This window comes from Harpia harpyja, chromosome 7, assembly GCF_026419915.1.
Source record: "Harpia harpyja isolate bHarHar1 chromosome 7, bHarHar1 primary haplotype, whole genome shotgun sequence".
Lineage (NCBI taxonomy): Eukaryota > Metazoa > Chordata > Aves > Accipitriformes > Accipitridae > Harpia > Harpia harpyja.
In genome coordinates this window covers 34,198,115-34,340,282 of record NC_068946.1, presented here as the reverse complement: position 1 = coordinate 34,340,282, position 142,168 = coordinate 34,198,115, and the positions used below count along the sequence as shown (strand labels likewise).

The 142,168-nt window shown below is 37.0% G+C and overlaps 3 protein-coding genes and 2 long non-coding RNA genes across 12 annotated transcripts; 3 read left to right on the top strand and 2 right to left on the bottom strand.

The window, feature by feature from the left end:
- Positions 1 to 20,622: 20,622 nt before the first annotated feature.
- Positions 20,623 to 51,472, top strand: DYNC1I2 (dynein cytoplasmic 1 intermediate chain 2). Of its 6 annotated transcripts, none has more exons than XM_052791883.1 (17): positions 20,623 to 20,780; positions 22,691 to 22,808; positions 24,766 to 24,880; positions 28,276 to 28,420; positions 32,833 to 32,892; positions 34,114 to 34,229; positions 43,040 to 43,129; positions 43,393 to 43,555; positions 43,648 to 43,747; positions 44,250 to 44,375; positions 45,347 to 45,493; positions 45,813 to 45,926; positions 46,291 to 46,424; positions 47,440 to 47,584; positions 48,410 to 48,550; positions 49,566 to 49,691; positions 50,403 to 51,472. In XM_052791883.1, the coding sequence occupies exons 2-17, from the start codon at positions 22,701 to 22,703 to the stop codon at positions 50,514 to 50,516; spliced, it is 1,944 nt and encodes a 647-aa protein (XP_052647843.1). In that variant the 5' UTR covers positions 20,623 to 20,780; positions 22,691 to 22,700; the 3' UTR covers positions 50,517 to 51,472. The 6 variants fall into 6 exon arrangements, with proteins under 6 accessions (XP_052647843.1, XP_052647841.1, XP_052647842.1 ...); XM_052791881.1 differs by lacking the exon at positions 20,623 to 20,780 and adding an exon at positions 20,801 to 21,029; XM_052791882.1 differs by lacking the exon at positions 20,623 to 20,780 and adding an exon at positions 20,801 to 21,104.
- Positions 51,473 to 53,957: 2,485 nt separating this feature from the next.
- SLC25A12 (solute carrier family 25 member 12) lies at positions 53,958 to 106,165 on the bottom strand. Its single transcript, XM_052791876.1, has 18 exons — positions 106,053 to 106,165; positions 105,433 to 105,486; positions 99,818 to 99,960; positions 94,487 to 94,602; positions 85,469 to 85,608; positions 82,566 to 82,712; positions 81,372 to 81,510; positions 79,822 to 79,915; positions 79,103 to 79,187; positions 72,717 to 72,801; positions 72,094 to 72,252; positions 68,778 to 68,830; positions 68,501 to 68,581; positions 59,953 to 60,093; positions 57,829 to 57,967; positions 55,360 to 55,518; positions 55,080 to 55,170; positions 53,958 to 54,572 (listed from the first exon to the last, which is right to left on the bottom strand). Exons 1-18 carry the CDS (start codon positions 106,062 to 106,064, stop codon positions 54,383 to 54,385), a joined length of 2,028 nt encoding a protein of 675 aa, XP_052647836.1. The 5' UTR covers positions 106,065 to 106,165; the 3' UTR covers positions 53,958 to 54,382.
- HAT1 (histone acetyltransferase 1) lies at positions 106,133 to 129,727 on the top strand. Of its 3 annotated transcripts, none has more exons than XM_052791877.1 (11): positions 106,134 to 106,153; positions 109,167 to 109,238; positions 111,901 to 111,976; positions 113,712 to 113,832; positions 119,753 to 119,932; positions 120,166 to 120,287; positions 120,788 to 120,892; positions 121,237 to 121,343; positions 123,921 to 124,072; positions 125,407 to 125,523; positions 129,332 to 129,727. In XM_052791877.1, exons 2-11 carry the CDS (start codon positions 109,178 to 109,180, stop codon positions 129,497 to 129,499), a joined length of 1,209 nt encoding a protein of 402 aa, XP_052647837.1. In that variant the 5' UTR covers positions 106,134 to 106,153; positions 109,167 to 109,177; the 3' UTR covers positions 129,500 to 129,727. The 3 variants fall into 3 exon arrangements, with proteins under 3 accessions (XP_052647839.1, XP_052647837.1, XP_052647838.1); XM_052791878.1 differs by lacking the exon at positions 106,134 to 106,153 and adding an exon at positions 107,811 to 107,932; XM_052791879.1 differs by lacking the exon at positions 125,407 to 125,523 and having other exon boundaries at positions 106,133 to 106,153.
- An 8,128-nt stretch (positions 129,728 to 137,855) lies between these two features.
- LOC128144144 (uncharacterized) lies at positions 137,856 to 138,903 on the bottom strand. Its single transcript, XR_008235984.1, has 3 exons — positions 138,787 to 138,903; positions 138,240 to 138,402; positions 137,856 to 137,924 (listed from the first exon to the last, which is right to left on the bottom strand). It is a non-coding gene; the product is annotated as an uncharacterized LOC128144144 (long non-coding RNA).
- A 61-nt stretch (positions 138,904 to 138,964) lies between these two features.
- LOC128144145 (uncharacterized) lies at positions 138,965 to 140,509 on the top strand. The gene is made up of 2 exons (XR_008235985.1): positions 138,965 to 139,026; positions 140,248 to 140,509. It is a non-coding gene; the product is annotated as an uncharacterized LOC128144145 (long non-coding RNA).
- Positions 140,510 to 142,168: the final 1,659 nt, after the last annotated feature.

The window sequence follows — 142,168 nt, the reverse complement described above, 5'->3', positions numbered from 1 at the left end:
AGGAACAAGATAAGCAGAGAAACTATTTGTGGTTTAGTGCAAATGTCCAGCTATAATGGAAGCAATATACTGTTTTTATAGAGAGCTGACCATAGTGCATCTTGTAACATAAATGTAATTAAGAAAAACTGTCATTAGAATTTGCCAGGTGGAGATTTGCCTTATATGCAGGGTCCTTCAGCAGAGAGAAAAGGGTGATTGTAGAACTGTGCATCATTACAGTTATTTTAGCAATTCATTGTCTGTATAGTCTTTTGTGCATTCTTTGATTTTGGATGCTCTGAACATTAAAACAAGGGTTAAGATTTTTGCTTATACGGCACACTTGTGCAACACGAAATCATTTACAGCCAGCTGTCAGACTGTTGTCTTTTGTTAACCTACAGTACCTATGCAAAATGCAATGTTTTGAGATACTGAAATATGTTTGCATCACAATCCAGGGAACTTCACAAGCAAATCAAGAAAGACTCCACAGTAAGCAGACAATAAATACTGAGGGCAGAAGGCAGTTTGAGGGAGTTTAGCACTGAGAGCGTATAGGTTTTCAAATGTAATTATTAACAGATGATTTAACAAAATTTTAGTAATTTTTCTAATTAAATCATATACACTGAATAAATAAAATTAAATCCCATAATTAGTCAGTAATTAAACAAACCAGGAACAAATATTATCTACTTGGTCTAAAAGTTTAAATCCAGTAATTGGAAGACAGTTTCATATTACCGAGGTAAATATTCTGGAGTTCCTAAACTAGATGTATATAATAGAAAAACAGGTAAGAATTCCCATCATTCCCTTTTCCTTCAGTTAGTTGCATGAACAACAGTTTACCCTGACATTAAAATCAAATCATCTAACTAGAATGACTGATTCTATGTTTTTGCATCTTGTTGACTGCATACTTATGATTATCTCATGAAATTTAGTTATTAAGGATAACTGATCCTTTAATTAAGTTGTGTCTGTTGCAGGACTGGACTTGCTGCTAGAAAATAGCATATTTGAGATACTCAGTTATTACCTGCAATATTTTCAAAGGGCATTTCTTGAAAAAAAGTGTCATCTTAGGGCCACTGATAATAATTGCATATGCTAAAGATTACCTTTAGTATCAGTGTTTCTTGAATAGACATTTTAGCAAAGCCTTGAATTTGGGGTATATAGACAAGCTTCCTGGAGTTTAGCAGTTTGAGCAACTGGTACTACCCATACCCCATACTTAGTGAACCCTCCATTCTACTAAGACTCCCCTGAACACAGAATATTTTGAAAAGAAACCTAATAACCTGATACACAGCTACAAAATTACCATGAGGGTTATGGCAGACTCATTAGCATTGATCTACCTTCCAGAACCATTTCTTTTCTTTTCAAAACATGTTAAGTTGAGACTTGGTTTGGGGTTTTACATTTTTTCCCCCCTTTCAGAATGAAGTGATGACATGGAGCTTCTCTGTTTCAAAACATCCTATTTATTTTTTACTACCTCCTGCTATGTCACATTTGACTTTAATTTCTCTTTCATGGGGAGGACAGCACTATGGGGAACAACAGGTGCCTTATTTCTCCCCTCTGTTTTCCATGGTTGGCTAATGAGATTTCTAATGATGAAATTCAGAGCAAGAAGTCTTACCAGGAAGTTCAGAGAGTGTGACGTCCAGCTCCTGTGAACTATTCTGACCTCCTACCAATCACAGGTTGTAGGCCTTTAATCAATCATACCCATATCAGTTCAGAAACTGTGCCTCAGGCATACAGAAAAAAAAAGGCAATTAAAGAATTTAGATGATAGAATACTCCTCCTATCCTAGATACATTGTTCCAAATTGTAATGAAACAAATTTTTTGAAGTACCTAATTAATATTTTAAATTTATCTACCTTCAACTTTTGATCATTGGATTTTATGCTTTTATCTGGTAACTAAAGAATCCTCTACTATTAGCTGTTTTCCTTCTACATAGATATTTATAATTATGACCAAGACAACTCATTATCTTTTCTATGACGCTAAAGGGGAGTCTGTATATCAAAAAAGTAGACTGTAAGGAATAAAATGTTCATTCTTCTGTCCAAAATGAAAGAACCCACCTCACAAAATTGACTACACTTTACACCCTTACATAGGGCTATAACCAACCTAAAACCTCTAATAGCTCAAGCTTGGGCGTGTCACTGCTAGCTGAAACTGTCACCATATTCATTATATTCCAACAGAGTCCAGCAGGCTCAGTGCAGAGGCAGAGCAAGTTCACATTTATTCCTGCAAAATCCAATATAAAACTATCCTATATATGACAAACGTGGCTTTAGGACTTTGAGATGTATGTGCTCATGTAAATTTTTCACAATTTCATCTGAAAAATAAAGTCTTTTTTAGTTTTGTAAAGATCTGGAATAAAACTGATTTTTGTAACAGGATAACAGGTCACTTCCTTTCCAGTAGTTCTTTTGGCCATTTCATTCATACGTATGGTTCAGTGCAGGACTGGGACAAAACTACCAGCAGCTGACAGCACTTCTTTGCCTCAATTCTTTTCTGCACTTGCAGTGCAAGTCTGGGAGGTGACATGATGAAGATGAAAGACAATTCATCAGATTGATGAACTGATCAGAAAGACAAAACATCAGATCCTATTTCCGTCCAACACAGAAACCTGTACAATGAGATTAAAAAAAAAAAAAAACAACCAGCCATGATTACAGTCAGCAATATAACCAGGAGAGCCTTTCTGAAAGGAAAGGAAAAAGTGACAATGAAAAGGAAACAGTATATGTAACTATATATACACCACATCAGTGGAAACTAGCTAGAAACATAGTGCTTTCCTATAAAATATGAAAAAAATGTCAAAACTCTTAAATATATGTGCAAACTGGATTTCAAGCAGAAAAACAGAAGTCTTGCTGGCACCTCCCCAGCTTTCCAGACTGCTGCTGCTTTATTAACTGAGTCCTATTGAGCTGTATTTGCAAAATGACGAGCACGTTGCTCTTATACTTAATAATAAAATATAAATAAGTATATACTGCAAGGATATGTTCAAGAACATTACTGTGTGTCGGTTCGTACTGGGTAAAAAATACCTGGAAGGTAAACATTAGTTTATAAAAGTATGTAACACCTTCTTCCACTACCACTGTCATCTATATGAATCATCTATACAATTGGAAGTTTAGAGATGTCAAATGATGCTATATCAATTAATTATGTAAATGTCACTGGTTAACCAGATCATTCCACATTAGTTTTAGGGCACTCAGCTTTGCTTTGTATGACCAACATATCTTATCTCTGGCAAGACACTGTTTGTTTTGACATAGTTTCAATTTGACAACTCATCAAATGGCTCTTGATTGCTGGACTCTGTCTTATTTTCCTCTCTCTTTGCCTGGCTGTAGCAGTGGTCTGCCAGCAGGTCTAGCTTCCTGCACTGCTGGTTCAACTGAGTATTCAGACTTGGACTAAGGAGCTAGTCCAGTTTCTGGTAGACACACAAAATGGGTAGCAGAGATAAACCACTGCAGTCTGTGGTTCCATATATATTTCCTGACATATTTGATTTGGGCATACTTTCTGCTGTATTTGGAACACATAGATTTCTGCCCCGCCAAACAAATACTCATGTGTCAGAGATGCTTGGAGTATGTTACTAATTTTTCATGCTCCTCAACTCAAAGGTACAAGCATGGATATTCTCACAAAACAAGCTTATCTTCTCATCATGATTTAATGGATTTTCATCAAAAAGTTTTGCAACAAAAAAGACTCACAGCTGAGGTACCCATGCAATATGCAACCCTATCTGTATATAGGCAGGTGGTCTCTGGATAATTCAGAATGACATGGAAAGACAATGAAGTGAAGAAAAGTAAACAGGTAGGCAAGTTTTACAGTTGTTCTCCATTCTAGACTGCTACTCTCTGAGATAAATACTGCTTTGGAGTGCCATGATCACTTTACAATTCCAAAGCAAACTGGTGAACAATAGTTGTAGGGAAGTCTTAGAGTGTAAGTTAAATGTACTATAGGACATTAGAGGAAACACAGAGAGAGCAAGGCAGGTACTAATTTTTAGACTGAGATTTCCAACTATTAAGATTCTTCTTCAAGTTTTAATGAAACTCCAATTACAAAACCTCTACCACCATATTACAATAAACTTCTCCTGTAATATAAAATTCAGGCATGAAAAAAGACAGAAACAGAAGTTTTCTAGAAAATGCCCTAGCGTGATAATTTCTGACAGTGACTAACCTAGCAAATTCTAGGGTATCTATAAAACTATAACTTGACACAATTCAATAAAATTTAACTTTTTATTTGGAAGTCAGATGGACTCTAGAATCATAGAATCATTCAGGTTGGAAAAGACCTTTAAGATAATCGAGTCCAACCGCAAACCTAGCACTGCCACGTCCATCACTAAACCATGTCCCTAAGCACCACATCTACACGTCTTTTCAATACCTCCAGGGATGGTGACTCCACCACTTCCCCGGGCAGCCTGTTCCAGTGCTTGACAACCCTTTCGGTGAAGAAATTTTTCCTAATATCCAACCTAAACCTCCCCTGGCACAACTTGAGGCCGTTTCCTCTCATCCTATCACTTGTTACTTGGGAGAAGAGACCAGCACCCACCTTGCTACAACCTCCTTTCAGGTAGTTGTAGAGAGCGGTAAAGTCTCCCCTGAGCCTCCTTTTCTCAAGGCTAAACAGCCCCAGTTCCCTCAGCCGCTCCTCATAGACCCTTCACCAGCTTCATTGCCCTTCTTTGGACGTGCTCCAGCACCTCAATGTCTTTTCTGTAGTGAGGGGCCCAAAACTGAACACAGTACTCGAAGTGCGGCCTCACCAGTGCTGCGTACAGGGGAATGAGCACTTCACTAGTCCTGCTGGCCACACTATTTCTGATACAAGCCAGGATGCCGTTGGCCGCCTTGGCCACCTGGGCACACTGCTGGCTCATATTCAGCCAGCTGTCGACCAACACCCCCAGGTCCTTTTCTGCCAGGCAGCTTTTCAGCCACTCTTCCCCAAGCCTCTAGTGTTGCATGGGGTTGTTGTGACCCAAGTGCTGGACTACTTTACTTCCTCTGCATTTAAGGCTGTCTCATCTCTCTGATACACAAGAAATTAAAGTCTGACCTTAGTTATACACTCCAAATATTAACTTAAAGAAATTGAGTTACTTCAGACTTTATGGATAAAAGCTCCTTAAATATGACTGTACTTCACAAGTAATCAAACTATCAATACAAAATAAGAAGAAAGAAAAAGGACAAACATTAAGTGAAGTCATATATTCCAATAGTTCCTTGACTGTAGGGAACTATTACACTTCTTTTTCCTTTTACACATCTTACTATGTATCTAGGTTTTTGTGGGGTTTTGTTGTGGGTTTTTTTTTTTTAAATGTATAACTAGCTTCCACAGCAGTTTTTAGCAAAATATTTCCCTTGGCTCATATAATTTTTTTGGTAGTAGAAATTTTCCACTTTTTGTTGATCTAGGGATGCTGCAGTAATACAGTTACTTGAAAAGGAAAATTGGACACCTTTGCATTGTATACATTTGCATACCTGATGTTTTTTAACTGATTCATTCCTGTAAAGAGTAGCTAAAGGAAGGAACTCTGCCTATCTACTTAGAGTTTAGACATCTTTTAGAATGAAAAATTAACACACAGCAGTGCAGGTACATACACAGACACACACACATGCATGTGGCCAGCTGGTGCTAGCTGCTTTGTAGGAGATAGACATACATTCTGAAGGCCAAACCTTTCAAAACAGCTTCTGATGCAGTGTAAGTAAAAATCTTGTAATAGGCTACACACCATACAGGTGTACATAAAATGGCAGGTTTTGCCCCAACCAGTAATTTAAGATAACTAAAAGCTAGCATTTGAGCCTACAGTTTGTCATGATCCAAAATTTATGGATTAACTTTAATGCCTTAAAAAAGTTATCTATAAACATAGAACATGCTAAATCTATTATTTTTGCCAAATATCAAATTGTCTTTTATTAGGACTATTAAATTACACATCAAATAATGACCTAATACATCACCTCCAACTGCATAAGCAACTGTAGAAATGCACAGGTAGCTGGCTTTCACAATTAGAGAGTTCTATTTCTCTTCCTGGAAGCAGAAAGTTTTTTTTTAATGTGTATCCTCCTGACCGATACATACTACATAAATAGCTTAGAAATGGCATATCAGAAGCTTGAATGTTTACATTCAAAGTTAAATTGCAGCCACAGAATATAACTATCAATCAGAGCTGTTACGAAGTGCTAGTTAACAAAAAAATTAAGGACATTCTCCCTGAAGGCACATATGGGGCTTTTTGCCTTTTTTTTCTCAATTGTATTGAGAAGGACAGCTTAAGATTGTTGGTCCAAAGGCAACATAATTATTTACAATTTTTTTTGCTTACTGCCAAAGTTATAAGATAAATGATATAAGTTGGATTTCAACATGCATTCTACTCTGAAACAGTTTTTTTGATACATTGAAGTGCAGCTGCATTTTTCCTCTGAAATAAAGGCATAGAGGGATTCTATGAATACTGTCTATATTTCAAAAACTTATAAATCCAGTATGTCTATTGTTTACGTAATAAGATTTTTTCCCAACTATTGACCTCAAACTTGATTTAGAACCTGAACATTAAACACATTTTTTTTTCATATGAATTAACTAGCAGGGCAGCTTTACATGCCACCATTTTGTTTGCACTGATGGAACTGACTGTGCTTCTAAATGGAAGGCATTAATTAATTTCTGATGTCTTAAAAGTATAATAAAATCCAACTAATGCTTATTCAAAGATGTATCTACACTGGAAAATTATGGCATAATGAGATATGCTAAAAGCCAGATACCCAAGTGCTACTCTGCACAACTGCCCTTCAGGTGTTTTTAGTGTATATTTAAGCATGGGTTAGCTTCTGCCAGTTTGAGAGGACTCATCCTTGCATTCTCTAGTAAAAGTAAAAAAGCCAGCCAGAACCTATAAACATTTGCCATGATTTAAGTATTACTTACCAATAGACTTATCATCAGTTGCCTAAGCAGTTGTCTAAGTTGTTGGGATTCAGTTTTACCGGCTCTCCAGAGCTCTTCCCTTAAAACTGTCTTGTTCCATGACGCTTACCAAAACTTGACAGTGTTTCAGTCACTGATACACTGACATCACTATCTATCATACTAGCCAATACTGTCTTGGTTTTTTTAATACTAAACTGTCTACCTCTGTCCAACCTATTTTATATTTGGCTTATAGGACCCGTCACTGAAGAACAAGAACCATCTTTTTTCTTTTTATTTGTATAACGCATTGTACAGCAAATTCCTTGTTCCTGACTAGGGCCCCTATTTATGTCAGTAATACAAACATAATAAGAAGAAAGCTTTTCACCAAGTACAGTAGATAAGGTCGACAGTATTGACTTCAACTGACTTCTATCACTGAAGGTCTAAGGTGATTGGGCCTACATTTCTACACTAAAAGTGTCGGTATATCACCCCAAAAATGAAATTACGAATACTTCTGCTTTGCTTGAAATAAACACACTTTCTAGATGAGATTTTTCATTAACATTCCACGAGTCAATGTTATTTATTACAGTCTTATCACACACATGCAGCCATTGTTATAGAATAAACAAAATGAAAAACCTTTTCTGTTTCACTGGGTCAAAAAGCACTGGCAAAGATGTGCTGCAATTCATTACTATGTTACTGGAAATATACCTTTCATAAACTGAAGCTTCCTTTCTGGATATATAATCAAATCACAAGAAATTTGATGTCAGAGAGCTTATCTAATTAGTTTTCATTAACTTGAATATATGTTTATGTTTCTTAGCTGTTTTAAGTTTTACAACAGTGTTCTTCACTAAAGGTTGGCAAAAATATTTAACCATATCTTAACTGGACTCTTTGGCACAGTTCTGGTTGCTGGGATATTCTGCTAAAACATCTTGATTCTTCAGAACAGTTTTGTGTATGATAAGCCGTAATCCACTATCTTTATGCAGCTGAACACAGGACTGAAAAAAAATCAGGTTATGGAGGCTTGAGGAATTAAAGAATAGTCCTAATTGTGTGCATTCATGTTCTCTGTGGGTTCACTCAATGAAACATTGGTGAAAGTTGATGAAACTAACATATTCTATCTTACAGTAAGGATAAGGTAAGAATAAGCACATGGACAGAAGAACTTCCATGACCTCCTGCCTCTTGTTTCTGACTTGTAACTTCCTGCTCCATCGTGGTAATCTAAGTGTCAGCAGGGTTATATGGTCAACTGTATCAGAATATCGATCCAGTCCTTTACATGATCACGCAACCAACCAGCCCATATGGGTGACAATGGTGTCCACAGTGAGACCTACCCAGGAGAGTCAATGAAAGAAATGTGTATGTAAACCACATCCTAAGTTAAAATGACATATCTTAAAGTAACTTGGGGGATTCTGTAAAAGGGATCTGCACTTGTTCAATTAAAACTAAATTAAGTTTTAATTAGAAGTTTATTTAGTTAAAAATACTTTTTAGTGCAAACAAGGCTTACAACTAAAAGATAAGGACAGGATGACTCGGATAAAATTGCACTTTTTACATTGGCAAAGTCAATCAGGGAACACTGCTTAAGAGAGAATTGCAACACTGTGTTTCTAAAATTAAAAAATGTGTATCACAGGTTTCCTGATCATACGAGAAGTGTAACACATTATAGTGAGCCTGCCATCTGAATGTGTGGAAGGAGAAATATAAAACACAAAGTTTAAAAAATCCAGTAAAATTGTAGTCTTTTGTAGTATTGATTCTATGGATCACATTACCTCTTGAGTCCAGAGACAGAATCTCATAACGCGACCCTTTTCCAAACAAAACAGGTATCCAACTAAAAGACAGTTATGCTGTTTGACCACAGTTTTCAAGGGGACTGTTGACTCTGTGTGTGTCCATTTATGTGTGTCTACCTGAGATGTGTTAGGACTTTTTTTTGGAACTGTTGAACATTCATAATTGACTGTTGAAGTCGTCATAGTTCTTCGTGTTCATTTTAGCTACAAAATTAAACCCCAGAGTAATACCCCTTGGTCACCAAAAATCAGTGTCACTTTGAGAGAAATAATAATTTCATTATTTTATCCCCACTTACTTATCTCCTATCTCTTTGACAACTGTTAAAATATATATGTTTTAAATTATTATGCTCAAGGCTTCAAGTACAAAAGCTTTTTTGCCGCAGGCATTATACATACATTATTAACATTGTCTCTGACTCACATAGTTAATAATCTTGTTAAGAGTATCCAATTTGTCATTACCTTCTTCAGCAGTTCTTTCTATTTTCTGTACCATATTAATAAAGGTATATAAAAATCTTTTCTGTCTTCAACTTATTATCCATGGGTAATTTCTTTGCTCTGGAGTGGTCTAGTGTGGTGTTCTGGAAGTTGTTTGAGACATATGCAATATATGTAGGATGTTCCTGCATCAATATATTCTAGCATCATCATATTGGTAGGTTCTTCAGTACAAAATCAGTTCTGATTTATACCTAGCACCTTTATTCTGCGGCCTCAGAAATGTCTTCCTCCACACGTCCCCAGCCTCCTGACACCTAGTTTCACAGATCTGGTCGTCTTTCCATTATTTGCCTTGGACATTCTCTTTCCACTTCAAGCTAAATATGGAATAAAATATTTCTCCTTAAATGCTTATCCTTTCCCTTTTCCTGTTGTTACTGTTACTATTGCAAGCTTGCACATTTGGTAGCATTTTAGAACGTTCTATTTATCTTTCAAGCCATTTCAGAATATCACAATATTTTTGTTCTTATTTTAGAACATTTAGAAAATCAGAACTTCTTTCTTGCATCCAAATGCAAAGCAACAGCAAAGAGAACCTAGTGGTACTTCTAAAAACTCAGAACACCAAGGTCTGATTAGTATTCTGAAAGAAGTCCTTTAAAAAGGGAAATCTGGGGAATGTACTTTTGTCACTACCGTACAGTGCAGAGATCTTTGGCGTACTGATGACAGAATCTGCAGATTCCCTTTTAGCTCTCTAGGGAGTCCTACAAATTTCAGATGCAGTAGTCCATGGTTCAATTTCTTGCTGGAATGGATTCTTCACAAGTAGAGATAATCCTTCATTTGATGTTTACTCACTTGGATACATTTCTGTATTCCACACTGGCCATACCAGGCTTTGCAATGCTTATTTATTCTTGCCAGAATGCACTCCTGCATTAGCTGATTTTATGACACTTATATGGTTGAAATGGCACTTTTATTCTATGACCTTCTCTTCATTAGCTTAAAATAACTTCTCAAAACAACCACCTCTAAGCCAATACTTCTCAAGTTCAGACTCAGACTCAGACTGTTCTCAGACTAACAAACAGTCACATTTTTACCATTTTTAGTTTGAAGAGAATGCATTCAGTAGTTTTTGAGGATCGGGCTTTCAAATATACACAGATACAGTTGTTTTCATTAAATATTTACCAATTAACAATAGTTCCTTATTTCCATTCAAATATGTGGGTTTTTTCCCCTCCTAATTGTAAGTAAGTAATATATACTAACTCCTCAAACACCCCTTTCAAAAATTTTTTGTTTTGCAATTCCTCCCTAAGTTTGTCTCCTCTCTGGTTCTGTTAAAGTGATAAGGTATTTAGGCATCTTTTGACTTGACTCACTATCTGAATTTATATAAATAAAACTAATAATAACCTCAATATCTTTATTATATGAATTACGTATAAGTTAATATACGTAATATATGCATGTATTGATATATTACCTACATTACATAATTGTAATTTGTATAATCATAAATATATTGTAACATCTCAATTAAAATGTACCTTAATTACATAAAATAGATGTTAACGTAATTTTAAATCTAAAAAAGCTATATAACTAGCTAAGGTTTCAAAAGAATATGCTGTTCTCTAGGTAAATACAGCGCAGTATAGCATAATATATAGCACGACATTATATGATCTCATGGTCAATATAACATTTAACAATAATGCAGTTTAAGGAAACAGATTATTGAGCCTGAAAGACAGTAGATGAAGATGGGAAGAAACAGAAAAATTAACTTTATGCAAACCTTATGCTGTACCACCTGCCAGCTTGTGTAATGTACTCTTCAGTCATCACTGAATCTCCTGTGAACAATGGAAGATTCAAAATAAATCCAAATCAGAACAAGCCACAATTTTTACATTAAGAATTGCTTAATCTTCCTTAATATTTTGGGTTATCCACTATTACTGAACAGACAAATTTAGTATTGGTTAAGAAACTTCTAAAAGTATTTCCAACATTTTCTTATCAGACACTGAATCAGAATTTCAATTGCTACAGTACGATATAAAAAGTCTATTTAAAATGTATTTCACTCCAATGCCTGACATAGCAATTTCTCATCTCTCAGCTTCCTAGTACCAGCACTATTCTTCACAGTGCAGAAACAATTCAAATACACAAAGAGTCACATCAGCATTCTGTTGAGTCCTACACGTTTCAGCAAATAAAACAAGGTGATTTGACAATCTCAGATATAGCTTAATCTTTTTGAATAAATAAAAAGTCAGTAAATGAAAGCATTTCCTTTCATTTTACACAATATTGTGGAATTTATTTTAATAAAATTAACTCCAATATCTAATTGATTGGTTTCCAACAGTAATTTAGAGAGAGATTTTCAAAGGCATGAAAGCCTATTAAGAACGCATATAATTGATTTTCAGAAAGAGTTGAGGACTTGATCCTGCATTCACTGCAGTTGGCAGTGAAATTTCCATTGATTTAAATAAGAACAAGTTCATACCTGCAGAGACTAGCTGCTATTTATGCCTTTCACATTATCCCTTCCATTGCTAGAGATCTCTTCCCATTTTTATTGCACAAATAATCTACACACTTGATGTGAAGTGAAAATGCTAAGAGCATATATTCACGTCAAAACAAGAGGAAAGAAATACTGATTTTGTACATACATTTGGTATAAGTTACTTTATATTACAAAAAAAACCAAGCCACATTTGCAAAGAAAGATAATTAAAGTTTTAACACTGAAGATGAATGAACACACTACAACTGCCATTCAGTTTTATGATGCCTCTCTTCACTGAAGTCAATGGGATTATTTATGAGTAAAACAACCAAAATGTTGAATACATAGTTTAGTTTCTAGGCATTTAGAAGTAAATAAGTTTACTCAAATAAGTTTGAGTAATTATACATAGAACTATTGCTTTACTGCTGCAAAAGTGAGGCAAATGTTATCAAATATTCAGTTCTATCAAATGATAAAATACAGTATCATAATTTAAACTGTGATCTAATTCTGTTTTATTTAGTAAAGAAATGCAACTGAATATTTAAAATGTATTACTATCTAGGGAATAACTAGCTTTTAAGAGAACTGTCACACTGATATATGCAAAGATCAAAAAGTGGTGGTAGTGTTAGCATTCCAAATTCATCTAGATGAAACAATAAGATAATTAGGTTTAAAAAATTCACAATCTTATGTTCAACATAGTAAAGGATCAATTTCATCTAAAGGCAAGTCGAGTGTACACCATATCATCTGATCCAAAGTAGTGACCTTCTTGATTCAAATGCAAAATGCCTATTCCTGTTGCAGATGGAATTTACCAGGACAAAATGTTCAATAGAAAGATTACATTTCCAGTGGGGCAGAAAGTTATTTGTCGGTGTCTCATTACAGCTTTGATACAAACATTCTGGATTTCAATTAGCTTTGAGATAGAATGGCAATCATCCAACATTGAGACTACAGACAGATCTTTCTTTCTTACACCCTTATATGTGGATTTTTGTTTCCTTTGCAGTAAGATACTGTAAGATTTCCAAAAGAAAAGAAATAGAAGGAAATAACATTCTAGTCATTTTAATGTCAGAGATATCACTTAGTGATGTCTGTCTGATAACTGCACTAGGAGGTGAGGGTGACATCATTTACATTTTTTCCAACATAAATGAAAAGTGTTGAATTCCTTGAACCGTAAGTGTCCCATCAGTTCTTCTACCCTCACTGTCCCACCTCCTATTATTAACATACCATATCCACTTACTTTGATGCTTTTGATCCTTTTCTATGAAAAGTAATTTGCCTTCTCAATGGAAATAAATATGAAATCTGCTTTAGTACATTTCAGGAGTTCAAACAATGACCCATAGGAATTTCCACCCTATAGAAGTCCTCTTTTAACTTTACAAATTTAGAATTTGCTGTCATTTAAAATGTTTACTTCTAAATATTATTTGATATTTAAGAAAACTAGTATGTTCTTCTGAGTTGATCATGGAACTAGGCGTTAGAAGGGCAATTTTTAACTGTCACTTGAATATCTGTGACTGATTTTGAGTTAACTCCTGTAAAACTCTGGATAATATTTGTCACCCTTACTTTATATCTGTGTCATGAGGGTAACTCTGTTAGCTTATGAAATGTGGCAGGAGGAAAAGCTCAGAAATCATGCGGGTATGATTCAGTTGTTGATTTCTTTGTTAGTAAAGAAGTATGATCTATGCCATGCAGATATGATTTTAATAACACTCAAAATTATATACAGTGACTTCCATTCAAAAAGCTTCCTTTCAAATATCAATTCACATAGCTTTAGCTGTAAGAAATATTATTATTGAAATAAATATGGTTAATTTGACACCTTAACAAACTGAGACTAAGAGAAAATAAAGAAATGTCTGTCACGTAGGAACCAGTGGCAAAAACTACTGGTGGCAAAATACTACTTTTCCTCCTTTGATATCAAGGTGAAAAAGACATGACTTAAGTCACTTGCCCCATAATTCCAGAGCAAGAACAAGAGCTGGAAAAATGGTCCTTTTAAAATGAATTATTCTATGTACTAGACACGAGCTTCTTTCTCTCAGAGAAAGAAATTCTGCAAAATATTTACCAGTAAACATAAAAATGATAAACATAAAATTATAAAATCTAATGGATCTGTATTTTTTACTTCATCTTGAAATCTAAATGACTGTTGTAAACATATCACAACAGTTGGTCAGTAACTGTCTGTGGACATATATAATGAATTAAGCAAGCATCTATAATGGATTTTTTTCCTCACTCCTGAATTGCAGCCACCCTTAGGGTAATGAAGAAAAGATATAATACTTTATAACTATAGTGACATGAAAAATAATTTTCCTGATTAATGAGAGTATTGCTTAAATATCACATACTTCCACTGACTTTAAAAACAGCTGTAAGTACATTTTGCTCCTACATACATATCTGTAAATATGTGTTGGAGCTTGCTAGCATTACTAGCATACACAATACTAACAAAAATAATGTTTATTTTTTGACATATCACTATAAAAAATTAGATTTAACAGGTTAGACATGTAATGCAGAACAAAAACTGCCAAATCATACATGTAGATTTTCTCAAGAAGAATATCTGAACATATTCTATTTCCTGTAAAATAAATGGAATTCCCAGACATAAACATATATTTAATACTTTATTATAATGAAATGAAAATTAAATTTTATAAAAATATTTTTCTGCAAGTATAATGTACTTGAAAAATTTAATTTTTTCAAATTGTTTATTTTTTGCAGAGAAGCACAGTTTGATTGTAAACCACTAAAGCTGTCTAAGATTCCAGACTGCTGTTTCACAAGAAGGTGTTGCATGAAAAGAATTACGTCAGGTTTTTTTTCTTCCTGTACTCACAGCACCATAGGAACCCAGCCTTGGAAAGGACATCAGAGATCTAGTCCAACCTGCTTTAGCAGAATCAGTGTATTTTAACATATAATAGGTGTCTAATCTCCTGTTAAAAGTAGAGATAGAAGAGATTCCAGTAGCAAATTTAACAAAACAAAAACACAAATTGCTTTCTCTGAGACAAACAGGCTCATATCTTAGAAAGTTTTTCTGACAGAAATGACAGAGAACTGAACACTGACAGCCATCAAGACCTGCAGTGATGACGCCTATCGTTAAAAGCATTTATTGGATAAAAATTTGCCAGAGTTAGAGTATCCACTTATACACATACATACCAGCAAAATACACCTCATTTGCAGGAAATCGTATACTTCTCTCAGCCTTTGAAAAACTGAAAGCAGCAGCTGTTTAAATTTCTAACATTGTATAATGTGTGTGTTTCATTGTCTTATGGTTTTCTTAAGTCTTAAAATCATGTGTCATGGGAAAGATGTACACTTACTTAACTGTATACAAGTTCACACCTTACAGAAGGCCTTTTGCAGTTTTTTCTCTTTTTCTGTCTTAATACAGATGTACTAATGTAATCAAGGGCATTAAATGATATACCATTCAAACCTAAACAGATTACTTTTGTTCAAAATGTTTTTTTTAAAAACAAACTACTTGCATAGATCAGACTATTTCACAAGAAAACATAACCCAAAAACACTTGTCAAATAGATTAAATAACAGGGTATTAATGTGGTCAAATTTTATTCAAGCAAAGTAGAAACATCAAACTTATCCTGATTCTAAAAAACCCAACAGGTTAAGACAATATGATGTGTTTGTCTAGAAAACCAATCTATAAATAAAACAAGGGAAATCCTGTTTGTTTGGAGTATACAAAATTAAACTAACATTAGCCCTGAACTAGTGAGTAGATGGGTTTAGCTATCTAAATCATGTTTATTGACATTATATGTGGTTTGAATTTAAAACTTTTTCTATTTTTTTTCTATTTTGCAGGAATGCACACAAATTTTGCAGATTCTTAGTGACTGATTTTAACATTTTTGAAATGCAACAAAAATCTGAATAAAATTCCAATACAGTTTAGCTGCAACAGTCTTCACTGACAGCCAACCAGATTTTCAAAATAGAAGTTTTCTAGCATAAAAATTGTTGCAAGATCCACAAGAAATCCCCTTACAAACATTCCAAATGATATAAGGCTTAAACACCACTGTTAGCACATTACCTCTGTGAACAAGGAAGATGAAGTTCTATCATACTCTGGTAAATATTCAGCCAGAGAAAGGCTACTTCCAGTTTGGACCAAGTCTCTAGAATAGATCTGTTTGGGACATGGAACACATTCCTGTTATCTTGTCCCTTCTCACTGCATTTGCTCTGCCACTTCTGATATGTTCCAGCAGGGTGCTTACTATAAACCAGATGGCTGCAGTAATTGTTACAGGAGATTAACTACGCCATCTCGTTCTGCTCAGGTGTCTTATAAATATGGCCTAGGATCTTGGGTTCTGCTAGTAATACATTTCCAACTTACGTTAAAAGTGAAGATCTATTTAAGTTAAAAAGTAGGATATAATCTGAAAAAATTATTGTATTAAAAATTACTGTTTATGTGTTTGCTCTATAGTTTAATTCTGTGTAATTTTTCAGATCTTCCTCCAACACGTTAGCAAGTTTCTTATTAAAGACCCAAAAAAGGAACAAACTCAATCTCTACTTTCATTTCTGTTAGCAGTAAAATGACTCCATGGCACCAGTTTTTACTGAACAGAACTGACTGCTGCTGTGAGTCAGTGACTCAACTAATTCTCTAAAGAATGTGAAAACATGCACAGTTAACTGTTACAGTTAACAGTTAGAGAAGACAAAGTAGGAATACAAGACTGGAAGCTAGGAATCCTAAATTCAAATCGCTGTGGTCTTGCCACTTAGTCTTTTTAACTCTCTTATTTCATTTGCAAATAATTATGAAGTACTTGACATGGGTAATTATTTAACATTTCTAGAATGAGATAATTTGATGTCACTGGATGAAAAGTGCATTCATTTTTAGTAAAACTTAGTACTTTAGTGTGCCTTCATTCATATTAATTCCAGTCTAAAATATACTTTAGGATTATATAAGATACCCCTTTTACTCACATACAGAAAAATAAATGAATTCTTAATGAAAAGTTTAAAAAGCCCCTGGAAAAAGTAAACACTTTTTCTCTCCTTATTTATCCTATTATCTTTTTGGCTAGTAATGCTAACATAATACATACAAAAGGAACTCTGTTATCATCTTAACAAATATTCAAACATATTCTCCCCTTGATGAATACACAAAACTTCCATAAAGGTTAATGGGAGGTAAGTGCACAAACTGAGGGTAGAATATAGCCTGGCATACAACATACCTGAAAATAGTTCCTTTTGGCTGATCTCTTGGTAGTTTTCATACTCTCTCTTAAAACTATTAGAACTAGAGCAGTTTTTGGTGCATTACAGGATCCCTTAAGATGCTCTCATTATCTCCTCTCTTAACCACATAATAGGAAAAAAATGAGAGTACCATACACAGATCACACTGAGGAAGGAGAACTTGCCTTGGAATTTTTCAACTGGTAAACCTATTTTCTATAATGCTTAGTAGTGAATCACTCTTAAGTGCTGGACCATTCACTAGTGTATGTGTTGTGTGCCAAAGGTTACCAGATTGCGAAAGTGTTCTCATCTCAGAAAGGACCCATCATTCACCATCACCTTTTTTTGACACAACAGAAAAAAAACATGTCCATCTAGCAGGAATAGGGAAGCGGGGGAGAAGGACAGAAAGAAACCTATATTAGCAATACAGCACATTTTCTAAGGGAAAAGCACAGACTATTAAATGATACCAGAAAAGTGTTTTATTTATATATATATATATATATATATATAAAATGGGATGAGATCTTCCTGATTATTTAAATTTCAGTAAGTCTGTAAGATGGACTTTTAATTTTCCTAAAATATGAGAAAAAAAGAAAATTAAAATGGAGCCTTAATGGAGAAAGGCAGGCCAGCTGCCTTCTCCCAGTCTCTTGTACAGCTAGAGAGGACAATGCAGCAGTGACAGTTACTTGAGGAGAGAACTACCCTCTCCAGCATAGATCTTGGCTGGGCTCATGCTCCAGAGCAAATCACTGTTCTCCAGCAGCCCAGTGAGGTGACAAAGCAAGGTGACTGCCCACCTGCCTTTGCTATCTACCTTTCTTCTGATTCAGGCAGCACGGAAGTCTAATGTTCTCCAAAAGACAAAGAGGCTTTTCTGAATCAAATGATATCTTCTTGTGTTTAGTCTGAATTCCTGCCCATCTGCAGCAGAGACCTGATGTATCTTTATGATTCCTTTACATGTCTCAAAATAACTTCTCAGTAATACACTAATTCTGTTTCCATGAGTACACAATCACTGTTAAATCTGGTGTTCACATCTTAACCAAGCCATGCATAGGATGGGTGCATAAAATCCCCTACAAGCTGTTTTCCTGGTCCTAGATACAGAAAGAATCCACCTCACAGCATAACTTTTCCACATTCTTACAGACCATTATAAAATCTGGGTTCACTATACCAAAAGATACTGTTACCAGGAAGCTGAGGCTAGGAGAAAACACTCACTTGTAAACATCTACAACCAGTATGATTTCTCAAACCTGTACTCCCACTATATACCTCATGAGCCTTCCAGCTGATGAAAAATGTATCAGATTATTCAAATTTAAACTGCTATTACTTGTGAGATCAATGACTGCTAAAAAAATCACAACTGTATTCGTATAGAGTTAGCATTCTGTCAGTGTTTGTGTCACTGCTAAACTGACCCAGAGCTATTTGAAAACTATAGCTATTATTTACAAAGAAAAAGGGGGATGTCAGTGCTGCAAAAATTAGCTATTGTAGTTTCTGTGTTCTAAAATGAAGGACTAACGTAAAAAATAATAACATGACCTTCAGCAGATATATGTAGGTTCAGGACCAAGAAATACACTTCAGTGTTGAAGATCAATTACCAAAAATCAATTTGCTAAATTCATTACAAACGTGAAATATTTGGCTCCTACATTCATGATTTTAAATGTAAACTTGAAAAATACTACTGGAAAGCTTCAAATACAAAATTAATATTTTATGGCCAAACAAGAAGCATATGTAAAATACAGAAATAAAACACACATTCCTGTTCTGAGGTGCACACATTATTGTAAGTGGTATTAGAAAATTCTAGCAAATAAATTCAAAGATGACAGCTGTTTGTGGAAGTTCATTACTATCATCTTCATATTTCCATCTCTGAAAAAACCCGCAACCCCTTCTCCTGCACATCATACAATTTTCTCTGACAGTTTCACTTATAGTTTCTCTGAATGGTAACACCCATACTCCTACAAAATGCATGGGGGTTATTCAATGATCAGAAGCCATCTAGACAACAGACAGTTCTTCTAATTTTTCTTAAGGTGTAATATGAACCCTGACTCACATGGAAGACTACAGAGGAGTAAATAATCAACACTGATTCCTGCAGCAATTGAAGTTCTCCTGGGAGCTATCCCAGCAAAGTACCAAGCAACCTGTTCAGTTTGTGATACATAGCAGGATTGCAGCCTGACAGAGCTTGACTGCAAATGCAGTCTTTCTCCAGTGCTTGTCAGCAGGAGTTCAGAAGATATACTCACCAGACATAAATGTTTGTAGATCCAGTGATTTTAAATAAATTATTCCGATCTGTAATGGCAGAAAATTTAACCCTCTCTGGAGCTGATAGTTATTGCCTCTAAAAACTTCATTTCAGAGAGTGTTGTGAACACATCCTCCACTTGAACTATATGAGTTGTCCATATTAATTCTGCTTTGGTAAGCACAGTTTTGGAAGATCAGCAGTCTGAGGAATCAAGCACTCCATTGAGATAGTAGTCAGTAGCACTAGCTCGGCAGTTATGAAAAAAAGCTAGAAAAACTTGATAAATGTTTCCATAGGATACAAGTGGCAATATACTTTTTAATTTAGGGCAACTGGGGAACAGCAAAGTCACTTACTACTGTTGGTACTTTTATCAAAATGAACTGTGTAACTTCATTCCCGCATGACGCTCACTGATGCGGCCTGGGTTTGGCACAGCTTTACCCCATTCAGCACACACAATGAAGCAGTCTGCCAACGTATAATGCCGTGTCAACCCGACAGCCGAACCTCACTTGCTGACATCCACGCAAAGCAGATTTAGCGTGGGTAACTTCGTCCCTAGCCTGACACTCATAACAAATCAGGCTTTTATACACTTTATCCTCAGGTCACTGAAGTGATTACGGCTACCAGCCTGTCCAGCCTACGATTAAAATCATGCAGTTCAGGCAGTGACGGCATCGGGCTGACTCGTTTCACTGCTTGGCTGCTGGCACGGCGGTGGCTAACGTGCATCCTCGCTCCCCGGGAAGCCAGACCGAAGGAGAAAGCGAAGCCCCGCACAAGCGTCCCGTCTGGGCCTGCTCTCCTCGGGGCCGCCCGCTGCCTTGGGTGCGAGGCACAGCGAGGCCTCCCGTGAGGAGAAACCGCGAGACCTTGTCACGGTCACCGCGCTCCCGCCGCCGCGCGAGCCGCGGAGCCGCCGCTACCAGCTACCCAAAGCACAGCATGCGCGCGCAGCCGCCCGCCCGCCCCCTGGCATGCGGTGGCGCTCACTTCCCGGACCCCGCGGCCGCCGGTCGCCGCCCACGTGTTCTCCCCAAAAGACTACAGCTCCCATCACGCAACGCGCGGCCGCGCCACACTCACGCCGTGGGGCGCTGAGGGCGAGGCCCGCCCCGCGGGGCGCGCTGCATGTTGGGCGTCGTCGTTCTCAAAGGTGCTTCGCCGGCGCTCCACGGGTGGGGGTCGGTGCTAGGCTTCTGGAAGCACCCCAGCCCCGCCTCGCTTCCCGCGCGAATTCCTTTCAGATCGCTCCCCCTGACGGTGCGAACGAGTGGGGCGTTGGTGTCTGAGCGCACCACGGTCCTGTACAGGCCTCCCTGTCCTTCCGCAGTGCCTGGAAGTTCACGCATATCCCGCGACGCTCTCGGAGCTGGATTGACCCTCGGCGCCCGCCGTAGGCTGCTGCCTGTCAGCTGCCGGCGCCTTTGTGGAGCGGCGGAAGCGGAGCGGGGCCCTGCGGACGAGGGCGGGTGGAGCAGGAGGAGGAGGAGGAGGAGGTCCCGCTGCCAGGTGCGCGGGGGTCCCGCGGAGGCCGAGCTGCGCCTGGCGCCGCTGCCCCTCCCGGCTCGGCGCCGCTGCCTGCCGGTGGGGACCCTCCTTCTTTCGGTCTCGCCCTGTGGAGTGAGGGGCGCGGCAGCAGGGTGGGGCCGGGGTCGGCCCTCAATAAACGGGAGAGGATACGGGTGGGCTCTGGGGGCGGTTCGGTTGGATGGTGCTGCTTTCTCCTGGGCCTCAGGGTGTGGTAGGACCCTGTCGGCACGGGACGGCCCAGCCCGGCCCGGCCCGGCCCGTGTGGGGAACTTGCTGCTGGCGGCACCCGGTTCGTACCGCTGTCGTCGTAAGGTGGGGCGGGGCGGGCGCTCCCCTCCTCGGGGATGGGTGGGTTTGTGCCGCTTGGCTTTCCTGGCTCGGCATTAGAAAGACGGGTGGAGGCAGGAATCCATGGTGTGGTGGCAACGTGCCGCCTTAGTGCTGTTTTAAAGCGACGCGGGAATGCCATTTGAGAATGCCGACAGTAGATTTTTTAAATTTATTTATTAGCGCTTAAATGTTTGCAGGCAACGTGAAGGAATACGTACATTTACCCCAATATACGTACTACTAAGTGTATTGGGGTAGATGTATAAGGCTTGCATCGTTTTGCATCCTTTTTTGTGCTTAGAGGTGCTAGGCAAACACTTGCAGGCATTCTTAACTTTGAACTGGTGAATATTACTAATGCTTAATCTGGTATCTTTGTTACCAAGCTTAGTGTAAAAGCATTTATAGATCCCTTGTCTCTTGTAGCACTGCTTCTGCATTTCTTTACTGACTTGGTTTGCTTAAAAACAGTAGAGTTAAGCTTTTATTCACTCAGCCCATTCACACAGTTTTTCATACCTGTGTTCTAAATTTTTGTTGAGTTCAGAAGTGGGGTTTTTTCCACCTTTTGTTTATTGTTAACTTTCTTATCTGTATTTATTTAAGTCAGTTAGGTAGCAAAACTTTTTGTAGAATTTTTGTCTTTAAAAGATCCACCAATTTCTTAGTAGTGTACAAAATGTTTGGGGAAAAAATTGATAATACACATATATTACAGGTATTTTTGACCATCACACTTGTACTTATTCTGCCTTGTAATTTATAGTAATCCTATTAAATCTTTTAATAAATCTGTATTTTGAATCCTACAACCGTATGTACAAGGATGTATAGCTTACATACTGCTAAGTTATAGCATGCCAATATTTAAGCTGTTGAAGTGAAAAGTAAAAGATAGAGATTGTGTTGGTATCCTCCTTGCTGTTTTCAGTCTCGTAGTTGGCTCTGTAGCTGTACAGAATCCTATGGCAAGATCAGATAGCCCTGTCTTTGGTGCCTAATGTTTCTTTCAAAGCAGTTCCTTCAAACAGCATCAGAACTACTACTAGTATGGATGCTGTCACCACATCATAGTTCCATCTGTTCATTTTAAATCAATCCTTTTACTATTGAGAATGTGTTAAGTGAAAAATGTGGAAATAGAAATGTGATTTTTTTAAATTATTATTTTAAGACTTTTCACAGTTCTGGTTTTAGTAAGCTAGTGTAGTTCCTTTAATCATAGCTTATTTAAAGGAAGGCTGCTGTCTTAAAAACAAAACAAACAAAAAAAACCAAAACCAAACAGTGGTATGATTTCTGTTGATCAGTGTTTCAGCCATGTCTGACAAAAGTGAACTGAAGGCGGAGTTGGAGCGCAAGAAGCAACGATTAGCTCAAATCAGAGAGGAGAAGAAAAGAAAGGAGGAAGAAAGAAAGAAAAAAGAAGTAAGAAATAATTTTCTTTTTGAAATTTGACTGTTTGCATATGTAACTTGCCCAAAATTTAAGGGTAGGTTCACTTAGTCATTTGGTACATGCTATTCAGGGAGTGTCTATTTAATGGTTGGTTGCTGATGCAAATGTAGCACTTTTGTTATCTGATAAAGAGCAAACGCCTACTGTTTTCTTTAGTATTATCCATATGGTAAGTTAGATTTTAATTTTTTTTTTTTTAAATCCTACACTTATATAAAGTTTGGATTTCTAAAACTACTTGTGTGCATGGGACATCTTTAATCAAATCATTGTGAAGTGTTGCACAAAAGCTCTGCTTAATGAGTTGTGATGATGTTACTTAGAGAACTCATTTCTGAAGTGCAGTTCTGAGGTTGTCCATATGAATTGTCTGGCTGTCAGTATTATTCTTGTACAAACAATGTGCTACATTCTTCTGCTCTTTGACTCATCTTTAGCCTGAATTTTGAAATCAGAGTAACACTCAGGATGGATATGCCACTTGTGTGTTAGACTCTAGTTTGTCAACAGTCTTCTGGATTTCTCTCTGCTAAAGTATATGACAATCAGTCATTTATTACTATGTTTCTCCTGAATGCAGATTATACCTCATAAATGAAACTTTTGCTTGAATGTTTTTGTGTTTTGGGGTCCTTTTTCAAGACTTCTCTGTGTTTTGGTTATGATCTTGTAGGTGTTCTAAATTAGCATATGACTGAAGACTGGCCAGCTGCCAGCTACATGATTCAGACAAAGAGACGGAAATATCTCAAATTATGTTCTGATGATCTTGTGACAATGTATTGTCTCTATCGGAGATTCCACATGTGATGCAATAGCTTATCAGTTGAGAACTTGCTCTAAAAATATGGAAATTCCTTTTTTAAAAGGAATTGTGCAGTAGATTAGAAACATAATGTGCGGTCATGTGAGGAGCAATTAGTTCTTAATCATGGCATAGGAATAGAATAGCTTGGTCTAGATTTTGCTGCTTCTATTAAAGACTTGTATCATCAATTTATATTTACAAAAATATTCACTTGCCAATGACTGAGATGTGAACACCTGAAGCTATGAATTATATTTCTATAATTGAAAGAGCAGTTAAATGAGTGGAAAGATATGGAGTGTTAGCATCTTTCACAGTAGAGCTTGTGTTGTTTTTAAATTATGGGGGTGTAATTTTTGTTCTTTTTAATGAAGTCTAGCAGATAATAAGACAACTTAAAGAAAACTACTTAAATGCCTGGTAAAGTTACTGCAAAGTTGGGTTTTTTTTAAGACTTCCTATTTTTTTTGTGAAACCTGAGGTCCAAAAGAAAGCTTGCTCGCTAAACAGCTTGTTGATATTCTTGTTTTAAAAAATAGCTTAAAGTGCACACATAGACAATCATCACTTTTACATCTTACACATATTTTCTTAATTGCTACATGCTTTAGCATGTACTCTATCTAGCCAAGCATCCTAATACTTTCTTGACCAAGGAGGGGTGTCTCTTACTGTCATTCTAACCCTATAGTGTTTTCTTTGACATAGTTATTGTGATTTCAAAATCTGAACGATATGACTGTGTCTTTAAAATACTTTTATACGCAGGTACATAATAAATTTTTTTTTTCAGACTTTGTATTTTACAGTGCTTAGCACTAGTGTAAAAAAGGTATTCTTGATCTTATGAAGTGTTAGTCATTCTGACAAATGAGAAGACACTTTTTGCATGTTATATAAGTCTTTTAAAGACAGTACCAAAGCTACAAAATTTTGATTCCTGTCTGCTGTTTACATTATCTACAGAAAGGACCATCAGAATTACTAGAGTCAAACAACTAACCTATATGATGATAGGTTTCAGTAGCATAAAAAAAACCTATAAGATCTCAAAAAAATATATGAAATGGGTTTTAATACCTGTTAAATGCTATAACTTAATTATTGAATTATTTTTAGACTGATCAGAAGAAAGAAGTTCTTCCTGTACAAGAAGAATCTGATCTTGAAAAGAAGAGAAGAGAAGCTGAAGCATTACTTCAGAGCATGGGGTTGACACCTGAGTCTCCTGTTGGTAGGAACGTTAATATTAGTTTGAGATAAATGTTTGCTGGTTTTGTTTGTTTGTTTTTTGGGGGGGAGGGGGAAAGGGTTGTGGTTTGGGGGCTTGGGGGGGGTTGGTGGTGGTGGGGTTTTTGTTTGTTTTTGTTAGGATTGTGGTATTTATATAACTAGTGTGAAAATTCTCTGGCTACTATTTTTTGGGGTATACGTGTCTGGGTTTTGTGCTATTTTGTCCTGCATGATCTCTGTTATAAATGTCAAGTGATGTGCTTCCATACACATTACTAGTACTATTTTGTAAAAGATATGTTTTACACTTAGTGGATTATTTGGAGTCTTCTAGTTAAAATACATAAATATCACATCATGTATTTGTTGGGGTTTTTTTTTGTTTTCCCTGCACATTGTTCTTCTATTTTTTTTCCTTTCTCTTTTTCGTAACACCAAATTTTAATTCTGATATTTTTGTGCAGGCATGACTTGTTTCTTTTCTGCATCTTATACACCCTAATTTTCCTTATCTCAAATACCTGACTGACTTTGATGGAGTAATAGCAAGGCTAAGTATAAAATTTAACTATCAAGGATGATGATTCATATCTGTGCTACTCTTGGATGGGTTAGCATATTGGTTGTTGCTTTTTGCCTTTACATAGCCACATCTCTCTGGAAGATGAAAGCAAAGAGGGTGATAATTCAACTCTACTTTTTGTCTCTAGCTCTGAAATCTAAGGGGTTTGAAACTTATTTTTCAGTTTGGCTCAATGGCGAGGGTCTATTTCAGCTGGGTTTGCAAATAAAAAATAATTTGTATACCTGTGACTAAATCTTCATAATTGCTTTTGCATAGTCCTCAAGTGTTCAAAAGTGAATATGGAATAAACACCATTATAGCTGCTCCCATTCCAACAGCCACAGCAGTCATTTTTAGTAGTTTGAACTGTTCTCACAGTTTAGAGACTGCATTTGGGCTATGTTAGCACTAGCGTACAGTGTTTTAAGTAATCAGTTCTTACCTACTAGAGATTTTATTTAGCAGTCTAATAGTTGAACACTTTCTTGTATGAGATTTTGCTAAGGCAGCTGATAAGACTCATGTAGAAATGGATGTGGTTGTTGTTCGTTTTTTAAATCTGTGAGTGAGAATCTAAAAACCACAGGATAGTCAGTCCTCAAAGTCGTTGCATAGACTTAGAGTAGCTGGTTGTGAAAAGCTGTGAGTTGCTAATGTGTAAGACTGGGGCACACCCCTGCAAGTGTTGTGTTTAATTCCATTGAGCATCTACTTAACCACACCCTTCAACGTACACAGATTCACAGGGAATTCATTCTGTTCCCTTTTGAGATACCCAGATCTGATCTGGATCCTAAATCAAGCTAAAATGTTTTACTCTATACCTCGCAGTAATGTGCCCGAGGCACAGGCTCCAGTCTGCTGACTGGATACTGGCAAAGTACGATAGTACAGTGATCGTATGCCTGAACTGAAGCTAACTTGCAGCTTGATGTGCAGATAGCTTGAGCTTGCATTGTTGGTGTAGGTGGATAGCTTGAGATAAGATTCATTCATAGAAAATTGTATCAAAAATTCCTAGGGCAATTGCTGTCCTGTTAACTGCCAGAGAAAGGTAGCTCTCTTACGGGAGAAGGGACCTTAACAATGTAAGTATGCTTTTGATATCTACCATACTCATTATATAAGAAGCCATAAGTTAGTGAACCAACATAACTTTCAAGAAGGTATTATAGTTTCATCCTGTGTTGGGGCAGGTGGAATTTTGCTTGGTCTTTTTGTAAGACTGTTGGTCTTTAAATAGGTTTCACCTCCCTAATGGGAAGACTTCCTTGGAAACAGTTTACCCCACAAGAGGGCAATGTAGCATCGAAACTGAGCTACTGGAGTGTTTTGGCCATGCTTACGGCTAGGTAGGGCTGACTGACTTTTATAAATGGTAACAAGGTACGTTTCTAATGTCACCTCTTCAATTGGGAAAGGGTGACATTGAAATGTCATCGTTTCTGATAATGCGCAAAAATAATGTAGGAATATAAAGGCCTATGGGCATTTTCTTCAGTGTAAATTATTCAGTAGATGGTGATGATGAGTTGAAGAATATATATATACTCTTATATACACATATACACCCATATTTATATAGATATATGTATAAAGTGTAAGTGTGTATGTATGAATTTATGAATTATAACTGTAGACCTATATAAAAGTCTCTCTGGTAGGAGGAATGCATTTTTAATAAATTGAAGTATTCACTGTGATTTTTTTTTTTTTTTTTTTTTGGTAAATTTAGGGTAGAATTTTTGTCAACCAGAGTCATGTCCGTTCTGGGATGGAAGGGAAGCATTCTTCAGAATTCACAATATACTTGTGATTTCAGGAAATTCTCTAGAAATGTTGCAGATCTAAATTCAGAATTCTCCCTTGCCTGACCCCTGACAGAGTGGATACCTATTTATATACTTAATATACATAACTCGTGTTCAGCTGATTAAAGGTTCTTTTTAAGGATTGCTAAGGAGTGAATGTGTTCTATGAATGTTTTACGTTTTGCTGAAAAATGAAGCATATAAGGACCTTCAACAGCCCCCCGATTCTTAAGCATAAACCTAAGTTTCATTAAATAACAAGTTTCACTATTTCTAAAAAGATAAGTTGAAAGAAATATGGAAATATCTTTGTATTTGTATCAGGTTGCATGATATCATTCACTATTATATATCAGTTCCAAAAAACATGTTGCTTTTTAAACGGTAATTGCAATCTTCATCTACATACTGAAAATGAACTGACTTTCAAGAAAAAGTTTCAATATAACAGTACTAGACTGTTTGTCAAGTAAAAAGAAAAAAAAACCCACAAAAATCTCCCCAAACCCAACACTAGAAACTTTGTTGTGATACACAGGATTTATGTTGATTTGATTCAAACTAGAACAAAAATAACAGTATGCTGTATGACAAAGCCACTTTTTTGATCCATGCTTCAGTGATTATATATTTTGAAATAAAATTACCAGTTAAATATATTCAATGTCTAATTTTTAAGAAAAACTGATGTCAAAGCTGTGTTAACAACTATCTTCCTTTTATGTTTAAGCAACACGATTTAGTGGAAATTACCCTTTGAAAATTGCTGCCATCATTTGTCAGAAGTTCAGTTTAAAAATATATTTGCAATTCATTTTCTCTTAAATGTCTTTCCCTCCATGTCTTTTTGTATGCTCCTGATGCATAAATGCCGAACAACTGCATGAAAGTCCAGCATGAATTGTTAACATTGTCTCTTCCCCTCTCTTTCTACTGTTCATTTTCATCCATGTATTTTTTGTTTGCCATCACTTTTTTTTTTTAATACTTCATGTTAAATTAATTTGAAAACATCCTAAGCTGTGCAACCTCTGCGAGTAGTAACAGCGGATACCTGTCTGTTTCACTATTTAGTCCCTCCTCCTACCTCTCCGTCTTCCAAATCTGTGAGTACGCCAAGTGAGGCTGGAAGCCAGGACTCTGGTGATGGCGCTGTTGGATCTAGGTACGTTGCTTTACTTGTCATATTCCTTTGCTTAATGCTCATATTCTGAATAATTTTTAGAAGAAATCAAGGTTAATTACTTGATTATAATGCAATAATATGAGGTTACAGTGTTATTGAATCTGTGAACAGTGACTGTTTTACAGAAGTACTTTACTATAAAATTTGAAATGCAACTACACTTCCTAATTTGAAATTGCCAGCATAAACATGGAGTTGTTTAAACTTGCAAGTCTAAAGTAAAATGAATCTGAATGTCTTGTGGTAATGTTTTTGTAAGCATGAATGCCTCAGGATAATAGAAAACTGGAAAAGTCCAACTTCTGGGCTCTTCCCAGCTTTTTCTAAAGGAGTGTGTGCCTGGATGATGGGCTATTTCCTTTTTCCCCTCTATTCTAGTTGGTTTAATAAAAAATACTGTCTACAAACTTTGCATTGCTTCTGATTTTAAATTCTTTTCCCTACTCAGAACAGTATTTCTCGTTATTTCACTTTGCAGCCATCCCTGTAACACAACTATACCACTCACAATCTCTTTCATTTGCCCAAAATATAGCACCATGTTAGTACAGCCACAGGTGTTTCTTTCAGTTCCAGTACTTGCCAGATCTATTTGACCATTTTTTTGTGCATGACAGTTTGATAAATGCTGATCTAAAGAGAGTCAGATAAATATTTCTGTTAAACTAGGAATTCAAAGTGGTGATAAGGTGGGAAACACTACTTCCGAAGGGTATTTTCACTATTTACTGTGCACAGTCTGTGAATAAGAGCAGTATTTGCCTGTTATTATTGTTAACTTGTATTTTCTCAGCAAATTAAGTTCATGTACTTTAAATTTACTGAGTATGCATTGTAGACGAAGTTTAGTTAAAGCACAGTAACTAAAGCAGTTATCAGTTACTTTTGTGCTTATATGAGTAGTTATTCTGGAGAAAGAGTGAATACTTACACTGCTTTGAAGCATCTTTTTAAAAGACTGCAGTAACGTCTTGTATGTGTGGATTATGCATGCATGACTATATACAATCTTAATCTGAAAATATTCAAGATATTTTAATGGCCTAAATGAAGGTTACAAGGTGCCTATTTCTAACTGGCAACCATTACGTTAAAACAGAGAATACATCAGGCAGCAGATATGACACCAAACTTTTTTTTTTTTTAAACACTGTCCAGGTGTGATCTTGCGCATAGCGTATTCACTCTGCAATTGAAGTTCACCTGTCATGTTAATAAAGAACTAATATAATTGTTCCTTAACTAACAAGCAAATTTTAAATTATTTGAAATCTGTGATTATTATTATTAAATTGTCATTTTGTATATAAATTCACTGTCTAGAAGAAAAAACAAGAATTATTTGCTGATGACTAAAAAAAAAAAATTCGTTCTAGTCATACATCATTTAAATTCAATATGAAACAATATGTATAGGCCACATATCTGTAATTGAACGCCATGTGTACTGAATTCATCTCCACCTCATAGGTGTACTGTGCTCTCTGATTGTATGTTCCTTGGACATAGTAACGTAACATTGTATGTATACATTTTCTTATGAAGCCTTGAGAAAACTCATATCCTAAGCCTCTATAGCTTCATGCATTTGCAGACTTTACAACTAAACCTGTCTCTTGACAACTTCTCAGATGTGGAAGCATAAAAAGATTGTGGTCCTGATGGCATGAATGAATTTCTAGCTAAATTGAAGGCTATATAGAATCACTGTTAGAGTCCTCTTGCTTATTCTCCAACCACTGGATAACATTCTTCCCCTCCCCCAGTAAACAGATGCCTATATCTTAGTCTATTAGTACAAGTTTGTACAGCATTCCTAATGTACACATACACTTGAGCCTGAAAGTTAATGGGAAAAGTTGGACTGTGTGATATATCCCTTAGTGTTATACCTGGCATTTCACAGGTGACTTTCATATCAATATGAGGTGTGTTAGAAAGCCCAAGTTGTTCCACTATTCTTGATAATCTTAAAACAAACCCTTTTATATTAGTGTATTATTTCAGGGTTGGGTTTTTTTTTTTTTGGTCTTTGGCCATTTGTTCTCTGGTCATGCTGCAACTATACTTCACAAAGATGATCTCCTTTGTTAGTTTAGTCTTTTCTCCTCTATGATGCTGAATCTTGCCAGTAACTTTACTTATTTAGTAATTAGTAGAGCAGTGTTCAGACTGTGTTCCTGCTGTTACTTCCATCTGTCTTGCTTTATTTTCATCAGTAAAGAGTTTTGGTTCCCAGTTTGATACTGTTCTTTCTCTCTTTTCCTCAGTTAAGAGTATAAATTCAAGACTGGAAATTAATAGAGTTGGTTTACTTTTAGGTTAGGTGGATGCTTCATAGAATTAGTTTAAATGCAGAAAATACCTTTCAGAGATATAGGAAGTGTTCGGAATGTGCCCGGATACAGAGAAGTTCAGGCACTCGTGGAAGAATAGGAATTTCTGTTCACTGAAGCTTGTAGATAAGTTCATTTAACTTAAGGCATAACAAACATCTGGAAAGCAAAAGGAACAGTATTTTATGTCATTTTGGTACACAGATGAATTTTATCTCAATGTTACCTTTATTTTAAAAGAATATCTCTGAGAAAGATTTAACTGTATATCCTGTACTGCTTGTTGACTGGAACTATTTTAAAAGGTAGACTATCCCTGGTACTACTGAAGTAACTGTTGAAAGTTAAAAGAATGCTTTGAAAGCAGGAAAGCAACCTCAGTAAGGGCTAGGTCTTAAGCAGGCACAAAAGTCAGAGCTTTTTAAATTTGTGCCCTTTCCCCAAGTTCCTCTCAAGTGGGATTGAAAAATTTGAGAAAATGTTTGACAAGCATTGTGGTAATGCAGCATTTGGATCTGTAGATAAGTCATCCTTTGCAGAAGCAACATGAAAGTTGCAGTGGTGGTTTGGTTTGGGTTTTTTTGGGTGGGTTTTGGTTTTTTTTAATGCATGACAACATATGAGCAATATCCAGGTTGAAGTCTGAGGCACCAAATTAAACTCCAAGCTTAAATCTGTTTGGTCAAGAAAAATAGCAGAGACCTAAAGAATGAGTATACTCAAAGTAAATAACTTTATGGTAAAATGATGTGTTTTCTGATGCACAAAAGATATGGAAAAGTTTTAGAGATTTAGGTATTAAGCTATTGCTGGGGATGCAGTAGCAGTTACGTAGAATGATTTGCTAAATATGAAGACAGTGGACTTGTAATTCTTAGTTAAACTATAATTAATTATTTTTCTAATGCATACTTTCTACAAGAACAAGGTAGTGCATGACACACCCATATTTATGAGCTTTTATGGCATTGCCTGTACATTCTTGAGATCAACTTTACCTTTAGGGATTCTGCAGCTGGTTTATAAGAATATTACCATGTATGGGATGGAAATGTAAAATTGTCTTTTATTGACTTATCATAGTAAAATATTACATATTCTTTATTTTTCTATTTGTTACAAAACATGATTTTTAAAAAAAGTATCATAGCCTCTAAGAACTCCAGAAAAAACATGCATGTTCATCTATTAATCTCTCTTATAAGCTTGTTTTAAAATTCTGTCTAAGCCTGACAGCAGGCAGTGGACTAAATGAAAATTTGTGGAGAAGGGATGAAGGCTAAAGATGAAGGGAGAGGGAAAATTTATTTCCCCCTTCATATTTCTTCTGATACAGAAGTGACTTGAAATGGATCTGTTCTGTTCATTATTCCACATGACTTTGAAATGTGTTATTAATATAAAGCCCACTATTTCTAAGAGATGTAAATATCTTAAATGGAGTTGGCTCAAATCAGATGACACTTGTAAGCCCAAGGCAGTGCTTAACCCATAATTACTGCAATGTCACATCTTGGAAACTCTAGCAGTTCTCTATCCCAGTGGAAGTGCATTTTTGCCCCTCTACCAAAAGGCTTATGTGTTGACTCATTTCCTTTACCAATATGACAGTTTCCTCCACATCTTTACTGCTCTGGGCAAGATTGCATTATGTTAGCAAATCTGTCTTCATATGACATGAGCAAATCTGAACAGATTTTAAAAGGAATTTGGAGTTTTTAATGGTTCTTGTCAGTATTTAATATTTAAAATATTTTTATTTGCCTCTCATAAAGGCTACGTTTGTTTGCAGATCTTTAACTTTCAATCTTTAAAATAATTTCTTTTCTAATAGCTCTGAATTCTGTGTTTGCTTTTTAACTTTTGTATTTACTGCATGTAGTATTGCACTGAATGCTGAATTTCCCTTAACTGATGTTACATTGCTTTGTTTCTTGTGAATAATGAAGTAACTATAAGCTTACTGTAACTCTAGCATTTCATAGCGTGTATTTGCTTCACTAATCTCTGGCCTTTTTTGCTAATGCTGCATGATTGTTCAACCTGGGGTATCAGGACGCTGCATTGGGATACTGATCCATCAGTTCTTCAGCTCCACTCTGATTCCGATCTGGGGTATTGCATAGATTTCTTATATTCCCTCTTTCATGTACTTATGGATAATAAGTATAAGACCTTATTTTTTCTTTAAGACTTCAAGTTGTTGTTAAGAGACTGTTCTGTAAGTAATAGAAATTCAATATCCCTAGACTTAGTGCAGTTTGCTTGCAATGGGAAATTTTTATATTATTTAATAAGATGCTTATTTCTAGTAGAAAAACTTACTTATTCCTGTTTTTCTTTGAGTCTTTCTTTGGCAAAATGTAAACTTTAAAAAGTCATTTCTTTAAAATAACTGCATTTAAAAACAGAGTGACTCCCATCTTTTCTTATAAATATTAGCTGCAGCTTTTATAAACATTATAAGCACTTATTAAAACCCATATTGTGCTATAAGAATTATGATTTTGCCCACCAAAACCTTTCAAAAGGGATTATTCTTTCGCTTTTATCTTAGGAGAGGGGTGGATAATAAGGAACTAAATTTGATGCAGGTTAATTGTTGTTGGATCGTTGCAGTATTACTACAATACATACTGAAATTAGCTTTTATAGGAAGTTACAATGACTGAATTAATGTCGTGTGGTTTTTGGAAGTACATTATGGATTGTAGTTTGATACTAGCTATATCTGCATTTATGGGATCTTCCATAAGCTAAAGTCAGAAAGCTCAGAAGTTTTCAGTATTGTATTCTGGAGTAATGTATTATGTATAAATGACTTGTCAGTGTGTGAGTTTCAGATTAGACTTGCAGTTCTGCATTCTTAATAGTACCTTAGAGGTACACAAAAAAGGGCAGCCAAGTTAAAAGGACTAGGAAATGCTTTTTCTTTCATAATAACTAAGCTGCTTTTTAAGCTTTAAAATCCTAGAACCATTGCTGTATAAACATGACTTGTGAGCAAATCTGTTCCACTGAAAATAGGGATGTGTCATGTATGTAGCAGTACCCTAGTCAACCACAAAGAGCAAAACTTTGTCCTATAATCCAGATATTCATATATATATTTGCACATCTTTCTTTTTGTCGCAGATGTATGAATAGCTGCTGATTTTTAAATGGTAATGATAATAAAATATTAGTCATAATCATATGACTTCTTCAGAGTTAAGTTTCCACTGGATTTAAGTTTGACTAAGCAGTGCTGTGACATGATGACTTGGGTATTATTCTAGGCAAAATATGAAGTAATTCATAAATGTTTTTTCTGATTTCCCTATTAATTTTATTTAGACGTGGACCTGTTAAACTTGGAATGGCCAAAATAACACAAGTTGACTTTCCTCCTCGAGAAATTGTTACATATACAAAGGAGACACAAACACCTGTTATGACTCAGCCAAAGGAAGGTGAATGGTTAACTTATTACTACCTAAGTTATTTTTCTTTTATTGTAACAATGATGACTGAATGAATTGGAACCAGCGCTTGTGATCTTGAAACTTAATAAGGTAATGAAGGCTGATATGAGATAATTGATAATAAATTCTATTATTAAATTCATATAGTTCTTGCTTAAGAGTGTTACTGTCATTCTGCATCTTGTTTAACATTACTTTTATTACTAATACATGGTATTTTCTCACTCCTAGTAAATGTTCAGATTAGACACCGAATTGCTTAATTAGCTGACAACTGATAAATAAAATCTTGCATTTATGACATTTAAGAATCCACACAAGTCACTTGAAGGCTTACAGTGAAATTAGCAATTATGCCTCCCCACTTTTTAAGAATTTGAATTTTTATGTCTGGAGCTTATACATTGAGTTTTAAAAGAAGGAACTAATTTCTTTATTAACATATGCATTTTCTTTTGTCAGCAACTGAACATGTGTTTTCTTTCAGTCATGGCTTGTTTGCTTTTCAGAAAAGAAATTTTTCCAAAGAAAACCTAGTTTGCTAATAAACTTGCTTCTCAATGTCGAAACACTTGAATTTAGCTGCAAATGAAAATAGTAATCTTGACCTAGTTTGTATGTAGTTCTACAACAAAATCTCTTAGTTATTTAACATGACTGACTTCGAGTATGTGTCTTTGCTAGCAATTTTAGGACCTAATTCTATATTCATAGTTTTGCATTTTCCTGCTCTTTGGTATGTGAACTTTTGGGTGTTTATGCAAGGAGATAAAAGCACTTTTTAAAAGATGAAGAGAATACTCAACTGAAATCTTATGCTGGTGTTTCCAGAAAGTGTATAATTTACCTGAAAGTGTAATACAAATGATATGGAGTGTAAAATGTAATACAAGTGATGCAGAGTTGCTGTTGTTGCTCCAGACTATATCAATATGCTGCTCTTGTCTGGGATGTGTCTTGAAGTTACTTTGGTGAGTTTAACTACGTGCAAATGACACTGTGAATGAGTTTAAGCGTGGGGGGAAAGGGGAGAGAAAAGAAAGGAAATAAATTGCAACAATACTTTGTGTTGAGAAGTTTCTTCCCTTCTTATCTCTGGATATCCAGTATCAGGGATCTGTGTGTCTTCAGAACACAACCAGATCTTTCAAACTTCATTATTCACTGAGCCAGAATAACAGAGGATATGCTTTTTCTCCAACTGCGTTTCTTTTCCATTCTTCATTTTATCTGTATCCTTGCACAGATAGGCATTTGGGGTTTTCCTGCTTTCATTTCTGCAATGCGCTTACCTTTTTCTTTCTCTAATCCCCCAGGTTTGTTTCCTCCCCTCTGTCAGGTTCATGGAATCTGAAGACTTAATTCATAGTTTATGTGCTAGAAGAGTTTTACTTCTGCTGCCTGCTGTCAGTGGAAATTGTCTGGGATTGTATGATCTTAGTTTCACACTCAGTGGATAGGCTGTAGTTGAAGTTTACTGTAGTGGAGTTGGAAAGATGGGTCATCTGTATTTCTGCATTTACCAGAAAGCGCTCTCAGTACAGATGTTGTCTCCTGATCCATTCCCCCTTAAAAATAATACTGTTTTCTTGAGGGCCTTCATTATTATTTTATGTATGCGTACTTTTACAAAAGTTACTTACAGGTGCTCTTTCATCATTTCAGTGTTGAGGATCTTTTTAAGGTCTGTCTTAAGACTGCCTAAATAAATTCATAATTAAGCTCTATGTTCACAATTTACAATGACATATGAAATAGGACATAGGTTTAAAAAGAGAAAATCATGCTGCCTCCAAAAAAACGGAGTCACTAGGTGAGATATTTTGATTATGGGAAGAAAATTTTGAAGTCTTTAAAACAATTGACAAAAGCAGTATGCTGAATTTTCAGAGCGCAATTAGATAAATTAAAATTAGATAGAATGTAACTCATTGATTTTTATTTCTTCTAACAGTCTGAGTTGTTGTGGTTTTTATTTATTTATTTTAGTGAGTATACTGTAAACTAAGGGTAGTCCTTCAAAGTACACTTGAAAGTTGAGCTTGCAACTGTATTCACATATACAAGTAATCTTCAGTAGCTCCCTTGTACAGCAACAAGTTGCATCTCAGTTATGTTAGATCCAGTGTTCACACTTTCTTATAAAATGGACTGGACCTTTCTTAATTATCATATCTTGAGATTTTAAAATGCTGTTGGAGCTGTGCTTTTCAACAAAGGAAAATAGAAGCAGTTTTATTAAATATGCTGTGCAGTCATTCTGCAGGTTTAGGTCCATTTGTGCTGTAGGTTGAATTGTGCTAACACTGATTTTTGGGGCAAAAAACCCAAACAAACGCCACAACAAAACACCAAACTAAAAATACAGGCCTCTTTGTTCCACTTCTGTGTGCCACAATGGTTATGTAGTTACACTGTAAGCTGAATTGGGAAACATTCAAACTACAACCAATCTGTCTGGTAGGGTGGATAGGAAGTAGGAGTAAACTAGGTTTAAACTAAAACAGTTCCTAATTGTCCTGGAAATATTTATGGCAACACAAATGAAGTGAGTTACATAGGGGAGATTTCATGTCCTCAACATAAAGTTGGCTTTTGGAGATGCCTGTTTTGGATTCAGTGTAACAAACAGTTAAATTTAAGTAATGAGTACCTTTCACCTGAACAGTTCTGGTTTTAAAATGTGAAGGTCACTTATCTCAGAAGTTGATAGAAAAGACTGCATTCAGTAGTTGAGAAATCCAAACCAGGAAAATTCCATAGTTAGAGAAGGGAGGTAGACTAAGTTTGCATGTTCACACTTCTGTATAGTGCAGACATGTTGCACCATCCTAGATGATATTAAAATATGAACTAACTCCCCACACACATTATCTTGCAGGTATAAAGCTTCTCAGCTGCAGCTGTTATAAGCCAGTGATCCTCTCCATTTGTAATGAAAGAATGACCAGTTTGCATGCAGCCGTAGATGCTAGAGCTAGAATATGACCTCAGTGCTAGTGGCACTATAGCCTTATGCTAAGACAAAAAGTATCACTACTGGAATTACAACTTTTCCACATTTCTTCACTCCCACCTCTTTGAAGTGTTGTATCCAAAATAGTAGATAGTCTTGTCTTTCTCTTATACAATGCCCAGCTCTTAATCTTGAAATTTGACTGCTTCCTTAGGAGGTGGAGACATTTAGTGCGCTAACAGTTCTCACAACTTCCATTATTTTATTGCAGTACTAATATGTTGATTTATTATGACCTCGAAGTATTTGAGAAACTGCCTATCTTAGGAAGATTGATTCTTTCTATAATATTGTAAAACAAAATCAAGATCTCTCCTAGAAATCAGTTACATTCTGTGATTAGAGATTGAATCATCTCTAGAGCGCTAAGTATTTTGCCACAGGAAGTCATTCACTGTATTCTGAACAGTATGGAATATTAAATTTCCCTGTTAATTGAAATTAATAAGCATGTTTCACAGTTCTTGTAGGAAGATGCCCACATCCAAAGTAGACTGAGAAGGTGAATCTGCAATACTTTTTTTATAGGCTTTTCATATGATGGGTGTAACCCAGAGGTGCTCTTTCCTCAAGGTCCCATGTATACAAGTGACTAGAGAAACACAGTAAGAGATGGTGTCAGGTTGGTGGTCGTGGTGTTATCAAACTTCTTGCTTTGATGAAAATACTGACACATGTCTGTCTTTGATACTTCTTTTTTTTTTTTTCACACTTTTGAGGTTTTTTTTCTCCAGAATTTTCAGTAGCCTTAGTCTTCTAACCCTACTGTTTCTGTAGCAGCTGTATTTATTATGTAAAAGAAATGAAATTAAATCAAGAAATGGTTCATTGTTCTGAGGAATATATCAGAGAAAATATGCCCTTTTTTTTGTTGTTGTTCTCTTGGCATGTCCTGTTCTGAGTTTTGGGTTTTTGTCATTCTGTGATACAGTAATGATGGCTATCTTGTGTAAGGACCAAATAAATTTATTTTGGCTTGATAAAAGTGTTGTGCCATACCAGGTGCTGTTCTCCTTTACTTCATAACTAATAAGCCTAAGTGTCTACAGCTCTATGCCATTACTTCACTTCAACAACTTTTGTCACCATCTTAACATGAACATCCTGTGTTTAGGCTGTTCCATTCCCCAGCATCCTTGTTCTGCCATCCCCTTTTCTACTATCTAAATCCATTTCTTGCTTCCCATGATGCTGTGTGTAACACTGCTGCCTGCTTCCTTCATTGTCCAATTTTGGTGGACATGTTTTTTAGTTCATGTGGTCAACTGGTTATTAGGGCTGATTTTTAGCCTCTATTTAGCATGCTCTATCAGGCAGCAGATTTTCAGATCTGCTCTCTGAAAATACATTTGAAATTGTGTTGCCTTTATACACTCATTTCTTTCTAGCAGACAGCAGAAGCAGTTTTAGCAACAGGGATGCAATTCAGATGTGAACTCTGGTATATGTCTTAATGTTCTGCAGGCTCCGTGTTGGCCACCATGTAGAGTACTGCAGTCATTGGTGCTAAATTTTTTTTCTTATCTGTACTTCTTGCTACACTGTTCTTGACTATACTGTTTGATCTCTTCCTTTGTAATTTGCTAACATATTGTTCAAATTTGCATGGAAAGAAATTAGTCACCAGTATGCCCAATAAAGATGTGGTATGAGTCCTTGAAGTAGTTAATCCAAAGAAAGATAGGCATATAGGGGAATATGATTCTGCTCAGTTGTCACAGTTAAGGCTTTTCTGGGCTAATGGGATACTTGTTATTTAGTGCTGCTGTACAATATTGTGCATGTGCAGTCACAACTAACTGCAGACAGTATTATTGCATTAGCTCCACTCTTTGAGGAATTATTGTCTGGTAAAGTCTCCAAGACACAATGAAAATATTAAGCATTTTTGTCCTTTTAATTCTGACTTAAGCAGAGTAATAACAATTTGGTGCATAGGATTGGCTTCTTGGATGCTGTTACACTGAACGTACCATATTTACATTTTGGTATTTTAAAAAGAAGTAAAGGACCCTTATGTAGTCATCTATTATCCTGTACATGCCTTAAATGTACAGTGAAATATAGATGGGAAAACTTGATATGAAGACATTCAGCTTAACAAAAGCCACCCATTTCACAGATGATTTAACTTTGATTAACCTACTCTGCAGCACCAGATTACTCAGACAACTGGAACTTCACTCTGTAGTGTTATTGCTAGGTGCAGCCTAATTTACAGCACTGCTTTTCTTTCTGTCTTGCCAAAATACATCACAATTTTGATGTTAACTCAAAGTAAAAATTCAGTGGTTCGTTAAACCTGTTTTTAGCATTCATTGACAAGAAATTTGTTGCTATTATAGTAGCTGTATTTTTATGCAATCTTTACTGCTCAGTTTGTAACCTTAGATCCCCTGTTCGTCTGTCAGAAATAACATGGAGTTAATCCCTTAGTATATTATAATGACTCTTCATCAATATGTTGATGTGACATAAAGTCCCATTTCCTGTCTTCATGGCCCTGCGACTTTTCTAAGTCTTAGCAGCTTTTTTTTAAATGCCAAATTGTATTTGGTATATTGACAGTTGAAGTGGCATAGAATGCCAGTAGGTACAGTCAATAATGAATAAGGAGGATGAGTTAGGCAGTGCCTTTAAGGTTTCCAAGTTTATGTAGCTGACTTGAATGCAGTACACCACTGTATCGTGGGTTCTTGACTTACTAGATGTGGAACTTTTTCAGAAATAGTATGTCCAATTTTTCAGTGTTTGCTGGGTAATATATTATTGTTATGCCAATTTCTTGCAAATACCAGCACCTGGCATGTTATTAAATAAATTCAAGATAAAGGAAAGACAGGAGAAGTAATTAAAACAAAAATTTCTTCTCTCTTCTGTTGTCCAACAGCTTCATGCTGCCTTTTTTGATTGTAAACTTCTGTGAGAAATCATCCTAGTTTCAGATAAGAAAGCATCCTAGTTTTGGATAATGAGGTCAAGAACTTGTATATGTGGGGTTTTTTTGTTTTGTGTTGGGGTTTTTTTGTCCAGATCCCTTAATGAGAAAGTTTGCATATGACTTTTCTTTAGAGAGAAGGTTTTAGATTTATGTAGTTACAGATAAATCACAGTGAGATGACATGTTCAGTTTCAAGTCTGATATTTTGAGAATATTAAAATAAGTGATGTATCCTGCATTCAAATGTGGTAATATCAGCTGGCTGTATGCAGTGAACGTACTATGAAGGAATTTAGATCTCTGTATAATATATGCCATTTATGTTTCAAACATAAAAAGGCAGGAGCAATCAACTATATGATCTTTTAAATAAAATATGTAGATTAGAAGGTCACTTAGCACTAAGGGGTTGACCATCTGCATTTGACAAGAATTTGACTCCTGTCATTGAAAATGGTGCTTAGAATCAGTGTAGTATGACTAATGGGGGGTTGGGCTGAAATTTCTAATTTGGGACTTTCAAAGCTAGAATAATGTATCCAGGGTGACCCAAAACCAAATTTCTAAATTTGAAGGCATCATTTAAATCTGCAAGATTGATTGGCAGGGCGAACAAGAGGGGGATTTTTATCCAAGTGGCTGTAATGTGAATATGTGGTCCTGTGTTTGTGGTTCTCAAAATCATGTGTGTTAACTCCTATTACATTTTTTTAATTAATCAGTGTTCACACCTATAGTGATTTGACATTAAGAATTCCATTCTTTAGAATTGCTACAAGTTACACAGTTTTCAGATTTCAGTCCGCTGTACATGCGAATCCACCTAAAAACGAGCAGTGTCTTTCTGTTTCTCTGCGTGATTATTTTGCCCAAAAAAGCTTTCATTTTTTTTAAGTAGCACAAAAGCTGTAATTGGCATGCTTTGTAAGGAAGTGTCAATGTGCAAGAGAGTGGAGATCACTAAGAATTCTTTTACGCGTTCTTTCCCCTTTGCACCACCGCCTCCTCAGCAGGGTCACTGAGATCACTAGCTTTTCTTGAAATGGCCATTTTCACTGGCAGGTGCATTATACCCTGTATTTTCAGATTGTTTTTCCATTCTGAATGTTTGGCAGGTTGATTGCTCTGGCTGCATTGACGGAGAAAGGGCTGACAAATGCGGTTGGGCTGGCTGAAAAGACAGTGATTACTGTTTTCCTTTGTGGCTGATTGAGGCCCTTGAAAGGAAAGATTTTAACCTTCACCATTTGGTTCAAAAGTATGAGCATATATTGAAATCATTCATGCCATTTATCCTAGTTCTGTAAACTTGTCAGAACGTAAAAATCGCTCAATTTCAAGTAATGTAGGATTGGCATACGTCATTATCATTTTGATTAAGTTGGAGTTTGTATTATTGTGTGCATTATACGGTGTCATTTAAAGCTTTCTTTCCTGCAGGTACAGTTATATTTTTATTGCCTATACTATGGAGTTAGAAAGATTTTCAGACCTCTTTAAACCTATCACTATGTGTGTGGTTTGGCAGCTGGTATGGCCTACAAGCTGTATTTTGTTTGCAGGGTAAAGGCTTGTCTGTAGACCTCCTGGAGTGCTGGTAATTGCACAGGCTTGCCATTGGGGAAAGACATGATTGGAAGCAGTCAGGCAGAAAAATGTTGTGCCATCCCACTGCCACCTCATAGCAGAGAGACAATCCTAGCACTACCATCTGGTTGTTGCTATCTAGTCAGCTGGCCTAGCTGCTGGGACCATGCCTTGGCAGCTGGTTCCCATCCCTTGACCACCCGCCCCCCTACATGCCCGCCCCCCTGCACGCCCCCCAACCCCCCTTTTTTTTTTTTTGTATGCACGCATGTGGGTTTTTTTGTTTTGGTTTTTTTGTTGTTGTTAGCTAACTTTGAAGGTTGGGTCAGAGAGATGGCTGCAACAAACATGCCTAGTCCCTGTTGAATACTGTCCCATTGCTTGTGATGAGGCGTGCAACACATTACTGCTGCCGTTCCCTTATAAACAGATGACATAGCTGTTTAACCAATAAAAATAGTCTTTTCAGAAGCTTGTTCTGGAAAGTGGATGAAGAAAAGCCAGGAAATGCATATTCCACAACACTAAGTAATTTAAAGTTATTTTCTCGTTTACAGTATTCAAAGAATAAAATGTAGAAATGCAGAAAGTGCTGTAAACCTTGTCAGTATTCCCCAGCATTAACATTTTATGTTATTCATTGCAATTAGGGAAAACACATTTTGCTGTAAAGTTCTCATTGCCAAACATGATACAGATAATGAGACTTGCATTTAGAATGACAGAAAAAATGTAATCTCCCTGCTATTATCTTTAGCAAAATTTGCCTCTTGGAATAGCAACCTGAAAGCTAATGTAAGCCATCTTAATGCCATGTGAAGACCCATTAGACTGTGATGGTTTCAGATCACAAGTAAGCAGCTGCTCTGTAGACTATTTTAGACATTTGATTTTTCTTTATTCTGCAGCATTAATGTGTCAGTATGTTACACAGAACATGCATCCACCACATGGTTTTGTGTGGAATCATAAATGCTTGTAAGAGAGATTTCCACTTTGGATTCTTTACAATTTCTTATGTGTCTTATTTCAGGTTATACAACTACGTAATTTAGTGCCACTAAAATCCAGGTGTAGACAGTGTTCCAGTGATCTTTTGGTTTGAGATAATGTTATCCTGGGGACTACATTTCACAAATTTAACCATTTTAAGCTAAATGATACCATTTTACATCAGCTTATTTGAGATTCATATGGAATGTTACTGTTGCTCTTTAAAAACATTGACAGTCTCACCACAATGTTTCTCCTTAGATGAGGAAGATGAAGATGATGTGGTTGCACCAAAACCATTAGCTGAACCTGAGGAAGAAAAAACATTAAAAAAAGAGGAGGAGGAAGAAGGTACAGGTCACCTCAAGACATTCTGAGTGTGCTGTAAAGAAAGACATCAATAAATATTGAACTTATTTTCTTTCCATTAAGTTGAAATTAATTTGAATTACATTTTAACAATCAGCTAGCAAAATATAAAATGTAAAAATGTATTTAAAATCTAGGGATGTTAGGAAACAAATTTTCCAACATCATGATAAATACTCTGTCTTTCTTGGAAAGAATTGGTGAAAGTATGCAGTCCAGAGAATGTGTGTATAATTCTTTTCCAGCTGCCCCTCATGAACTTACGGAAGAGGAAAAACAACAAATTTTGCATTCTGAAGAATTTTTAAGTTTCTTTGACCACTCTACAAGGATTGTCGAAAGAGCCCTTTCTGAGCAAATCAACATTTTCTTTGACTACAGTGGAAGAGACTTAGAAGACAAAGAAGGGTAATGTCAATGTTGAATACTTTACTGTGAATGTGCAATATTTGTAATTGAAAAAGTGATCCAAGATTAATATCTGCTAATTGCCTTTATAGAGAGATTCAAGCAGGAGCAAAACTGTCCTTAAATAGGCAGTTTTTTGATGAACGTTGGTCAAAGCATCGTGTTGTCAGTTGTTTGGACTGGTCATCTCAGGTAAAAAAAAAAATGCTTGCATTAAGCAGTTATCTTTGTAAATTCTTCTAGTTTTATGCGCTTGACCCTTCTATAAGTACAGTTGATACAGGCTGTATTTCTAAATGTGTTCCTTACATGTTCCATTGTTTGCAAAAAGTAAACAGAGCTGTTAATCTGTTGTGAAAAGTAGCAAAAGGTTTGTATTATGAAGAAAGTCTTTGGCATATTTGTTTCTAAACTAAAAAAAGCTCATTTAAAAGTACTGGGTTTTATGTTCACAAGCAAGTTATGATGAAAGACAGAACAAGACTCTAATGTGTATGTCAATGCTGTTTTATGAGCTAAATTTGAAACAATTACAGTTTTAACTGACAATTTCTCACATATAATGTAAGGTGGCTTTTGTTTTTCGGTGTTTTTTTAAATGCTATTTTGGCAAAAGAGAACAAGGATTCTAGGATTGTCTGGACCATTAACTAGTCATCCTGCTTACTTTGAGTCTTTTTCACTTATTGTACAGTATCCAGAATTGCTTGTAGCCTCTTACAACAACAATGAGGATGCACCTCATGAGCCTGATGGGGTGGCCCTTGTATGGAATATGAAGTATAAGAAAACTACCCCAGAGTATGTCTTTCACTGCCAGGTACGATTCTGTGTCGGGAGGCTAAAGATATTATGTTGATGAACTTGGACAAGTACCTTTCTTATGCTTATCAACATAATGATTTCATTGGGCTGGCATTCACTTTTGTGTGTGTTTGTGTATTTGCAAACAGATGTTGATAGCTAGAGATTTCAGTTTAGAAATATTATTCTGTTTCAGAATCTCTGACATCATTCAGAATTCAGTCTCGTTTGAGAACTCATTTTGTTATTTTAACTTATTTAAAAACCAGAAAACCTTCTTGTGTAATGGTTGAACCACAAAGAAGGTTTGTATGTAAGGGGATTGGGTGGGATTGTATACTACTAGAGCTTAGTTTACTGAATAAAATGAAGATGGCCTGAGGAGATGGAGCAAGGATGAAAACTAGAAACATATGCATCAAGAAAAAGGCAGATGGAAGTTTTCTAGTAGTTTTCTGAAAGATAAAACCATACAGATCTCTTCCATTATGCCAAGCCTGGGATAGCCACTTTATTTTCAAAATGCCATACTTCTGAAAAATTACATAGCTGAATCAAAACTTAATCTCGTGTTGTCAGATTACTGTCAAAGCCCAGGTTGCAAAAGTAACTTTATTATATCAAAATGGATTTGTACATTCTCTAAGAAAATGACCACAGAATGTGGCAAAACATTATTAACATCTTGTGCATTACTGGGCCTTCCCTTGCTAACAAACTACAGTAGGAGGAATACAAATGTATACCTATGAAAGAAAAGAGGAGGAAGACTTCATTTTATGAATACAAATTAAAACTAAAAGACAATTGGGGGTTCACAAAGGGTTTGTGAATCCTTAAGTAATTGGACAGTGAAATAGCATATTGAATAAATCTAGGCAAAGAACTTACTCTGATATTTGGTCCCATTTTCTTTAGTTTTAGACATAGCGTTGTTAAATGATAGGGTTTTTTGTGTATTTTGTTGTTTGTTTTTTTTCCTTTCAGTCAGCAGTGATGTCAGCTACATTTGCAAAATTTCATCCCAATTTGGTGGTTGGTGGCACGTACTCAGGCCAAATAGTGCTATGGGATAATCGCAGCAATAAGAGAACCCCAGTGCAGAGAACTCCACTTTCAGCTGCTGCTCACACGGTAGGGGGTGAAATGTCTTCAAGGACTGTTCCCTGTTGAGAAGTATTTAACCTCTAGGAAACTCTGTCCAGTGCACTTGATTGATAATGCTTAAATGTTTATGTCCATATTTTGCCAATGCTATCACTGAAGAACCAGGCTATTCATAAAAATCCAAGTGTCAGGAAAAACAAGTAACAGTTTTATAGGGAAGTATTCTTTGTACTGTACTGTGATCAATCTTTTATGCTTTGTTAAATGGTGAAGTTGTATATTAATTATACCAGAATTGGTTGTTACTTGGAAATTCCTTTTTCTGATAGTATTTTACATTTCTTAGCACCCAGTGTACTGTGTAAATGTTGTTGGGACCCAGAATGCTCATAACTTGATTAGTATCTCAACTGATGGGAAAATATGCTCTTGGAGTCTGGACATGCTTTCCCAACCACAGGTAAGATATCTTTGGATATATATAGTATTTTGTAAAAACTTAATGAATCTAAAAAGCATTAATAAACATTTTCCCAACACACAGAATTATACTTAAGGCAGCCTGATAAGTATTTAGTAAAATACTCCCCCACCTGTGGAATCAAATATTGTCTGTTGATCCTTTTGTATATTTTTTGCACTTGTGTTAGTGGTGAACACAATTTTAACAAGAAATAACTTTCTTATTCTTGCCCAATTTTGTACAAGTAAAATACAAAAAACCCCCTCAACCTTCTATTGAGAAATCTAAATGACTTTGTAGATGTTAATATTTCAGGTTTTTGTTTTTTTTTTAAAGTAAGTTGCTGATATTTTCACCACAGGATAGCATGGAGCTGGTTCACAAACAGTCCAAGGCCGTGGCTGTTACCTGCATGTCCTTCCCTATCGGAGATGTCAACAACTTTGTTGTTGGCAGTGAAGAAGGCTCAGTGTACACTGCATGCCGTCATGGCAGGTGAATACAAACTTTAATTATTCAGAAGAAATAAAAATAGTGAAAGGATGAGTCCCTGCATGCTTTACACTGCTAAAATTATTTATAGTGCATATTTACTCCTTTGTCTTGAAGGAGTTCAAAATAGCTGTATATGAATTCATGTGCACTTTTTCTCTGAGTAGGAGCTTCATTAAAACCAGAAGAAGTTGGAATATTGAATTGGTACTATTGGTACTTCAGTGACTAGGAGTTGTGTTGATGAGGGCAGCGTAGGTCACTGCAGTTTTATTCATTTGAATTGTAGCAGAACATTCCAAACTTCGTATCAGTTCTGTAGATAATTGTACAGTAACATCACGCACAAATCTTAAATTGGCTAGCTTTTCTCCTGCTGTTCAATCTATTTTGAAATTGTCTGACTGTATCTTATCAATTGCTTTCTTAAATATAATTGAGTGTCCAGGTTTCATCTCAAATACACACCACCTTGCTGCACAGCTTTTTGGTTCCAAAATACCCAAAATTGTATCACTTTTGTGTAACATCCTTCCCATCTGTTCTCCCCTTCTTTTTCATTGTTTCTGATAGGAGGCTATTAGGGATATATTGTTACTGTTTTATGTCTGAACCCTGTGTCCATAAGGTACATGCAACTTCTCTTAAGTCACTGGGAGTTTTATGCTTGTTTCTGAGGACTGGATTTCGTTCTTTGTATGAATGGAAGTTTTAGCTATTGCTTGGAGAACAACGTAGTTAAATGCGTGGACTGATACCTGCTGAATGAGTCTCTTCTCCCTATGGTATATTTTGGCACTTAAGGTTAGCAGAAAACATGTCGAAGTTAAGGTCCTTATTCAAGCCTGGTCTTCTGTGATCCTGTTGTGATGTGATGAAGCCTTTTGCAGTGGGGTAACATCCATACAAAGCAGCAAAATCGTCTTGTGGCTATATATAAATTGCATTTCAGTGCTATCTCTGTCTGCAGATGTATGGTTTCCAGATAAATTAACCCTGGTTATATATTCTAAAACAGCAAAGCTGGAATCAGTGAGATGTTTGAAGGACACCAGGGACCAATCACAGGTATCAACTGCCATGCAGCAGTTGGACCTGTAGACTTCTCGCATCTTTTTGTCACCTCTTCTTTTGACTGGACAGTAAAGCTTTGGACAACTAAGGTAACAGTTCAGTGATTTTCTTTGTAGTCCTTGACACAAGGTGGTGCTATAATGTAAGTTACTTAAGAAACTTCAGTAAACCGAAGTCAAGTCGTGTGAAGCTCTCTAGGTTCCTAGCAGCAGTCCTGCAAAGAGGAGACAGCTGATGAACAAAACTATAGTTGACAACGTAAAGCTTTGCTTTCTGATTGTACGTCATTTCTATACTTCTGATCCATTCTGTTCATCCTTTTGCCCTTTGTTATCAACACCGATTTACAATGTAACCAAATGTTGTAAAATCAGTTACTTCATATTATGCATAGGGCAAATGTTTTGCTACAATTTTGTGGAAGACTATGGGGACAGCACCAAAACTGATGTCAGTTAAACTCTGTGAGGCTTACAGTTGAAATATCTGTCATTCCCATTGCCAGAAGTACCTCTTTCTCTGTTGGTTTGATGCCCTGAGGAATGCAAAGCCGAGGAAGCAGAGTCACAATCTCCCAGTAATAGTCTGAAGTGCTGTCACTGTGTTATCATTGGCTTGATTTACAAGATTCTTAATGCATTAAATTTACAATCTCTTACTATATTGGCTTGCTACTGGTTTGTTTTATAGTAGCAGCCAGCAAAAAGGCTGCATGCTTTGGAAAGCATCCCTTTAATAATAGCATTAATTTTGGGCTGCTTTTTGGAGAGGCATTTTTTAAAGTAAGTCAAAATGTGAATTGCTTTTTAGTTATTGCTGATAATGCTGTTGGAATTCCGTATTTTGCTTTACCCGTTAGCTTTATAGTTTTGAAGTGCAGAGTTTGGGTATTGCATTACGTTTGCTTTTTTCAGAATAACAAACCTCTCTACTCCTTTGAAGACAACTCAGATTATGTTTATGATGTGATGTGGTCTCCAACTCACCCTGCCTTGTTTGCCTGTGTGGATGGGATGGGCAGGCTTGACCTGTGGAATCTCAACAATGATACTGAGGTGAGGCAGTCAGGTTAACAGTCAAATGTAGCTGGAAAGGTGTTTGTACACTTTGGGGGAAAACGTGTCAGGAGTTTACCATAGTGTTTTGGTCTGGTTTTTTGTTGTTGTTCTTAAATATTCTGTACTTCCAGTAGTTTCTGTGTAATAAGTATCATTCTTTGATTACAAGGTTGTAATTCAGATGACTCCTCATAATGAATGACAGTGGTAATTAACTTGTTTTACCTGTAGCACAAGTGCAAAACATCTGTTGGTGTAACACTGATCCATGTTGTGAAAGTGATTATAGACCTCCCCCAGTATGACCTTGGCAGCCTATAGCTTAACAGTGTGAACAAACCTGTTACCCACGCACCACTGTTGTTCCTATTGCCATATTACTATTGCAGTGAAATTGTAATTTGTTTCTAAACTTAGAGAATTGAATGTTTGGGTTTTCTAGTGTGAGTTATAAACTTAATTATAGTATGAATCTTTTCTGAGATTTAAACTTCTTGGATGTAGGTGACAGGAAGAACCTGACAGATACTTGGTACTTAAATCTCACCTTCTTAAAACTGCATATAGAAGAAAGAGCAGTTCTGTAGGAGCAATATGCCAGCCTATGGCTTCAAATTGGAATTACCCGGTTCTAGCCTTTGGACAGGATTTGACCTGCTAAAGCAGCTGACTTCATCCCTGCCTTCTGTCATATCTTTCTTGAGATCCCAGGGTTCCTCCTTGCTGTCTGACTGAATGCATGTCTAGGCCTCCTGCCTCATGACAAGAGTGCAGATGTGCTTTTTGATAAAGGATGTTTGTACTTTGGCCAAGGGACAGAAGATGTGTTGTTTTGGTCATGTCACTGGTGATAGCTTAAGGCCACTGAGAGTCTTTGAGATTTACGTACTCTGCCTCAGCTGAAATGTTGGGCACTTCTTTTGATACAACACTGAGGGACTAGGTGTGTTCTATAATCTCTACTTTATGGAATCCTCATGCATTTTTGGCAATGTGTTTTAAATGGATACAGGTGCCAACTGCAAGCATTACTGTGGAGGGCAATCCTGCTCTGAACCGTGTGAGATGGACGCATTCTGGGAGAGAGATTGCTGTAGGTGATTCAGAGGGACAAATAGTTATATATGATGTGGGAGAGGTATGTATACCATTTATCGTGCAAAGTACGTTACAAAACACTCAAGTTTCTTTGACTTTTATTTAGCAACTTGCTTTTAACTTTTTTCCCCTGTGATTAGAGGAATAATGTTTAATTTTTATTTTCAAATTAATGTTTCCTTTTTGTGTCTATTTCAGGTATTCTAGCATAACTTTTTAGCATGCTATCTGGCAGCCAATCAAAAAATAAAAACATTATTGTAAGGCTGGTGAAATAAGATGAAAGAATCAGTGGGTTGGTTTGTAGAGATTTTATCTTTATAACTGGCACATGTGAATTCTGACCATAGCTTGAGAAGTACTGAACAAAAAATTTTGCAGTGAAGCAGTCTTGACTTTGTTCCTACAGTGAAGCTGTTGCTATTGCAAGTATGTGTACTGCAGTAGTATGTAACTAATTGATGGGATGATGATACGGCATTAGTAGTGCCTTTGGAGGCAGTCTCTCATATGGAGACCTATCATGCGAGCTTGTGATAGTACCATTACATACTTAAATACCAGATTCTCAAATTCTGCTTCTTTTATTAGTTAGAGCTTTTGATGTTCAGACTATTTTAAAAGTTACACTAAGTAAAGGTAAGCTTTTCTGTTGGAACCTCTTCTGAATATTACTTAAGCACTCTGCTGTTCAAAATGAGCTCAGTTTTTATTTATAAGTAGGTTTAAATAACATTTTCTTTGTCAACAGCAAGTTGCCGTTCCACGCAGTGATGAGTGGACTCGATTTGGTCGAACGCTGGCAGAAATAAATGCTAACAGAGCTGATGCAGAAGAGGAAGCTGCAACCCGCATACCAGCGTAGATCATTAAAAATAGGCAGCAGTGGTAGACTTGTGAATGATTTGATGCAAATCTTAAAAAGTGTAAGCATGTGTCAGTTCAAATAATAGCTTAAGGGAGGAATATATGGATTCAGCTATGGACTTTGAAATGTATTAAGATCACTGAAAATCTGATCTTGCATTGTCACTTTTTATATATAAATTACAAGCACATTCTTGGATTTGTGTACCTTTTAATACAGTTAACTTTGACTTTGCAAGGAACTTCTTTTGCTGAAACACTAACCTGATGTAAATTTACTATTGGGCTTCTGAAATTTCCACTTTGTAACAGTATCTATTTCTGAAAAGTAAAAGTTCTGTTTCTAAACTAAACTTTCTATATTACACAGACTAACCTTCATTAGGTAGTAAATTTCTGAAGCATTCTTTAATTTGAACTCTTCAAATTACCCATGGATATGCATGCATGTGTTCCAAGTAAGTTTCATTGTTTATATATAGATAAGCCTCAGACTCTGATAGTGGGTAATATATATGAATAAAAATTTGTCTGTAGTTACAAACTTGATAATTGGACCTGAATTAATGAAATACGTATTTAATAATAATGAGTTCTTTTGTTTGAATTGGTACATTAAAAGGAGAGACTGATTCATAAATAAATATTATATGAGCACTTGTCAGCTGCCCTGACCCCTAATCTGTGTCCCTTCAGTAGTTTGAAAGTAGAGAGTTCCTGGGAGCTGCTGGTTTCATTTTACTACACACATCAAGGAGTTGTTTTCTGCCCCTGACCTCCACTTCCTACTGTAGCAATCAGGCAAAAGGAAAAAGGTTACTGTTGTCAAAGTTTTCTTTTCCAAAGGATAAGGAACTAGATCTTCACTTAATTTCTGTAGCATGATGATTTGCATTCTGATAACTACAGACTTGCTACTGATTTTCCGTATTAAGTTAAAGAAAGACGTTTTCATTGCTTTTTTAATGTTTTTATTGAAACAAAACCTCTCAATGGCTTGAAACAGAATGGTTGGAATTTTTGTTAAATTTTTTTAATACATCTTTCTTAGGACATTATAAAGTTTCCCATTGAGACGGGGTTTGGGTTTCAGGTTTGGGGAGGGGGGGTATTGTTTGTGGGGTTTTGGTTTTTTAGTAAATATTCTGACTTGTACTAAGTGGGCACTAAACCAATATTGGTTTCTTTAACTTACGACTCTAGGTTTGTTTCTGGTATTCTTAATCTGCTACAAGCTTATGGCTTTGCCAGAAGAGCTGTTTTATATGCTTAGAAGTAGGAAATAGGTTTATATTCTTTAATCAGCTTTATGTCCAGAAGTATTCTTATTGTTCCTTCATTGTTTGTGTTTTAAGTTGTGGGGGTTTTTTTTTTCTATTTCTCCTTGTCTCAGTTCTGTTACAAGCAGCTCTTAAGAGACACAGGCAGCAGTAACAGCAGTTCTGCCTTCAGGAGGTTCTCGTTTTCAGTGGGTTTGAAAGTGAAATTTATTTGGCTTCCACTGGTGTTGGCTTGTCAAAAGTCCCCCCCCTCTTTTTAATGCAAAGTCATGCTGTTCAGTTTTATGTTTACTTTGTATGTTTTCCTGAACCTGAGGAGAGCAGCTATCTGTTCAGTTGAGAAACATGTGAACTATATAAAGAACAGGCACACCATGTGATGATTTTTACCCTTTAGGCACAAGAATTCTTAACAAGCAGAATGTTCTGTTGTCTTGCTGGGTTTTTTGGCAGGGGGAGGCAGGGGGGTGGGTGTTTGGTGTTTTGGGTTTTTTTACTGAGATTATTACTTCTTATTTAATAATACATTTCCTTCAGATTTATCTACTGTATTTCTGAAAATATAAGGCTTTCTTTCAATGGATTGTGGCAGAAACATATAGGTCATATGGCATTAGTTTTACATAATTTCAACCTTTTAATAATTTTCAATGAACTATTCTGTATTCATTCCTGCTTGTGTTCCTCCCTCACAAAACAGTTGAGTACAGGTTAAAGATATTGTAAAACCCATACCTGCAACATTACGAGAGCAACAGTGATGCTAGATACTGTAAACGATCATTCTGGGAGCCACACTGTCTGGTTTTGGAGCTGTAAGAAACACAAATGCTATCTCGCATTGTAAAGTATCCTAAGGCCTTGATCAAGCCAGTCAACAAGCTGTGACTAAGATTAAATGCCAGTAGGTACCTACCATTTTTCTATCTATTTAGAAAATGCAGAACGAAATAAGTAGATATGGCAGAGAGTTCCTGGGAAGCCTGTCTCTAGAAAACTCCACAGAACAGGTAATTCTTTAAACAGAAAAAAACAAAGACTGGAAGCCTTCTAATGGGGTTACATATATGCATGTTGCAGAATAGTGATCAAACTCCCAAGTTCAATGTATTCTAACCTTTAGCTCACTAAATATTATTCAGCACCAAAAGATTTTGCATCTTGCTTAGAGGCTAGAACTGAAGAAAGGCTTGTCTGTTTGTAGTGTTTAGTTTTTAAGAAGCCACTAACTAACTTAGAAGCCACTAAAACTCTTCATATTGGCCTGCTGTCACCAGAGCAAGAAAACAGCAGAACCTCAAATCAGTTTATACCACTGGGATACACTGTACTCCAGCATGTTTAATCCTGAAAGAAACATGTAAAACTAAAGATTGAAGGTTGTCATACTTCAGTAAGCAAGGCTGGAAACCCACCCATTTCTTTTCTGGCTGTAGGGGTAGTATAACTACTTTTCTTCTAGGACTAGAAATCTAGACACCCCTATTTCCTCTGACATTTTTGCATTTAAAAATTACACCCGATAAACTTTTGGCAGACATTAGGCCAGAAATAGTTCAAGCTTTTCCTTTCTCCTCTCCTTTTACTTAGCCTTCCACTCAACTGGAAATCTAAACAATCAGTTTTGCACATAAAAGGAATGTAAAAGTCGGTGTGGGTTTTTTTTTTTTTCCAGAATAACCTGATTTTTTAATGGTAAAACAATCTAGAAATAAAGAGAATGCCCTCACTTTTTTATAAAAAAAACTTCCATTCTGGAAAAAAGCACTCTGAGTAATAAATCCTGTAAAAATTCTTGAGTCTGCTAATACCTGGCAAATACCTCATTGTGTGATAGATCTTACCTCTATGGTAGTGTATTTATCACACATTTAGTATTAACATGTATTTCGAGGGAATTCCTTGTTACAAAGTAGTACTGCAAAATAAAATATTGCATGTGCTTATCTAATTCCTATGTTCTTTTACAAGGCAGCACATTGCATTTTAATATCTTTGCTGTAACTAGCAGTGAAATGCATTCCTTCAGAGGCTATGTTCTGTACTGTACATTCATTAAATGGGTGCATCTGATCTTTAGATTTTAATCTGTAATCTGTGGAGGGAAAAAAAACCCCACACTGAACAACTTCTCTATAAACACAAAGTAGTGAACTGACTTAAGTGTTTTTAAATATTTTATTGTTGTGATTGTTAACAAAACACCTTCAAAACATTCTGTACATTTCAAACTATTTTGAACTGCAATACCCATTATATAAATGTATGTATATAGATGCCATGATGTCTCTGTACAAAGATGTACAATATGTACAGTAACATTAAATGCAAGCTGTGCAAGGCAAAGTCTAGGCTACAGATTCATGCCACTGGTTAAAACAAGGCATAGAACCACAGCTTCAATCAGTTTCTTTTGTGCAAATAAAATAAATGCAGGTATGTATTAATATTAGAAAGGAGTAATTAGATTTGCAAGCTCAGTTCAGCTAGAACAACATGCAGCTGACTGGAAGAAATACAGTACTACTCTTGTGAACTTTTTTCCACTGCATCACTTTGTTAGGTTGAAACATCTTTTCAGGATTCAGCTGCTACCTTTTGGCTGAGCCAAGGTGATGCCAGGAGATCGAAACTTAGGAAGATATAAACCAAATTTATTTTCTATACCAGCAAATGTAGCTGTAGCAAGTCTGTATCCACCTATGTGCTCAGGGTTAACAGGAGGAAGATCTGAAATTCGAGTTTTTGGGGTAGGTTCTGATCCGGAAGGTTTGCTGTTTGAAGAAAGAAAAAGAAAAAAAAGCCTTTCCTTTATTTAAAGTGTTTTCTTAAGCCTGAATAACTTTACAAAAGATAGACTAAATACTTAAGGCTTTTGTCTGAGTATGGAAGACTGTTAAAGCTGACCTTAATTAATTCACTTCTCTGGTCTAGTAAAGTAAGTTGAGTTCTGACCACTACTTAATGGGAAATCAAGGCCAAAAGTGAAGCTACATTTTTACTGATAGCTTTGTAAATTCTTTTAACTTCCACTGGCACAGGGAAAATAGAGTGGAAATACAAATTTTATGTAGTGTATTAAAATAAATATGAAATGGCTCTTTCTCTTCTCATCTGTTTAGTATTAACAGGTGAGTTTGTCTCAATTATATGAGGAGGGGGGGATTTTTTTGCACACCACAGGTGTTCAAAGTCAGCAAGTTTAAGAGGTCCCATGTATGAAAAAAAGTAAGGTCTTTAACTTGGCCGTTTTTTTCCAAAAAAGCAAATATTTGACTTACATGCCTCCAAAATCGACATAAAACCATCGCTGCAGAAGTTCATAAGTGACCAAAGTAACACCAAACTGGGGTGAAGATCTGAACACACGAGCTGTTAAATAGTACAAATCGTAGTGTCAAAGAAAAAAATTTCTCAGGAGAGAAGCTAAACATTTTTAACAAGAGGTTATGTTTTTCAGAATCAAACCTTGTAACTACTGCTCTAATTTGAGTCCTTAACAAAGCAAGTGCTAATTTGCAGATTCGGGGTGAGCCTTAATACTGAGAGTGCATTTCTCACCTCCAGCTCCCTTCCAAAAAGCCGAAGGGCCTTCTTCCCTTAGAATCTTTCCAAAGCAGTCGATAACTCCACTGTATGTTGTCTGACCAGCGCGAGCTGCCACTTGCAGTCTTGTCTTGATGACATCAGCAGGGGTTACCAAAGAAGCAGCAGGCACACCTTTTAGAAGAAAACCACATTTAATTTGCACACAGAATCTTGTAAAAGATGAAACACTTCTAACTGAAAAATACAACTGCAAACTTTAATTTTTTGCAAGGATTAGACATTACTAAAAATGCAAGTTCTTACACTTGATGCTAATATAAACTGTTGTGCTTGGTATAATTGTTTTGAGTTTCTTCTAAATTTAAAGGCTATAACTGATAGTAAAGAAAATAATAATAAACTATCAACAGCAATTCTCTCAACATCTTCTAGTGGTTTGTCATTATCAGTAGTTTCAAAAAGATAAGAGAAGCACTTTTAAATTCACACATATGCTATATATGTAATAAGAGATATCCATGACAAAAATTAGTTGTGCAACCTTACTGTATTTGTTAATACTCTACAACATATTTTGCACATTACATAGATGATTGATGTGGGAAGTTGAATCCTACACATCCATTTGTTAAAGGTGTTAATAAGAAAACTACTACTTAAAACACCTATTCTACAGAAATATGTCTGTACTGCTGTTTGGACTGTTCTGTAGGAGAATAGATGCTGCTTACTTCAACAGGCAAGCCATAAAAAGACTGAGGACAATGAAGGTGTTTTACAAGCCTGCTTAGTACCAACAGCGTGATAATAGCCAACAGTGATGGAAGAACAAATCTCCACTTCCAAGGCACCACTCAGCTTTCTAGTCAAAGGAAAGGAGAAAGTTTTCAGAAATGTACTCCACAGTATACAACTGTGTTATCTGAGATATTTCTGAATACTTCTGAATGCTGTAAAAATGTCATCCTCTTAAGAAGAGGAACCATCATCTTAGAATTTTGAAATTGATTTTGACTTCTGTTGAACTTTTTTACAATTGGTTAATATTGAATTAAAAATTTAACAAGTCACCGATTTGCATAGGTGATCATAAACTTTGAAGTGTTGCTGATCACTTCAGGATGTTTTAGAGGAAAACAGAAGCAATATAGTTAAGCCTACAAGCATATGCTAATTGCAACCATATGCAGATTTTCCTTTACAGGCAAGTATGTTCAGACTGTATTCTTCCCTACTGCACATGCGTAACAGGAATAGATCGAGCAATCGGGAATTTGAAATTTGAAATTCAGAAAGGCAGACTCCTGTACGTGCTATAAAACTAGGCCTACAAGATGTACACGCATTTTTAATAGGGTTCATCACTTAGTATGGGTGACCCAGAAACATTAATCAAACAAACGAAGAGAAGCTGTGAAGCCTGTAATGTAAAAACAGTGAGTCTTTGTATGAGATACAAGTTAAATAATAATATTTGTATGTGCTTCTATGAGTACAGTAAGCTAAATAATTTTCCATTCCTGGCAGCTCTGCATTACTTGAGAATAAACAGGGCGACGAATCTGTTAGTAGTTTCCTAGCTGGTGTCTCCCTTCCGTCTGGCACGAGGAACCTACCAACTGGCAAAGAGCAGGTGCGGCCAAGCTCTGTATCAAGTCCAATATGGGAAACTGCTCTTTACACACGGATGGCTCATGACTGATGTATATATAGTGATTCCTTACGACTGTAACAAGTAACAAAAGGTCCGGTCAGCCACTGATGTTTCTAAACTGCACAGATTCCAACACTGAATCGTTCACAATTGAGAGGCTGCAGATACCTGGTTTTCATCCTAGTGATCCACTCTGTGGCAGTGCAGAATCTGGCCATCTGTATCCGTGTTTTTAGATGACCACCACTACAGTTCCTACTTCTATTATTTTTATACCACTTGCCATTTAGTAAAAACAACGTTTTATCACCACTGCATATTCTCTTTATACTAAACATTTTTTAGAAGCCTTAAAATATTTTAAATTTCAGAGTATGATACTTTAACTTCAGCTTCTTTACAAACTAATGCCCTATTTTTAGCAATTACATTTGAACAAAGTTTCTTCTCAGTTATTCAGGAATCCAAAACTAGGTAAGTCATTTTCTCCTTAGCTCTTATGATCTCTCATCTTATGTTCATCAAAGATTCAAATTAGCCTTCAACTCTGAGAGCACTGTAACAAGTAAAACCCCATTGAGACAGACAGATCAAATTTGACTACAAGTTGCTGAGCTGCATTACGCTGTTTATCCACATTATGCAAATGTAATTAGCTCTCATCAAAATTACATCACCTCCCACTAAGGATAACAGTGATCAAATTTAGATTAAATCAGATACAATGGTACAGTACCCTTCCTTTATATGGGGCTACTGAATGAATATTAAATATGGCTCACTAAAAGAAAAAAAAATTACTTCTAGAAAACATTCTGTAAAATTACCTGCAATGGCTCCAGCTGCAAGGAGATGAAGCCCTCCCACATGGCCATTTTCATCAGCAAGCATCAGTTTACTATGAGCATAAACAGGAAAGTAGATTGCAGAAAAGGGAATGTCTCTGAGGAAACATGCTTTGGCACCCTGTCACATAGAAAAAGAGACATAATACAAATCAATTTTGTAAACAAGATTAAAATTGATACCCAGCAAGCAGCTTGAGCCCAAGAAGTAGCAACTCTTTTGATCTACCAGGTAAATAACACAGAAAATAAAACGTCTCAGGAAACAGAAGATGTAGGGTTGAGCTTGAAAAAAGAATAAAGCACATCTAAAGTAAGTTTCTAGAATGAGGAAGAGTCAAGGTTCATGTCTAATTTCGGTAAGCAATATGTGACATCAATCCTCACATCAGTACCTAGGATAAATACCTTTTACATACGATGTGTCCAAATGCGATGAAGAAAGTGACAAAGGTCTGTCCTTATGTCTTGCTGACAACCACCACAACCATGGAAGCAGCAAGACAAGTCTTTGCATGCCATTTTTTCCGCCAAACACAAAAGCACTACTAAAACACCAGTGAGAACTGTAAGACCTCATACTGATCTCCACCGATCATCATCTGGTTGACTGAAAAAGCTGTACTGGAAGGTTAGCAAAAAGAGGGAAACTGCTGCAAAATGGGAAACATTTAGTAAGGGGAAGATACAGGGAGACAAAACTGGCAGCCTACAGTAATAGTGCAAGGAGTAGCTCCTGGCCACAAACTAGCGTTAAAGAGTTCCTTTAACAGAACTTTGCATGGTGTAAAAACAGTGGAATACTCATAATAAAACATATCTAATATTCTTCTTTTAGTAACTTCAGTCATCAGTCTGCTACCAAATAAAATAACTCCTGTACAAAGCTCAAATAAGCCCTTGTACGTCCAAAAATCTCATTTGCATACCCCGAAAGCATGCACTATACAAAAACACCACTCCTTGCCTAAATACCCAACCGGTATACTCCAAGCCAGCAGCCTCCACACAATGGACCCACCCGATGCCAGTCACCCAGTAGTGATATTAACAGACAGCACACATCACAAACCCTACGTGGCTTAAGCAGAAGACCTGCTGTAGAGAAATATGTTCCTTCAATTATTTTCACGCAGATACTTTATGCTCTAAAATAAGTTCTTACAGTTCTTCACAAATGATAATGCAATTCTAAAGATCAGGAGAATTTTTAGTAAGCTCAATTGTTTAATCACTGCAAACAGAAATGGTAATTTTGTCCCATGTACCAAAACACCTATGATCTTTAGGAAATGTAGTGGTCATGAATCTCATCTACTGAATTCAAAACAAAAGCATCAGCTCTAAAAGTAAATTTGCACATTTTTACAGTATTATTGCAGGTCTATGGACAAATCATGTAAAATGACATTTTGTAAGTGCACAGCTAATACAACTGCTGAATTTACGTATTACCCCTTGCACTGGCAGAAGATACAGGAAGAAATACTCTTCCTTGTTTAAGAAAACTAATAGCTTCTGCTCCATTACATCTGATCTGTAATGATGGCAGTAAGTATACCTGCAGGGAAGGAATCTGTTGACTGGCATTCTGCTGAAATACAGTACAGTATGGGCTTTTTTTTTGTTATTGACAAATCCCACCACTTAACTTCTTAAAAATCTGAATCCTACTAAACTCCACTACTGTTTCACTGCCATCAAATTATTAAGACAAAGAGAATATCCTGCTGCAAAGATAACAATAGAGATAACAGAGATTCAAAATAAACGTAAGAAAAACACACAGCGAAAGCTAAAGAAACTTTTCACAAAACCCCACCAAACGAAATGATCAGTGCCAGAAGACAGCAGGTCTGCAATACAGGACTCCCTGTAGCTTGGCATAAAAGCCCAAAGGATAGAATGGGGGAGTAGTTTTTTGTATCCCACTGCCTTAATATAGAAGTGGGTTTTCTTCAGTTTTCCACTGTGGGGCTGCCCTGCAGGAAGAAATTGGTTTTAAATTCAAAAGATGTCTTTGTTTTTAACAGTTTTTGTTACAACAGTATAAAAGTTTAGCATAAAACATAAAATGGTGAAGCTGCTCAAAGCAGAAATACATACCTTATAAAGACCAAGAACGCCTAAATCTTTTATAACAGAGAGGGCACTGACTCTGGGTCCTGTAGTAATTTCTCCTGCTACCTGCAACCGAATCTTTACAATCTCCAGAGGATTAGTGAAGATGACCTGGGAAGCTCCTGCCTGCAAACCCAAGAAAAAGAAAGTAAATTGCATTACTAGAGCATGTGGTGACAGGTTGACTTCTGCAAGGTGCTGAGTGCCTTCATTTCTTACCGCATTGGCTGATATTCTCATGTAAAGATATACAAGAGATATTTAATAAAGCACCTGTCTGCAAGTTAAAAGCCCTGAATCAGAAATCATGGGTTTGTACGAAATAAATTTTTACATTTATATATTTATAGTCCACAGAGGTGGATTAACTCAGTTTGTCTCTGCTTTTCTCCTTGATACCACTTTCTAAAAGTTGTGGTTGTGTTTAAAAGTCTATCAGATATTTCATGAAATACTAAACTAAAATAATCACTAGACTTGTGCTACTAGAGCATCAAACACATATAAAGACAACCTTATGTTTATTCAATAATAATCCATCACCAATGTGTAGACATGTTATTTGCATTTAGTGGTGATGCTGTTTAAGAAGTAAATTTGCATTTAATGGTGTAATTTTAAATTATTAGAAAAGGTGTTTGGAGTTTTGTTTAGCAGCCTTTAATTGTCCTAAGTGGAAACAAAATATAAAATTTAAATAGGAAGAGCAACATTTCAAAATATGATACTAGATAGAAACAGGAGTCATTATCTTTCTCTGAGCTGAGCATGACAGATTTTACATGCAGGAAATATTCTGTTAGCAGTGCTGAAGGACTATTCTTGCAAAGCAATAGTGTTGCAGAGCTGCTTCAGATTCTGCACTTTAACCAAAGACCTTCAAAGAACTGTGTTTCAGATTTGAGAGAGATTCAATCTGACAGTTCAGTTTCAGAAGCACGTAAACCTATTTAAAATGACGTTTAGATTTCTCCCTGGTTTGCTGTAGGTACTACCATTCATTTCTGGAGAAGTGTGTGGTTAATCACAAAACAGCTAAATTTTACTAAGCTTTCTTTTTCCCCCCTCTTCCTAAGTCACCTTTTTTCATTTAAAAATTAAAACCACTTCCTTAAAATTTATGGCATATAACCACTTGAATACAGCCAACTTTAAAAAGCATTTCTTCCACAATCTAAAAGCTGCTCTTAAATCTGATCTATTCCTCCAACCCATCAAACTTTACTGAAGGAAAAAGATGCAGAACATCTGCAATTAAAGCTTTTTTCCACTTCCAAACTGCCCAGGAAATAAACTCTCTTTGTGATGCTCGGGGTGTTTGTGGGTGTGGGTGAAGTAAAATCAATAGTCTGCTACAGCACCTCCTGGACAGCACGCATGGTGTTCTCTGCTAATTGATTCAGAACTAATGAACGCTAATCCTTTCTGCCTATAGCACAATCTTCCTCTCTCCAGCAGCAGGCAGAATAAACTTGAGATTAGTGTTGAAGCATGCCTTAGAAGTTCGTAACTTGAATTATTCTAGACTTGAGACAAAAGAGCATTGCAAACCTCAACAGCTCTGACTGAGAACGACCAGGCACTTGGGTACCATCTACGGGATAGGGGGCACGAAGCATCAAAATCTTCACTGACCAAGCACCCGATACTTCACTGAACCTTTGCTGAGCACACTGCCATCCTTTAATTGCAAGCACCGTTTATTACTTCACTCAATGTTGACATTTAGAATCATCATTGTTATGGCTTTACTAAAGCACCTTGACCCAAACAGTGGGAGATCAACTCCTGCTTTTGCTTATTATCTCCACTGTAGTAGTTACCGTCTTTAACACTTCCCACTCAAATAATCAGTCTAGGTTGTTAATCTTCCGTTTTATTCTCTCGCTTCTTCACCTCTCTGAAAGAAAATCAAAGCCTACATTTTTGTGGACATTTACTGTAACCATCAGGAAGATCACTAGAACTCCCAGACCAGCCAAACTGATCCCATCTTCTCTGTTCCTTGGACTTACTGCACAGTGTTTACTATTACCTGACACCACTCATGTGCAAAGCCATTCTTCAGACTCTCTTTACTTCTCCTCTCACCTCTTCTTTCCCAGTTCATACACACCTATACATGCAAGATGAAATGGCTGTCCTGCTAGGCCAAGTTCCAATCTAAATAAAATTTGCATCTGGCAAGTTCTGTTAAACAATAACCAATTTTTTTGTTCATATTGCACTAAACAGAAAACCATTTTCAAATGTTTCTCATTTCCCTACATAATTTTTTAAAATAATTTTGGTAGATAAAACACTAAGCAGAATGCTCTTACTACATAATATAACGCACCACACAAAAAATTCAAATAACTTTAACTTTAGACACTAAGCTAGAAATTCACTCCTTCTAGACAATTACCAGCTACCTGCCTATTACATATGCATTCTTTGTTTACATATGTATGTGAAATTCCATTTTTTATTTTCAATGTTATAAATTAGCACATCCTGCAGAGCAGCCAAAATAACTCTTCCTATTTGCCTAACACCCACTATAGAAACACAAATAGGCCAATTCATAAACATTTCCATTTTCTACCCTGAATTCAATCTTCCTGTAATTAACATTCTCCTCTCCTAGGTGCCCAACTGCCTACATTTCTGTTAAAATCAGCAACAGCCCTCTTCTAATACAGAAATGACAAGAGAAGACTCTAAACACAACACATTTAATAATTTAGTAGCAATACTAATTATATATACAATGTTACAAATTGTATGTAGTTAATACAGGTTTATATATTATGACAATATTAATATTAAAATATTACTTGATGATTGGGTTATTGAGCAAAATAAAATATAAGGAAAATCCTAACATATACTTATATTATCAGTAGAAAACCATCTGAAAAGCTCTTTAATTATATTAACACTTTGAACATTGAGTATTTACAGTGTTGACAAACTTCTTGACAGGCAGCTTTCTCAAAAAGAGCTGTAACTGTCAAGATACCCAACTCCCTATTAGCAATATGTATTTCTATCCAAGTCTTGACTTTTCATAGTGTTATACTTGGAGCTCAGCAAACTTTTCTGCACAGCAGTGATTTGATTCACATGAAGAGGAGCACTGAATTCACAGGAATTGCATAAATCTGTTAGGTCCTTAGACACATCACAAGTACAGACAAGACAAGCACTGATTTTAATACAGAACATGTAACACAAGAAAACTCACTTTTTCATTGTGTATTTTTTTTAAATGAATGCGAGGGTCATTTTTTGTTTGGTTTTGAGGTGTTTTTCAAGTAAATGGCTGCCTATCTATCTGAGGAAGAACATGTGAGGCAGAGAAGAGTGCTGCCTGGGGAACAAAGGAAGAGCACTCCCCAAAAGAGGGTGCAGAGGAGAGTGACTCAAAGGATCTCCAAATAAAAATGAACTGGGAGTGTGCAGGGTTGCAATACAAATCTCCATGCTTCTGTGCAAGTCAGTGGCAATCATTGTCATTCTTTTTCAAAATATCTTACTTCAGCTGTCAGCTATGTATGTTAAATACACGTGCACGTGTATATACACACAGAGGTATATATTGCAGTCCTTGAATTTCTTTTGAAGAAGGTGCACTAAATCTAGATTTCCCCCCCCCAAAAAACCTCCCTTCACACATAAATTACAACAGACACTTTAAAAAAGGTTGACAAATTTGTTTCTGAATGGAGGTTATTCATACACATCAAAAATACCAGTAATAAAAGCTTCTACTTAACCTTAATGTCATGTAAAATAACTCTACAAGGAGCAAATAAAGGAACTAAATCTGACAGCAAAGGTTATGAGAGAAAAGATGTAGTTTGAGATCCCACAGCAAACGCCCCATGACATGCCAAAGGCTGAAGGAAATACACAAATGACCCTGCAACATGAGACCTCTTGCCCTTTCCAATTCCACCCGAGAGGCATATGCTACAAAGGGGGAGAGGCCTATTTCAAGCCCTTCCTTCCTTCCTTCCTTCCTTCTTGAAGCCACCACATCCTGGACCACAAGTATGTCCCATACAAGCAGCTAAAATAAGATGTTACTTAAACCAGTCTAGTTTAAAAACATCAAAAAGAACTTGCACTTCTTTCTCGAGGCAAAGCTGTCATTGTTCATGCACCTACAGGAAGCTTACTGTCTTTTTTACTAAAGAATAAATTTCTCCCTAACTTTAAATGTCCACAGTCGAGATCAAGATAAAGCAGTAAAGTTTAATTCTGCTTCTAACTTTATCTGTTTAAAGTATATTAAAAGAAGTACAGTATCTTCAAAATTTTGAAGGAAAAGTACTGACAGCTATAATTCATTTTTGTGTTTGTTAAATAAAAACAGTAACATTTAAATTTTTTTTTCAAAAATAAATATTTGACACATAGCTATTTGCCTGATAAGCCTATATACATGTTTATGTGTATGTATAAATACATATGAAAAATATTTTTACAAATATACCAAAATATTTAGACTAAATGGTACATTTAATGTTTAAATATATGACTTTTAAATCAGTGGTAAATTTGGCCTTCTATGTGTATGTATGTGCAAACACACAAACACACAACCCCTAATCATCAACAGATGCATTGCCTACACCTCCAAGAAGGGTTCTTAGACCCTTTCTGTCTGGCACCCCACATCCTCTTCCTCCCTGCAGCATGAATCGGAAACATCTTTCTGATGAAACAGGATTCATCCATTCAAAATGCTAAGCACCATGCAGCTGCACTGATGGGAAGAATCCATTATTTTCCTGTGTAACTCATAGGAATTACAGCTTAAAATCACAGCATCTTTTTCTACTGTAACATTACTTATGGATCATTTACATAGCATTAGATGTCTACTTCAACATCACTTCCCAACTGAGGACAAACAGTTGTCCTACAGCATCTTGCCCTTCACAATGTACTCACATGCATCATGTGTGTAAGTTCCTTTGAGAAGCACTGTCCATATCAGGTATGCGCTCTCTGCTTCCCCAGCTGCTGTCGGGATACACGAAAGCATTGCCGAAGCCTCACTCAGTCCCCCTGCAACCCAAAGCTAATGGTAGCTGAAAACTCCAAAGGCAGGAATGCAGGCTGATCACTGAATTACAATGAAATGTAATTCAATTAATTACAATAACAGTAGGGAAAGAAATTGTTTGCTCTGAACATGCGTAAGTGTGGATAGTGCTGTTGATGATTAACAAACCAGCATACTCTCGGGAAAGTAGGAAGATGGGATATCAGTTTCATCCATCAGGGACCAGAGCCCTTTCATTGACAGGTATGACCTGACCGCTGTAACTGAGCTGCCCCACGTAGCTGTTCTGCAGATTTCAAATACAGCTACAGCTTGGGAGCAGCTGGGAATATTTGGGCTCTGACAGAGCAGACCCTACACTTCCCAAAGACATTTACATTGCCCAGCAGCTAGCAGGTAGGTTTCAAGGAGCACAGGGCACAGGCTGCCTGCGGGAGGTCCCTGCCCTGCAGTAAGGAAGGAAAGACAACAGACAGGCAGCTGACCATATGAACAGGTCACTGCGTGGGCGGATGTCTTTGTTAACGGCTACGAGAATGAAGACATTTCTTCTTGCTGGGAACGGGAGTTTATTCCATAACCTTACAGGAGCTGAGAATAATTGGAGCCTGAGAAGTAAGATTTTGGCCAAAGAGATCCAGTCTCTCGGAGCTACCATTTCTGGGGGAGGCACATGTCTGTGGGCAGCCCCTTTACTGGACGGTATAGCACTTCTTGCTCCTCTCCATAGCTGAGGATACCGAACAGCCTACGCAGGTTCTCTTGAATCACTACTGTCTTAATGTCAAAGGTTTCACCTGTCCTCATGTGTGGGTCTTAGAAGACTGTAACACCATACATAGGCTTTGATACGGCACTGCCATCCAGAGAGGAGAATTTGCTAGATCTGCTGGAGCCCTTCCCAAGCTGCCTCCACTTCCTCACAAGAATTTTTTTTGTTCCTAGTTGAGGACTGTGGCACGCACGATGTGCTTTTATACGGCTCACAAGAGGGTGGACCTTCAAAGGTCAGGAAGGCCTCTGTTGCAAACTCTATAAAACGGCTGAAAATATGGCTTGCTCATCCACTACCAGTTCCACACCAGAAATGATGAAAAAGTGCATTATTCCTGCTAATCAGGAGAAGGTTCAACACTAAACACAGGCAAGTGATGGTCAGAGACAGTAATAAGTACATCTCTGAGATCTACATAAGGGCATAATGCTGTTTCTTCTAATGTTATGACAAAGTAAAAAGCATGTTTTGAATTTAGCCTATATTTAGAGTGTACTATTAGCAAAATATTTAAGTGTCAAACAATAAGGAAAAGCCACAAAAAAAACAGGTTACCCAAATCCAGATGCTGAAAATAATTTCAGCATATATAAAACCCAAACAGTCCCACATCATTTTGTACTAACAGAGAGTAAAGGAACAGACTAAAGGAAAAATGAAGAAGAAAGGTAGCATCACCCAAACAGAAAGTCTTGCGTGCCCCTGCACATAGAAATGGACTAAGCTCACTTGTGGCACTTCCTCGGATGTAACTGTTGGTTATGCCTCAGAATATTTTGTAGAAAAATAGCATACAATGAACACCAGAAGTGTGAAGAACAACACTATTTCCAAGCAAGTCAACATTGAAAAGAGCTGTCACAATGAGGATGAAAATTACTAAGAATGAGAGACAGAAAGACTAACACATCAACTTGCTACTGCTTTAGTCAACTGACACTTCCAGACTTTTAGAATAAACTTTATAAGCTTGCTAATAAAGATTCTGGTATTTAGGAAGAAGTGAAATTGCTAAAATGGAACTAAGCAGCAGTACAGACAGAAAAGTCATCAACTGGTAAGGTATCAGATGATCCAGAGGAGGCTACAAAGAAATGAACATCCCTGAGGTTGCTAAACTGTGGCCAACTCCTCTCCTACAGAAGCCAACTAGCCAACTTTTTTAAAATTCTCCCAGATTGAGTGAGATAAGTATTATCTTGAAAAAGGAGATGAGAATATCAGCTAAGACAGTGAGCTAGAAGAAAAGGTTCTGTTTGGACAGATTATAAATCTGCTCAGCTTCACAGAAACATCCACATTTCTGAAAGCTTATCTGAAACTCAGATTTCCCCCCAATTTTTGCATGTTCACTACAGTAAGACAATGAAGTTATTTTGAAAAAGGAATACCTTACAAGGAAGTGGAAAAGCCTCTAATGAATGTAATATTATACATTTCACTACAAAAAAATGTAAAATAATACAACTGATTCTCAGATGTTTGATTTTAATTATTAACCACAACACAGAGAAAAACACTGATTAACTATATTCAATTCTGTTACAAATTACCAGTATGTGCTTTCTGTGTTATTGAGCTTTCCAGAAAAAGGTTAGTCTTTTGCTAGCTATACATCACAGCTGCTTTCTCACATTTCTCAGAAAATAAACTTTGTACACTGACAGGTGAAGACTCAAGCATGTACCAGGCTGCTAAATTCAATCAGACAGAACTATAAGCAGCCTCCCTTCAGGGCTGCTTCTTTGAATTAAAAGTTTGCAGAGGTCAACAACCTTTCTGCCCCAGGTTTTGTTGTAAGCTGAGGAGGTTTTATACCAGCCTGTCAGCCTACTCAACTGGAAGTTATTAGTGTTCTCCACTACAAAAGAAACCTAACTTAAGCCTTAAACATTTTATAGGGTTAACAACTGTTGGGGAATCCCACAAATGAAATAAGCCAATATGCACAACCAAAAAAAAAAAAAAATCTAGCATCAATATCAATTCAAACCACTTACAGATTGCTAAGGGATCCACTCCATTACAGCCCTCAATCTCAACGAAAACACAATTTGGTTTTGAACTGTATTTAGATGATGGATGTAGTTAGTGTCTGGAGTAATGTAGCTACATTTTAGACAAAGTCATTTAAACAGAATATTCACTCATACCTGTTAATCTGAAAGATAAGGCTACACTGTTCAATTTTTCCACATTTTCATAAATAGAAAAATGTCACATATAGCAAGTTGAAGAGTGTATTTCTTTTCCTTCTTAAAATCTTCAGCAAGAAATAAGATTTTTTTAAACTGTTCTAGCTCCCCATCCCCACTGAAAGAAACTCAAACATGATCGCTATAATCCATTCTCAAGGACTACCTCTATGTTTCCAAACTAACCATGAACACCAACCCAAGTATGGAGAGAGAGAAAAAAGGCACCCTCTCTTTAGCCTTTTGTGAATAAAACCACTGCTGAAACTGAAAGTTAGAAACTGGGCCAAAAGAAATTGTTCAAGCACGTAATTCCAAGGGAACTCAACTCAGAAGTATGCAAAGCTTTCAAAACAGAAAAAGTACTTTTTTTAGTTCTTGTGACTGGGAGAAAAAAGAACAGTTCTGTTCAAATCAACAAAGCACAGCCATTAACTGTCATTCCAATTATACTGCATGTGACTGAGAATCAATTTTTCCTAGGAATACAGGATGGATACTTACACAGCCTCCAGCAAGGACCTCTGCAGGGAGTGGAATGGAACCATCTTTCTTAGTAAATTTGTCTCTGACAAAGTCATTAACCTAATAAAGATACAATACATTACACCCAATTTTAAGGTTTTTTTCCTCCTTATTAACATATATCAAGTACATCCGTAACCATATATATTAGAGTGCTTGTAAGTGGTCATCCTTCACACACTTTAGGAAATAAATCCTGTGTATGTTAACAAACAAAAGGATGCCGGGGGAGGGGAAAAAAAAAAAAGATACGTACAGTTAGCTTAATAGCCTTTTCTGGAGCAACACCTATCAGCTGTGGTAACAAGCCTATAGAAACAAAGACATCATAAGGCAACATTATCTTCCTAATATAGAAACTAGTATTTTATAAGAGCTCTACAGAAATGCCTTTCTGCACATGGGATATCCTTTGAGGCGGACGGCATTTGTGTATATGATGCTGCTAGAGCACTGCATGTTCATACCAATACAATTTTATATTAAGATTTCTGTTGAAAATGGTAATGAAAAGGGTGACCAGATCTGCTTTCCACAACCAAGGCAAGCTTGATGTCGTTGCTGTACAGAAGGAAAAAAAAGGTAAGGACTGAACATACACCTTGGATATGTCTACTACATTAAGAGTTCGTTTGACTTTTTTAGCCCCTTAATATCATTTTCCCATAAAGCTTGCAATTACTTTTTAAAATAGGAGAGTAATTGTGAGATATACACATGACTATGATAAATTATCAACTCATTTCTACTTGACTTACTAACCCGAGTTTTCTGAAGGCTCCAGTCAACTAAGGATATAAAGGATTTTCTCTTGTTCAGTCCAACATGGTAGCATGAACTTCTTTAAACCCTATTACTACTAAGTATTTTTTATCTCACCAAGAGGAAGCATTAGTGGACAGAAACCGATTTTGGAAAGGTCCTTGCTGCTGGAATATAGCTACTATCAAAATGAACTGCCATTTGACAAAAGCAAGTATACTTTTCTAGGAACTAATAGGTTTAAGAAAAAAATCAGTAGATGGCAGTCTTAACTTCCTAGCATACAAGATTATAACAGTATCTGTTATTTTTAAATTCATTTTCTCTGCAATCATTTTGGCATATGTATAGATTATAAAACTCAAAAGGCTTATTTTTATTAGAAGTGTTCATTTCCTAATGTTATTCCATGGTTAGGGAATACCAGTGTGTCAAAAATGTTTGCAAGCTAACTAACAAAAAATCCCATGCTAATTATATCAAATATCAGGTGACAGCAACAAAACTGTATCAATGCAGTTTTCAACTATCCATTAAGTGAAAACAATAATAGCTAAAAATTCATTAAAAGTGTTCAAAATTACCAAAAGTACCCAGCCTGCAGAATTTTTATACTACTTCCTTAAAAGGAAGCTCAGAGCAAACACACCTAAATAGAAAGTGTAGCAGTTAATATATGCAGTGTAGTGTTTTCTTCCAACATGGTACTTTCTGTGCAATTTACAGACTTACTATGCTGAGGAAAGGTAGTTATTAAATACAAAGAAAGGTTGACAATAACAAAAAGAAATGCTGCCCTCCCAGCGCAGTTCTGCAGTGCCTACTCTTTAAAAACCCCCAAACTACCAGACAAAACACCACAAGACAACCCCCCCACTCCCTTTTATGCAGCTGAACTCATTGGGCACACACATTTGGTGTGCCAGAGAACCTGAGACCCTGCATGGTCTAGTGAGGGACCTTAGAAGATACTTCATTAGTTCTGAAGTTGGATGCCAGGATTCAAGTGTGTCATAATTTTTTTGAGCAAAAACTGTAAGTTTTTATTTAACAATATGAACTTTCCAGTATGCATTCAGTTACATTTTTTAAACTGCAGAAAACAACTACATTGTACCGTTATATTACAATACAATTAGGATAATCTGGCTCGGCAACATAAGAACCCAGTGACAGACCCACAGTCAACTCCATAAATGTTTCTGTAGTTTCGTTTAATATACTTCCACAGACCATCTAATTCTATGAGTCCAAGACCTTAGTAACATGCTGACCATTAACTGTAACATTTTCAAAACAACTACATGAACTTCTTATGGTAAACAATCTTGAAGACAATTATAAAACAGATTATTAAAAGGTTTAACAAACTGACATTTTTTCAAACAAGGACATTTTTTCTCAAGTGTAAAGCATTGCTTTTAACTTATCAATGGAATCATCCTTGATTTCAAAGCGTTTGAGAAAGGTTAGAAAACAAAAATAAAAATGACAAATGATCAGTTTCAGAAGCTGCTGTGCAAAACCATGTGGTTAGGGGGAACAGGAAAAGAAAGAAAACAGTACTGTGGAACAGCACTGTAGAAATAGTCTCATAAATGTAACTCAAGCTGTATTTGCTTTTGTGAAAGATTTAGCAACAAAAAAGGAAAACAATTTACCAGTAAGACGTAATTTACGGAGATTACACCTATTTCATTAACATTTTCACTGACATATTCCTCCCTCTACTCACTTGCATAGCAAAATCCTGCAAGATAACAAAAAACTCTTTAGCCAGAATCCACAGACTTTCACATGCAAAAACTTCTCAGATACTGTCCTTAAAGGACACTGTCCATCATCTTCATTGACAGAACACATTGCAAAGCAGAAAAAAAGGCTGGGACCATCACAGAAGTGAGAGACTTTGCTCCAACTAAAAAAAAAAGTGTGCCAATTAATAAATACCTTACTGATCCTTATGAAAATTGTGCATTTCACTAAGTTATGTGAAATGACAATCAAAAATAGAGAATTCAACTAATTATCAATTTCAGAGGACTGGCTAGCATGTACCCTCTATGTAAGTCACCTTACTGATGTGATAAAAACCCTTTCAGAATCTTCTAAACTAAAACAAGATATAAGATAGCTTCCAGTCTAACTGATAAAACTGATAAAAAGTTGCTTTGAATTCTTAACCTGTATTTTAGAGAAGTTTTTTTTCTTTTTTTAAATTACAACTTTTATGAGTTCCACTGTTGATATTTTAAAGTAAAATAGAGCAACATAATACAACAGCAGGATGCAATTTCTTGTTCATGGAGTAAAATCATAAAACAAGTCCCACTACCTGCAAAAGTATGAGGCATAACATCTGGCATCCAGTTTAACAGGTACATTTCAAAATGACTGTTTTTTGTCTCAACAAAAAATATTTGCAGTAAAATGGATCTTTATTCCTCAGATGCTAATCTGCTCCTGATGTTTGCCCCCAGCCAAGAGTTACAATCCTCAGTTTATGAGAAAACAATCATGTCCACAACACTCACACCCCAAAAATTAAAGACTTTAAACAACCTAGGCAACAAGAAGCAAATCAGTAACAACAAAAAAATGCCCAGTTTTTCCCAGCAATTGTTTATGACGAACAATGCTCGAGGGAAGATAAATACTGAGCTCTATGAAACAGAAGCAAAATTGTACATGATATCAAGTTTCCTGGTTTTCCTATAAGAAACTAGCTGTTGAGGTATTAAAAAAATAAAAAAACAGAAGGGCAGAAAATCCCCGACTTGATATATATATATATATTTTTATTCGCTTACCTCTGTAAAGACCAAAAAAGCCTTCAAAACGCAAAACCTTTTTAAAGCAGTCAAAGCTGTTTTTATACATCAACTCTCCTACAACTGAACCAGAGGAGCGCTGATTCTGCATACGTGTTTTCACCAGGTCTATGGGATACACCGCAGTAGCACCAACAGCTGTAAGAAAGTATTTGGAGTATTATTTCTACAGCATCATTGTTGGTGTAGTATATAATTATTATGATGATTTTCTACAACATTTATTTAAACACAAAGCACATATAAGCTGGTAAGATCTCTGCTATCTTGGAAGTAAGAAAGGACAATATTGAAAGTCTAAAAAAAAGTCTCAAGGAGAATGGATTACACTATTACATAAAACAAGGCATGTAGAACAAAGAAAACCAATCTGAATTACCAGTAAGGAAATTCATTACTGGAGTAGAGTTTCAGAGGACTGTGGAGGGATACTAGAACAGAAGCAATTTGGAAAGAAAGGGAATGGCACAACCAAAAGTGGTTCCACCTTCCAATTCTGCACATGCATAACCAAGAAATGCACCTTAGATGAGACCAAGTAGTCTGGCAAGACAGTGTTAAACTAACACAAGCTTGAAACAGAAACCAGAAATATTACTCACCTCCAGCAATTGAACCCAAAGTGAACCTGTAAGCCGACTCAGCTACCTGGAGCCAGATAGGCCTGCCTAACTCTCCAAAAGATTGCTGTGTGAGGAAAAGAAAAAAAAAAAAAAAAAAAAACCGCTTGAAAATCTGTATGGGAAAACAAAGATGCCAGTGAATTGGCTTTTATAATGTTACAGAAAGAATCCAATAAAAATTGGTAGCTTTATGTTGAGGGAAAAAAAAAATTACTATAGAACTTCTATTACATCTAATGAATGAAACACATTTTTCAAATACTCCTTTCAGAAAATATTCTTCCTCACGTATTCCTAGTATAACTGAAACAACTATGGTCAAGAAAAAGTAGACAGAAACTCAAAACAACTTTGCTACTTTCCATTCTGTTGCCTTTGAATTTATAAGGCATGGAATCCCCTTTTGGCTCAAATAAAATTCAGTATCTCAAAACGAATTCAGCATCTCACAGACAGCATCTATCAGCACAGGATATATTTTAAGACAACATATACATTAATACATAGCATAAACATGACTTTTCATGTCTTCAAAACAAGCAAAAAGTCAATTATTCCCCAAAGTATTCTTCAGAAGACTTTTTCAGGCAGTTGATAATTACAGATAAAATGATGACCTCACTCACTTCAATCACATACACTACTATAAAGGTATTAGAGTTCTAAATAAATACAAGTCTGCACAGAAAATATTTGCAGAGACTCAATCATATTATTAGACACTTATCAGAAACAAGGTAACTGATAAACAAGATGTAAGTGTTCATAAACTTGCACTATAAAGTATGCAAAATGGGCCAAATTTTCTTCCAAACGTAAATAAGGGGATTAGGGAAGAATTTATATTATGCAGTATAACTTGTCTGGGCTATATAAGTGGCCTAGATGTTAACTGTTAAACTCCATATTAAAGCAGATACCAAAGCACATCTCCCAAACACAAACCTGTTTTTCTTAAAAGCACCCTATATCATTAGCAGATATGCTCCTGACAGCACAGCTGGAACGTATACAGACCTCAGACTGCACAGGAGGCTTTGGTCTGATGCACATTATGAATTCTCCACAAAGATTATTGCATGCACATTTCACAGCTAACTCACCAAGGCTTCTTAACTAAGTTACATTTAGCTTACTGAAGCTCTGAAAGGTGGAATACCCACAGAAAAGACAGCATGTACCTCCGTATAAGCTACTCTGTTTGGACTGGTATTACACTGGATATGGAAAAACCTGCCTTTATTGCATAATGTTACACTGTACGTACACAACGTAGGACAAAAGCCTATGAGATTAAGATGGGATCATTACCCGTAAAAAAACATGAGTTATATTTTATACAGTTTTTCCACAGAAGAAGAAGATACAGCTACCACCATTTCCTTCCACAAGACATTTTCCTCCCCCAACAATATAGCTTAACAGAGAACAACAGAGAAATTCTAGGTAGCACCAAAATTATAAACTGCACATGAGAACCAGCATAAAAAAGCATAAATCAAATGTATTGCCTTTACAAGCAAACAGAAGCAAGAAATCTGAAGAATGTCCTCACTACTCTCAAAACACTTAAGTTTTCCTATAAAAAAAAAAAAACCAAAAATCACAATAAAAACAAAATAACCACCAAAAAAAATTCTGAACTACAGAGATATTTTTTTGATTCATGTAAATAAAAGACACATGCCATAATAATACCCCAAAAAGGCTTAGAAGCAGGACTGGTTCTTCATTCCACAAAAAAATTCTCCTAATTTAGCATACCTGCTTCCTTTTAGCTGTTCTAAGGTTATTCTTTTTCTTCTAAGCTCCACACAGTTCTCATCAAAATATGATCATTACATTCAGACATTAATCTTAATGAACACATCACTGGATGTTAAAAATTAAATTCTTTCTGTAGGAAATATCACTTTTATACTATTAAGTAAGTGTTCACAAAGTCTGCAGTTTACTTGTGTGTTCAGATGGATATGTAAATCAATGTAATTAATGCTATAGCTTTCAAATCATGAATATTTATAAACAGAAAATTACTGTAGCTGTCATCTCCATAGGATATTCAGCTGCTAGGCTTTAAGAAAATCTTACACAATGAAAAAATTGACAACAAAGTAAACATGGTTGAAAGCAGGCTAATTTCCATTTCCACCACATCTACATAGAGTGACTTTATGTAAAAATTTAGATTTTCCTTTAAGAAGGAATTTTTATATTATATAAAAGTGATTACAGACTTGTTTTTATTTTCCAGGGACAGCTGGACCTCACTGGGATGATATTCTCTCTTCCATGAAGGGATATCTTTCATTTTGTCAATACAGTTAAATAAGGTAACATAAGATTCAATTAGGATAAGGTCTAGTAAAAGACTGTTCCTTATAAATCAAAGAAAATTAAATTACTTTGCTTTCTGCTGTACTCTTGATACAGAACATAGAATAGGATGAAAATATAATGTATTACTCTAAGAGTGTTAAAAGAGTATATTCTGTTCTAGTGATGAGTGAAACTTTTATCAGTGAGCTCATTTTATAACAGTGCCAACCTACAAAGGTAATTCTGAAGTGTAAAATAAAACAAGTCAGTATTTTGTCTACTCAGAAAGGTGAGTGCCACAAAGACACTTATTAAAACCAAAGTTGGCGGTTAGGAATGCAATTACAAAACTTCATCAAAAATACTTCTCATTAGTCTGGATAAACATTGTATACACATTTCCGTGTCAAACCATTCCATCATTCTTGTCTTCAGGAATCCATAGGAAGACAGTTACTGCCAAGTAGGTTTTGGACACTCACTTCATTGACTCAGATATGTCTTATCACCCAAGGACAACAGAGCAGTAACATTAAGGACAGACCAGATACTGTGTTTTGGACCAATTTGTTTGAAAGAGAACTGAATGACCAAATCCACCTGTAACAACAGTAATCAAAATACACTCAAAGTCCCACATATGGAAGACTTGCTATATTCCGTATAGGACAATTTTTCAACCATAGCAGTTGAACTAATTAAAGATTTCCCTGTCACTGATACACACCCTAGATTTTACAGTGGAGATAACTGCTTAAGGGAACTTCTTTGCAATATGCATAAAAAGTGAGCTAAGAAATAAAATGCTTTATAAATGCAAATTTTCATTTTCAGGTAAGACTCCTGGGACCCCTCATCCACTGGCAAATACAGGACATTCATGTGGTGAACAAGGCACAGGTGATTTTGTCACTGTGCTGCCACTTCATCTCAGACCACCCTGCAGCAGTACTGTCACTAGCATCACCAGGGTAGAGAATCTGAATTTCACTTTGTGAGAGACAGTGTAGCTTGGAACGGCTCACAAAGGTATCGCTGCTAGCTGCATGTCCTCCGGCCCCAACAGCCCAGATGGCTGAGCTACTTGGGAATCAGTTGCTGAATCACTGCAATTCAGGAGCAGCATTTTAACGCAACTCATCACGAGCATCACATTGTCATAAATGCAAGATGTGGCTATTCAGTTGATTCCTAAGAAGCTCAGCTGTCTGCATACCAAGCAAGATGTGGACAGCTGGGAGCAGAACCCAGCCCAAGCCAGGCTATGCCCACTTGGGAATCAGAACCCTCAGATGTCTTGATAGACACCCCATGAACTCCTAACACAGACTGAAAGAGAGAGAATTTGACTTGTTTAGACATTGTAAGAAAATGGGAACCCTCAGGATGAAAAATTGTATTTATCGACTGAGTACACAAAGATGTATTTAGTCAGAACTATGGGATATGCTCATACGAGATCTTAAGAATTAGATATCCTACTTCCCTTTGTGTATTACAGAGGGAAAGGGGATGTGGAAACATTCTTGGAGCAAAATACACTGGTTCAGATGAACACTATTGTATTTTCTTGTAAAGCTTATTCGAGAATGTACAGCTCTGTGTGGAATAGCAATTCCTCATGAAGTTCTGACACTAAAAATAAATAAAAGACTGCAGACCAGAAACTTTTAAGATCAGATCCTATTTTTTTTTGTTTCGCATAATAAACACCAATGTGCAACCAGCCTATGTATTTTATGATTATGCAACTATGTAATTCACCATGTATGTATGTCTTCCTTTCTGAATCTGCTGTGTAACCATTTCAAGGATTTTCCCTGAGTGCATTATTATCTTTACATTATTAACAGTTGAGTTAATTCCCCCTCAATTACTCTCATGAAAGCAGTCACCTACAAAATGCTTCAGAAAAAGGATTTCCGTAGAATATATATGGAATGGAATGGAATGGAATATTTCTACTAGCAGCACAGCAGATGCCCCATTATGTTGCAAGTTTCACTATCAGCGGTACTTCAGATTCAACCTTAGATGAAGGTTAAGGTAAAACTTAATTCACAACTTAACTAGCATTAGACAGATCTCCTTGCAAAAGAAAACCTCTCAGATTATATGTTGAACCAAAAATACAGTGAAGATAAGACCCCAAAATCTGGATTTATTTTTAACACAAACTTGCAAGGCTATACTGGAAGTGAGCAGAATAGTACCCAGTAACTGTGGCAGAAAGTCTAAACATAAGCTAAACACCTGCATAATGTTTGGTCCTAAATCTTCAGTTCTTACAGTTGCTTACAGTGTAAAAAGAGCCACTGAAGTTAGAAGTAATTTATATTCAAAATCCTACTGCACAGCCTGGGGCTTTTATGCTGTACTATATATGTATATGTTTAATAAGGAAACTATGATAAAAGCAAAGCTAGCAAACATGAATGTAAAGGTCTGGTGAAATAGAGGGTTAACATTCTACTCTGCTATTTTTCATCTTCCAGTTCTACCCTTTTCATCAGTTCCAATAAATATGAATTCCCCTTCTATTGTCTAGGGTAGATAGCCAACAACTACAGTAAGATTCAAGGATCATTTTAGATAAATGGTTAAGCCAATCATTTCACCCAATTTTTCAAAAAAGAACACATTTATAAGCCTTGCATTTAATACTCATATTTTTTACTATCTGTATTGGGTTTGTGTGGCAAGGTTTTGGTGGGGGGGGGGCTACCGGGGTGGCTTCTGTGAGAAGCTGCTAGAAGCTTCCCCCATGTCTGACAAAGCCAATGCCAGCCGGCTCCAAGACAGACCCATTACTGGCCAAGGCCAAGCCCATCAGCAACAGTGGTAGCACCTGTGGGATAACATATTTAAGAAGGGGAAAAAAAAAACCCTGCACAGAACAATAGCAGCGGAGAGAGGAGAGTGAGAAGTAGGTGCTCCAGGCACCAGAGCAGAGATTCCCCTGCAGCCTGTGGGGAAGACCATGGTGAGGCAGGCTGTCCCGCTGCAGCCCATGGAGGTCCACGGTGGAGCAGATATCCATCTGCAGCTCGTGGAGGACCCCACGCCGGAGCAGGTGGATGCCCAAAGGAGGCTGTGACCCTGCGGGCAGCCCGTGCTGGAGCAGGTTTTCTGGCAGGACTTGTGACCCCACGGGGGACCCACGCTGGAGCAGTCTGTGCCTGAAGGACTGCACCCCATGGAAGGGACCCACGCTGGAGCAGTTCGTGAAAAACTGCAGCCCGTGGGAAGGTCTCACATTGGAGAAGTTCATGGAGGACTGTCTCCTGTGGGAGGGACCCCACGCTGGAGCAGGGGAAGAGTGCGAGGAGTCCTCCCCTGAGGAGGAAGGAGCAGCAGAGACAACGTGTGATGAACTGACCGCAACCCCCATTCCCCGTCCCTCTGTGCCGCTGGGGGGGGAGGAGGTAGAGAATTCAGTAGTAAAGCTAAGCCTGGGAAGAAGGGAGAGGTGGGGGGAAGGTGTTTTAAGATTTAGTTTTTATTTTCTCATTACCCTACTCTGATTTTGATTGGTAATAAATGAAACTAATTTCCCCATGTTGAGTCAGTTTTGCCCGTGACAGTAATTGCTGAGAGATTTCCCCGTCCTTATCTCAACCCATGAGCCTTTTGTTACATTTTCTCTTCCCTGCCCAGCTGAGGAGAGGAGTGACAGAGTGGCTTTGGTGGGCACCTGGCATCCAGCCAGGGTCAACCCACCACACTATCTAAAAATAATTATATAATTACAAAGTTAGATTATTTAGTGAAGTGAAAGGCCTTTTCAGGAGTGAACAAATGTATTCACAGTAAAGAATCCAAGTATCTATACCTGCTCATATCTGAACAGGCCATCCTTCAATATGACATTTAATATCTTGTTTAGACACATGCTCAGTAGTCTGCCCCATTTCTATCCCTACAGTGATACACACAGCATGTTTCACTTGTTGGGAATCTAATATTTAAAGTGTATCATTCTCATTTTTCGTATGCAAGTACATGTAAACACTTAACTTCAACAATTTTCTTCTTCTTCTACCTACCTGCCTCTGGAGTTCTGCCAAGTTGTAAGGTAATGCACCTTCAGCCAGCGGTGCTATCCTCTCAATATCTGCCAAAGTTAAGCGCCTTTCCACAAGAGATAGAAAGCAAATTACTGTTAGATAAAACATCAAACATATTCAATACGGTATTCCTGGCCACACCCCACAAAATACATCCTGAGTTTAAAAAAAACCACCTGTCATATTTGAATGCACATCTAAGAAGTTTGCTCCACTGCAATAAAGAATGCTTGGAGTTAGAAGGCATTCTCTTCGTGTAGCTCGCAAGTGGAGATAAAGGGAACTTGGATTATTCAGAAGCAAGTTCTTGATTACTAGTAATAAGGGATATAATACACAAAATAAGCTATTTCTAGGCATTCCTACCTAAGATTTCACATGCGTTAAAGACCCACACAAAACATCATCAATACTTAAAGTTAGCAATACCAATGCATTGTAGCCTTTTGGGAATACTGTAATGTATTTTGCTATTTTATGTGTATACCTGTAATATGATAATTATTAATTGTGCATGATATACACAATTCACTTACAAAACCCATGCATACAGCAAAGTCAGTTTACACTGAATAAATTACTGTAACGAAATACAATGGAACACAGAACTTTTTAAAATTCAGATGAAAATTAGTAGTTTTCACACAGAAAACAGCAAAATAATGATTGTAAAATGATAAAATTAATTATTATGTTACCCAGTAACACTGTATAAATCTGCCAGTTGGTAGAGGATATCTATTTCCAGTGGTGTAACTTGTCCAAAGCGGATTGCAGAGTGGGTAAATTCCTCTGGATTTAAAAGGGAAAGAGAAATAAAGTAATTGTATTATTTGTCAGATTTCCTCTTTAAATGCTCACAAATAACTTCATATCATAAAAACGAAATCTATCACCAAGAAACAAAATCCATAATGCAAAGGAAAAAGATATCTTTAGGAGAACATCTATCATGAAACAGGCCTTTGCAACACAGAGCAAGTCTAACTCCACAACTGTGATTTACAGTAAGAATTCATCAGAGTCAACAAAAATCCTCTTATTATCAGCTTAATAAAACCACACCCACAATTTGTGTTTTGCAGAACTTCAGAAACAAGAATCACGAGACCAGAATAATGGTCCATTATTCACAGCTTTAAGGGCAACTGACTCATCTATTGCCATCATGTCCAAATTTCTTTCTTTCCTAGCTCTGAATGACCCCAAGCTTAGGTATTCATCTAGCCAAATTACATGACATGTTCATGACATAATTGGCAAGCTACAGTAAACAAGTCTGAGCAGTGAAAACACAGTAGCTTTTTTTCACAACACAAATCCAAGCAAGAATGTATTTATGCATCTGCACCGAAAAACATTGCTAGGCAATTTGTTAGCACAGTTTAGAGGATGAGGACAGGCATTTTATGCTTTAATTTAGGGACGAAAGTATGCAGAGCATATTAATGTAAGCCAAACAGAGAAGGAAAAAAAAAAAAAAAAAAAAGGAACTTAGCATGCTTTTTACCGCACATAGGCTTGGCTGGTCCCATCCATACAGGTAATAAAATCAGTGATAAAATCTGTCATAAAATGGCTACAAATGCAATCCACTCATACCTGTGGCAAGACTGAAATATGGCAACCTTTCATATGTACAGGGATCAGCTATGCCCTAACAGACATAAACTATATATAAAACCACTCAGGCACGTAAGCATTAAGAAGTTATAAATTATTATCATTTTTCTAAAAAAGATTTAATCATGGATAAAGTAACTAGAGCTAAAACAACGTGGACAGGGTACTCCAGGGCATGGTTTAGGGGGCATGGTTAATGGTTGGACTTGATGATCTTGAAGGTCTTTTCCGACCGAAATGATTCTATGATTCTATGGAGATTACTGATGATTGGATTTTCAAACTTAACCCATTCTATCACATTCCCTAGGAACTTTCTATCTCTAAGCAACAATGTATCCCTTTCAAGGAGTAGTAAAATCGTCAATAATACACTGACTTGCAGTTACTATTCAAACTAGTAAGGCCAACACAGGTCCTGCCAGAATCCCAATTCTTCTCCTTAATGAGCTAGCTGAAAATCATTACTAACCTGTGAGGATGAAAATCACCCTTTAAACACTTTCACAGTAGCCCTAACCTTGCATACTATTGCAGCTTCTGACTTGCCTCAACCCATATGCAACACTAGATTACAAATTGGACAGAACTAAAAAATTAATGAAGTGTAGGAAATATACTTTACCTTTTGTGACTTCGACATCTCTTCTTGTACCTGCTATATTACTGTATATCTTCCTAACAAGATCCATGTTATTCAAAAGGTCATTAAATGCATTGAAATAGGAGAAGCTGACCTGATGTGAAACAGTTCCACCAGCTACCTTTAAAAATTAAATGAATGCAGTTAAGTGCCTTAAGCCCTTTTACAACATCTTATCAGAAATTACAGAAACATTCATTTGGGCAAACAAGGAAAGAATTAAAGATATCTTTCTATTCCTGTAATTTTAAGATCTTTTTAATAGAAACATGAGGGGAGAATTACTAGACAGGATACCATTTTTTTGTAAAAATTGAACATTAGGAAATAATCAGGAAATAAACACATAAGTAGATTATTATTCAATTTATCTGATAAACTAAATGTGTCACTGAGTATTTTTCTAATACTCTCCATTTTTAATACAGAAATGCATGAAAATGCTACTTTAAAGGCACTAACTGACTTCTTGCATCACATACAGCAGTGACCATTTATTTCAAAGTCTAAAGTTAGTAGATATTATAAATTTTATGGAAGACAGTATGCCTTATTAGTTAGGCTGGGCAAGATTTACAGGTAAAATAGTAAGATAAAAGTTATTACTTTATATTTATATAACTTTCATTCTTATATACTTTTTATACTATATACTTTTAGTTTATAACTTTTATGTCATTACTTTACCTACAGATCTTGCCAGACTATCACAGCCATAACCATTGTACCTCTAGAATCTACATACTGATTTTCCAAATTCTGATCTGAAAAAGAAAAGAATGTAAGAGTATATAAAAGGACAAAACTGTAAGTAGCCTCCACCTTTTGAGTTCTATCATATATTCAAATATAAAAATTAGATGCTTTTGTCCTAAATTAATGTTCTTTCTGTGCCAACTACAGTTTGCCCTGCTTTAGTGGAAAGTATAGTAGACTAAGTCAAACTGTTTCCAATGGCACTTTAAGCACGTAAACCAGACTGCCAAACTCTTCCACTACTGAAGCCAACGAGTGCTGCCATGTTTCACCCTGCCCACTCTGTTATGAGGGTGATAATCTCTAGCACCAAGGCAGTGATAAACAGGTAGGAGAAAACAAAGTGGAAGAGAAGCAGTAACATCTTAAAACATTACAGCTATCAAACGCTGAATTCAAGGCATTTTTCTTTACACTTACTGAAACTAAATTTTCTTGTACAAATGGAGTTAGCATATGCGACCGAAGGGTAACCATGATGTCACCGAAGTCCAGCCCAGTTATCATACCACTCTTATTTTTGTCTTTCAATGCAAAGGCTTGTCTTGCATGTTCTGACTGCAGCTCCTAGAACGAATATTCAGAAATAGCAGATTAGAAGCAAATTCTGTAACTCACTGTTCACAAAACTCTCACTAAGTTCATATTCTTACAGCATGCCTCAATACATCTGCACATGCAGACCACAGCACAACTGCAGTTTAAAGTTAAAGGCCAGCTCAACTAAAACAAGAAGTCTGCATACTGATTCTATCCACAGATTCATTCCTCTGTCAAAGAAAAGCCTCAATTCAACTGTAAAGAAATACGCACTTTCACTAAATGATTTGGGAAATAAACTTCACATACCCGCGTCCTGTCTGCTACCTATTCCTTTATTAAATACTTAACTGCTAGAGAAACTTCTGATACTGATCTTGAAGACTCAAAGTGAGCTGATCTCTTACACATCCAAGATGAAATATGACTGGGCTATTATAAGCTAACTCATTGAAAAGTACTTGAAAATAAACAGGAGAACAGTGAAAATTATATAATATAGATTTAGATTGCCCCCAACAGCTACCTCCCATAATGTCAGAAATGGTCACTCATTTCAGGCAATTTAAAACTCCTATACAATCTGTAAAAACCTTCATATAAAGCACACTGCAGTAACCTAACCTCAAGATAATAATGATGGTTGTAAATTCTATGTCCAGAAAAAGTTGTTTCCTTCTATTCAAGCAAACAATAAAGCACATTCAGCTGTCATTCAGACTTCTAGAAGCAGCTAAAATAATAACCATGATCTGACAGACAATAAGAAGAGGGCAAACTATCTAGCTTATATCACCTTTACAGTAATTTCTCAACTCTTATAACCTCAAGATCAAGGTTTTCCAGATCAGGGTGCAACAAGCCTGCTCTGATCCAAGTCCCAAACCCCACAAGATGCTGTTACACCAAATAAGAAAAACAATCTGATCTAAAAGGAGGGACAACAATATCCAACTTGCGTATGCATCGAAATTACCGCAGCCCATACTACCCTTCCCTACTAAGGGTTTTTATTATATGACAGTAAGAGGTTACTGTATCTTACATGACAGTGTCTTGGAGCAATAAACATAAAACCAGAAGATTTTTATCACTTTGCCCTGGGTTCCCAACAAAAAGATTCTTGTCACTAGCAATCTGGGTTTTTTCTGCACTAGTGTCCTGAATTTGTGCCTGGGATCACTTAGAATATGTAGTATCAAATGCAGGACACAGTTTATTCCTTGAAAGTAACATCAAGTTATACCTTGAAAGACTGTGCCAAACTCCAGTATCTCAATTTACAATAAAGACTTCAGATCCTGTCTAGTTAGATACATTTTTCTAGAATCTGCTCTAGATCCAGATACAGCTCAGTACAGGAACGACATGGACCTGTTGGAGTGGCTCCAGAGGAGGGCCACAAAAATGATCAGAGGGATGGAACGCCTCTCTTATGAGGACAGGCTGAGAGAGCTGGGGTTGTTCAGCCTGGAGAAGAGAGGGCTCCAGGGAGAACTTATTGCGGCCTTTCAATACCTAAAGGGGGCTTGTAAGAAAAATGGGGACAGACTTTTTAGTAGGGCTTGTTGCGATTGGACAAGGGGTAATGGTTTTAAACTAAAAGACGGTAGATTCAGACTAGATATAAGGAAGAAATTTTTTACGATGAGGGTGGTGGAACACTGGAACAGGTTGCCCAGAGAGGTGGTAGGTTCCCCATCCCTGGAAACATTCAAGGTCAGGTTGGATGGGGCTCTGAGCAACCTGATCTAGTTGAAGGTGTCCCTGGTCATTGCAGGGGCGTTGGACTAGATAACCTTTAAAGGTCCCTTCCAACCCAAACTATTCTATGATTCTATGATCTATTTTTATCCTGGACAACAATTACAGAATATATCAAAGCACATCTATCACTCCCTACTTTAGGACAGTATGTCCAAAACTATATTGTACCAAAGGCCAGCTCTGGAAGTGCATAATCTGTTTTTCTGCTAGACAGAAACTCTTAAGTTATATCATAGGGTGACCACTGAATGTTAATTTATGGAATTCAGTACAATTACCTACAATTCTGTGAACTCCTTTCTCATGAATTATAACGTACATTTCTCCTACTTCTCTCTTCCTCCATCCTTTATAACTGATGTCTTCCTTTACTTCCTTCTAGTCTAATGTTCAATTCATAATATGCCTTTACTGTAACTTTTTGGCTTAGCACAAAGTCCAGTTCTATGAGTGAAATCCTTTAAAGCCTGATCCCTAGAGGGTGCTTCAGCAACATGTCAGGAAAGCAGATTTGCCTCCCACTTAAGTTGGCTGCATTTAAGACCAAACTCCCATTATATGTGAGAGAAAAAAGGGTAGTATTAGGACAACGTTTACAAAACTAAAGAAATGTTAAAGAAGCTAAAACTTTTATATGGGAGGTTATATGGTTAATAACAACTGGTTATATTAAGGATGCTACCTTTCTCTGGTAGAGGTTAGTTTTGCTATTAAATTCCTATGACAGAAAAAGTAGACCCTCATCCAGTTTAACAGCAATCAGTAAAATGGTTAATTTCACGAACAGGGTATTTAGTCCAATTCTTTTATATGATGGTATTCAGGTTAAAGCACAATGAGTACACGCTGCTTACAGAACTGGTATGGAGAAATAACAGTTCATCATAGCTGTCAGGATTAGTATCAGATAATGATTATCACTACCAGAATAAACTCAAAATTTATAATGGTATTAGTGTATTGCTAGAAGTGAAAATGAATTTCAGTTCTACTTTGGAAGAAGGTTAATAACTGACCTGAAGAAACTGAGTGAACTCTGAATAGTTAAGATGCTTCTTCCTGTTATGTCCAAAATGCAGTCGAATGAACTCACAGTCCCAGTTGAAGGGGATTTGAAGATGAATAAGAGTTTGTTCAAATATTTCTTTGACATTTGCTTTGGGGGAGGGAAAAACAACAAGTGAGCTTTGGGGTACAGTAAATCTACAAACAATCCAGGAAGGATACAAACAAATGATGTTTTAAGCAGCTGTTTAAGAAGTGTTTTAGTTTGTTAAGAGTAATTGCTAACTGAACCTTTAAAGACCTGTATAAGAACACATTTGTGACACAACGTGATACTTTCTGTATTACTGCATAAAACCTTGGAGTGAATGTTTTATTTAGTTTTAATTAAGAAGCAATTTCCCCTCATACATGACAAATAAGAGCTATTTTGCATTCTGATATAAAAATCAATAGTGGTTCTCCGTCTCTGCTAGGAGTCAAATTAAGCCCTTTATCAAGAGCACGAATACCTGCATTACAATCTCACGCAATATTTGTCATACTAAGTATGGTTTGATTGAAACTTGATTATTACAATCACACTGTCTGAATGTCTATTGAAGATAGGTATAAGAAATGCCATCTAAAACATATCATTAACTCAGCAGAAAGCACCTTATTAGAAGCTTTTGATAAGGCCTTAGCATAAAAATCAAATCCTATAAAACATAATTGGTAGTCTCAGTTATTAAAATGTTTTAAGATAAGTGAAGATAGAGATGTCCTCTTTTAAATGAAGAAAAAACCTGTCATTTCAGAATATAGAATTCTCTGTATGTATACTGTACAAATGAAATCTCAATGCCAAATGTATTATCTGAGTTCAGTCAAAAACCTCATCTGAAAAAAAAGCATGCATTATTCATACACAGCATTGCCATGCTGCAGAACAAGCTTGCTTTCTGTGCAGATTATCCAACACATGAACAGTATAACTGGACATCTATCCATACCACGTGAACACTTTTCAAAATCTCCCTCCAAGTACCTGAACTGATTTATCAGCTAACCCAGAACGTGTTAACAACCAAAATAAAATGTGGCATATAGCTTAAATTTAAAACAAAGTACAAAATATTTTAGCTGAAAACACCCCCCTTCTTTTATATGTTTAAACAGTTCTGCTAAAAGACAAAATGCAATACGAAGAACTTCAATATCGTTTGATAATTCCATCAAGAGCTATTTACTTGGAGTAAACATGTTGCTTTCTCTGTGCTGAAGGGACTACTTGATTCATTCATTCTTCCAATTCTATAGCCTTTCTACTAGTTCTAGATCAAATCTAGGCAAATCTCTATATGGTTTTATATGGGAAATGTTCAGAATAAATCTGTCTCAGAATGGGGACAAAGTAGGATTCCTTGGCTAGACCACCTGCTTCACAGTTAGTCTGAGATTACATATTCAAAGGGCAGATTATGGCTAGTAAGTGATTTAACTGTAACTTAGCCCTTACTTAAAGGTCAAGCACACACCATAGTGAAAAAACTGCAATTTAAACCACAGTTTCCACAGCAAGGTAGGCTAAAGGAGTTGTTCGCGTAAACAAGAAACTTAAAAAACCACCCTGACTACTTGTAACTGTCCACTCATATCTATTCACTGGTATCAATATGCAAGGTGAGGGTTAAGAAAATGAGAGATAAAGTACATAGTGCTAAACTATTTTATTTTGCCATACTTTCTTTGAAAGTTTTCTGTAGTAGGTCTATTCATCATTGCTTGAGGTCAAAGGACCAGGAGATGAACATTTAAATTCCCCAACTACCACCGATTCACTGCAGCTTCTGACCAAGCTACCTGGAGTCTTCATGTATTACAAACACAAACAGATCAGCGCAGCTCACTATTGAGCTTGCAAAATGGCACTGAACTGTGAACAGAACAAAAGACAGGCCTGCTTAATTGGATCAATTGGTTTGGCTACTGATGTACAAATAGGGTGCCAGTTAGTGACTACTGACACATCTGTAAAACTGACTTCTAATACACACTGAGTTCTCCTAATGAAAACTTAGGAAAGAATGTGCTGAGGCAGCCAGTAAATTTATTTTCAATTGTTTCCAATGATTGCTTCTTTTAACCTTAGAGAAAGGTTAAAAAAAGTCTCACTTTTTCTTGTAAGAAAATATTCTTACATGCTCATATAGATCTTTCAATTATTTTTAATGAGACTTAATCTCCTGGTTTTTTCATAACTCTCATTCAAGTGTTTAATTGTATACTACTTAAACAACCAAGAATCGGTTTCCTATGCTATTGATTTTTTTTTCTTAAAAACACTTACAACTAGTCATCAACATATCACAAGTCAAGATCCTTCAGCACATAAAAATAATACTGGTAAATTAATTAATAAATTTATATTCAATAGTTGAGTGTACTGGTACTTGAAGAATTCCAGTAGTGGATAACTAGCTTTAATAAATGGTATCCAAATTAGCCTGTTGCTTCTCTGAAAATTGAGGTACCTTACCCATTTTTCTTCCACTGGCAATCACTCACAATGAGTAATGTGTACTGCATGTATTACAGTAGTCTCGGTTTAAGGATATGATGTTGTATCTAATGTTTAATTAATTCCATGTTGGCTTTGTTTATGAAACATTTGGAGTACAGCAGCAAAACCGTGTACCTGTTCTGAATAACTGACACAGTTAAAACCATTGAAACTTTAAATACAATTTTCTGAAGCCATTTGGGATTCTCAAACATCTCTGCATAAGCACTAAAATTTACTACTTCCACCAAAGAGTAGCAATGTTTTCTTCAAAATATATCAAGAATACCTTTTTAATCCAATTTTGTTGGCAATTCTCTTGTATTAAAGGAAATAGCCATCACAACTAACAACTTGTGTGATGAGAAGCAGCAAATGGACAATCACGTTTCAGAAATTACACATAATGTGATCATCACCTACGCTTCCACCACTTTGAATTATGATCAAATGTCTTATTTTTAATTTATTTTTTTCACAGCAGAAGCAAAGCACTGACAACAAAGAAAACAAGTAACATTAAGGTACAAATGCTAGGGTTTTTTGCTTTTTTTTCTTCCTCTCCCTCAGTCAAAACCCAGTAATGCTTCTAAATTAAGATAAACTACAAGTACTTCAAATTTCCAACAGAGCTATTCTGCAGGGGGCAAACAGCAAATTATTTTTAAACCCTTTCATTTTAGTATGACATTTTACAGAATGCATTCATTGTCCCTGTCAATACATGTTGCTCATTTACTAATGTCTTCTCCTACTCTTTGCTCACCTTTCCGCAGTGGAATTCTTTCCTACTGAGCTGATAACTTTCTTTCCAGGCTTATAGCAATGCATTTTCTTCTCAGATAGGCATACAAGTCAGCAGCCTGATGACACACTCAACTTACCATGAGCCCCAGGAACAATAAACCTACTACTCTAGTGCACTAGCACATTACCTCCAAGGCGACACGCATTCTTTCCAGATTGCTTCAGAATTTCCCCACCCAATCATTTTTAACAAATTATAGATGCCTGGAGCAGCTATCTGCAGGCAGCAAACACATGTCTGGCTCAACCTCCATCAAACATTGTTACCTATCGGGCTCACAAAAACGACACAAGAAAAACAAAGTTTTTAGGCAATACTGAATTTCATAGGAGGAGGAAGAATACTTTAAGTTATAAACACTATGATGTCTTGTTGATGGCCCATGGTGGGGATGAGCTCAGTACCCCAAGTAAGCCTTGAGGTAGTACCTATTATTTATTTTGACTTATCAGCTCCCCAAGAAGCAGAGTGGAAACCTCAGACAATTCCAGTGCCATCAACCTGTTAACAGAGTTTGCCATTTCCTCTCACCAGTGATGGAACATCAGTCATGCTTGTGAGAAACACAAAAATATAAATGTGATAGTTTTAAGTACTAGCATAAGTATGCTGAAGGTTTGTTGTTTAATAGGGTTTTTTTTAAATGTCTACTCAGTCATCTACATGTACATATTTCAGCCTTAATGTACATAATGCATTTTAATGTATTCTATGTTGCTATTTTTCACTATTTCTGCTACCAGCAAATTTTACATATTTTCACTTTCAAGCATAAAATAAAAAATCACAGTTAAAGGCGAAAAGACTTTTTGTGTAGCACCTGATGCAACAGAAGTATATTAAGAGTGATCCAAATGTAAATAATACAGTAATTTCTGACGTGAGAGCAAAATGACAAGTGGCAGGCCAAGTGAGAAAGCTAAACTAGACATAGTTACATTGTATTTCTACTCTTATTTTAAAAGGATTAGTGATTCTGTTTAAGGTTAACATTAGTGACAGCCATAACAACAAATTGTCAATATATATAATTTTAAGGTGGAGTTCTCCTTTTCCATTCCCTCTTGCTGAACTATGGTTTTGAACTGAATATTATTATAAAAAACTAATGAGGGGCTCTCATCCCACACTGCTCACAAGTGTTTAAAACTGTGGTTTAAACCTGAAAGAATCCCACAACAGGAAAGAAACAAACAAAAACCAAAAAAAACCATGAGGACAAAAGAAAGTCATAACATACAGTGATGTTTCCTACATTATCTGCATGTGTTAAGTGAAAGACATCTTGAAACCAGGCAACTAACATATGGCTACCAGGCAGCCAAGAAAAGTAACAGTTCTAGTTTACAGCACACTTGATAAAAACATGGCGGTTTTTTTATATCCTCAGATCTGTAGCCATGTGATTATGAGATTTTTTTCTGTTTACATTTTAAAAGGTTTCCAGTCTTTATGGTTGCAAATGATACTTTATAAAGCAGAACTTGTAAGATTAAATCCAAATCCCAGCATTTTCAATCTAATGGTTCTTTTGGAAATGGGGGAAGACTGAGTACTAGGAGTGATCTGTGTTTCCTGAAAAATAATACTCAAAAGCAAAGAACTACAACAACATATATTCAAGTCCTTTCTCTTGTTCTTCTCACTCACCTTCTTCCAGTATTCTCAAACTCTATGTCCTGATTTAGGGAAATCAGAACTTTCTCTCCCAGATTAAAATTTGTTTAAGAAAACAGATGGACAAGATTTCAGTATCACTGTATAGCCAACTTCTGAAACCATGACATTGATGTTTATTACTTCAGTTTACCAATATCATGGTCATTTTCACACAGTTGCATTACTAGGTATCCAATCCTCTTACTCCCCCCACTGCCTTTAAGGAAGAGGCCATTATACTCTGCAAAATATTTTTAATTAGATTTTGAGCTGCAGTATGTTTTAAAATGCCTTATGTTCAGTTCCATAAATATTTTCCAATTATCTCCAAAATAACATAAAAATTCTGAATACAGAAGAATCATGAACATGAAGGCAGTAAAATTCAAAATTTCAAAATCTCATTATTTTAGCTCTATCTTTCTATCCATACCAGCATGGGTATTTAACTAAAAAAGTGTCTCTGAAATTCTCCAGTTTATCAGAGAATGCCTTTCTTTGTGGTGACTCTACAAGGAAGAATAGCTGGAAAAAGCCTCAAAATTCTACATTCCAATTAAAAGCGATATAGTCCAGATCATTGTATGGTTTGCTGAAGGGATAAATTACAAAGAATCCTTTTACTTCCAGTTAGACAACCTATTTTTGAGAGAAGTTTCAGTGATAGTCACAGACTTTACCTTTTAACCACAGTAAGGATTATCTGCTTCAACATCAAAGCAAACCAAATAGCTTGAGCAGATTTAATACTCGGGTTTGCTTTAACCTGAATTCAGGTCTAAAGACCTGTACAGAATAGCAATAAAAAGAAGTTTCCTTAGTACAATAGCATTAATTTTATGGAGTGTTTTGAAATATTTCATTCATGTTAAGTAGCTTAGTCAGTTACATCCCATGATCAAAAAAGCAAAGTGGTTGTCAGTCTTCTCTGACTGCAGATAGCAACCCATAACAAGACAGACAATGCATGGAAAAAAAAAAAAAATCACTTTTCTTTGTCAGCAAAAATATTTTATGGTTAAAGCAATATTGTAAGGGCTCATCAGCAACACATTTTCCATAAAATATTCACCTAGGAATCATTTATGAAGATATACAAGCATTTGATCAGGAAGAGAAATGTTTTTTTTTTTCTACTTCTCCATGATTAAAAAGTCAATTGTATCAATGGGTTACTAAAATAGTCATTTTATTGCTTTTTATTCACCAAGCTGACAGCAAGTCCAGTGCAGCTGAAACATGTAGAGTACTGAGCGTGCTGTACAGTTTGCTCATACAAAGTAGGTCTAATTTCATGTTCTTGCAATGGACCTCCTATACAAATATTGCAGCATACTATCTGCACATTTACGGCAGCCATTCATACAGGATTTCTGGATGTCCAAAACTCCTGGAACAACGTCCCAAAGCAGTAAGAAAGTAGATGACATTAAAGTGACAGAAGGCTTCCTGTTTCAACAATCCCAATTAACATATGATATTGCACAAAGACATTGATTAGCATAGCATAGCTGACAAGTATTTCTACCAAGTAGTTTCTAAAGAATCATAAACTCTTTGTCCTCTTCCATTTCTCAACTCATAAGACAGAAGTTCTTCTGTAATACAATTTAATTAATAGTTTCCTCATTGGAGAGTTGGAAGCTACACTTTTAAAGGGACAAGTGGCAGACTGGGGCTCAAGAGGACTGCAAGAAGCTAAAGTGCTCAAGTATGGTCTGAGTCCATGTCAGTAAATAAATCCTAAGAAGGAGATGTGAACCTGACAGGAGCAACTTGCTTTCAAATACAGAGCCAGCTCTAAAAATCAACAAGTATACTTAACTTTCTCCAGATAACTGAAAATTTGAGTAGATAAGGATATTTTTTGAAAAAGCCATAGTCATACCCAAATGATTTTGGGACGTATCTTACATCCAGCAAGCCCAGTGCTGGGTTCAACTTACTGGCCTAGCAGAACCAAGTTGATTCTGTGTTCCACTCTCTAGCACTTCCACCCCTTGCTCCAGATGCACAGTGTAGAAAAACCTCAGTAAATCCATGTCACTTCTGGCAAGACTTGCTAGCTTTGGAATCAATGCAATCACATCCACATAGCATTACATCTGAGCTAGAAAATCTTGACTCATGTTTGCTCCCATAACCAACATCAGTTATCCGCAGACTGGATACATTACACACTGATAAAAGAGAGCTGACTTGTCGGATAGCAATTCTCACACCAACTGGCTGAACTTACTCCATTTCAGTATATTTCTAATAATTTATTAAAACTTTTAAGACCTAATTTTATATATTCTCCTGTTTTTACATAAAACTAAACTCTGTGCCTTTCTGTTTATGTGGTGTGAAAATGAAAGAGTGCAGGACTCATTTGTAAAACAGCCTCTATAGGCCACAAGACTGACTTGGAAATTGACGGCAAAGTTACCAAATTCAGAAGATGTTACATATCATCATTCACATTTTTCCCAGATGCATTAATTTGTATGCTATGCCTATGAAGCAAAAATAAGTATCCCATGTCACAAGCAACAACAAAAAAAAAGCAAAAAAGCAGCAGTAAACGTGGGAACTGTAGCACAAAAATATGTACCACTGATATGTCACTATTAAATATAGTAATAATTGCAATATAATTCATTTTGTAAAAACAAGAAACCAATAGTAAATTTTAAATTCCCTAAAGAGTTTCCTATTCAAGATTTATCAGCCTTATAAAAAAAAATTCAGCAAGAAAGATATGGAAAAAATTATGCAACTTTCTGTTTTACAGCTTCTCTTGTTTGTGTTGTTCTTTTAGTCTTTAATATAAAGATGTGCTCATAAAAATAACAATCCTCAGTCTGATTGAGAAATCTGTATACAATCTGAAATTACTTTTTGTTCATTTACGGAACCAGCTATTTCAAGTGTGTTCATGAGAGCTACAAAGTGCACATCCCCATTTTGTGAGATTATTAAATATACCATCCTTAACACGATCACACTGATTGTAGTAGTTTGTCTACTTCCTAATGACTGCATTTACTGACTTCACTTAAGTTCTAAAAGATTTTCTTTTCAAGACGTTGTGTATCCAAATTGCTTAGTGTTTGATCCTTCAGTTAATGATGAATTTAACAGACATCATAAGTCAAGCAGTTTGTTTCCATAAACAGACCCTTGCATTTTTTTTCCAACAAGTTGCAACAATTTTCGTAAGAATGAAATAGTACAAACAGCAAGTGGTTACAAATCCAAGCATAGTTTGTATTTTCTTTATTGAGAGCTTTATTCTTTTGGATAGAAATAACATTTAATTCTCATTCCATTTTATTAAATTCTTTGCACTGATTTATCTGATTTTCATAAACATATGAAGTTTTAAAAATAAAACCTAGTCCTCCTTAAACTGCAATGTTAATAACAGTTATTTAGCAACATCGTAAAGCAGTATAGTTAGCCTAAAGAATTTTGTCCAATTACTAATTTATGTGATTAGGGAAAAAAAAAAGTAACAAAACTTAAAGGCCATATTTTCTTCCTAATTTTTCAAATATATGATCTAGTTGGAAGTTACACTCATAAGATTAAAGTAAGATTTGCTCCTGAAGAAAAGGAACACTAAACTAGGAATTCAAAAGACTAGACCTCCTTCATTTCTATATTGAGCTCCTACTACACCTAATGACAATTCTTCAAAGATATGTGGAGATCCAGAACATATTTTAAAAATCCCTCATCATTGAAGGAGTTCAAAGTCTGCGACACAGAATTTTACTTAGGATGACACTGAACAAAACAGCATTGTATTAACTACTTCAGGAACAAGAAAAATCTTGATTCAAGACAGAGCAAAATATATTTTATTTCTGTGTATTTCTTAAGCTTCTATCACTTGAAAGAAAAAAATGTTTTACTCATGCAAACTCTTAGGAAATCAGTACAGTACTGCACAATATGAATTTCTACGCATCATTACAACTTATACTATTATAATCACTTTCTTAAACTTTTTTCTTTAGGTATTCTTACCAAATGTTACTTCTCCATTGCCACTCTTGTCAAATAACTGAAAAGCAACTATGAATATTGCATCTGGAGTACACAAAACAGATTCAAATGCCAAAAATTCTTGATAGGAAATCAACCTACAAAGGAAAACACAGAAGTTCAAAGATTTCAAAAAATTATTCACAAACCCAAGGATATTTTGTGTTTGATGCTCTAGAAAACTGTATGATCCAATTACTAAAATAAAATTCTAATATAAAAAAGTTAAGACTCTTCACTGGAAACTGAGAAAGTATTTGTTACATTTAAGTAGTTACTTAACCTTTATGCAACTCAGTTTCTTCCTCTATAAAAGGACTGAATTCTTCATATCCATCAACAACTAAATATAATCAATTCTCAGTGAATACCTACAATTTATTACTTTGGAATTATAAATGTAAGCAGACAGCACTTAAAAATTAAGACTCAAAAAACCCACAGAAATTCTACCACCATGAAATTTACAGGGCTGTCATCGTATTACTGATTTATATAGGAATTTCTACTGAGAAAGAAAAGATAGTTTAATACAAGTATAGGAATATACTATACAACATATGTATTTTCTTAAAACAATGTATAACATTTATAAAAAACAAGTTCAGAAAAAGTTATACTTAACTACATATATAGAAAAAATATTACACTTCAAATATAACATGAACTGCAGTCATGTACTTGAGGACAAGAAAGAAAGGAAGAACCTATAAGAACATTTGGACATAAGGACAGTTAGACATGGCCAAGGCAGGGAAGGATTTGAGTGTAACAGCAGATCACAAGATTCTGAGCTGTGTATGCAAGACAGTCACCATACAGAAAAATGCAACTGAGGATGCATTAGGAAAGCTGTTTCTGTGCCAGATAAGGAAGCAGCAGTATCCCCAGATAGGGTTCCCACAACATCTCTGGAACACTGCATAGAAATCCAAGTCCTTGTGTTCAACACATATAAACTCAAGACTTGAATGTATGCACAGGTAACTTATTAGGATAATCATAAATAACTTTTCTAGAGGAACTCAGCTTATTCTGACTAACAGAAAAAACACTTAGAAGGGATCCTAACGCTGTATGTAAGAACAGCTGCAGAAAAATAAGCCCTAAGTCAGGAGAAGATAAAGGATAATGTTAGCACAAGAACAAAATCACATATCCATAAAGATATTTAGAACAGGCATATACTGTGGCCTTTCCAGAATACTGCAAGAAAAAGCCTTAGGTTTTAACAGCAAACCTGGTTTATTAAAACTAATGTGTGTTTTCATCCTTGTAAAAACAGGTGACTTCGCTTGATGGCTTAGAATATTCCATCCAGTTACAAGTTCCTGAGCTCAGTTTATCGAAATAAATAACAGGGTATCTATTTTAGCATCAAATAAATTATCAATGGGAATAAGAATTTTAATTATATTTTTAAAATTAAACAAAAAAATTACTATTTCAGTAGATGCTGTTAGAACACAGAATATCACTGTAGATGGTACATTATCCCAGAATATGTACATAATTCATCTGAATTTAGTACTCTTCATAGGAGATCATTAGCTCATAGTGATTACTTCACACATATACTGCTTACTGCTAAAGAGTGAAGTATAAATTCTGTTCCCTACAGGAAAAAAAAAAAGAAAAAAAAATCAAGCCACACTATTCATTAGTTTAGCTAGTCTTTCTCTATCCAAGTACACATAAAGCAGAACTGAGATACATTAAACAAGGTTACAGATGTTAACATTCTTGCATATATGCATTATACAGAAAATACAGAAAAAAATGTAGTGATTTTGAAAGGAATTAAGATATGGCAAATACAGAATTATTATATTCATTTGTCACACTTTAGCCACAAAAATCAGACATGTGAGAATGGTTCTTCAGATGCAAAGTCAATTTCATCCAAAGGATGATCTTGATAAATAACGGTTTAGCATCAAAGAAAAAGAATATCCTTTAAAATAATTGTAAATACTATCATTTTAAAATATACCTCACATACAAGCGTAAACCTGACATACAAATTGATTCCTAACCAGGAAGCTTTATAACTGACAGAATCAAGTGATGATCTGTAGAATGCATTCGTAGAAGCCTGAACCTGAAAGAAGCCATCTTCGGTGGTCTCACTTTAACAGTGCCTACAGCAAAAGGAGACAGACACATTCAATTTCCTTTCCATATATTCAACTTGCAATGTCTAAGAGCAGGGATATCCCCTGTACTCCTCCATTATCCATTAGGGCAGAGATAACAGGAGCTGGATTAAACAGAATGATGGAGCTTCCCACCCAATCACTACTCAAGTATCATTCAGTGAACCCACTGTGTTAGAGTCTGTAACAGTATCAAATCACTCACCTTTCAGTTTACCTGTAAGATTTTTAAAAATTTCCTTTCCTCTCATTTCTTCTGTACTGTTACCCTTCAAAAGCACACAAAGCAAGTCATGTGTTTACAATTCTTCTCTATCTTTCCTTTTTTCCTACTACAACTCTTTGCTCTTTTTTCCCCACACAACATAGCTTTTCGACATTATGTATAGCTCTGTTATGACTCTCCATTATGTGAAACATCAACCCTTTCTTCAGGACTTACGAACACATTTCCAAATTTTAAGAACAATATGCTGATAAAAAGAGTACCCAGAAACAAGCAATTAAAGTGAAGAATTTTAAATTACTACTGTGAAATTTTGAAGGTTTGAAGGGAGAAGAAAATCTTTGATTTTAAAACTGCAATACCTACTAATGTTAACTGACTTATGTAATTGGGAAGCTGGTTTTAGCATGCATATATAAGTGCATTATTCAGAGAGGATATTTATCCTAATTTCAAATCTAGTGCCTGCAGTCTGAAGACATAGGAATGCTTACAGCATCAGTGAAATCCCATTGCATTAAACAGACAGCAGACAAGGCAGTTTAGGCCAAATTCTAATTTAGAGCTCATCACATTAATTTCTCAGAACACGCATTTGTAACAATGAAGAATAAACACTTTGAAAGTGAACAGTCATCTGTTTTAAGAACTACCTTACAGTGTTCCACTAAAGCAAACCAATCTTGTACTGTAGCAATGGGACAACGCAGTAGTACTCTGAATAGTTAAGTAAGGATCAAGTTATCATTAGAAAACAAGTAAAAAAACATTTTTTTTTTAAACATATGCCTACAGACAGCCAGTTCCAAAATGTGCTTTTTTTCTAAAGTGCCAAACTTAAACCTAAATGAGATTAAAAAATATTAACACAGAAAAGTTACTAAGAACACTTTGAGTATTTGAAGGGCAAGCAAGGCTAAGAGAATATGATAGCAGATACAGGAATTAAATTTCCTAACAGAACCCAAAGCTTCTCAATGATTTGTTGTGACACACTGGGCTGTCATTTAATTTACAAATGTATGTATGGAATAGGACTACTGATAATTCCCTGGACTTCATAAAGTAACTTTAAGTCCTTGGAAAGACATAATGTATTCTGGAATTCAGTTGAAGATTACAATAATTATTCATGCTACAGATTAAACTCTCTGTGCAGATGATATAGTTATTAGAGTCTGGATTTTGATATATTACAGGCTCACTACAAATGAAAGAATATGAACGTAAAAGTAAATAAATAAACTGATGATGATGGGGTATAACAAATTCTTCACATGAAATACAGATTGGAGATAAATATAGATTAAAACATTTAGGAAAATAAGTTTCAGACAAGCATTCAGACAGACAAACATTTTGCACTGCAGACCATGTTGTAACAATTTCCATTCCCACTGTTCCTATACAGAAGTAGATAAAGCACACTTCCCCATATTTGATTATGTCACTTCAAATATTACCCAGATTTAAAAACAAAAACAAAAAACCAAACCCCAAAAAACTTATATTCACAGGGGAAGCAACAAAAAAGTGATGCTTCAATGTAAACTTCTGTTGTAGCAATAAAACAAATTGATTTCTTACTGTAAGAAAGATCCTTTTATAAGACATTTTCTGAAGAAATGCACATCGTAAAAGATAACCGACTGCTTTCAGAGAAACAAGATACTCAACATGTTAGTTTACTAGTCATCAATTAGACTATTATTTCAACAGATACATACAAAATAGCCTTTTCAATCCGTAACAATGCAACAAGCTGCAGCCATGTATTGCAAACAGAGAGACAGGTTATCTGGATTTATCAAATGTATGTATTATCAAAATGCTGCAGCTTTATTAAAAAAAAAAAACAGATCAAACAGGAGATCTGACATTTGTCATTTAGTGTAAAATCTATACAGCATATACAATTTCATTTGTAAAGCACAGCTACTGTGCAAGCTGTTCAGGATACTATGCAAACTAATAAAACATTCTAAAGCAGAACACAGGAAAACAAAAACATTTAAGTGATATCAAAGGTCAGGTTTAGACTCACAAGTCCAAGGAAGTTAAGGGGCTTTCAATTTAAAACAAGTTACATCTATATATTTACAAATGTATTGTATACTATTTTAACAGCAACTTTCTCTCTCTTCTCTACAAAATACTGACTCCCTTCTGCATTCTTGACCTGTTCTCTGAGCCATCTTAACCTTCTCACTTTACTTTATCAATGTCCATGCTTCCTGCTACAATCCAAGGCCAAAACTAGAAGCCTACATGCAGCAAGAGAAAAGGCTCCTTTGAAGACAAGTGAGTTAGAGGGTACCACCTCAGCAGAGCAGACATTTTGTATATTAGCTTCCAAGAACTGTCTAAAAGCAAGTAATATAATCTGTAAGCAGACTTGGAAAAGCTTTATGTGGTGTGACCTTATCTTGATTAGGCAAACACCTTCTTCCTTCATAGAGTCATTAGTGTCTTGCTTTCCTAATAGCCAGCACTTTAAAAAAGACCTCAATGGTTTTATTTGAATTGCACACTACAGAAATAAGAAAGCTTTTCCGTATTTCCACATTTAATTACAGGTACCAAAGACTCTACGTAGTATCTAATCATGGACGCGAGTATACAGAAAAGAACTTTTCCAAGGCAATCGTACTACATTAAACTTATTTGCAGTTCAACTTCTTCTGCATTTGTAGTAATTGTTAAAACTCCATTAAAACAAACCTTAGTTTAAAAAATGCACATTAAACACTGTATTTTTTCCCAATTTCCACAAATTTATAGTCTATTGTACTTGAGGAAAAACTTATCATCTAAATAAGCTTAAAGTGTAATAAAATCAATAATGTATTTTAGAAGATGAAATTATCAAACCCGTTCACTCATACATTTACCGATGCATTACAAGCTTCTAATGGAAAGCAAAATTCTCACCCATCCTTAGTTTGATCTGCCACTCCAGCCAACAGCTGCACTGTTTTAGGATTGTAACGTGGATCTGTATAAAGTCCTAGGTATTTTTGCACAAAATCTTCTGGGGTCATGTAATGCTCACCATCTTTCTCAACACTGGCATACTAGAGTAAAAATAAAAAATAAAACCACACAAAAGAATCTGTTTAGATGCTAATTATCAGTGATTACCAAAACAGTATCTTTACTGAATATCACTTGAAATGGTGCACAACTGTCTGCACGTAACTGCTCTGAAATTAAAGGGCTTGATTAAACTAATAGCGTTACTATACTAGTTGCATACCACCAACAATCAAATTATCCCTGTAGAATAGACATGTTCACATAATGACCAGTATCTTCTAATAAAAAGACAATTACATATTTTCAGAAACTGTCAGGTAATTGCATAAATTTATAAAAATTACAGCCATGCTGTAGCTTTCCATTTGCAGCTACACTCTAAAAACACAACACATAAATTTTCTTACAGTTTCTAGTAGCAAATATCTTCTGAATAATTGCTCCTGATCATTATTATAATTAGTTCAGAAAATATGTATTATTTATTTTCTCTTTTTGTGAGAAATAAATTTTCAGATTAATTTTTATCCTGAAACTAATAGTTTTGGCATTTTTCATTTGAGTAAAAATTCACACACACAGACAAAAAGGATTTAAGTCAACTGAAATATTTTAATTTGCTTTTGCATTTTAATTTTATTAATTTTCAAATAAAAGTCACAGGCAAATTTTAAATTATAGAATTTAAATATTAATAAAACTAACTAAAAATAAAATAACCAAGTACATCTTTATTATTTGTACACCAAGACAACTGCCACATGTCTATATCAGTATTCTTACTGACCACTTTTCTGTTTCAAATCATTAATCACTGGTTCTTATCTATAGGTCAACTTTAATTTAAAAGTGAACTTTTCAGCATAAAGTAAACTCTATGCCCTCAGCTGTGCAGTTACACTGGGTAATACCAATCTTGAACTAAGAACATGAGGAGGCAGGATTAGAAAGGATCACAAGTGATGAAAGGGAAATGTATTATGCAAGTTCATACCCCTCAGATCTTGTTTCAAGATGGCAGTATAGTTGCAGGAAGAATTTCTTGTAGTTTATTTATGATATGACAGTAATCTTAGAAATAAAACCTAAGTTTTCAGATGGCAAAGTTAAACTATGTTTGCAACCTAGAACATAGGAAAGGAGCTCACAAGATTTCTAGTTCCCTAAACTATTGTGACCCAATCCAGTTTGATGACTGAGTTTGTTTCTCAGCATTTTTGCTCACAAAACCCATAAGCAAGCTTACTTGTTTAAAATCCACGTCTTCTGTTCACTCTCTACTGTACAGTCTACTTGTACATACAATGATTTAGATGCAGACCTTCAAACATATACATAGAACTGTGCTCATACTGAGAAAGTGAAGTTACAAAACTACACAGCTGTTTCATTAGAATTTTGATTTACAATAAAAGTACTGTTTTTTAATTCATTTGTAAAAACATAATTCACCTTTCTAGGTTCTAGTCATTAAATGATGACTACATAAGTGTTCTTTCTGTGCTAGTGAATTCAAAATACAATTAATGGCCTTATCTGTAACTTGTAACTTTTCCACTATATACTGCAGTATCTTGATTCAGATGACACAGCTTTATGTGAAAGATTAACAAAATGGGCCCTTACTCTTCCATGGACCCACAGGAATCAGAAAATTAACAATAAGACCTACACAAAATACCTGTTAAGGTGTAACACTCCATTACGATAAAGGGGATCATTCACATGTCTCATGCGTGTTTCAGCTGTATCCAACCCAACCAATTCAGTCAGGACACTATTTCAGTGTAAAGGAGCTTGCATCAGCATCAATGGCTGCTTAAGCATCTCCCGTACCTCTTCCACAATACCAGCCCCTCACATCACCTCATCACCTCTCCCTCTTCCACCCGATAGCTGTGATGACAGCTGTTTGCAAGACTGCACTGTAAACCGGATTACTGAACTAATGCAGAATTAAAATAGATGATTTCCACAAAAATAGGAACACAAGGCAGTGGACAGGAATCCTTTAATTCAGCACTGCTGCCAACATGATAATACACTGAAACTGTGGCTTCACTGAAACAACTCAGAAAGGTTCTCTTCTTAGTCGTATACACAAGTGACTAGAAAATGCATTATGAAGCGTAATTCTGCTGCGAGACATGCAATCCAAAGGAATTTTTGTGTATGAAGAACCATCAAACATGCAGAGTATTGAGCATATCTTCAAGAATAATGGAATTCAACTGTATGACAGCAGAATGCATATCAAAGATAGTCAAAATATAACTGTCGTATTTTTTTCTTTCAGACACCAATTTATCCGAGTTTATTACAAATAGCGAATTGTTTTACAATAAAAACTGCGTGGGGGAAGTTTTGTTAAAAAATGTTTGAGACAAAAATACTTAACTGACAGATACATTGAGCTCCATATGAGAAGGTCATGGTATTTCAAAAGGGCTTGGCATCAAGCCAATAAATTAACGCCTGATGAAGTAGCTAGGCTATTCCTTTTCGGCACGTATTTACATTTGTCCTCAGGTTATCTTTTCACCATACAACGTAAGTCAAGAATCTTTTAGCACAAAACAGACAATTGTAAATTTTATCTTAATTTGCATATAAAACATAACACATCAATTAAACCCATATTTTCCTCAGTCTTGAATTATATTACTTTATAACACAAAATTCTTATTATACATTTCTAGACTGTCTCAGGTAAGCACTTGATGAATTTGCGTGAGAGTTTTTTTAAACATCACCACATAACATGAACACACAAAAACACTACTCTAGTTCTACAATATAGTGCTAGGTATTGCCACACTTTCAGAAACAATGCTTTCTTTGAAAAATTGGTTAGTTTTCAATTTAAAGGGTTTTTTTCTATCCCAATGATTTTATCATAAGAAGTAAGTTCCAAAACAAAAGAGACCTATGGGTACCCTTAACATTTTTTTTTTTTTTTACTTAAGCTAAGCTATGAGCAAGAGATTCAGGACATTTTTAAGGGGGAAGTTTCCTGTATTAAAATTGGAAATTTGTTTTTGTTTCTTTCTCCACCTTGCTGGAACAGGTTCCACTTGCATTCAGCAGTCAGGGAATAATTCAACTATATAACTATATACCCCAAGGGCTGACTGTGTCTTGCCTAAGAAAAAGGAATGAAGGCTTACTAAGAAATCTGATAACTGTTGTTCTACATAACTCTTTTATCCTTCAGTAAATTTCTATTTTGTTTTTTATGGTTGTTATAGAAGTCAGCGGTTAGCAAACACATGACAGGTAACTTATTTGATGGTGCACAAACATGAAAGTTCAATGCCTGCATTTCATAGTTACAGGATTACACAGAAATAATAGCACATCTTTTTAATACAAGGCAAACTTAAGATTTTTAACAGTTTAAAATACGAAATATATAGCAAGCTTCAGAAGTTCTGAGAGAAAGGTATATATCAAGCATCCATTAAGTACAACTTAAACTGGATGGACAGAGGGCACATATCACATTATAGAGGATATGCATGAACAGAAGGAAATTTAAGTACCCTCTCTATGATAAGGTGGATGACGAAGAGGCCTAGGGTGCACATCTTCCCTTCCGCCCATTTCCAAGGGAAGCCAAATTTAGGAAGGAATGCACGACCTTTAGCTGAAGCTCACAGAACAGGCTAGCACTCTCAGCAAAGAGCACAACACGTCTGAACTGACGTGTGCAACACTAGCAATATTTCATAACAAGACTCTCTACAACTTAGTCTTAGAAAGAGCAGGTTTTCTCTTTTGATTTTTTTCAAGTTTGCAACTAAGTCTGCTTGCTACCTATCAAACAAAAAAAACAATTTCAAACTCAATTATAATCAAATATAATCCAAAAGAAATATAAACTCTCTTTCTATGCCAGAGATGTCTGTGTTGTTTCTCTTTTTTTACTGCAAATCTCAGATACTCAAGAGGAGACAGAAGAGCTTTCGTATTTTTCATTCCTCAGAGCACAAAACAATCCACAACTTAATTTGCATGTTGCTTTGAAGATTACAAGATAGACATGAAGAAGACCAAAAAGCTGTTTTAAAACCGGACTGTCTGCTTTTTAGGTCAATAAAACATGTATTGTCAGAGAGACAATTACAAGATCCAGTTGTACAATGTTCTTCCTCTCCACTTTTCCTTGTAGGACCAAAATCAAGGACTTCAAACAATTACTTCTTTCCAGAAGCAAGCACTGCTACTGACTGGAAGTCAAGCATCATAAAAAGTCCACATTTCCGAGCTGAATAGAGTATTTTGACACCACATTTCACTTTTTTGCAATCAAACATGCAAAAGTATCTTCCGAAAAGTTGGAAAAGAGCTGTGTGATGTTCTAGAACCACACATTTTTATATTGTATTAATATATATTTTAAAAAATCATATTTTCACATTACTTATTTTATTAACATACTCTACTGTATTCCTCATCTACAAAAGCTAAATGTCATGTCAACAATAAATGAACCTACAATGGAGGATTTTTTTACTAGAAACTAAATGCTGGGCTTTCACGGTTTGATTCCAGTGTTCTAAGTTTTAGCACTCTAGAAATGTTACCAGTGTAATCCAGTATGCAAAAGCAAAAATCCACCAAAATTATGGTTGGAATGTAACTTCTCTCGCTCAGGCAAAAAGGTCTCTCTGTCCATTATATGTGGAAACTGTTAGATAAGACAGTAGGACCAAAAGATACATGTCAAAGATTAAATAATAGATTTTATTATTTACAGAATTAGCTCTAATACTTAATTTTATATTCTTTCCTTCTTCATAGAGGAAAGTTTCTTAACTATACTGTGTAATACTCAACATAAAGGGAAAAGAGAAAAGGTATTTTAGTGATTTTGGAAATATCAGTGGCCCAACTATGACCTGAAACATAGTTGTTCTTATTTCATCTGCCTGATTCAAACCTTATCATCAAAGTTTTAGGATTGACTGGATTTTCCTTTCAGATCGTGCTTCACTGTAACTAAGGGGAGTGGAAAAAGCTTCATGCTGTTATTTGTATGTGTTAATCCTAAGGCCCTGCAAGGGATAATATTATGAAATACATCAGTCTTAAGAAATTAACTTTTAAGTTCTAAAAACATTGCCAGTTGTCCATCCATGTGTAAGAGGAATACATATAAACCCCAAGGACAAAACATACAGCCATGGAAAAAGAATTTTTTTTGGAATCTTGCAAAACTGTATTTAAAAAATAACAGTACTTAGTCATGGTTTTAATTATTTGCTTTATAGGAAATCAGAAAAGACCTCAGAAAATTATTTAAGATTATCATTTGGAAATGGTTAATCACGATTTGTGTCAGGAGCAGTTTCTCCTCAGTGCCCGACAGCCCTTTCAACACACTGTGCCCGCAAAGTGAACTTTTAAGCGTCCCACAAGCGCGACACGCGTATGATACCGTGGCAAGCTGCTGAAAGGGCAAAAAATAGAAGTCTGTCAATCTAACAACATTAGACAGATCTTTTTACCTGCAAAAAAATATTTCGTAGTTCAGCAGGATCCGCTCTTTTGGTTGATTGCACCTGTGAACACAAGCACGTTAATACTTTGCTAGCCGGGCTACCGACAGAGCGTCGGTAAAAACCGCTGCGTGTGCCGATAAGGGCAGCAATACCAGCTCCCTTATCTACCCGACAGGGCGAACCCCAAACATGACCCCCTTGCGCTTGCTGCGGGGCTCTACAGGGCTCCAGTGCCGGTGACAGCTGTCAGACTCGGGCTGCCTGGAAGAGGCGCGGCGCCCCGGCCCCACGCGACGCCAGCCGTTCCCGCCCGGCGGGCCCAGCCGTTAACGCCCGCGCGCGCCGGGTAACGGCCCCCCCCGCCCCCGCGGCGCCCCCGCGCCCGCAGGGCCCTCGGCCCGCGCCCCCGCAGCCTCGCCGCTTCGCCTCAGGAGGCGGAGGCAGGGCAGGCCGCGCTGCCCCGTCCCCGGGGCCGCCGGCAGCTTCGCCTGGCCCCCCGCGGGGCTCCCGCGGCAGCGGCTGCCTCCTCCCGCCGCCCGCCTCCCCCCTCTCCCGGCCGCCCCGCGCGGGCAGGCGAGGAGTCCGCCCGTCTCCTCCTGCGACAAGCGACGGAGGGGGAGAGTCACCTTGACCGCCATGCTGCGCCCGGCGAGAAGGAGGAGGAGCCGCCCGCCGCTACCCACCCGCCGCGCCGCCGCAACAGCCGCCGCCTCAGCGCAGCGCTGTGGTAATGAGCGCCCTGCCCTGCCCCGCCCGGCGCGGCCCGCTCCCCTCGGTGTGTTTTCCTCAGCGGCCGCAGCGCCCGCCGCAGGTCTCCGGGGTCGAGGGGAGCGGAGCGGCGGCCAGCGGTACTGGCCCTGCCTCTGCCTCCTGCCCCGCGTGCCCTCGGCGGGCGCCCTCGCCCCCTGCGTTAGCAGCCACACGGACCCACCGCGGGCGGTGTTGGCTGCCCGCATCTGCGCGGTTTGGACGGCCTGTCGCCTGCCCCAGCAAAGGCACCAGGAGCGCGGTCGCGAGTCCTTGCCGGGGGGCTGCTGGTAGCGCCTCCATAGCGCGAAACTGAACTTTTTAAAATGCTGCTGAAACTCGTTTCTGGCGTAACAGACGCAGCCGTTCCCTTGAGGGTCAGCGAAGCTATACCTGTTGATACAGAGTGCTGAAACTGTTCATAGACCGGTACGCTGGCAGCATGGCTGCAAAGTGGCAGTAGCCCCGTATTTCAAACAAAGAAACAGAGGCACAAAGTAATCAATTCTGGCTGGAATTCAGTAGCTTCCAACAGGCTCTTGTAATAGGTTAGCAGCAGAGCACGCTGACTTGCTTTATACCTCAAAATGAAAAACATGCAGGCCACAGCCTTAAGAAAGGAGAAATTTATACTTTGTTTGGACAGTTCAATCGCAGTAAGTGCTTATAAAACCTGACTTAAATAATAATGCATGTTTTGTCTTGCTGTACTGTTTCAAGGGCCCAACGAGATCTCTGTAATTACACGTGACTGGAAAACATAAAAAGGGCAGTTTCTGTTATACCTCAGATAATACAGTGAGATTTAAAACTACAGTATAGTAGTTGGGAGTTTATAATGGTAGTCAAGAAACAATGACTCACCTCTCCTAGGTTTAAAATAACTCATTTCCTCTAGAAAGCAGAACTTTTTTCAGCTATGGGTCAACAAAAACTTCCTGAAGATAACTTGTACGTGCCAGCTGACAGCAGAAATAGTTTTGCCAGAAATCTGCCTGTTTGGTAAGCATTTGACCGCTAAACCGCTTTGTTTGGCAAGTTCCCTGTATGTGCTTGTTGCAGAGTAATAGCGTGCATCAGGACACAGACCCTTAGAAGAAAATTGCAGAAACCTCCACGGTCCGTCCAGCAGTGGCTGTAACAAGTGGTTCAGCCTATGGCTTCCTTTTTTACTGATGATAAAGCTCTAGTTTTTCCCTCCAGTTGAAGTGTAACGGGCACTGAGCCCGTACGAGGTCTGTACGTGAAGAAAGAGTGGAAGTAAAAGAGGTTGCTCTGCCCGCTCCAAAGCGGGAAGGGCGGACGCTGTATTTTAGGCCTCTTCACAGCGGGTTAGCCCTCGGTTTAGCCCGGAGCCCTCAGAGGGGGAGGCGCGCTCCCGGCTGAAACGGAACCGGCAGCGGAGGCCCTGCCCGCCACCCGGCCCGCCGCAGGTGCGAGGCCGCGGCAGACAGCACTGCGCATGTGCGCCGGCCAGGCCCAGTCAGCCCGGGCTCCCGGCGGCGGCGGCGGCTACCTGGGGGTGGGGCTATGCAAACGAGCAATGGCGCGGCCTCGCTTCTTAAAGGCTCCCGCCGGGACGGCACTGGGCATGCGCGCGGGCTACGCGCCTCGCACAGTGCAGCGATTGGCTCCTCGCTGCGTTTCGGCGGGCGGAAGCGGAAGTGTATGTGTGTGCGCTCATTTCCGGTGAGTGGGCGCGCGGGTTGATTCGTTCTGCCCGGGTGACTCGGCCGCCGCCGCTCTTTGGAAATGGCGGGTAAGTCCTCGGGCCTGGGCTGCCCTGCGCCGCCCGCCTGCGTTCTGAGGGCTGGCAGGGCCCGCCCTGCCACCCTGACCGCGGAGGGGGGCGGTGGCGGCTTGTCCGCTTGGGGGAACAGGTCTGGGCGCTTGCCGGCGCCTTTCCCTGAGGGGGAGTGGGGTGCCGGGGGCAGTCGACTCTGTCCCCCCTCTGGCGGGCTCATGCGGGCCCTGGCAGGGTCCCGGTGCCGCCCGCGCTCTGGGAGCGCTGTGGCCGGGACATGGGGCGAGGAAGCGGAGCGTGAGCTCGGGGCGGCCGTGGCGGAACCAGCCGGTGAGGGCTGACCGCAGTGAGCTCGGGCGACCGGGGGAATCGGGTGTCTGGGTGGGGAGCGCGGCTAACTTTCCGCCCCCCTGTTGCTATGGTCATGCTGCTGCGGGGCAGGCAGGCAGGCATCCTCGGGCTCACGGTCCCCGCGCTTGGTAGTGGTAAACCGGAGTGTACCTCCGTGCCCACTAGTCTAGTGGGAGTGGGGAGGGAATCAAAAACCCAGACTTGTTTTTACTTAAAGTTTACTATTCGAAGTTAGAGGAAGAACTTTCTGATGAGACTTCTGAAATGAAGGGGGGGCTGGATTTGTAAACCAGCTGAAAAATACCACGATAAGTGAAACGTGTCTTCTGTGCTGGATTGTGCTTTGAAAAACAGACTAGATGCAATTTGTTATTTCCTTCCACATCTGCTCTGGAAGAGAAGTGGTAACTAGATAATTGCTGGTGGTATGGTATACATGCCACTGTAGTTCGTGAACACTTGTTTATGAAAATCACTTAATGCAAACACTTGAAATACCTTGAAGATGTTACCTAACATGTTCTTTAAAAGAAACATCTGTTAGACTGAATTCTTAATTTTTACTTAGAGCTTTCAAATATGTTTTATTGGTAATAACTTAAAACATTTAAATATTTTTATTATAATGCCCTTCATTCTCAGAAACTAAGAGAGAGATACTTATGGTCTGTTTTCTAGTTGCAGAAAAGCATTTGAGATAAATCTCTATATTCCTTGTACACATTGTAGCATATTGTAGCTTTTTTAACCTACTTGTTCAGTACTTCTTGTGGGTTTGTGTTGTGTGTGTTTTCTGGTTTTGAGAAGCTTTTTCTGAATATGTTCCTTGAATAATAGTGACACATAGATTGTACACATCATAAGTCTCTTTAAAAAAAAAAAAAATCTTTTTCTTCAGGACTTACTGCTATGGAGAAGAAGCTGGCTGAATACAAGTGTAATACAAATGAAGCAATTCAGCTGAAACTAGGTATTGTCACTTTTTTAAAATATTGTGCACTTGATACTGGAATATTTTAGTACCTTCTTAAGAAACTTCCTTATACTTAAATACACCCAGGTTTTAATATGTACTTATTAATATAAGTATACAAACACAAGAATGGGAATACATAGTCTAGTTTTGCTGAGACTACTACAATTGAAGTACAGCTGTAGAAATTAAGTCCTGTCTCTGCGTACCATTGTCATCAGCAATTTATTAGCATTTTACCAGAGGGCATTGGAGTTACATCTTGTCTTATTTTCTTGAAGTAAGCATTATGTTCTTTTAGTTTCCCTTTTCTTCTCTAATCCCTATGCTGTGGTGCAGTCCTAAGTATGTCTTCTTCATGGTGACCATAGCAAGAGAACTCATTTCTTTAGGGTTACAAATATCTGGGTTTATATTTTTTAACATCTTTCCCTTTCCTCTGTCTTTGATGGGAAAAAAAATAAAAGCAAGAAAGAAGGCTGAGAAGTGTTGTTGGGTTGGGGTTTTTGCTGCCTCCCCCCCCCCCCCCAACATCTGGATTACACAAGATATTTTTGATGAAAATTGTTTAAAATATGAATAGAAAAAATGTCAATCTCTCAAACTGTTTATTGCTCTCCATAGCTAATTTGCTAGTATGCAGACAGAATTACTGAACTCTTGGTGGACTTGCTTATATCTCAAACTTAAGTTCAGCAGTAATAACTTGAAGAATAAGGCATACCTGTCTAATTTCCAGTATTTCCAGCCCTTCAGCAATTTGTTCCCTTTAGCAGTACAAGTACCATAATTTATTAAGAAAATAAAAGTAATGAACCTGTTAATCACTTTTTCAGAACTACTACTAGCAATCTGTTCCTTATAGTTTAGTAGCATTTTCAATGGTCACCTTCAGCTTGTGAGCCAAAACATCATTATAACCAAAATACTTAAGTTTTTAAGCCACCGTAATTGTGAAGTATTTCTCTTCCTCTTAAACATTATTTCAAATAATGGTTTTATGACTAGATCTAATATTTTACTTTTCTACCTTTCTAATAACAAAGGAAAGAATGAGAGATAATGACAACTGAGTGAATTTTGTCTAGAAATCCAAGGAGCTACTATATCAGGTTTCAGAGAGACTGCTAGAGGGTTTTTAATTAAGGTACCCATTCTTTCAGAGAGTGTAGATGTTCCACATACAAATTATATTAAGAGAAAAGATGAGAAGCTACAAAGTAGTACCATTTAAAAAAAAAAAAAAAGGCATGTATTTCCCACATGCATATAAAAGCAGTCATAAATTATCCTCTTCAGGGTCCTAACTTCTTCCATGGTGACAGTTCAGAATTGCTCTTTGGGTTTTGTTTGGTTTCTTTTTTGTTGTTGTTTTTTTTTAACACTGCTACTTTGCCTCAAATCTGTTGCTCTTTGAATTAAACCTGACAAGAGAAGAGCAACCATTCTCTTTTGCTTTTGAGAGGACCAAACTTTTATCTTGTCACTAGGACACTCATTTGCATTTTTCTCTTTGAATAATTACTTTCTAACATTATCAGAAAAAACTTCTTTCTTCATCTCTGCTTTTAATGGAGTAAAGCAGCAATGAAGCTGTAGTTCAATATTCCACAAGCTTTAAAAAAAAAGCCTTAATAGCAGCATTAACTCCTACAACATTGCATGCTAATGCAATATTAACTCATTCAACATTAAAAATGTGCACCTGTTGTCTTGAGCTATTTGTGCCTTGTTAATGTGGCTGAACTATCACTTTAATGCCTAAGTTAAGAGTTACATCCCTTCCAATTGTAGGTAATTTTTTAAATTGCAAATACACAGAGGATGTTTGGAAATCAAGTTTCACAGTCTTCTAAAATTCTAGAAAATCCTACTTTACTCTCTAATTTCATTTATTAATCATAAATCATATATTTTATGATGGAAGAACTCTTGTCACAATTGCTGTGGAGCAACTGCTGTAACTCCATAAGCATGAATAAAGTGCTCATTTGGTAAGTTACTGAGTTTGAGTAGATGCCATTGTAGCGAATGTTTTAACATTACCAAAAAAGACCTTGTTTAATACTAGGCTTTGAGGAAAAGTAGAGAATCAGGAAAAAAAAAAAATCACTGCTTATTTTGGTAATATTGGTACCAATACCAGTAAAGTATTGGTGCAGCTCTTTTGTATGTATCTATGCTGATTCTCCAAAAATTTGATATGAACATAAGTTTCCATTCATTACTCCATGAATACCCCCTACAGTGAAGTATGTAGGAGAAGAATGGCAGAATGAGAAGGCAACATTGATTACAGGATCAATCTGGCTTACTGTGGGAGTATCCAGCTGGGCAGTGTCCTCAGTGTTCAAGATGAAGTTAAAGGCAGTAACATTCAGGAGATATGTATATGAAATATATACATGTATACATCTGTGTCAATTTCTCAGTTTTATTCTGCTTAATTATTTGATCTCAGGTCAAATAACATGCATCTAAATTGCACAAGATGTCTTTATGTCATTTGTGTGCCAGCCTAACGTAGATAGGTTCATAATTGAAGTGTCTGACTGTAGTGGAAGAATGCAGGAACATCTAGCAGGGCATCTGTGGATAAGCAAACTGAAGCTGATGACTTGGTCATGCTCTCTATTTTTTGGGTTTTTTTTCTTCTCAGTTCGCTTTCCTGAGGATTTGGAGGATGACAACACAACATTTAATCCAGAGTATAGCCATCAAGTGTTTGGAGACGAGTAAGTTAAAGCATCCAGAGTCAAATTAACAGGTCTGGAAGGGGAAAGTTGCTTCCAAATTGTTAGAAAACAAGAGATCCTGCTATACCAAGCTATTTCAAATGACACAGCAGTACTTCAGTTTTACGACTGTATAGTTAAACAGTGGCCTTGGTGCCTAGCTCATAGAGTTTGAGCCTGTAGTGATTTTATATGCTATTTTTAAGGTCAGTTAGCAGAGAATGAAATACCTGGTTTTGTAGTCAGAATTACTTGTTTAAGTGGGTATTGTGTTCATGGCATTTTTCTAAGACTAAGAAAGAATTACCAATTCTTGCTAATAACTTACACAGTAACATGTACCACAAAACCCAATATCTAGCAACAGTATATCAATTTATTTTTTACTATTACATGGAGTTTTTAGTGAATGAAACATAGAAGTCAAATATTAACTTAAACTCACATTGTTGGCTGTTCTACATCATTGAATGTTAAGTGTACCAAATTCAGGGTTTTATTTTCTCTAATATGTACACTTCTAACCAGTTAGACGTGCAGAGGATACAGAAACTATAGAACAGTATTGTTTCTGGTTTTAAGTATGCTGACTTTCATTAATATTGTGGGGAAGTTAGCCACTCTGTTCCTAGTGCTAAAGTGTCATTTAATATTTTCAGTAGAGTGACATTCAACAATCTGGCCATAGTTTAAAACAAACAAACAAAAAAAACACTAAGGAAAATCCACATACACATATTTGTGGACTTCTTAAAGTAGTTAGGTTTCTTAATTTCCAATTCCTTTAAAAAGCATTCTAAATACTCCAGGTAGGATGAACTAACTATATTAATTGTAATAAAATTAGTTAACACTATTACACATCTACTGCAGCTATCACTGACAATAATATACTTTTAGTAATCGGAGAACTCTCCAATCTGTCAGTATAACTAACAAGCAAATTCTTGTTCTGGCACTTATACTTTAAAATTTAAAGTATAAGTGTGCTACCATAAAAGAAAAATCTCAGTAAAAAAAAAAAATTAACTATGCATTAAAATAACAAAAAAGAACATGTTTCTTTGTGAACATTACCATTTTCTGCAGTTCAATTTTTTTGCCTGAAAAGAAGTTCTCTATACTTCGTAACAGTATAGTGTTTATGTTCAGGCAACTCGTATTTTCAAAGTGTAAAAAAGGCTTTTCTATTCCATACTTTTTTTTTTTTGCATTTACTCAGTTCTAGTTATGTTGGATAACTATATAGAAACTGTCCACCAAAACCACACTTATTCCTATGACGGGTTACTATTTGTTTTATACAGTATAAATTGCAGCAGTGTGTTCCAAAATATTATACTATACTGCAAAATAAGTTTTAATAAATGTTATTGGTCAATTAATATAAATAAACAATGAGTTTAAGATACTGAAAAACATAAATGCAGTATTAGCTGTTTCAGGTATTTTTTTCTTGAGCTGTCACGGTAGGGACACAGACACTGCCTTACTGAGTTCAGGAACATGTTCTCTTTCTCCACTAGAGGAGCAAAATAACTAGTGGAAATAAGTGTAAGGCATTAGCTCTGTCTACATAGCGCACATCCAGTTTGATTCCCTTTTTCTGTTAGGAAGCTTAGTATACCTCACTGGGAAAGATGATGTGAACTTCAAAGTGTATTAAATTAAAGCACTGTGATGTGAATGTTTCGCTGTGTATAGAGTTCCTGATTGTTCTTTTCTCTTTCCTCAGTGAAGTTGCTTTTGGCTACAAGGGACTGAAGATCCTCTTGTACTATATCGCTGGTAACCTGTCAACGCTCTTCCGCATCGAATATACGTCTAAAGTTAATGAAAAGTTTGACTGTGTGGAGGTAAAGACAGAACCAGACCTGCACTTAAAATGTTATTGAGAAGGTTTAGTTGGGATATGGACAAGAATTTTAGGTTTAGTAATAGCCCACCCAAACATGATTTACATTAAAAGCAAATAAACAAAGATTCCTTTGTTGCTAAGCTGAAAAAAGCTTTGAACTTCATCTATGCATTTTCACATTGTTCCTCCTTTGACTGCAGTACCATCAAAATTGTGTCAAACAGTACATGCTGTGCTAATACCAAACCCAGTTCTGCAAAAAACCACAGCAACTTAGCAAGTCTGTATTTTCATGTTAACTGTCTCCAGGAGGAGGACTAGCATTGGTGGTTTTTATATTGAAGAGAATTCAGTAAGAAGGAAAAGGAGGCTTCTGTAAACACTCCATGAGGTAGGATACTTGACTGTGTCTCTTTAAATGGCAGGTGTGGAGAACAAGTGAAGCAGAAGTGAGATTAGAAACTTCTGTTTGTGTATCATGTGCTTTATATCTTACTTCAAGGAACACAATAATATAATTACCTGCAGGATGTCTTGTTTGGTTTTGGGTTTTGAGGGGTTTTTTTACTATTTTATCTTTTTGCCTACAGGTTTTTCAAGCTTATAGAAAAGCTTTTTTTTTTTTTCTCCCATCCTTTTGCCTATATGCTCTCAGAATATTGTTGAGCTAACCCACAAAAGCTAAGCTAATCAGTCTTTCAGCCAATTGAAGAAAGGTATATGGAACTTAGAAATAGGAATAAAATACCTTCTTAACAATGTTTTTAACTGTTAAATACTTGTATAAGTACCTGTACGGTTATTTAGAAAAACTCAGTTTTTCAGAGTGGTCTCTGATGCATTAAGAAAACTTATTATCATCCAAGTTTTACTTAGTTATAAGGAAGAAAAAACTGAGTTGGTTTCTTTCCAAGAGAGCTATTGATATGGTTATTGATGAATCTTCATAATACTCTGTAGTGTGAAACGGCTATATATTTGCACTGACTTCACATTACTCTGCCTGAGAAAAGCTTTTTTTTTTTTTTAAAGTAAACATCTTTATAGTCATCAAGCTGTATTTTAAGTTCCTAATTTCAAATTCATTGGAGTTTGTTTAAATATTTTCAAGGGAAGGCCTATTTTAAAGGAAAAAACATTGGAATGGCTTTGTTAAGTGAATTTTAAAGATTTGCCCTTCCTTGTTCTGAAGTTGTGTTAGAATATACTTAGTTCAGCAGGCTAAGTGCCTGGACATGTCTGAAATACTTTTGAGGCTAGGGCAACATATCTTAGGAGTGAAAGGTCATGCTCTTCAATCTTTAGAAGGTTTTTTGTAATAAGGAAAAAAGGCAAGCTTGTTGTCAAAGTAGTTATCCTAATAAAATCAAACAGTCCAACCTTTCACCAATATAATTTCAAAATCATGTCACAACAGGAATCCACACTATAGCACACTTATACTCACAGTCTATCTATTTTCTGTACAAATGGCAAAGCCACTTTTCTGGAGGTATGAGCAAGGTAAACAAGGTCTGTCTTGCCCTAAGCACACTCTGCAACTTTTTTGATTGTTCAGAATCCTTGCTTCTTTCAAGCCCTGTTTCCTGTACTGAATTATTCCTCCAATTGCTTAAGGGATTGAGATGGGGACAAAAAAGAGGATCTTTTTGAGCGAGGCTTCTATATACTTTCCAGAGTATTTACAGACTTTGAATTGGAAGAATGTGGTAGCTTACCCTGTGCTTCCCTTGGTATTATTAGCACTGTACATCCAAATAGGCTGCCTATATGGCTATACCTAAACCTAAGTAGGAAAAAAGATACGGTGGTCATCAATCTTGTTCTGCATTTGTATTTGCCATTAGTTTAACCACCTTAAGGTATGAATGTATTTGCAGAGATTAAAACATAAACTGTCATTACAGCAGGGTGTTAATTTAAATGCATATTAACATTTACTTTTTCTAAGTTAACTGTTTGGTTGCTGATCTCAGTTTATTCAGGATAATCATACTAAGATATGGACTATCTGTCATACGTGACATAATCTTTGCACTGTGAATAGATGGTGTTTAGGCAAGGACAGCAGTTTCTGCCTTTAACATAACTGGTTACAAGTGTAAAGTTAGTTTTAATGCTCTGCAAAGTTATTCACAGATTAGGATTTTGTATCTAAATACCCACACAAGCCCTTTCAACAGCAGGTAGTTTTATTCTGTGATATTAAGTTTGGTTCCATCATTGCTAAAGCAGCTGCTACAACCTCTGCTAGGGACTGACAAATATTTGTCCCAATACTACTATTTTTTTTTTTCTCCAAGATCTTCTCAAACATGAGGTAAAAGATAAGATCCTGAAATGTGAAGAGCCAGAACTGCAGTCATATTTATGCATCTTAATATCATCTCCCTAAAGATGGATCTAAACTATGTTAGTGGGGAAGGCTCAGCAAAGTATGATTGTGTTTTGAACAGAAGTTGGCCCTTCATTTAGTGAAAATAGACAGAATTTATCCCTTGGGTGGAGTTGATTCTTTCAAATATCTGAAGAGAGGCTGCTTTGTTCTAGTGTAAATATTAATAGCATTGACCTCCGAATTGCTTGCTGCTTTGAGATTTGCAGCTGTTCAAGTATCTTCCTTTTCATCTGCATTTTATGATGGGGTGGGGGAAACTATTTCACTAGCCTCTGAAACAGTCTTTACTATAAATGTATTTATCTTGCTTTGCAGCTGGTCTAATACATTTGCTTTACACAAAAGTTAATGAAAAAGTGTAATTTTAATATTGGGCTTTTTTTTTTTTTTTTTAGTAATACTACTGATCACTCCATTGCTCCCCACTGGAATTAATACATATAATTGTTAGAGAAATTCAGCTTTCAAATATGTTTTTTAATTATTTTAAATTAAGTCACTTTGAAACAGCATCTTTGTGGTATACAAATGTCATAACTGCCTGTTAATATAAATATTATTCTTGTACTAAAACTATCCAGAGTCAAATGCAATGTACAAAGAGACACTGTGCACTTAAGTAGTCCTGCTACAAATCAAGTTTAGTTACAAGCCTATACCAAATTCCCCATCGTCGCCTCACATGATTCTGATTATGAAGGTAATACATGACAGGCAGTACTTCCATGAAGCATAAACTCAACAACTCCAGGTTGGCTTCATTCAGGTTTTTGCACGCTTCATTGTAAGTGGCTTTGCCTATGTTTAACACTGCTGCAGTAGTCAACTGGGATTGTTTTTCCGAACAGAAACCTGTGCATCATCGTGTGCATCCATGCCAATTGGTAAGATATGCGTGCCTTGCTCTGATAAAAGAAATTAGCCTCTCACCAATATCAAAAAATACACAAGGGAAAGGCAGTAAACAAATTCTGGTAACTCCTTGGATTATGAGCACCTCAGAGAGGACTGTTTGGGAAGTGCCTACTAAGTAATGGATGTTTCCATTAAAAAGTACAGGTATTAATGAAACCAATTATTTGTATGCCATTGATGTTTCAAGATTCCAGTATTCCAGGACTTACTAACAGCAAATTGGATCCCTTAAACTTATGCCACCACTCAAACTGAGGATTCTGGGACTTCCTCTGTAAGAAAGGGAGATCTTGTTAATGATAAAAGTAACTGAAGAATATAGTTTCTTAAATTATGTCAGACCCCATTTCAAGGGGAGAGAAATTTAAGGAGGCAGTAGGTGAAAATGTGTTGTAGTCTCATAGAACTAAGAAGTATTATCTACTGCTTTATCTGCTAAGCCTCTGTTCTCATTACTTAAGTCTATTTTATGTAAACCAAGATTTTTCTGTGGTGGCAGCCAGTGATGGGTGCATTATCTTACATGCCTTCAGCAGGTGAAAGTTTGTCTTCCTTCTTACTACTAATGAAGAAACTTGGAAATGTGAGGGGAGCAAAATCACTTAAACATTATTTATATAATACTTCATACTGCATATTCACCCTTTTTAGATATCTTTCACATACTCTGAGTTATTGAACTGATGCTTGGAAGTATTGTTTTACTTCTAGATTATTTTTACATTCTTTTTTCAGATGCATAAAATGAAAGTCACTACAGATTCTTAGTTGTGGTTTCCTACAGCTTTGTCAGCAGTGCAGACCTGAGGTCTGTGTAAATGATGCACTTGCCATTTTAAAAAAAAAAAAAAGCATTTCTAAAATGTGTTCCATACAAATACTTTATGTAATTCACTGATTCTGAAAAAAATGGCTGATTTTGTGTAATGCAGTTAAATCAGTAAGTGTAAAGAAAATATGTTTAACTAATATTGCTTTAAGAAGAATAGCAAAGGTTCCAGTAAATTCATCTCCTTTGTTTTGAGAATGAAATGGATTTAAAGATTGTATGCCTTTTAACTGGGTTCTTACACCAAGTATTGTAGAGCTATATTTTAACTGCTTAATAGTGCTCTCTACAAATATAAATATAAATGTTGGTAGTACCAAACCATTAAGAATAAAACTTGTTTGTGCTGAACTACATCCATCTTTCTCTACACTGAAAATGTAACTGAATGATAAAGTGCTATTCATTTGCAGGTGCATTGCTTCTACTTAAGGGACTATGGTTGAAAGAACAGGAATTAGTAGCATGTTGTATTAGCCTTTTGTAGTGTATTTTGTTCTAAGCATCTTAATTTCCCTGTTTTAAATGCTAAGTAGCAAGGGTCTTGGTTTTGAACTAATACCCATCATGCATGTAAACGGTGTGAAAGAGCTGCTTAGTAAGTTAACACAAAGTGTTCTTGTGTCAGTCCTTGTGGAAATAGATACAATACAAACATTACAGCTGAACTCACGGCAAACTCCATTAAGTAAAAACCTGGATTCATTGTCCAGAGGAAAGTTTGAATTGAATGTAAGCTCATTTTGTTGAATGTAATGTCAGGCTTTTAGGGGTTGTATTGAGGAGTACGGTTTTGTTAAGTTGAGACCAATTCATTAAGTTTTATTGCCTGGTGAGAAGCAGTAATACGTTATTGTGAAACTTCATCAAATATTCATGGTTAAAAAGAAGTAGTAAATGTATTCAATCAAGTGGTCTTTTTGGGGTCTGAAAAGGATTATGAAGTCTGCTCAGCTGATAGTCTTTAACTTTCACTTTGGTTATCTGAAAAGAGTAATTTTAATGTCTCAATTTAATTTTGGTGTCAGAATATTTCATCTTCCCCAGTATGTTAGACTATAGGTCAGATTTGCTGACAGTATCCTTAAATTATATTTTTATTATTTTATGTCAAACTTTGTTTTCAAAATGTTCTTTGATTAGAATGTGGGATGTTGTCTCTGAGTTTGTAATGTGTTTTGCAGCTGATCCTATAGGCAGGCATTTCGAGCAGGGAGACGTAAGAATGCAAGAGTATGCTAGCTGTCACTTTCCTGTTTGGGAGCTACCATTTTTGGTCTTTGTCCCTTTTCCTCCACCTAGTTCTGCACTGCCTAATACCTCTTACAAGCTGCTGATTGGGAACCTGAGTTCCACAAGGCTGTGTAGCACAGTCTTGGAGAATTGCTGGCTGGAAATTCTTAGCTTCTGAATATGCTGCGCTTTCAGAATAGCTATCAGCACTCTTAGGTTTTACTTGAACAAATGTAACAATTTTGAAACATAAAAGTGTTCATGAACTTATGCTGTAACTACAACCTTTTTGATGCTTACAGTGGCTGGATTGTGACCTTTCTAGATGTCATCAGTGCAGCTCCTTTACTTTCTGGAAGGTCACTACTGAACAACAGGAATGCTTGCTTTTGCTGCTTCTTTTTTTTTTTTTATTCCCTTTTTTTTTTAATTACTGTTAGAACATAGCATGTCTCTTATATTCATTTCTTATAGCACAATAGTGACATCAATGCTGTCTTTTTCTAATCTTCCACTGATCCTGCCCCCTTTTGTAATCTCCAGGCAGATGATGTCGAAAGTAAAATTAGAGAAATCATTCCTCCTGGTTTTTGCACAAACACAGATGACTTTGTGTCTCTTCTGGAGAAGGAGGTCAACTTCAGGCCCTTTGGAATGCTGCTACACACATATTCTGTCCATAATGAGGAGGCTGGTGAAGATATAACATACCAGATATACAAGGTATGAAAAATAAGTTAAACTGCTTTTGAGCAACCAAATTAAGTTTTATTTTGCAATGATATACTTTCAGTAATGTTTCAACTATAATATATAAATACGGTCACTTTACCAGTTTATTAATAATTATAAATACACTTTTTTATATCGGAGAATTTAATTAGGTTTTGCATATTTTTTTTTTCCTCTTACATCTGTGATAGGTTTCACCTGACTTCTCCTGGCTTTTTCCCTAGGCCGACATGACATGTCCAGGCTTTCGAGAATATCATGAAAGGCTTCAGACGTTCTTGATGTGGTTTATTGAAACTGCTAGCTTTATTGATGTAGATGATGAAAGATGGAACTACTTTCTAGTGTAAGTACAGTTCTAAAGCAACAGTGGACCTTATTACCTCCACAAAGCCTGCATTTTAATTGTGGCTGGCCAATTATTGGAGCAGTATAATGATATTTTTCCCAGGAAAGAAGAACCATTGTTTATGAGCCTTGAGTTTTCCTCCATTATGCTTTGGGAAAGCTTGAGAATAGAGCTGAATTAAATGCTGTTGTCCGTTAGAGCCCTGAATGTAGGCTTAAACAGTAAAATGAGCTTTGCCTGTGTTTTCTTTTACTTGCCACCTATTCATCTTTATAATAGGCAAGTGCACTGAAGTGCTGTAAAGAGGCCTGATTTATACAAGTTGCTGCACACCAATTAAGTGAATTGTACATTCAGAACATAGCAGGTGTACCCATTGGGCCCTCACAGAGTAGCTTGCTGACACTGAAAATTCAGTTGGAGAATGGAAAAGAAAATGGACACTGCATGGGAGCGCGACTGTAATTGACCTGCTTGGCTTTCTGTTTTATCTGCAGATTTGAGAAGTATAATAAGGATGGAGCTACGCTCTTTGCGACCGTAGGCTACATGACAGTCTATAATTACTATGTGTACCCAGACAAAACCCGGCCACGTGTAAGGTAATTGGCGGCGTAACTCGTGCCTTGCCTTTTATTTCAGAAGAGGGAACTGCTGAAGTTCCCAATACTTGTTTATAATGGTGTTGATTTGTTTAAAAAAATCCCCATTATTAGCTGGCTATGCACTGATTTATTTCATTGTTCCCTTCTTGAAGCAGAGGGAATCTCAAACAAGTTTTGAATATTTAGCAATTTTAAGACTCTGTTAAAAATTATATTTTAACATGAAGAGTGCTACACGTACTTCAGTCTAAAATGAAATACCATTTCATTTTTTAAGCCTTTACATTATAAAGTTTGCAAATGCATGCAATTGAACTGAAAATACATTCCTTTGTCTGTAGCCAGATGCTGATCTTGCCACCATTCCAAGGAGAAGGCCATGGTGCTCAGCTGCTTGAAACAGTTCATAGATACTATATGTCTTCTCCTATGGTACTTGATATAACAGGTTTGTGTTAAATTTTTAACTTGGTTCACCTGTTTAATAAGTAATTTGTAGCATTCACAGGTTGTCAGCCTGCAAACTAACTTTCATGTTCATTTGTCAGAATTAAATGGCCTTTTGAAGATTCAGCTTCAACTCAGTTCAGGATTAATAGTACTCTGGTTTACAGAAGAACTGTATATAATGTAGCTCCTTAAATCCTTTACTTGGAGAACAGCACACCAGGAAAATTCAATCCCTAGTGTGAACGGATTACCAGTTAATTAGCCGTTTTATTGTGAGTTACACAGCTGAGTTTGCCAAGAGATCAAGCTTTGTCAAATTCCTTGTTCAGCTTACTCCTATTAGCCAAAACTCAAAATTGGCGGGGGGGACAACACACCAAACTAAAATGGCGTATTAATACTGGTGTGCAAGCCAAAATTTTACAGACAGTAAAAATCTGTAGAGAATTTGTGCTCCAGGAGCATGTATTGCTGGCTGAAAGCACCCATGATATTAGAGGTGTGTGCACAAATACCTAAAAATAAAAAATTCTTGAGGAAATGGCAGCGGGGGAAAAGGGTGTATGTGCATAAAAAATGGCTACAAACATGACATCTGTCCTGTGGTTTGAAGTCCAATATAGGAAGAAATGCAGTTTGAACACATGACTTGCCCATTCAATTCTAGGTGCTGTCTCAGACCTCATCTTAGTTAGAAATAACTCCCCCATTCTAATTAAAATACAACAGAACTCTTGCTTTCATAATGCATTGCTGCAGGATAATCCTAACATGAAGTAATCCACTTCATAATTTTAATCCAGTTCATAGGAACCTAAGGAAGTATAACTTCATTTATGCAACAGGAAATCACGTGCATTTACTTTTTCCTTTTAGTTGTACAAAGCTTTACATAGCTTTTGTAGCTGAGGATAAACAAAGTCTTAACATGGTACTGCATAAATCATATGACATGTTCATGGCTCAGTGCCTTAAATGCAGGGTTGTAGCAAACAGTAAATGTGCACTAAAATAGGTTTTAATTTCTTTATGGAATAAAGCAGGAGAAAGCTTGCAATATTCTACATGGCACTCAAGTTATGGAAATTAAGGCTCTTACGAAATTATTTATTGTTCTTTTTGAGGGGAAGATCAGGCTGGACAATGTTGATATGGCCAGGATATTTAGTTATGTAGCATCTAAAATTGTGAAGCAAAGCCTTTAACCTCTCTGAAAAGAGGAAATTAAGATCTACCTAATCTCTTTGAAAGAGCTAATGCTTTAAAAAAAAAAAAAAATTTACTTTGGAGTTTCACATTTACAACAAATATTTTGTTCTACTTATAACTTGTCATCCTAACACAAGCTGATAGTGCTTACTGTACAGAAACTGCCTCGTCTTCTTTTAATTAACCTGAGCAAAAGGAAGTGGAATCAGTTAACTTCAGTACAGCTTCTCTAATCTCTTCTGCAGAATAAGTGCTATAAGACTTGCCACACAAGATTAGGCCGCTCATGCACAAAACACTTAAACTGATACAATCATCATAAGCATTCTCCAACCCAAAAAATAAATTGTCAGTTGTGCAGTGCTGCATACACACAGCAAGAACGTCTATCCCAGTCCTCCTTCTTGGTAGCTTATTAGCTTTTGATTATCCTTAAACTGCAAATTTCAACTATTTACAGTGGTCCTCAAAACTAAAGAAAAACACAGCTGGGATGTAAGTTGTGTAGCAATAAATTCCACAATGCTAGTCCGTGGAGAAAATGAGGGGGGGGGGGGGGAACGTGACCCTGCTACTTATTTGTAGTAAGCCTGTCTGAACAATTAAGTAAGGAAGAAAGAAATATATTTACAACATTGTAAGCATTTTCCTTCTGCATAGTTCATTAAGTGGGAACAAAGTTGCATGTGGGACCATGTTAATGTTCACTGAAGCTAGTTCTCAACTTTGGTGTTTTTTCTAAAGCAACAGTTTTGATAGTTAGGCTACCATTTTAAGCAAAATGGAAGTAACTTGAAATTGTGATCAACATTTGCTTAGGTCCCTTCCAGCCTTTTAATTTTGGATAAGCTTGTCCTTTGGGTCCTTGTACCTTTCCCTATCTTCCTTGCTAACAAAGACTATAACTTGTGGTCAATATATATCTTTGGCTAGTTTAGTTGTATACAGTAGGATGGTTTCACCAGTCTTTTTCCACATAACTAGTTTGTGTTCTAGTAGTTCTACCACTCTGTCAAATACAGAATAGATGGAACATAGAAGAAAAAGGCTTTATACGTAATTTTCTTTTTCCAAGGAGTTAAATTGGATCAAACATGTATAGTCAGTCTCTTAGAAATGCCTATATAATACTGTACAGTACTGCATGTACAAAATATTAGAAGTTTTGCTTTCTGCAAGCTCTTTAATGTCTACTGTCAAACATCTAAAACTTTGATAGCCGTACTTAGGATTAAGCACAGTTGTTTATATACTGATGAATACTGTATCTGCTTTTGTTTTCAATAGTTCTTTGTAATTACATACCAGAGATGAGGAAACAAATAATGCTGATATTAACTACATGCTGCTTTTTTATTCTTTCTAGCTGAAGATCCATCTGAAAACTATGTGAAGCTAAGAGACTTTGTTCTTGTAAAGCTTTGTCAAGATTTGCTTTGCTTTTCTCCAGGAAAGTTAATGCAAGGTTTCAATCAAGAAATGGTGATGGAAGCTCAACAAAAACTGAAAATAAATAAGGTATTAAATCAGAACAGTTGTAGTTGGATATATTCGTATCAAACTAGCAGAATAACAATTTAAACATAAAGGTGGAGACTTGGAATTTACACACTCTGGCTTATTTCAACAGATTTTTAGGATGTATCTGGAGGGGAGATACCTAGCTTGTGGTTTTAGAGAAATCCTTTTTTTTTTTTTTTTTTTTTTTTACGTACTAATTCTGTTCACGTAATAGAATTTGACATGGTTTCCATTTCTTTCAGGTATATTTATACAAATAACAAGTGTTGTTTTGGGAATGCAGAACACTAAAGTAGCAAACAACTGCTACTAAGGCAGCTCTAAACACTTAGAGAACTAAACAGTTAAATTGAACAATTAAATGTACTGGTAGTCTCCTCAGTAAGTGATTAAACTCATTAGTGAGTATGGTAGTGAAAAGGCAGAGTTGCTTAATTAAAAATGTATTTGAATGTGGGTTAATGAAAACTTTGAGGCTTGAGGGATGGGGGGTGTGAAGCCATATTCAAATGTGTTCATGAAAATGGTATAGCTTGTATAAGGAAACTATCTGCAGCCTTCTGTGTCTAGTATATTAAACCTGAAAGGGTAAATAAGTTGGGTTTGGTTTTTTTAACAGTATCTAAACATGTGCTAGTGTAGCAAACAAACACCATCTTATTTTTGTTCTGCTGCTGAGCAAAAGAATACTTGGTCTTAAATTCTGTTTTCATACAGATGTAACAGTTAATAGTAATACAGTAGCAACATGATTTTTTTTTTCTTCCCAGATGTGATACTAGCTGATCCTGGTTCCAAAAGCACTTCAGTTTTTCCATTTACTAATTCTTTCATTTTCTTCCCTAGTAAATAGAAAACTTTAAATATAGTTGTTTCATTCTCATATTTAGAACTTCCAGGGGGCCTTGTGAAGGGCAAAAGGTATATGGAGATTATTAAAATTAGCAAAGTAGATACTGTTCAGCAAAATACTGCTTATTGTCACTCTAGTTCCAATCCTTCAGTTCTTTGAAGTATTTTTGGACTCTGGCTTCTGGACTTTCTGCTGCCTGTTTACAGCAGGTCCTTGTAGCACCTCTACAGCTGGTGCAACACTGAGAGATCAGACACTGGCTGTGTGGAAGAAAATGGGTTTGAAGGAAAAACAAGAATGTTTATTCATTTAACCCACCAGATAAGAGGATAGGTTTGGCAGAGGCTTTGTCCATGCCTCTGACTGTCTTCCGATAAGCTGAGGAACTATTCTAATCTTTCAGTATTTCTCCACTTCGAGTTCTGTTGAGTGACCTCTTTATTCAGACATGGTTTTTATTTTCCTTTCTGTTCATTAGCAACACACAAGACGAGTTTATGAAATTCTCCGATTGCGTGCAACAGATATGGGTGATGCAGAACAGTCCAGAAGCTATCGTTTGGACGTTAAAAGAAGACTGATTGGGCCCTATAAGGTGTATATGACTTAAGTATCATTTAATACTTATTTCAAGGCTAATTATACTTGATTTTACTTTCATTTCCATAAATGTAGTTGATGCCAATTATGTTGCCAATCAACTACTATTAGTTATGCAGTGTTCAACTGACACATATACAGATGCAGAGAACATTCACACATAGCAGTGCTGAAGATCCTGTGTTTGGCTCCTGACTGTTTCCTGCCCAGTTCCAGCAGGAAGTTACTACTGAGCTTATGCTATCTAGCTACAAGTGGCATTATGCCCAGGTAGGCTTAAGGGGGAAAAAAATCAATTTCTGGAAAACATTAAAAATATCTTGAAAAGACAAGCCAAAAATCTGAAGAAAGGTAAATGCTGTAATAAGTTTACACTGCAGATTAGGTATAGTTTAGGTTCCTGTTCTACTTGTTAGCTAGGTCTTAACAAAACAGCTTGCTAGAAGTAATCGAGCCATGCCAACATAGAACTCTGTGCAGGTGGAATATAAAATAATTTCAGCAGTAAAGTGCAAGCAAGTACTAAACTTAGTACAAAGTAATTTTCTTAGTTCCTATCAAGTATGCTTCTCAGGATCTTCAATATAGTTGGTCAGTGTTGCATAAACTGACCCTTTGAGTTACAGATTTTTTTTTAAGTATATATATATGCTAGTTGCTAATGGCATCAGTCTTTGTATTTAGAGTCAAAAGACCACAGATAAACATAGATTTATTGCTATAACTAGCATGTTACCTACTCTCTTCAATTAAGTACTTGCTAAGCAAACCAAAACCCTGTTGGAAAAGTTTCACGAAGTATGAGAAGTACCTTGATTAGCTTGCAAGCCTTCCTAAAGCAACACTTACCCTGTTACACCAAAATAGCAAAACTTTGATTGTATTCATGTGGGACTTAAGGGGGCTGTTAGCAGAAATGAGAACCTAGCGCTGTACTAAATACTTGGTCTGGAGATAACACTATGTCATGCTGAGTGGTAGGACATTAATCAAAACACTTTCTGTTCTTTCATGAGTGTCTTTTCTCATTTGCTAAATTTCACTCAGTGTCCACGACAAACAAGGCTGTGATTTTTCAACTAACAGGACTGTTACATGGTTTCAGTTCTTTCACTCAGCACTGAAGTCCTATGAGGGAAATCCAAAATTCTATAAGCAGCTTCAATTCTAGTGCTTCTAGCAGTTGTTTCCACTTCAGTCTTTGCATGCAATAAATGCATTAATAACGAATGGATTTTGTATTGCTAGATATGCAATATTGCTACTTCAGAATATTGCATTTTTAATTTTTCAGTTATTTCAATGAGGATTCAAAAGAATCCTTAAAGCAGCCAACATCCTTTCTGTGATTTTGTTTCAGGTTCTGAAATACAGCCATCTTGTTCATGGTAGTTCTACCTAGTAAACAGCTTGCTTACATACTTGTTTTAAACAATATTTCCAATAAATTGTCATGGTGCTGTTTTCAAAAACTTTTCATAACTGCAATTAAACTAATCTTTAATATATATATACACACACTAATTTGGAGGGGGGGAGAAGCAAATTTTAATAAAGAATCAGAAATATTATTGTGTACTCTAATGCTGGTATAATTTTTTTATATAAAGAACTTGATAGCTTCATTTGAACAGTGCTGTACAGATGTAGAATAATTCTAAATTGCCACTACCTTAATTTAGTAAAAATGGTATTGCATCTGACAGCTATTTCCTGGCTAACAGTAGCAGAAACAAAACTGTATGCAGAAACCCCAGATGAAAAAACCTGTAATATATCTATTCCCCTTGAAGTCTTCACATTAGCAAGGAGGCTGTTGCTAAAAATACTGAGACTTTTATGTATATAGCACCACTAGATTGGAATGACAGATACAGCCAACTATGTTGCTCTCGGTATAAGTACTACTAATACAGGAAATAAAAGATCTGATATCTTAGTGAACAGAGCATCACTCTAAGGTAGTTCAAAGGGTGAGTAGCTTGTGAAATTTCAATTTCACTGTGGCTTCTCCATTTCTGAAGAACTCTGCTTTTTATGCTCATTAGTGGACTCTGCTGGTAGACATGTCTTCTTGATCATGTCTTTGTTCTTCATGTCATCCCTTCTCAAAGTAAACACCACTGCTGTGCTGCTTTTCTTAATCCTAATACTTTGTTTGGGTTTGCTACTTGAACAGAATATACTTTTCTGCCCAGCCCAATAACTTGCTCCCAAAGAATCCTCTTGAAACTGCCCAGGTAAAAGGTCACTGATTGCAGGTTTCAGAATCTTGTGTACCTGGGCATGCTGGTAGTATATTTGGAGGGAAACAGATATTGAAACAACTGGTTATCTGAAACATGCAGAGGAAGTTTGCTTTTTACCTGGAATCTGGAACTTGGAGATGGCCTAATGCTACAGTATCAGATGTTACAGGCATTTAAAAGCTGACACCTTTTTTTCAGAGCTAATATTTATAATCTTAACAGATATTTCTGTTAATTAAGCAGACTTTGAATTAATTCTAGAATAAGGAGGCTTTAGTTTTTCTACTGATGGAAGCTTGCTCAGAAGGTACTCATCTCTATTTTCATTTGGGAACTTCTCACATGTTTTGAGTATCTTATTCATTTTGACTAGGTGGAGCTAACATGAATCTAAAATTTGAACAGCAATGCTGCTTTTGACATCCTTTCTACAAGGAAATGTTTCTTGATTATTGGCCAGAAATGTGCCTGGAGGCCTCATCAGGACTCTGATACAGAGCCTCCTTTTCTGAACTGAACTTTGCTCATCTGTGGGAGATTATAAGTTTTTCTGATCTTACCTATTTACAGTTAACTGTGGTCTCCACTCCTTCCTCCCGACCCTCAGCATCAATCATAGAAAGAAAACAAATTTTCCTTTGAGATAAGTGTAAAATTAAATAGAGTACAGAAGGGCTTTGGTTTTGAGACTGATAGTAGAAGTAGAATAGTTTGGGAAAATTTTGTTGTTTTAACAAACTCTATGATTTCATAGGCATTGCGAAGATTTATTGATAAGATGCCAGGCATACATAGTGCATATATTTCTTTTCTTTTATGAAATGTTGAATGACAGACATTTGGCTCTTAGAAAGCGAGGGAGGACTGAAGAATGGAAAGTAACTAAAACTGAGCAGTTCAGAAATAGATATCAGCTGTATAAAAGTATAGCTGGGGAAAGGAAAAACACCTCAAAATACTTCTGTATTTAAAAAATAGGTAAAAATATCACTTATGTGACACAGCAAGGGGAACTCCTCGTCTTCTTGCTGTACAAATGTTTATGCTTGTAAATAATCTTACTGCATTTCAGTGTTGTTACTGTTAATCTCTGGTAGCTTCTGAATAATTTGTAACAATTTGTGAAATGCTCTTCTGTGTACAGGAGGCTTAAAATTAATTTTTTATGGTCAACTATGGGGAAATTCGTTGTCTGAACAGCCACATAATGGGACACCAGTGTGATTAATGTCAGCATAGAAGTAAATATCCTGGTCAGTTTTCTACAGTCCAGTTTTTCATGCCATACGTCTTCAGTAGTAGAAGTACCATTAGACCTAACCTGTTTGGTTAAGGAAAAACTTTGAAACGGTTTTTCACTTCACTGGTTCATTGGTAATACAGAAACTATGAGGCTTTAACAGAAAAGATGTCCCAATCAAACACTGTTACTGTTTTTCTTAGAATTAGGGACATCTTAAAGAACTAGATACTGAAATTGAATAAATTTAATGAAATACCATAGTCTTGTTGATTATTGGTTGTGTTCAAACTATTTTTTGTTTGATTGCTTAGAAAAAGCAGCGAGAACTTGCCAAGATGAGAAGGTGTCTAAGACCAGAAGAGCTGACAAATCAGTTGAACCAAATAGACCTAAACATGCAACATGAACAGTTAGAAGAGAGCTTCCAACAACTTGTTTCAGATTACCGAAGAGTCCTAGAACGACTTGCACAAGCCTGAGGATCCTGCCTGTACAGGAAACTTGCAAATTTCTATACAGTGTTGTAAAGCACATACTTAATTGCCACTTAACTGCAAAAAATCTCATGTGACGTTTTAATCACATTAAAGGTGACTTGTGTTTCTGTGCATTTTGAATATTTTCTATTTTTGTGTTGTAGATTTTTAAATGTTGTACTTTAGGTTTGGGGGCACTTACTGCTGTAATAAACAATGTAGATTCTCAGATATAGTATCACTTCAATTGTGTTGATTTTCTTTTTCCCTTCTGTTTTGCTTCAAGACTTAATAGATACCTGAATAGCAAGTTAATACATAAATCTAAGCAATATAAATATTGCATCTCTCAAATTTCTCCTAACTTGATCTTCCTCGGGCTGTTCTGCTTGGATCCTATTGTACTGTGTAGGGCCTGTGTGCTCTTTGGTTTAATGCCGTGTAAGCAGGTTACAAGACTGGTTCTGTGGTGTGGCTGGCAGGCTTCCTGAGTATCGGCTCTTCACCCTGTCTTTAAAAGTGGATCCTGCTCCCATAAACTGCCAGACCCATTCTACTTAAGCCTCTAAGGGCCTTGAGCATATTCTTTTTCAAACCCCCAGTTTTCAGGTTCATGATTTCAGGAAAATACCTCACAGTTGGGGAAACAGCCAAGACTTCGTATGGACTCCAAAAGCATTTCTACTAGTGTAAGAAACATACAAATCTGTAGGAAGCAAGTACCTTTATATAGTTCCTTGACTCTGTTCTACTATCCATTACTTCTCAGACTTGAGGTTAGTTCTTAAATATCCTGCCTCTCCTCCCTCAAAAGAATAAATTATGCTATCTTTTCTTGCAGTTCAGCCTTTAGAACTGATTTGTCTTGGCCTGTAATCAAGAGGACTTAATCTGAATAAGGATCATTGAAATTTATTAACCATGTTTCATGGTCCTAATGGGTTTCAGGTCCAGCTTTCAAAACTGCAGTTTGTAGATTGACAGTTCTCTGCTACTGCCTGATATGATGTGGAGAAAAAGTGTGATGTTTTCCAAATGTTTAAAACATCCTGTGGGGGTTTTTTTTATTTTCTATTAAATTCTTTTTAGAAATTTTAATCCTTCTGGCTAGGATATCTTGACTGTATGATATGTCATTCCTCTACTGTAGTATCCAAATCTATTATGCTTATTAATAATAACAACTTTTAAAAGACTCTCCTGATTGTAGTAGTAAGCCTGAAGGTAAATTGTGGGATTTGGGGGGCTGGGGTGGGTTTTGGTTTTGGGTTTTTTTGGTTGGTTGGTTTTGGTTTCTTATTGAACATGTTCAGGTGTTAGTGATAAGCCAGAAGAGGGAAAGCTGAAGTGAAGAACTGCTTATATTTGGTTTCTGCATAGAGGTCCAGGATACTTTTTGTGCTTCTGGGGAAGTCTACACTAACACTGCCTGAGCTTTTGCATTACTAAGGCTGAAGCCACTCATGAAGTAGCTTAAGCCTTTTGAGAAACTGTAGGACTGTACAAGAAAAAATACTTCCTAATGGACTGTTTGCCCACTTACAGAGGTTGAACATGGTTTCCCTCTTCCTAAGTTATTTTTCTTGGGGTGGGGGGGGGAGCATAAAAAGGCAGAAGAGTCTGGCATATCTGTTCCTTTCATCCACCTGATGTGGGAAGGGAAAAGAGGTTTGTCTGCTCTCACTCCCAGGTTATATGGATGTCCCAGAAGGGCTGAGAAATGTCATGAAATGTAGGCTTGATGCTAGAGGTAGTGACAGTTACCATATTCAGTTGATTGTGCTGGGTGGATATGAAAGAAGCTATTGAGACAAAAGGACAAAATCGCTTTCCTTAGACAAATAGTGAAACTTCTCTCACATGGTGATTAGGGCAGATTAATCTTTTCATAACCTATCAGAATATTTTTTTTTTCCTTTTTATGTTGACACTGTTGAAAGAGGTGAACTAGTGCCTCCAGTTTCCTTAGTGGTGAAGGTGCAGTCTTAGGCTGAGCATGGTTTCTCATTCCAGTATGGTCTGGAAACATTTGTAAGCTGTTGGGATGTGCCTGTGGACAGCAAAATCTATGACCTGGTTCACAGGAACTATTTTGTTACCAATTCTTGGCACCAAAGATAGGAATAAACAGCCTCTTGGAGATCTGGAAACTTTGAATCCTGCCATCCTGCCGCAGATTACAGCTCTTGCAGCACTGCTGCCAGGAAAGACCATGTGAGTACTCCCTAATCCATTACAGTTAATTAAGCCAATTATTTGAAACAACCTTCATCAGCAAATTAAACTAGCCCTGCTGACTTTGCCTGAAGTGGTTTGAGGAGTGTCTGGACTATCCTTTACCTTGGCAGCGAGAAAGAGGCAATATCTCTTGTGTAACAGCTAGAAAACTGGTAGTTCCGCTGACGCTACTGCTTGAGGAGCATATGCCAGTTTAGTTCAGTAGGCTTCTGGGGTGAGCCTGTTTGAACTAACGTTTTAGAGACCAAGTATTAATGGTAAAACGCTCAGGTTTCAATGGATGCTACTAGACTGAAGTCCTAGCTTTCTGACTTGCCAGTCTGGATATTTTGTTCCACGGTTTTCAACAGGGTAACAAATTTCACCTACAAGTGAGCTGCAGGATTCTTGTTTCTGAAGTACATACAGCAGCAACTCCAGCTGTTCAGTGAGCCGTATTTATGAAAACAAAAAAAAAAAGTTGAATACTGTTTATAAAAGTTTAATAAGTTTTGTGTAACTCCTGTTTATATTCCTGTATTAATATAATTGAGAACAGGGACCACCTACTATATATAAATAAGTACTTATCAATGTAGTATAGAAAATAGCATAGCTATCACTAGTATTGTCTGACTTTTGCATGCTGAGAGAGGACCTGTGAACTAAAAACAGCTGTCTATATAGAATTGCAATTAGATTCTGGGAGGATCCAATTTTGTGGATTTGTAAGCTGACAAATGAACAGTGCAGCTTAGTAGCAACTTTTCAACTCTAGGTGTTAGAAGAGTAGGAATTCAGCTGAAGCTGAATGCTGTTAGAGCCCTCTTATTCTGGGCACAAAATGACACTAAAGAAATCCTGGATAAAAATTATTTTTGTTCAAATATATAATCTATTGTGCTAGCTTTCTTATCTTAAGCTGCTATTGTTCTTTTGAGTTATTACATACTAACAGGAACTTAGAGCAAACAATAATAGGTTTATGTGATTTAATTTACTCTATGGCTTTTTTCTGCATTTTGATTAAATCCAGATTCTTCGATCACTTCACTCAAACATCAAGTGAAACTTTGCACAACATACTGATATACCATTTAAAAGAGTTTTTTGTGTTTGAACGTTCTTTTCAGAATGTACAGAAGATCTGTAAGTATATTTAAAGTTTTTCATTGTAGGTGCTGCTGGCATCAGGCTGCTGGTTTGCCCTTCCATCACTTATAAATCCAGTCAGAGCAACAGTGAACCTACTTCAGAGAATTCAGTGGAGTATCTAAAATGGTGAATTTAGTCCAACTGGTAGAGACAAATTTTCTTTCCGTGCAAAACTATTGTCAATGGTGCCAATCCAATATTTTGTCCTAAGGGGTAAGTCAAGCTCTGAAAAATGTTTATGTTTAGAAACCTAGGTCAAACTGTTCCCTTTCATGTATTTTGAAACATAAAAGTTACCTACTGCAGATACTAGGAAACAACTTCTGGCTCAACAACTAATAACCTGGAGAAATACAACAGAATACCTATAGTTTCAGAACTGGGAAAGCAAGCTACCTGAAGCTGCAGGATTTGAAGGACACTTTAACTGCTGTAGTAGGGGGAATAAAGGTCTGTGTAGCCAAAGCAGCATCTTGGGCAGTAAATGTCTGCGCCTCCTATGAGCAAACACACAAAGCTGCTATTCGGCAGTTCAGGCAATTCAAGACTGACCTATTGTCTCCCTCTGCAATGTCAGCAGGAGGGTAAGCAGTCCATAATGTCTATACGAAGGATTTATGTCTGCTTATATAGATCATTTTTTCAATTCTTTTTGTCTCTTACTGAGACTTCGTTGCTCTTTATGCTATTCCTTTATCATATTGTATGACTGTCAGACACTAGAAGGCTTGAAAATCTTATGTTGCATGTTTTGCCATTTTACCTTTTTTCCAAGTGTCAGTTCTGACCTGATTTCATCAGTATCAAACTGTTAGAGCTAGAAATACCTGTTATATTCGTAAGCCTATCAGCTAAAAGCTTGGAATGTCAGCTTTCATATTGAAAAATATTATTCTCTAATGCTACTGCTTCGTGAAGCATTGCTTGCTAGGATAATTTGGACTTGAAGTTGACAAAAAGACAGCATGGTGAAATATTAAAATAAGTATCTCATAAGCAGGTATCTGTTGCAGATATTTCCGTTTTCTCAAAAAAAATCAACTTAAAGTCATGGGGAACATTTTTTCCCCATGCCATAAGTATTTCCAGCCATTTTACACTGCTGGCTCTTTCTCCAACGATCAGAAAGATTTCAGTTGTACCCTGAGTTCTATCTATTAAACTGTTTCATTTACAAAAGGCTATTAACCACACCAGTGGCAGTATTTGGAATTGTGAGGCTAAAAATTTAGTGCAACCAGTAAAAACGAAAGGCTATTACACAAAGCAATACAAATAGATGCAAGCTCTGCTCAGGCAGGGCATGCTATCTGCCATCATACTGGCTTATAACTGTGGAGAGAAAATTGTAGGAATGGGCTTGCCTCCCTATCACTCAAATCTTTTTTACAATGCAAAAAGAAAAATAATACAAATACCAGCTTCTACTCAAAACTACTCATTCAAATACATGCTTACTAGGTTCTTTGTTCCTTATGCTAAAGCCTGCAAGGCATTGCAAGAAACGAGACTAGAGACCCTGTACCTGAGCTTCCTTTTAGACCTATAATGGTACAAGCTAGTGTAAAAAGGATCATTAATTTAACAATTTCCAGATTTCCATGTACAAAATATTTTTAATTCTCCAGACTAGAGAAGCAAAGAGAAAAGGGGAAAAAATATGTCCTCCTGCTCTTCAAAGCTCATTTCAGATATAAGGCTCCCAGCCAAATTGAAGGAATCTCAAGTCATGACATGATGAAGATAAAGCCTTGGGAAGAACGTTTCATAATTCCCTCTTTGCTGTTACAAAAAATCTATATAGCAGGAGCAGTACTGTGTGCTGGTTTTTTTCCAAGAGTAGCACTAGCTTCTTTCTTTAGTAAATAAAGAACATGTAATGCTGTAAACATTCCTCATATAGGAGGTGTGTGCTCCATTTACGGTTGTTGCACAGTTTGAGCTGCAGAGATAAAATGTAAAGGAAATCTAGGTCAATGGGAAGAGCTTGACATCCCTTTTTTTGTTTCTAAATGGTATGGCAATAAGGGAGGTGTTCCATGTTCAATAGCTGCTATTTTTAGATGCTTGTCTTTCTTCCAGTTAAGCCTTCCTCAGAGCTGTATGGGGTGTTCATGGTTTTAAAACTTTCATAGGTTCATGGAAAAGATAAAATCTTTGCCTAGAATGAATTTAATATGATAGGGACCGTGACTATGTCACTTTGCTTTCCCTAGAGCTGTGATGTAAGTTTGGTGTAGCTTTGTCTGATTATACCTATTTTGTATCACTGATCTAGGAGGTTTTTGGTTTTTTGCAAGTTCAGGACTCCAAACTGTCTCACCGTGGATCAGATGAACACCAGTGCTGAAAAAAAGACATCTATTTGTGATTAGAGCAGGACCCAAACAGCACCAGCCTCATCAGCAAAAACTGCTGTGGAACTAGATCATCTTTTAAGACAATCTTAGACAGGAAAGTCTAAGCCTAACCCCAGAAGTATCCAGCTGCTATACTTGAACTAGAAGCATATTTCTATATTGCTTTATATAAGATTTCATGTATACATAAGGCATAATTCTGTTTTATAGACTGTTACAGACTGACTGCTTTCAAACTTGCATTTAGAAGCCTAGCTTTTTGTCTTCCTTAGCACATCTTTTGCTAATTTTAATATCTGCTTGCCCAGTCTTGGGAGGAAACAAAGTTGGGATTTTACATTTAGAACACGATGACTCCAACATCACAGAGCCAGTCTAAGGGAGATGGGATGTGAAAGACTCTCCTTGAAAAAAGTAACACACAGATGTGTTCGAAAGACCCCGGACTGAAGAGTGGTTTCTCCAAAGCTGCCTCTCAACCTGAAGCTCAGGACAGCTTGAGACATCACTGTCCATCTTAAAGATTTCAGAGGATTTGCCAAATGTAAACAAAAGATAATTACGTACATAAGGAAAGAAGTGATGTATTTTCTTTTGGTGCCAAATGTAAACAAAAGACAATTACGTACATAAGGAAAGAAGTGATGTATTTTCTTTTGGTGACAGAACCTGAACATGGCAGAATATAATTTTTCAGGTTTGCTGTGTTAGGATATGGTGTATCTCTCCTTTCCTGAGATACTCATCCCCATTTTACTGGTATAAAGCTCCTAACAAACCTGCATCTGTTATTTATATTTCTTAGTAAAAGGAGAAAACCTGCATCTAAGCATAAATTAGGGACTACTGAATAAGGACTGTTGTTAGGCTTAAGATTCGTCCAGAGACTGCAAAAATTACACAGTTCTCTTGGAACGTAATTGATCGTAACTCGATCGATCCCCTCTTGGTTTCTGATATGCAAAAGGAATTGGTCCAGTCTAACTGCTAGTACATACCAACAAGTATTTGTGAAATAACCTGACACTTAAGGACAAGATAATTACAAAGGTGGTAGCAGCATAACTAGTATTGTCTCCAGTTCCTGCATTTCATTATGCCATCAACCAGTTTTCAAGCTGTTACAATATGGAATTTTGGTCTTATGGCTACAGACAAAAGCCAAGCATTCACTTCATTTTCTCTAACAGTGCCCTCATTCCACTGAGTAGGAAATACTTTGTGACTCACATAAGAAAAGTGAGACTAGGCTGCCTTAGAGCACTTTGTTTCTCTCCTTTAGTGACAGTTCAGCAAAAGATGGTGAATTACGCATCATACATGGCTACTTTCACGTGAAGTGTGCTGTTCTCTTTAGGCACACACAAGCACACCCACTCCAGCATACATGTAGTTATGCCAAGGAGCATAATGTGTGATTGCTTTACACCGTACATCGTTATCATAAAACCAATGGTTGGCTGTCTGCAATCCTAAAGCCTTGCCAAGATAGAAAATAAGGTAAAATGATGCCCGATGAGATTCAAGCACCTGAAAGACCATACTATGTTGAAGAATTAGGAACAAGGTGAAGACATGTGCATTTCTGCCCTGCAAATGAAGAGTGTGCATACCTCTCACCAGTGAGCAGTGGGTAATGATGCTCACAAGATGTAACTGGGCAGCTTAGCAATGCTATGTCTTCATTTATTTCTAGCTCTATTTTTCTTCTGTTAAAATCCTATCATTCTCCCCTCACTGAATAACGACGATGAAACATGTCAGTTGGTGCAGAATGTGGCTATAATAAGTGGATTGTTTTATTTTTTGGGGGCAGTGCAAGGTATTGTATTGATCTTTAAACTGCTATGTGGTCTGGATATAAGCTATATGATAGGCTGCCTATCATGTCGTGGCAGCTGATTTAAGTGATGCACTTTTCCTAGGTCTGTGTAGGACCACTGAGAGGATCACAGCACATTTTTCTGATCAGAGAACGCTTGGAATTTGCTCCTGAGAGGCAGAAATTCTTGCAGTGTGACTTCCACGTTCATACATTTTTCAGGCTTTTTCCAGAGTACAGGGGGGCAAATAACGTCAGCATTCCCATCTGCCTTGGGCTTTGAGTCTGTTCTTGTTAACTATTATAAAATTTATACATGTGAAGTTAAAAACTACTAACGGCTGTACCAGGAGATAAATAAATCTGGAGATAAACAGTCAGCCTCAGTTCCCATTTGAGAATTTGCTTACTTGTCCCACAGGTTACCACTGTGTGTGTGTGTACATGTGCATGTGTGTAAGGATACAAAGATCAGTACATGTGTGTGAGGATGTAAGAAAGGATACTTGCATCTTACATCTACATTTTGGTTTCTTCCCTCTGCTCTTACAACCACTACCCTAATGTATTCTAGTCATTCTTTCATTTGGCGATTTGATTCCTTCAGGTTTAGTATTTGCCTGCCACCTCTTGGATTTATGTCCTGTAACAGCGTTTCTCAAACTCTGATTAGCCATAGGAACATAATTTCAAAATGTGTTTAATTGTTCATACAGGCAAGCCAAATGCAGGCAAGGAAACAAAATGATGGAAAATAAAAATTATAAGTGGACATTAGAAGTTTAGTTTGATTTTTATTCGACTGAAGATGAAACCTACCACACCAACACCGCATAAGATGGTCGTTGGATGTTTCTTTAAGGTACGGTGATACCTGTACCAAAAAAAGGTTGGAAAGATGCTGCTCTACTGAAAAGTGTGCTCTTTGAGATCTTTTCTAAATGTGTGAAGTTTGGTTGTAAGGATGAAATAATGACTTTAGCTAGAAAAAAATTTGACTTTTAGGGTTCACGCTTTAGCCTTCAGATTCTGCATAGGCCTTCGCAACAAATACAACAGCAGAAACTTAGTTCATAAAGAGTAGTTCATCTTTCTATTCGCAAAAGTACAAAAAGTTGTGGATTGTTTTTGGTTTTTGTTTTTTTTTTAAAGAAAGGCGAAGAAATGATGAGGTAGCTCCAGCACTCACGGAATAGTGTGGTTGCAACTCTTCTGAGACCGAGTCCCACCTCGGGAAGAGCTGTCTCACTGTCGCGTCTCTCGCTGCTGAACACAGTACAGCCTCCAGGCCCGCTAGGCACGTTTCGAAGCTGAGCAGGAGGGAGAGCACAGAGCAGGGCACTTGGGCAGTCCTGCAGGGCAACAACCACCCGAAGGCCGCCCTGCATCACACCGTAGGGCAGGCCGAGGCTGCCACTACCGGCAACGCGGCTCCGCACGGACAGCTGAAGGCCGTCACCCGCGGCAGAGCCTGCCGTGCCCCACGCCGCCCGCCCCACCGCCGCTCCCCGCCGCGGAAGGGCGGGAAGGGGGCGCTCCCGCCCCGCCGCCACAGCCGCAGCCGGGGAGCAGCCGGGCCCCGCGACCGCCGCCTGACGAGCTGCGCCCCGCGAGGGCTACGGGGCAGCGACAGAGGGCTGCGCGGAGGTGACAGCCGCCGGACGACGTCTGGGGGGGGGGGGGGGGGTGGGCGTGCCACGCACCTGCCCGAGACCCGCGGGTGGGGCGGGACTCACCTGCCGGGACCCGCCTCCGCCTCAGGCGGCGCGCGCACAACGGCCCCGGCCGACCCGCTGCCCCCAACAGCCGCCGGGGCGGCCGCCGCGCGCGTAGGCGGCCCCACGCGCCCGGCGCGAGGCAGTCAGGACTGCCCCGCCCGGCCGGCCGGCCCGGCTTTGCCGCCCGCGGCCACGTGACCCCGCCTCACATGGGCAAGATGGCGGCGCCCAGAGCCGTCAACGTGCTGCGGAGCGGAGGTGAGTGCGCGCCGCCTCCGCGGAGCGGGCAGGCGCGAGCCCGGCCGGCCGCGGCGCTTGAGCCCTCCTCCCGCCCTTCCCGCCGGCCGCCGCGGCGCAGCCGCCGCCGCTGTTGAGTCGCGGCTCGCTTTGAAATCGAGGAGCAAAAAGTCCCGCCGCCGCTCTAGTGGGGAGAACCGGCGCGCCTGCCGGGGGCAGCGAGAGACCGCTCCGCCGAGGCAGAGAGCTCGGGGCGCGGGAAGGCGTCCCGGGGGCGGGAGGGGTGCGTGTCAGCGGGGCCCGCAACTGTCAAGCCTCGACCTTTATGCATGCGCGCTGCCTCGGCGCTCTGCCGGGGGCGAGGCCGGGCCGCCCGCCCCCTCCGGCGGGCAGCGGTGCGGGCAGGGCGGGCTGCCTCGGGGATGGCGGCGGGTGCCCAGGCCCGCAGGGCGCCGGCAGGCCGCCCGCGGGCGGGTGTTGCTCGAGTTCCGCTGTGGTCGTTTCTGCTCTCGCAGTTTAAATGTCGGACAGAAAAAGTAATCTGACGTGAGCATACGCGCTCCTTCTACCGACCGCGTTCAACTGCAGAACTGGTTACCTGTCCGTGCGTGTGAAGGCTTTTCAGGCCCGATCGTCTCTCGCGCTCCGAGGTCCTCCCGAAAGCACCTTTTCTACCACATAACCTGTCACAAGTGGATCGCTCCCGTGAGTCTTACTGACTTACTAATACATGAGAACAATTGTACAACGTGATTCGCCTCATTCCTTCTCCTCGGTGTTTTGATTGCCTCGCGTTAAATAAGACTGGAAGCTCTTTGGGCCATACCGAAGTGGTATGTGAGGGTTTATTTTTAGCTCCCATTGTAGAATCATAAATGTGTGAACAGAAGGAAATACCTCACGATGATCTCGATGAAAGAGTGGTATGATTAAATTTTTTTTAAGGCTGTTAAATACTTAGTCTAGTAATAGGGGATAGAGTGACCCCTGATTGATTTTAACTTAAACATTAAACTGAATGCTGTGTGTTTTCAGCTAAAGCGTAATATTGCAGTACTTTACAGCTGGCATAACAAAATTTCAATCCCTTTTCTCATGTTACTGACTCTGATCTTCCACCGTACTTTTATTTTTCATTCTATCCTACGGTCTTGAAAAACGCTGGGAAGTGTAAAGGTCTTTTCTTCATAGTTAATCCTGAATTTTGCAGGGCAGAAGTGCCACATTATTTTTTTTTTTCAGTGGTGAAGGCTCATATCCATAAGGAAATTTCAGTTTGACTGGACTCTTGGAATCTGAGCATCAGCTGAACTCTGGGAAGAGCTGCAACATTTGGCCTTCAGAGTCTCCTGTTTGTTTTATGTCCAACAGCTGTCAAAACCTTCACTCTTCCACATGTGTGGAAGTGTGTGGAATGAATGGAATCACACTTTTTAGTATATAATACCATGCAAACAATGATTTTTTTGGTTTAAATCTCAAATGAATTGAAATTTAGTGTGCAGCTTCATGCTATTCTTCATTGTTTGCTTCAGCAGTTCTGCCACCTTTTTGTTCTGGGTATTGTTTTCTCGAGTGTCCATGCCCTACCGCTGCCTCCAGCCTCCTCCACACCTAGAAACCCTGTGTCTGTCATCCAATTAAAAGAGCCAAACCGTTTAAATTTGTTAAGTCTTCATACCTTCCCTGCAGGCATCAAACCTTGTTCCGCACCCCTAGTGGATATGCATTTCCAGAAGTTGAAAAAGCAAAACTGTCATAGTTCAGACAAGACTGATTAAACTAAATCCAATTTTCCCTGAATTGGACAGTTCAGTATAATTTAATTTGCAAATACTGAAAGACAGAAGTAATTTAAATTAGATTTTTGTTCACCTAAAGGAATCTGTTCTACCTAAATTGAACACACATTCCTTTTGTAGCCTCTTTTGTGGCATTTTTTCATATTTTTGATGCTATGTTTTTATAAATGATGAAAGGAAAGTTTTCTTTATTATGGAACTGTTTCTAGATAAGTGCATTTGAACAGCAGAGATCCTCCACATATTGGAAGGACTTAGGCTAACCTAAAAAATCTTTATTATATTTGAAAAAGAAAATAAGTTGAATGAAAGATAGTAGGAAGTTCAAAACACAGTTTGTGCCTTTTCAGAAGCCATATTGGGAATTTATTTGAATAGTGTCTGCCTTGCTCGTCTCAGCATTGCAACGCTGTCGACCCAAGGAGAAGGTACACAACTTTGTAAGAGTGAGTGGCTTGCACAAACTTTTGTGAAATTCTGTATGCTCAAACACTACATTTCAGAGTGGCCTTGCAGTAGGTTGAACTGCATTTTAGCTGCCGCCCTTTCTTGAAATTCTTTGAAAAGAATTTTACAGGTGATGCATAGAAGTGTGAACTGCATTTACCATTTTGTAAAAGAAAACTAAGAAACATCCAGAACACGGACACATCGAATCGGTGTGTCATGTCACGGTTTGTACTGGGTACGATTATATGGTGATTCATTGGCTTGTAAATGGTCTAATTACATATTATGACAGTTTCAGGTATTACAATAATTGCATCTCTGATACTTCCTAGGTAATAAAATAAAGTAGAAGACATCAAAGAACTGAATGTCTACAAATACAATTTAGATGGTTTAAGGCATAGTATTCTCTTACTGATTTATTCATTTTAGGCAAGTAAATTACTGTAGAGTAGAAGCCCCTAATTTCTCGTAATGAAGTTTCAGGGCCTTGAGCCACAGGAAAATAATTGATGAGATTACATCCCTTGTAAAATGACTTACTTACTGTGTTAAATACTGATATAACTGATTTCTGATCTTGCTTCCCTATCTCTAGCAATGAATAAGTATTCTGTAGTAATCTATGTGACATGTCACTGGCTAGACTTTTGAAGTTAAGTCACTTTAGACTGATGGTGTGCGATACATCTCTTAGATATGTAGTGTGTTCCCAGGCTGTCCTTTTGCTTGTACACTGCCTTGTTAAGCCCCTTGTGGAACTGGGAATTCATACACGGGCTCCTGAACAGGTACTGACAAACCTGGAAACTGCTCTCGGGTAGAAACTGTAGCTGCCTCCAACACAGTATGTGAGATGTGAGATACTTTTCTTCTGCGGATCCAGAGCCTTTTAGAAATGATTGTTTTCA

Excerpts from the sequence above, each read along its gene's own strand:
- DYNC1I2 (XM_052791883.1), top strand. The coding sequence starts at position 22,701 with ATGTCTGACAAAAGTGAACTGAAGGCGGAGTTGGAGCGCAAGAAGCAA. Across the intron at positions 28,421-32,832 it reads GATGGCGCTGTTGGATCTAG|GACGCTGCATTGGGATACTG; the intron begins GTACGTTGCTTT and ends CTGGGGTATCAG. Across the intron at positions 43,748-44,249 it reads GTTTGGACTGGTCATCTCAG|TATCCAGAATTGCTTGTAGC; the intron begins GTAAAAAAAAAA and ends CTTATTGTACAG.
- HAT1 (XM_052791878.1), top strand. Across the intron at positions 109,239-111,900 it reads AGCAATTCAGCTGAAACTAG|TTCGCTTTCCTGAGGATTTG; the intron begins GTATTGTCACTT and ends TTTTCTTCTCAG. Across the intron at positions 121,344-123,920 it reads TATGGTACTTGATATAACAG|CTGAAGATCCATCTGAAAAC; the intron begins GTTTGTGTTAAA and ends TATTCTTTCTAG.
- SLC25A12 (XM_052791876.1), bottom strand. Across the intron at positions 85,609-94,486 it reads CAATGGAGAAGTAACATTTG|CAAATGTCAAAGAAATATTT; the intron begins GTAAGAATACCT and ends CCTCCCCCAAAG. Across the intron at positions 79,188-79,821 it reads GATTTATACAGTGTTACTGG|GCGCTTAACTTTGGCAGATA; the intron begins GTAACATAATAA and ends TCTTGTGGAAAG.